Source organism: Haliotis rubra, unplaced genomic scaffold, assembly GCF_003918875.1.
Source record: "Haliotis rubra isolate DU_JTF1 unplaced genomic scaffold, ASM391887v1 Scf615, whole genome shotgun sequence".
NCBI lineage: Eukaryota > Metazoa > Mollusca > Gastropoda > Lepetellida > Haliotidae > Haliotis > Haliotis rubra.
This window is the reverse complement of record NW_025767319.1, coordinates 64,437-208,615: the sequence shown is the minus strand read 5'-3', so window position 1 is coordinate 208,615 and position 144,179 is coordinate 64,437. Positions and strand designations below refer to the sequence as shown.

The window sequence follows — 144,179 nt, the reverse complement described above, 5'->3', positions numbered from 1 at the left end:
GGTGTCTCTCCAAGCTGAAGCCCCTTGTTTTTCTGTGGTGATATAGTGCAGCTGGTTAGGCAAGAGGTTAAAGTGGTGTCTCTCCAAGCTGAAGCCCCTTGTTTTTCTGTGGTGATACAGGGCAGCTGGTTAGGCAAGAGGTTAAAGTGGTGTCTCTCCAAGCTGATGCCCCTTGTTTTTCTGTGGTGATATAGTGCAGCTGGTTAGGCAAGAGGTTAAAGTGGTGTCTCTCCAAGCTGAAGCCCCTTGTTTTCTGTGGTGATATAGTGCAGCTGGTTAGGCAAGAGGTTAAAGTGGTGTCTCTCAAGCTGAAGCCCCTTGTTTTTCTGTGGTGATACAGGGCAGCTGGTTAGGCAAGAGGTGAAAGTGGTGTCTCTCAAGCTGAAGCCCCTTGTTTTCTGTGGTGATACAGGGCAGCTGGTTAGGCAAGAGGTTAAAGTGGTGTCTCTCCAAGCTGAAGCCCCTTGTTTTTCTGTGGTGATATAGTGCAGCTGGTTAGGCAAGAGGTTAAAGTGGTGTCTCTCAAGCTGAAGCCCCTTGTGTTTTCTGTGGTGATACAGGGCAGCTGGTTAGGCAAGAGGTTAAAGTGGTGTCTCTCCAAGCTGAAGCCCCTTGTTTTTCTGTGGTGATATAGTGCAGCTGGTTAGGCAAGAGGTGAAAGTGGTGTCTCTCCAAGCTGAAGCCCCTTGTTTTCTGTCTGTGGTGATATAGTGCAGCTGGTTAGGCAAGAGGTTAAAGTGGTGTCTCTCTCCAAGCTGAAGCCCTTTGTTTTCTGTGGTGATATAGTGCAGCTGGTTAGGCAAGAGGTTAAAGTGGTGTCTCTCAAGCTGAAGCCCCTTGTTTTTCTGTGGTGATACAGGGCAGCTGGTTAGGCAAGAGGTTAAAGTGGTGTCTCTCAAAGCTGAAGCCCCTTGTTTTTCTGTGGTGATATAGTGGCAGCTGGTTAGGCAAGAGGTTAAAGTGGTGTCTCTCTCAAGCTGAAGCCCCTTGTTTTTCTGTGGTGATACAGGGCAGCTGGTTAGGCAAGAGGTTAAAGTGGTGTCTCTCTCAAGCTGATGCCCCTTGTGTTTCTGTGGTGATATAGTGCAGCTGGTTAGGCAAGAGGTTAAAGTGGTGTCTCTCAAGCTGAAGCCCCTTGTTTTTCTGTGGTGATACAGGGCAGCTGGTTAGGCAAGAGGTTAAAGTGGTGTCTCTCAAGCTGAAGCCCCTTGTTTTCTGTGGTGATATAGTGCAGCTGGTTAGGCAAGAGGTTAAAGTGGTGTCTCTCAAGCTGAAGCCCCTTGTTTTTCTGTGGTGATATAGTGCAGCTGGTTAGGCAAGAGGTTAAAGTGGTGTCTCTCAAGCTGAAGCCCCTTGTTTTCAGTGGTGATACAGGGCAGCTGGTTAGGCAAGAGGTTAAAGTGGTGTCTCTCTCAAGCTGAAGCCCCTTGTTTTTCTGTGGTGATACAGGGCAGCTGGTTAGGCAAGAGGTTAAAGTGGTGTCTCTCCAAGCTGAAGCCCCTTGTTTTTCTGTGGTGATATAGTGCAGCTGGTTAGGCAAGAGGTTAAAGTGGTGTCTCTCAAGCTGAAGCCCCTTGTTTTCTGTGGTGATACAGGGCAGCTTGGTTAGGCAAGAGGTTAAAGTGGTGTCTCTCAAGCTGAAGCCCCTTGTTTTCTGTGGTGATATAGTGCAGCTGGTTAGGCAAGAGGTTAAAGTGGTGTCTCTCTAGCTGAAGCCCCTTGTGTTTCAGTGGTGATACAGGGCAGTTGGTTAGGCAAGAGGTGAAAGTGGTGTCTCTCAAGCTGAAGCCCCTTGTTTTTCTGTGGTGATATAGTGCAGCTGGTTAGGCAAGAGGTTAAAGTGGTGTCTCTCAAGCTGAAGCCCCTTGTTTTTCTGTGGTGATATAGTGCAGCTGGTTAGGCAAGAGGTTAAAGTGGTGTCTCTCCAAGCTGAAGCCCCTTGTTTTTCTGTGGTGATATAGTGCAGCTGGTTAGGCAAGAGGTTAAAGTGGTGTCTCTCCAAGCTGAAGCCCCTTGTTTTTCTGTGGTGATACAGGGCAGCTGGTTAGGCAAGAGGTTAAAGTGGTGTCTCTCAAGCTGAAGCCCCTTGTTTTTCTGTGGTGATACAGGGCAGCTTGGTTAGGCAAGAGGTTAAAGTGGTGTCTCTCAAGCTGAAGCCCCTTGTTTTCTGTGGTGATATAGTGCAGCTGGTTAGGCAAGAGGTTAAAGTGGTGTCTCTCCAAGCTGAAGCCCCTTGTTTTTCTGTGGTGATACAGGGCAGCTGGTTAGGCAAGAGGTTAAAGTGGTGTCTCTCCAAGCTGAAGCCCCTTGTTTTTCTGTGGTGATATAGGGCAGCTGGTTAGGCAAGAGGTTAAAGTAGTGTCTCTCTAAGCTGAAGCCCCTTGTTTTTCTGTGGTGATATAGTGCAGCTGGTTAGGCAAGAGGTTAAAGTGGTGTCTCTCCAAGCTGAAGCCCCTTGTTTTTCTGTGGTGATATAGTGCAGCTGGTTAGGCAAGAGGTTAAAGTGGTGTCTCTCCAAGCTGAAGCCCCTTGTTTTTCTGTGGTGATACAGGGCAGCTGGTTAGGCAAGAGGTGAAAGTGGTGTCTCTCCAAGCTGAAGCCCCTTGTTTTTCTGTGGTGATATAGTGCAGCTGGTTAGGCAAGAGGTTAAAGTGGTGTCTCTCCAAGCTGAAGCCCCTTGTTTTTCTGTGGTGATACAGGGCAGCTGGTTAGGCAAGAGGTTAAAGTGGTGTCTCTCTAAGCTGAAGCCCCTTGTTTTTCAGTGGTGATATAGTGCAGCTGGTTAGGCAAGAGGTTAAAGTGGTGTCTCTCCAAGCTGAAGCCCCTTGTTTTTCTGTGGTGATACAGGGCAGCTGGTTAGGCAAGAGGTTAAAGTGGTGTCTCTCCAAGCTGAAGCCCCTTGTTTTTGTGTGGTGATATAGTGCAGCTGGTTAGGCAAGAGGTTAAAGTGGTGTCTCTCCAAGCTGAAGCCCCTTGTTTTTCTGTGGTGATATAGTGCAGCTGGTTAGGCAAGAGGTTAAAGTGGTGTCTCTCCAAGCTGAAGCCCCTTGTTTATCAGTGGTGATACAGGGCAGCTGGTTAGGCAAGAGGTTAAAGTGGTGTCTCTCCAAGCTGAAGCCCCTTGTTTTTCTGTGGTGATACAGGGCAGTTGGTTAGGCAAGAGGTTAAAGTGGTGTCTCTCCAAGCTGAAGCCCCTTGTTTTTCTGTTGTGATATAGTGCAGCTGGTTAGGCAAGAGGTTAAAGTGGTGTCTCTCAAGCTGAAGCCCTTGTTTTCTGTGGTGATACAGGGCAGTTGGTTAGGCAAGAGGTTAAAGTGGTGTCTCTCCAAGCTGAAGCCCCTTGTTTTTCTGTGGTGATATAGTGCAGCTGGTTAGGCAAGAGGTTAAAGTGGTGTCTCTCCAAGCTGAAGCCCCTTGTGTTTCAGTGGTGACACAGGGCAGTTGGTTAGGCAAGAGGTTAAAGTAGTGTCTCTCCAAGCTGAAGCCCCTTGTTTTTCTGTGGTGATATAGTGCAGCTGGTTAGGCAAGAGGTTAAAGTGGTGTCTCTCTAAGCTGAAGCCCCTTGTTTTTCTGTGGTGATACAGGGCAGCTGGTTAGGCAAGAGGTGAAAGTAGTGTCTCTCTCAAGCTGAAGCCCCTTGTTTTTCTGTGGTGATATAGTGCAGCTGGTTAGGCAAGAGGTTAAAGTGGTGTCTCTCCAAGCTGAAGCCCCTTGTTTTTCTGTGGTGATATAGTGCAGCTGGTTAGGCAAGAGGTTAAAGTGGTGTCTCTCCAAGCTGAAGCCCCTTGTTTTTCTGTGGTGATACAGGGCAGCTGGTTAGGCAAGAGGTTAAAGTGGTGTCTCTCCAAGCTGAAGCCCCTTGTTTTTCTGTGGTGATATAGTGCAGCTGGTTAGGCAAGAGGTGAAAGTGGTGTCTCTCCAAGCTGAAGCCCCTTGTTTTCTGTGGTGATACAGGGCAGCTGGTTAGGCAAGAGGTTAAAGTGGTGTCTCTCCAAGCTGAAGCCCCTTGTTTTTCAGTGGTGATACAGGGCAGTTGGTTAGGCAAGAGGTTAAAGTGGTGTCTCTCAAGCTGAAGCCCCTTGTTTTCTGTGGTGATATAGTGCAGCTGGTTAGGCAAGAGGTTAAAGTGGTGTCTCTCCAAGCTGAAGCCCCTTGTTTTTCTGTGGTGATATAGTGCAGCTGGTTAGGCAAGAGGTTAAAGTGGTGTCTCTCCAAGCTGAAGCCCCTTGTTTTCTGTGGTGATACAGGGCAGCTGGTTAGGCAAGAGGTTAAAGTGGTGTCTCTCCAAAGCTGAAGCCCCTTGTTTTTCTGTGGTGATATAGGGCAGCTGGTTAGGCAAGAGGTTAAAGTGGTGTGTCTCTCAAGCTGAAGCCCCTTGTTTTCTGTGGTGATATAGTGCAGCTGGTTAGGCAAGAGGTGAAAGTGGTGTCTCTCAAGCTGAAGCCCCTTGTTTTCTGTGGTGATACAGGGCAGCTGGTTAGGCAAGAGGTTAAAGTGGTGTCTCTCCAAGCTGAAGCCCCTTGTTTTTCTGTGGTGATATAGTGCAGCTGGTTAGGCAAGAGGTTAAAGTGGTGTCTCTCTAAGCTGAAGCCCATTGTGTTTCAGTGGTGATACAGGGCAGCTGGTTAGGCAAGAGGTTAAAGTGGTGTCTCTCCAAGCTGAAGCCCCTTGTTTTTCTGTGGTGATATAGTGCAGCTGGTTAGGCAAGAGGTTAAAGTGGTGTCTCTCTAAGCTGAAGCCCCTTGTTTTTCTGTGGTGATACAGGGCAGCTGGTTAGGCAAGAGGTGAAAGTAGTGTCTCTCCAAGCTGATGCCCCTTGTCTGTGGTGATATAGTGCAGCTGCTGAAGAGGTTAAAGTGGTGTCTCCCTGAAGCCCCTTTTTTTCTGTGGTGATATAGTGCAGCTGGTTAGGCAAGAGGTTAAAGTGGTGTCTCTCCAAGCTGAAGCCCCTTGTTTTTCTGTGGTGATACAGGGCAGCTGGTTAGGCAAGAGGTTAAAGTGGTGTCTCTCCAAGCTGAAGCCCCTTGTTTTCTGTGGTGATACAGGGCAGCTGGTTAGGCAAGAGGTTAAAGTGGTGTCTCTCCAAGCTGAAGCCCCTTGTTTTTCTGTGGTGATATAGTGCAGCTGGTTAGGCAAGAGGTTAAAGTGGTGTCTCTCCAAGCTGAAGCCCCTTGTTTTTCTGTGGTGATACAGGGCAGCTGGTTAGGCAAGAGGTGAAAGTGGTGTCTCTCCAAGCTGAAGCCCCTTGTTTTTCTGTGGTGATATAGTGCAGCTGGTTAGGCAAGAGGTTAAAGTGGTGTCTCTCCAAGCTGAAGCCCCTTGTTTTTCTGTGGTGATACAGGGCAGCTGGTTAGGCAAGAGGTTAAAGTGGTGTCTCTCTCTAAGCTGAAGCCCCTTGTGTTTCTGTGGTGATATAGTGCAGCTGGTTAGGCAAGAGGTTAAAGTGGTGTCTCTCAAGCTGAAGCCCCTTGTTTTTCTGTGGTGATACAGGGCAGCTGGTTAGGCAAGAGGTTAAAGTGGTGTCTCTCTCAAGCTGAAGCCCCTTGTTTTTCTGTGGTGATATAGTGCAGCTGGTTAGGCAAGAGGTTAAAGTGGTGTCTCTCAAGCTGAAGCCCCTTGTTTTTTTTCTGTGGTGATATAGTGCAGCTGGTTAGGCAAGAGGTTAAAGTGGTGTCTCTCAAGCTGAAGCCCCTTGTTTTCTCTGTGGTGATACAGGGCAGCTGGTTAGGCAAGAGGTGAAAGTGGTGTCTCTCTAAGCTGAAGCCCCTTGTTTTTCTGTGGTGATACAGGGCAGCTGGTTAGGCAAGAGGTTAAAGTGGTGTCTCTCCAAGCTGAAGCCCCTTGTTTTTCTGTGGTGATATAGTGCAGCTGGTTAGGCAAGAGGTTAAAGTGGTGTCTCTCCAAGCTGAAGCCCCTTGTTTTTCTGTGGTGATACAGGGCAGCTGGTTAGGCAGGCAAGAGGTTAAAGTGTGTGTCTCTCAAGCTGAAGCCCCTTGTTTTTCTGTGGTGATACAGGGCAGCTTGGTTAGGCAAAGAGGTGAAAGTGGTGTCTCTCAAGCTGATGCCCCTTGTTTTCTGTGGTGATACAGGGCAGCTGGTTAGGCAAGAGGTTAAAGTGGTGTCTCTCAAGCTGAAGCCCCTTGTTTTTCTGTGGTGATATAGTGCAGCTGGTTAGGCAAGAGGTTAAAGTGGTGTCTCTCTCAAGCTGAAGCCCCTTGTTTTTCTGTGGTGATACAGGGCAGCTGGTTAGGCAAGAGGTTAAAGTAGTGTCTCTCAAGCTGAAGCCCCTTGTTTTCTGTGGTGATATAGTGCAGCTGGTTAGGCAAGAGGTGAAAGTGGTGTCTCTCCAAGCTGAAGCCCCTTGTTTTTCTGTGGTGATACAGGGCAGCTGGTTAGGCAAGAGGTTAAAGTGGTGTCTCTCCAAGCTGAAGCCCCTTGTGTTTCTGTGGTGATACAGGGCAGCTGGTTAGGCAAGAGGTGAAAGTGGTGTCTCTCCAAGCTGATGCCCCTTGTTTTTCTGTGGTGATATAGTGCAGCTGGTTAGGCAAGAGGTTAAAGTGGTGTCTCTCCAAGCTGAAGCCCCTTGTTTTCTGTGGTGATATAGTGCAGCTGGTTAGGCAAGAGGTTAAAGTGGTGTCTCTCCAAGCTGAAGCCCCTTGTTTTTGTGTGGTGATACAGGGCAGCTGGTTAGGCAAGAGGTTAAAGTGGTGTCTCTCCAAGCTGAAGCCCCTTGTTTTTCTGTGGTGATACAGGGCAGCTGGTTAGGCAAGAGGTTAAAGTGGTGTCTCTCCAAGCTGAAGCCCCTTGTTTTTCTGTTGTGATATAGTGCAGCTGGTTAGGCAAGAGGTGAAAGTGGTGTCTCTCCAAGCTGATGTCCCTTGTTTTCTGTGGTGATACAGGGCAGTTGGTTAGGCAAGAGGTTAAAGTGGTGTCTCTCCAAGCTGAAGCCCCTTGTTTTTCTGTGGTGATATAGTGCAGCTGGTTAGGCAAGAGGTTAAAGTGGTGTCTCTCTAAGCTGAAGCCCCTTGTGTTTCAGTGGTGACACAGGGGCAGTTGGTTAGACAAGAGGTGAAAGTAGTGTCTCTGCAAGCTGATGCCCCTTGTTTTTCTGTGGTGATATAGTGCAGCTGGTTAGGCAAGAGGTTAAAGTGGTGTCTCTCCAAGCTGAAGCCCCTTGTTTTTCTGTGGTGATACAGGGCAGTTGGTTAGGCAAGAGGTGAAAGTAGTGTCTCTCTAAGCTGATGCCCCTTGTTTTTCTGTGGTGATATAGTGCAGCTGGTTAGGCAAGAGGTTAAAGTGGTGTCTCTCCAAGCTGAAGCCCCTTGTTTTTCTGTGGTGATATAGTGCAGCTGGTTAGGCAAGAGGTTAAAGTGGTGTCTCTCCAAGCTGAAGCCCCTTGTGTTTCAGTGGTGATACAGGGCAGCTGGTTAGGCAAGAGGTTAAAGTGGTGTCTCTCCAAGCTGAAGCCCCTTGTTTTTCTGTTGTGATATAGTGCAGCTGGTTAGGCAAGAGGTTAAAGTGGTGTCTCTCCAAGCTGAAGCCCCTTGTTTTTCTGTGGTGATACAGGGCAGCTGGTTAGGCAAGAGGTTAAAGTGGTGTCTCTCCAAGCTGAAGCCCCTTGTGTTTCAGTGGTGACACAGGGCAGTTGGTTAGGCAAGAGGTTAAAGTGGTGTCTCTCTAAGCTGATGCCCCTTGTTTTTCTGTGGTGATATAGTGCAGCTGGTTAGGCAAGAGGTTAAAGTGGTGTCTCTCCAAGCTGAAGCCCCTTGTTTTTCTGTGGTGATATAGTGCAGCTGGTTAGGCAAGAGGTTAAAGTGGTGTCTCTCCAAGCTGAAGCCCCTTGTTTTTGTGTTTTGATACAGGGCAGTTGGTTAGGCAAGAGGTGAAAGTAGTGTCTCCCGAAGCTGATGCCCCTTGTTTCTCTGTGGTGATAAAGGGCAGCTGGTTAGGCAAGAGGTTAAAGTGGTGTCTCTCTAAGCTGAAGCCCCTTGTTTTCTGTGGTGATAAAGGGCAGCTGGTTAGGCAAGAGGTTAAAATGGTGTCTCCCCAAGCTGAAGCCCCTTGTTTTTCTGTGGTGATATAGTGCAGCTGGTTAGGCAAGAGGTTAAGGTGGTGTCTCTCTAAGCTGATGCCCCTTGTTTTTCTGTGGTGATATAGTACAGCTGGTTAGGCAAGAGGTGAAAGAGGTGTCTCTCCAAGCTGAAGCCCCTTGTTTGACTGTGGTGATATAGTGCAGCTGGTTAGGCAAGAGGTTAAAGTGGTGTCTCTCCAAGCTGAAGCCCCTTGTGTTTCAGTGGTGATACAGGGCAGCTGGTTAGGCAAGAGGTTAAAGTGGTGTCTCTCTAAGCTGAAGCCCATTGTGTTTCTGTGGTGATACAGTGCAGCTGGTTAGGCAAGAGGTTAAAGTGGTGTCTCTCTAAGCTGATGCCCCTTGTTTTGCTATGGTGATATAGTGCAGTTGGTTAGGCAAGAGGTTAAAGTGGTGTCTCTCCAAGCTGAAGCCCCTTGTTTTTCTGTGGTGATACAGGGCAGCTGGTTAGGCAAGAGGTGAAAGTAGTGTCTCTCTAAGCTGATGCCCCTTGTGTTTCAGTTGTGATACAGGGCAGTTGGTTAGGCAAGATGTGAAAGTAGTGTCTCTCTAAGCTGATGCCCATTGTGTTTCTGTGGTGATATAGGGCAGTTGATTAGGCAAGAGGTTAAAGTGGTGTCTCTCTAAGCTGAAGACCATTGTGTTTCAGTGGTAATACAGGGCAGTTGGTTAGGCAACGGTTGAAAGTTTTGCCTCTTCATGCTTAAGAACGAGTTTTAATTTCCCTGAATGGGTAGTGTGAAGCTGGAATAATGCTGACTCTTGTGTGAAAAGCAAAATCTCTTAAGCAGACCACGAATTTCATACAATATTCGATCCAGTGATCTGCCTTGAATCCAATAGTTGCATAGATGATTATAACTGGTAAGCTTAGACACCCACAATGAATAAAATGTATCCAAATTTCAAAGCCACAGTATTCAAACTATTCCAAATGGTGCCAGATCTACATAACTTAATCCCACAGTCTCACCAACTTGACAGCCTTCACAGTGACTTTGTTTTGAGGTCACTCCAAATTCATATCTAACAGGATACACACCACATTCTATTTATCTTAAATGATCTGAAAACGTCCCATTTGAAATCTGGACGTAAGATAAATAGAATGTGGTGTATGGTGAGGTGTCTGAACTCAGAGTGCTTTCCAATTCTTTCAGAAATATACAAACGGAAAAAAGTAACTGCATAACTTAAATTTCATAAAATAAAAGGTATAAAAATACCCTATGATGTCACGTGGCACATGGACTTTGTGTACAATGAACTCATGTTTTACTCATGCTTTTTGACCCCTGAAGTTTACACACCTGATATTGAAAATTGAAGAACGGATGATTATTTCTTTAGCCTCTGAATGTTGTGGAAAACACGTTAATTTCAGCCTAACTGAGAGTACGTCATGCCACGTCTTACAGAAAAATCAGCTGGTATGCTGGAGATAGGAATGGCCCCAAATGAAGTGGCCAGACATTTTGGTGGCCATCGAAACACGATCTCATCTCTATGGAGACATTTTCAACACAATGGGATCACGAGAGATTTGCCTCGGACTGGCCGTCCACGCATAATGTCAGCAAGACAACCACATGTGGGTGAGCCATCAATGGAATCTATTCCAGATTGCCAGTTTGACTGCTCAGACCATTCCTGGCTTTCGTCCAATCAGTTCCAAGACAGTACAGAACCGACTGAGGGAGCAAAACACCCGGGCCCGACGGCCGCAATACGTCCAATTTTGCGAAATTTATGTCGGTCCTGAGGTCACTGGCTAGTATAAAATCGTCAGGACCACAAAATGATATGTTTGCAGAGGTCCTGGTGGTCAGTGAATTTTGTATTGATAGATAGTAAATCTCTGAATGTTAGTTTCGACCAGTGAAGTACAGACAGGACCCCTTATTATTGCCCACTCACTCGTTCTGTGGTCTAATGGGGAATTTGGAAAAGTTTCTTTCCCTGCAACGTCACCGACAGGCAAATCTTGCCTGGTGGAGGCAGCATCTATGGTACAGGAGATTGGACTGGTGTTTTGTTCACTGACTAGTCGAGATTTCATCTGGACTGCTCATATGGTTGGGCAATGTTGTCCAGACGCCGAGGCGAATGGTATGTTGACGCGTGCCTTGTTTAACGTCGACAGTTTGGTGGCGAAGCGTTATGGTATTGGGAGGCATCACATCTCCAGACCTGTCCCCGATCGAGCACACTTGGGATGAAATGGAGCAACATTTACGCCAAGGCCAGAATCAGCCATTGACGTCAGCTTAGTTGGGACAAGCGTTCGTTGAGACATTAAACAACATTTCCCAAGCTTTTTTCAATTGCTTAGTGTCGTCTATGCGCCGTCATTGTCAAGCCTGCATCAACGCCAATAGTGGACACACACAGTACTGAATTTGTGAATTGACTTTTGACACCACCTCTCTTCAAGGGCGTGTCACGATGCCTTGTGTCAAGTCATACAGATTTCGATATTATCCTGTCAACCGTTAAACAGTGATTCAGGAAAACACCACAAATCATGTTATTATCTTTTTGAATTAAAAATGTCATTACATCAAATAATGCACAGTTACCTTATTCCAGTAGTATACAATAGCAATACAACCAATAGTTAACACTGAGTGTCATTACAGATTTGATGACTGTATGATTACAATGGCAGTAGCAATATAATCGCAATGAAGTCCGCGATAATAACAAGAGCTTTCTGCTCAGTAGAGGGGAGGGTTACCATCCCGGACCTCCTCAGCACAGATCCCTAAAACCTCTTACTCATCATCTCTACACAGATGACACCGAACTCCTTGCCAAAGGAGATGCCAATCTGAAAGAACAGGTTTTCCTTGTCGAGTCCTTTTCTAACGATATTGGCATGTTATTTGGACTCGACAAATGTAATACTCTTCATTTGAAACGTGGCAAGATAATTAATGATGGATCGGGGGCAATTATTGAGTATCTTGTGGAAGATCAGACCTACACCTATCTTGGAATGCGAGTTGTTCGAGACAAGCTCCAGAATGCCCAGATTCAAGACAAACATCGGGCTGAGTACAAATCTCGCTTAAAGAAAATCTGGAGCTCAGAGCTAAATGCTCGAAACAAGGTCAAAGCTACCAATACGTTTGCTGTGCCAGTCCTTTCCTATTCCTTTGGAGTAGTTGATTGGACTCAACAAGACATCCAGAGTCTTGACCGCCTGACCAGAAGGATCATGTCCGATAACAGAGCTCACCACCCTCGTTCCTCTCTTAATCGTATATGTATGCCAATCAATTCTGGAGGTCGAGGTTTGATTAATGTGGAGGCTCTTCATGACAGAATTTTATTGTGTACTTATTGTGATGCACGCCAAGACTCATGACAAAAGCAAGGAATTCCACAGCTATTTTAAGCGTGCCAAGGTTGTTGGACAGAATCTGAAATTTGAGGTTGATTTTGTTGATGGCAATGTACTGCTGGACGGTACAGCGATGAGAGTAAACTAGGTGAAGTCTTTCACCAAGTCTGCCCAGAGTTGGTCATTTGTCGAGAAGCTTTTGAGAAACCATTGCATCGTGTGTACATGCAGTGTGTGGAAGAGAAAAGCAATCCAACCGACTCCTTCGCCTGGAAGAAATCGGCTGGTCTTAAATGTGAAACTGAGGGTTTTCGTTTTGCTGCTCAGGACCAGTCACTTCCCACTCGTAATCGCCTAAATGTGATTCCTAAAGAAAATATTAATATGAAATGACTTTGCAATGAATTCACAGAGACTGCCCAACACCTTGTTAGTGGATGCCCTTCTTTGGCACAAACAGCATATCTTAAACGACATGATGGCATGGCTCGTTGCTTTTACTACCGTCTTCGCCATGCCTTTAGCTTTGACTCTGAGGTCTATCCATGGTACGACCCTGAACATGTCCAGGGCGTCATTGAAAATGCTGCTTTCAATCTTCTGTGGAATAGGCCCATATACAGCCTCAGAAGAATTGCTGCCAACAAACCTGATCTTGTCCTTTTTGATAAAGTAAAGGAATTTATTTATATCATTGAATTTTCTGTCCCTTTTGACAGCAACGTGATTGGCAGGATTCAGGAAAAGCATTCTAAATATGCAGACCTTGCCTTTGAAATGTCTCGCTTGCATCCCAAGTACACTGTCGTCAGGCTCCCCGTTGTTCTCGGTGCCCTTGGTTTGGTACCTCCTGATCTCTTGGCGTAGATCAGGAGAGTGCCTGGGTTCCCCACCGGAGCACAGCCCTTCTGACACTCTGGGTAATGCAGAAGGCAGCAGTGTTGGGGAGCATTCATATTCTCCGGAAGGTTCTTGGTGGGTTCGACTAGGTGGTGTTTCCTGGGAGAGGTCCTATTCGCTGTCTCGGCTGCATGTAGAGGGGGCAAGGGCCCTGAGCTGATGATGACCCTTACCAGCCTGACTGTGCCAGGATCACCCGAACCCTCTCTGTTGCATACTATCTTTAATCTGTAAAACATAATAATCATCTTCAAATAATAAGGTTCACCTTACAGTAGTAGTGGTCAAGCTTAATAAAAGGTCAAGGCTGGATAGCCAAGGTGGAAATATTAATCTTCCCACAACATCTGACCATAATGTAATGTAAGATGGGGGAAAGATCATGCGCTTACCCACATATGTATTTTAAACACTTTCTTAATTATTTAGAACATTCAAGACTACATTTGACTCCAAAAGAATCAAACCGCCTCCTTGGTGTAGTATTTAGAGCGGAAGGTCGCAGGTTCGATCCCCGACCGCGCCATACCAAAAGACGTTAAAATATGACACTTGTTGTTCCCTGCCTGGCCATCGGCATTAATGGGTAAAACAAGGACTGGTTGGCTCGGAGTCCGCATAATGTGTCTGAGTGGGGTATTCGTGCTTAACTGCGGCGTGGTATCTCAGTGAGCTAGCACTATAAAACCAGCTTAAGTCTGGGCTAGTACAAGCAGCCACGCATACACATACACACGCATGCACGACGTCATATGAGCGAAATATTCTTAAGTATAAGCGTTAACTCTGTTCAAAGACAGACATCTTCTGAACGCAATCTTATGAATGCACCACCATTTCTCTTTATCAACACCCCTCAAAACGACACATGGGATGCACGTGCACCGCGCAGTAACCCCATACACGTGCATGGGGTGTCGTTCTTAGTTTTGACGGTTTTCAAGAAGGTCGATAAATCACTGTTGACCATTAATTTTGACAATCATCTTGCATCACACAGCTGTTTCTGTCTGATGTTTTTTGTGTTTTTATTGAAAATGAAAATCGTAGGCTACACATGCAAATTTCACGTCATACACCAATCATCTTTGAGGAGCGATTACTGTACAAACAACTGTGGTCATAAGGAAGTGCAAGTGATGATGCTCTCTCAAAACATTCATTATTATCATATCAACATTGATTGACTCCGATATATGTCCCAATGGTTTTCAATCGTAAATTATAAATGAAGATCCCCTACTTTTTTTAAAGAGTATATTATCAGTTGAGAATTTTCGAAATTACAACTGCATCCAGAGAATCATTCATGTGGTTTTACGATGTTAATGAGATGGACAAAGGAGACGTCTCCTGCACTTGAGTTACTTTTCCCAATTAAGTTCCATATCAACCATAATTGTGGACACGAGGGCAAACAATGTTTTCTTTGTAAATGTGATAAATCATCATTACGTCATTCTTCATTGATCAGTACCCAATACCTGCTGGTTGCTTGGTAACGGGTATCAAAAAGCTCACACAGCCTATTGAAAACCTGTCACACTTATGAAAGCGATAAATTTCAAGATATGAATAGCCTTGTATTAGGAAATGTCTCGGAGAATGGCATTGGGAGTACGACACCAGCTTGTTAATCGTGTAAGTCTCGTCGGATCAGTCCGGACCTTGGCGATTTGAATATGCACGCCGCTCTACAGATAATGGCGACAGGGGTTCGTTGCTGGCATTTGGCAAATTCGACAGCAATACGCGAGATTGTTTACCTGTTTCCCCCAGTTTCCTAATACCAGCACGTGCAGCAAAGGTCTGCTTTCTTATCAGTAAATTGTTTAGGCGAAGTGGTGAACGCTGACGAAATTGGAAGGGGCCACATCAGTACTACTAAAATAATCTACATATCCTGCACAACTTGACTCCATGTTTGTTTCTGGCTCAGATGTTGATCAGCGTGTGTTCATGGCCGCAGATTCCGCCCAACTGACCTATTTGAAAAGGATATATGTAAGGCCATTAAGGTTATACATTTGTTTAGGCGCGCATTTCAAGAAACTCTTTGTATAATTCAGGAAGGATAATATTATGATAAGTTACGCAAGAACAGGACCACTGGGCTACAACACAAGATGATGGAAGAACAGGTGATGATGTTGTATATATATGACAAGGTTCCAATGACAGATACGGATACGATGAAGAGACACATCTCGTACTATAGTCTGTCAACAATATTAATGTCCATCATGGTGTATGCACTTATAGTCTGTCAACCTAACTTTTGGGACTGCATTTTTTGCTAATATCTTTTAACATGACTTAACAGGAACCTATTTCTAATGTCACGGTGATCGCCTATTAAAAAAGTTACCTATATAACTATCATTATTTTTTCGTCATTGTTTTGATCAACTCATTCCGGTCGTGGGTTCAATTGATGTAATGTCTGACAGGTGATGTAAGCATATGCTTCACGTGCATGACCTCGGGTCAGATTTACTCTTGTGTCACCATGTGTACATCACAATCACTGACCCAGGACAGACACGTGAACTATGTTGTCCCACGACGCAAAGACCACGAGTGAAAGTGTTTATGAGCTTTTCGGGAAGGAAGCTGAAAGGGGTGTTCCCTTGTTATCAACAAAACAATTTACAAACAGAACGTTGAAGGCCTTGAACTTATCACATATCCTGTAACATAGTACAGGGTTATCTCCCTTGAGAGTTCATCAATGGATCCAAAGAACCTGGGATCCGTCTTAAAACACATAATTTCAAATGTGTTGGATGATTTTAATTTCAGAGTGGTGAGAGATGTAATAAGACGATTCCATCAGAGAAATGAACATGTGTCTTCACGTAAACTTAAGAAGATTCTTCAGGACGAACATGATATCTCCCTCTCTAGATACACAATATGTTAACTATTAGTGAAGTTTGGGTTCAGATACAAGCCTTTATCCAGTACAAAATTGTCACTTTGTGGCAGATCTGGCCGTGTACAAATGAGATCAAACTATTGACGTGCAACTGCAAAACAACGAGCAAAGTTATATACCTCGGTGAAACGCGGATTAATGCTATTCACACCACCATACCAGTGGCAGCTCTCTGACTTTGAAGGGAAGCAAGGAAGCAAGGACAAATCCGTGAAATATTGTAAAGTAGTCAAGTGACTACTCTTCCAGTGTATATTGCGATCTGCGCTACAGCTCATTTCGTCTTTACCTGAGAATGTTATCTGAAATGATATAGACGTCGGTGGTACTAAATATAATTCTGTATTTCACCAGTGATTTCATTAAGAAATCGATCGGGTGTCCTCAGTGTTTATGAGAAGCGTTAGTGATAAATTACGTTTGTTAGACATGCACATTTTTCTATCGTGGACGTATTGGGATCTTTATGGAATGTTTACCATCTCGTAGATCAAAGACAACACTGGGGCCCTGCTTAGGTGCCGCGTTATCATTAACGAGAAAGTACAGATTGTCATTACCTAAGCTGACCCTCAATAACTGAAAACAAATGCCAAATAACAAAACAAAACTAAAACGCCCACACACAAAACCTCAACTCCCACCCACACACCCTCCTCAAATAAACACAAGCAAATATACACACAACCCAAAAGGTACAAACAAAAAACAAACATTGGTTTTAAAAATAGCATTTTTCATGATTTCTTTTTGGGGATACTGTCACCCAATTCTGAAAGAAATTTGTTTTAGATATCTTTATTCTTAACTAAAGGCACTATCTCTGATGTTAGCAACTGTCTTGATGAAATCTGCTTACCTCACTCCCAAGGCTCTAGTTGGAATACCCACATGGGTGCATGTTTGGGACGAGGGGTATTCTCGCACACTTTTGAGAAAGAGGGGGTGCAGACTTCATTTTCACGAGAGTTTCTATGGTCATTTAATAAACTTTCAGGACAAAAAAAAGGGAGGGGGGGGGGGGCGCACCCCTGCAACCCCCTCAGGATTCCTCTGGATGCTCAAAGCGGATAACCCATGCTGCCTCTGAGGCCATAGGAGGTCAACAGACGGCTTCATTTGCCTAAGGTGAGACCACATGTATCACATATGCTTCGTTGTGTGCCAGGACTAAAGTGAAAGAAACTCTCAGGAGTGGAGCTGACAAACACGGTCACCCATCCAAGGACTCTCTAAGCCCAACGTTGCTTAACTTCAACTGATTTGTGATCTTGGCTCATCATATTAGGGCGACGGGGTAGTCTTGCTCGTCCCGCCCAAGGCTCTAGTTGGAATAGTGCTGGGTGAGAAGCTTATCTCTGTGTCGTTACAATCTTTGAAGAATGTTGCTGAAAGCAGCGCAAACTCTAACTTACTCGATCCAAACTCGACTGTAGTGCCACTGCTTACTGAAGGGTTTATCTGATCTCCTCTCCATCACGTTCTCAGTGGCCAGAGTTCCATCCCATATCCATGCCAGGATCCGGTGGCCGTAGTTCGAATCGTCGTGATCATGACCTTCGTCCTGTTAATATCCCAAGCTGACACGAACATTCATTCTCCACTAACAGACGCCAATACCATACGTTTTGTCGCTCTATGATTTCACTATTAAAATAGCCATACAAAGCACCAGTAACAGTGTGAGATCTATCTTTAGATAGAAAAACAATTGTGGCAATGTTTCCACAATTTTGTAAATTACAGTTGTCTAAAGTAGGCCAAATGTAACAAATCTTACTGTCGCCAGAGCACCTTTTGGTAGATATGTCCTGTTTAACATCGCATCTGTAATCAGAATGAGCCAGTGTATCGTCTTATATGTTGCCGACAAGCTCTGTGTAAAATATAAAAGCCTAAAATATGTTTTTCTTCCGAAGCATTTCTAGCAATGACAGCAAACGATGCTGTCGCCACACAGGTGCACAGATACGTTTCTACAACTACAAACACTGTGTGTTAAGGTGTAACTGACTGTTGTTAATGGAAACTATTTTTCAAAGACGCTGAAGGCCTGCAGAGTAGCAGAGCATTGCATTTTGCTTTACCCATGATGTGTAAAAATACATTTTTATTGTTATCAGTTGGATTATGACAGGTACGCAAGATTTTGAAAAGATTCGTTACCAGGGAACCTAGAATTAATCGAAACGTTCATACAGCCTCAAAAATGTTGATTACAGTTTATACCTGTCTAAAATGAACCCAGAAACGATTTTGCCAAACAAATACGTCACCAACAGATACGCTACTATTTATCTATTTGCACTTTTGGTGTGAGTTCTGTGATTTTACACATTACCAGCTAACAAAGTACACTGGAAGAAGATGTTTAAACGTTATCAAGACATTTGTTGGGGGACTCTGATGAAAATAGGTAAGTAACAACATATGATGGTCATCACAGTTCATTTCTGGCTTACTGGGTGCTCTTTGACTTGTAGGTTAGCATGGATGATTATAAAATAAATAGAAATGATAAAAGTATGTTTTCTGATAATTCTGTCGGTAACGTATCTGATTTTCAAAGTGACGTATCTGTTTATTAAGGTCACGTATCTGAATCACGTTTCTCTGTGCAATAATATAAAAAGAGAATGGTATATGCTTGATGGATTGAACATACAAGCAAGTTTAAAGCAACATCCAATTTATTTACCAATGTTTATGTATTCCTTGCTCAGCTTTGCGGTGGTTTTACAAAACATATTATTTCTAATGGTAACGCACAAAACCGAAATGAGGTTTTCATGACTGGGGCTTTGGTGAAAGAAGAATCTGTAAATGAGAATCTTCCAGCTCCTTGGACATCACAGGACTTCACTGCTTTCGACGCTCACAGTTCTTCAAACCCACGACAGGTACCAGATGTAGAGTCTTTCATTGCTGCTGTGATGGTGACCTGTGGAACATGTACGCTGGACACGTTCTGGAAGTGGATGAAGTGGATGGAGAAGCGTTTGATTCCTTCATTGTCAGTCCACCAACGAAAGGTCAGAATCATTTCAAATTGCCCGATGAACCTGAAGGGTTTTCGTTTTCTGTTTAGTGGAACCCAATCCAGTTGGTCGGTCCAGAAGGTCCTACAGGTATCCAGTGAGGATAGCATGAAAGTTCTGTTTAGTGGAACCCAATCCAGTTGGTCGGTCCAGAAGGTCCTACAAGTATCCAGTGAGGATAGCATGAAAGTTCTGTTTAGTGAAACCCAATCCAGTTGGTCGGTCCAGAAGATCCTACAGGTATCCAGTGAGGATAGCATGAAAGTTCTGTTTAGTGGAACCCAATCCAGTTGGTCGGTCCAGAAGGTCCTACAGGTATCCAGTGAGGATAGCATGAAAGTTCTGTTTAGTGGAACCCAATCCAGTTGGTCGGTCCAGAAGGTCCTACAAGTATCCAGTGAGGATAGCATGAAAGTTCTGTTTAGTGGAACCCAATCCAGTTGGTCGGTCCAGAAGGTCCTACGGGTTATCCAGTGAGGATAGCATGAAAGTTCTGTTTAGTGGAACCCAATCCAGTTGGTCGGTCCAGAAGGTCCTACAGGTATCCAGTGAGGATAGCATGAAAGTTCTGTTTAGTGGAACCCAATCCAGTTGGTCGGTCCAGAAGGTCCTACAAGTATCCAGTGAGGATAGCATGAAAGTTCTGTTTAGTGGAACCCAATCCAGTTGGTCGGTCCAGAAGGTCCTACGGGTTATCCAGTGAGGATAGCATGAAAGTTCTGTTTAGTGGAACCCAATCCAGTTGGTCGGTCCAGAAGATCCTACAGGTATCCAGTGAGGATAGCATGAAAGTTCTGTTTAGTGGAACCCAATCCAGTTGGTCGGTCCAGAAGGTCCTACAGGTATCCAGTGAGGATAGCATGAAAGTTCTGTTTAGTGGAACCCAATCCAGTTGGTCGGTCCAGAAGGTCCTACGGGTTATCCAGTGAGGATAGCATGAAAGTTCTGTTTAGTGGAACCCAATCCAGTTGGTCGGTCCAGAAGGTCCTACAGGTATCCAGTGAGGATAGCATGAAAGTTCTGTTTAGTGGAACCCAATCCAGTTGGTCGGTCCAGAAGGTCCTACGGGTTATCCAGTGAGGATAGCATGAAAGTTCTGTTTAGTGGAACCCAATCCAGTTGGTCGGTCCAGAAGGTCCTACAGGTATCCAGTGAGGATAGCATGAAAGTTCTGTTTAGTGGAACCCAATCCAGTTGGTCGGTCCAGAAGGTCCTACGGGTTATCCAGTGAGGATAGCATGAAAGTTCTGTTTAGTGGAACCCAATCCAGTTGGTCGGTCCAGAAGGTCCTACAGGTATCCAGTGAGGATAGCATGAAAGTTCTGTTTAGTGGAACCCAATCCAGTTGGTCGGTCCAAAAGTCCTACAGGTATCCAGTGAGGATAGCATGAAAGTTCAGGATACCTTTGCCAAGTACTTTTCAGGTTCAAAGTAACAACCATGAAGCTTGACCGGTTGTTTTATGGTGAGTCTGAAGTCACATTATTAAGTCTAAACTTGTTAACTTGCTCCCTGCAGCTGTTATATACTGAGTCAAAAAAGAAACTTCACAAAATGTAATTTGAAAAATAATGAATAATTTTTCTCTGATGATACATATATGTATCCGAAATGGGATCCCTATCTTTCGACTCTAGAAAAACGTTAGCAAAACCCACTCAAACCCATCCATTCCTCGTGCAAATGACGTTAGTGCCAAATCAGGTTTTGCACGTGCAGTCGATCACGTGATCTTCGCATCGAAGTTTTCTTCATATGCACGCGTTTGCATTGATCTCAAGAATTGAAAAAACACTTTTAAACCACAGTTCTAACGGTACTTGAAATGCCACGATTGTCAAATGTGCAACGTGAACGTGCCGTTGGCATGTTGCAAGCGGGAAGATCAGTTATTGACGTCGCAAGAGCAATGGGATGCAGCCGTCGCATTGTGTATGACTTGCGAGGTCGTCTACAACAAACTGGCACCACTTCTGATCTCCCAAGGTCGGGTCGTCCACGTGTGACGTCACGAGCAGAAGACCGTCAAATCGTCCTACGTCACCTACGTGACAGATTTCTGCCGGCTATACGAAACAGGGCTGAGATGTTTAGAGGTCGACTGTCCTCACATACCATTCGAAATCGGTTGCGGGTTGCCAATCTCCATTCTCGACGTCCATATCGTGGGCCAATATTGACGCCGTTTCATCAACGTCAACGTCTGCTGTGGGCCCAACGTCACCTCCGATGGACCCAGAGAGACTGGAATCGAGTCGTCTTTAGCGATGAATCCAGGTTTACCCTCAGATTCGCGGACGGCAGGCATAGAGTCTGGAGACGACGTCGTGAACGGTAGGCCCAATGTTGTGTACAGGAAGTCGACAGATTCGGGGGCGGAAGTTGCATGGTGTGGGGTGCTTTCTGTGGGAACAACCGTTCCCGACTTCTGGTCATCCGTGGAAACCTGCTGCTTACCGCGACCAGGTGCTCACCCCTGAACTCGTTCCTTTCATGGCGGCTCATGGCCCAGGTCTACAGTTCCAGCATGATAATGCTCGGCCGCATACCGCGATGTTGACACGAAATTTCCTTCAAAACGCTGGAATCAACGTCATGGGCTGGCCATCGAGGTCCCCTGACCTTAACCCAATAGAGCACGTTTGGGATGCACTTGGGAGAAGGCTTCGTGGTCTTAGGAACCAACCTCACAATTTGCAGGAACTTGGCGCTGCCTTGCAAGAGCAATGGCGCAGAATCCCCAACCACTTGTTCACAAGCATCAGGCAGCCGATGAGGAGACGGTGTTTGGCAGTGGTGAATGCGTGGGGCGGCCATACACGATATTGAACTGAGAAATTTCGCATTTTTATTCTTGTGACTTGACATTCTGTATACCCATGTTTTGGAACGGCGGTGTAGCCTAATGGAACTTATTATCGCACTGTCAGTGTATCGAGTACATCATACAGATCTCAGCAATGAAATAATAACAATTTAACCATCTTATCATCTCTTGTTCTTTTATAGTGCCCTGAAGACAGAATGTGAAGTTTCTTTTTTGACTCAGTATAGTTTGTCGTGGCTTATGATACACCGGAACTACAAGCTGGACTGTTTTCGGAACAGATACATTACTGCACATTTGTCCTAGGCGAAATGAAACACGCAATACTTTGTTTGTAAATGAACAATATTAGTTGTTCAGTTTCTTGACAACAACATTTAGTATTCCAGTGGTTGATTTGCTAGCAAGGAACCAAACTAGTAACACATACGTCACAATGGAAGCTGATTTTTTCAGCGTAAAAAAATATCCTTGATTTAATTAATTAACATTGACTGTTATGTTAAGTGAGAACATTTCTTGTCACATCGTGGAAACTGTTTGTTTTCTTCAAGATATAGACTGTTATTATCTTGCTTTGAAAATGTGACAGATACGTTACTTTCTGCAACTCTATCAAGAAACAAAATTCTTGCGTCACTGGCAACATATTTTTGAAATTGTGCCTTATAAAGTTTGAGAATATATAAAACAGCATTCGATTAACAAATGGCATGTGTACCCTTATCACTTAAAAACTAGTTCATATGCATTTGGATGACAAAGTATTTTGTGGAATATCAGGAAATAAGAAAATAGAATATTTTGTGACACTAACTGTAAAAAACATTCAATTAATTCCCGTTTCTTGTTCTGAGTATGTTGATACTCAACCGAGGCATTCTAGAGGCAACGTGTGTCACGTGACAACATCGTTGGCCTGTTTTTCAGTGTCTGTGTCAAGATATCTGGGACTGCTGGAGGAAAGCCATTTAAACATCGTATCTAGGCACTATCCAACGATAATCTTAGACAAAGTATGAAAGGACAAAAATAAAGCTCATATTTGAAAGTTAACAAAAGTGGATTGGCGCCAGTTAGTGGAGAATGAATGTAAAAGCTATGTAAAGCTAAAACTCACTCACTCACTCAGTGATATTCTCGATACACGACCACATATTATACTGAAATACAATGGCTTGAAATAAAAAGTATATTCAATTTCAAATTTCAGAGGCGAACACCTTGCACACTTGAAAATTAGTCACACATGCAACGTTTTGGTTCACAGCATAACCGCGTTCAGACTGGACATGGTCAGCCGGGTCCACCTGGTATCATCACGTCTCCATCCATATCACTGTTACCGCTACTTTACCCTCCACAGCCTGTGGAATCTGTTTCGGTTTATGCTCGGTATCCTCTGGTTTTGACTTTTATCGTTTGGACCGAGCATGCCGTTGTAAGTGTTTTGTTTGTTTGTTTGTTTGTTTGTTGTTTAACGCCACACTCAGCTATATTCCAGCTATATGGCGGTGATCTGTTAATAATCGAGTCCGGACCAGAGAATCCAGTGATCAAGCATCGATCTACACAATTGGGATACAATGACAGTGTCAACCATGTCAGCGAGCCTGACCACCCGATCCCGTTCGTCGACTTTACGACAAGCATGGGTTGCTGAAGACCGATTCTAACCCGGATCTTCTCGGGTCTACAAATAGTCATATATTAGCTATACTACACACACATGACACATTACTAATGGTGGCTTTCATAGATGGAAATGCTGCCACAGCAACTGATCTAATCAGTGGCCGCCGTGTGTAGATAGCTCCACCTGAACCGTGCCTCACATAAAGAGCCGGTGTCACAGTGGAGAGTTTGACCGGTACCGAGCTGCCTTGTCCAGCAAGGGTTTCAAAGAGAGCGCCGCGACCCCAGATATAGCTCCACACCTGGCATGGTGGTTCAGTGTGTTGTTCATACCCACCGTTACGTATCAATAACTTATGTGTCGGGGGACAAATAGTCCACGTCTCTTTATGAGTTACAAGCCTGATAACGGTGATGGAATTCTAATGGCAGGTGAACTGTGATAACAAAGTAGAACGGCAGGGACACACGTGACCTTGTGGTCATATATTGGAGGTTGCTTCTGGTGATGACAGCTACTTGGGATCAGAACGGTGTGGAAGACGCGGTAGCCCTCGTCGGGTCGGGATGACCACTGTACCGGCTCAACGCTGTACACCGCCTCAAGTAAGTACGCCATGGGTTTAACAAGGTTTTGTTTTGAAAGCATAAGTGTTTGAGTTAAATATTGTACCACCGAGTGGTATTACATAGGTATTAAATACTGTACTATAACCGTGGGACCGTGACGTGACGCCATTAATTAGATGCAGCCCGTGGAAAGGCATTGTGTTCATGTGCACAGTGAAATCATGAGACTACGAATATGTTCATGTACACAGTGAAATCATGAGACTACGAATATGTTCATGGTCACAGTGAAACCATATTCCGAAAAACTTGTTGTGCACATGAAATCATGTGATTCCGAAAGTGTTCATGTACACAGTGGAACAATGTAATTACGAATGTGTTCGTGTAAAAAGTGAAATTATGTAATTACGAAAGTGTTCTGTACACAGTAAAATCATGTAATTACGAAAGTGTTCTGTACACAGTAAAATCATGTAATTACGAAAATGTTCTGTACACAGTAAAATCATGTAATTACGATAATCTTGTTCCCAGTGAAACTGCCCAGATCAACGGAAGGTGATTGAGCGTTAATGTACTTGAGACTGGTATCCGGACTTAATAATAAGAAAATCGAAAATTCTCTGGGGGCATTTTAAACAAATTATAAATCAGAGAAAAGATACTAGATGTGGCTCATCTGGACAGTACTTTCAGGCTTCCGTTTGTAAAGAAAACAAGGGAAACTACAGCTTAACGTTTTGTCGTCTTTTGTATCAACATGGGGACCGAATCTTCAGTTTTCTTGCAAACATTTCTGACTGAGGTTTCCAAGTAACAATTATTGATTTGACAATGAAATGATAAATAAAATGACTTGAACTATGAATGATTCTTCATAGGAAATAACAAACACACGCTGTTGAATATGTTTTGACAGGCGTCCTTATACATTAACTGTTTGATTTTTCACAGGTTACAACATTACACCCGAGCAAATGAGAATCATCCTTGAGAAGCAAAATACTTTTAACAGAGTCAGTTGAACTGTTGTATTTTTTCGCTTTTAATGACCACTTTATCTACACTCACGTGCAAAAGAAACGTCCCCAAGTATTTTTCAACTACCAAGCAACACAAGCATAAACACGAATAGATATGAACGTTTAATATGCACAACGAAGGTGTATGTAAAGCATGTCTGACATAAAGAAAGAGAACGTGGAAAACCTAACAGTGGTACAGGGAATGTTGTCACATGGGGTCGATTGTCCAGTATTCGAGCGCAAGCCAAAACAACAAATCACAAAACAGAGGTTGAAATGGGAAGGCAGGTCGTCAATACCGCGCATGTCCACCCCTTACATCGGTGCACGCTAGAAAACGTCTTCTGGCCGAGTGTTTAAGTCTCCTGATCACATGTTTGGGGATCCGGCGCAATTCTGTCTGTAATGCCTGAGCCAGTGCTTTTCTCGTCAATGGAGGATGTAGAAGCTGTAGAATCCGACGTCCAAGATGGCCCCACAAGTGCTCTGTCGGAGACATGTCAGGGGATCATCGTGGCCAAGGCTGCACGGCCACGTTGTTGACGTTGAGAAAGGCCGTTGTGACAAAAGCGGCGTGAGGTGTTCTATTGTCTTGTTGAAACAAGGTTGCTGGATATTGCTGGAGGAAAGGCAGCATATTGGGCCGCAGAACTTCATCCATATACCGACGGGCTGTCAGGCTGCCATTGATGATAACAAGGTCGGTCTTGGTGCTCCCTCTACCATATGGTTCCGTTTCCTGAACGCAATAACGTCCCGTCCGTTCCCCACGCCGGTGGTAGAAACGTCTTCGGTCGTCAGTTTTGTTCAAATGGAACTAACTCTCGACGCTGAAAAGGACCCGTTGCTGGTTCCGTTGCTGCCACTGACGAACATTCCTGGCCAAAACCAATTTTCGACGTCGATATTCCGGCGGTAACGTCATGCCCCTCAACGGTCTGTAGGCTCCGATTTCCATGTTGACGTTGTCGTCTGGACACTGTCCACCTGCTGACGCGATGACCAAGGCTAAGCACTGATGATGACGTCACGGCGAGGAATCTGTTGCTTAAATGAAGCGTCCGTATATAACGGTCCTCTTGTGGGGTAGTGACTTCCGGTCGACCGCTCCTCGGCCTGTCTGCTGTCCGGCCAGTTTGTCTGTAACGTGTGACATGTTCTGCTGGTTCAGATGATTGTGATTGCAAAGAACAGTTTCCAACGTGTTTTATAACCAATCTCCATACGGGTGATTTCCTGCACGTGCAGGGAATTTCACTGAATAAAGTCATTTTTCCCGCTTCTGGCATGCAACACGTGCATTTCCTTGGAGTGTCATACATTTGTGTGTTTGGGCAATGTGTTCCGAACTGTTTTTCATATTTTTTTTCCAGCAAATATAATATAATTTAAATTTTGGGGACGTTTCTTTTGCACGTGAGTGTACATGTTTAACACAAGAACACTGACAACTAACTAACCTTCCGTTTCATAACTTCTACATTAACATAATCAGCAATGTGTCTGAATCTGTTTCAGCTGGACACATAGGATATAAACAGTCATGGGCTTTCCTCGACTTCTGTTGACGCTTTGTGTTCTGGTACGTATGGAGATAAACATGTTGCGATCATGCTAGGAATATCAGCTGTGAGCTCACAAACTGAAGTTATCTATCACTCTTTGATTGATAAGTATTAAAAGATCACCCAGCAGACTGAAATATCCTGATACACAATCTTAGATTACAGCTAGAGGTCCTCCATGTCATGAAGAGCGGACAGAGACATATACGACACTTACAAAACCCCGTGTTTGGGTGTATTGTAATGGAATCGTTGCTCATCATTAACAGGGAGCACAACACTTGCTACTGAAGATTGCAACAAATAAATACACTTATAAAACATGTTTTCACGCAAACTTGTCTTTGGCTCATTAAACAGTTGCACATGAGGTATTACCTTCCAAAGTGATGATCCTTAGGAAACGTTGAGTAGTATACACAATGTTCCCTTGTCACATTCAGGTCTTTACAGATACAGTAGGTTACAATAGTATACCCACACAGTACAGGCTAATGTCCGTGAAACTCTCCATTCCAAAATGTTTGCGGGGCCTCTGTCCTGCAATATTTTTATGGACCGGTGACAGTGGGCGAGCAAGTCTGACATAGAGTTACAGGGATATACCCGTACGTAAAACACATCCCTACTTTCACAAATTGGCACAACACTACCACGTCGAAAATAACTGAAAAATAAGACAGAAATATTTGTATTGTGTTTATTTATGTGTTGCACGTGGAAAACGTTCTGTTGTACGTGCACCAAGCTCGGCCGCATACTTACAATACATGGCTGTTTCCATGTAATTTCCTATGTTTCCTAAACTGGAACTATATCAGTTGTTTGTATGGTGTAAATACATGCTGATGTTGATTATGATACATTTAATCCCGAATATGGATGTTCATGACTTTAAACGTTATCTTATTGTTTTAAATATGAAAACATTCAATACACGATTCTATAAGCTTTCAAACATTATACAAATATTTGAAAATATTTACCTGCACACGTAGTGAAACATTTCATCCACCTGTCCTCTTTGCGAAGCATGTCATTTGCGTCATTTACGATTTCGTGAAATTCGTCATTTACCTCAATACTTCGTGAGCCATGTTGTGCATACATTGTATACATATTATATTATGTATGTTATATAATTGACAACGCCGCTTCAATTCCAGTTAGATTTAGACGGCCAGTATACAATGTCCAAGGTGCAGCGTGCTTCAGTCAGCCCCACCGTGTTCTGCAGAAACCGGGGCGGCCTCCAGCCCCTAGACGTGTACACAATATACTCTTGTGTAGAATGCTACTGGTACCTATTTTTGGAAGCTGGCAAACTGAACGTGTCATGTGGAGGCCTGTGTCTCAAGTCCTCCTCCAACTCAATCGTCCTGCCCCACCCAAACGACCACCACGCCATGGGCATAGTGTGTGCGACATTGTCGACGACTAACTGCACATGGTGGACTTCCTGCTGCAGTGACGCCACAGCGTGCTGCCAGCAGCAACAGACGCTCCGCCAGGTCCGAGATGACAGCTACTGTCCTATGACGTGGGACGGTTGGTCATGTGTTGCCGAGACACCTGCCGGACAAACAGCGGACATACAGTGTCCTAGCTTCATACCGTCGTCTGGACCCGAAGGTGAGCTGTGTGTGGCAGCACTGTGTAGCACTCTACTGTTCCACATACCCGATGAACTTCTGGAAAAGCGGAAGAACCTGGTTTGATTCCAAAAATAGGTCAAATGTGTGCAGCCCATTTCTGGTGTCCCCCGCCGTGAAATTGCTGGAATATTGCTAAAAGCGGCGTAAAACTAAACTGTCTCACTCCAGAAATGCATTCCATACGCTTGAACCCACTGAAGATGCTGAGTGGTTTTTGGACATGATGGTTACTGAGTGTCCATACCACAACTTCTGCTCAGCTCTGGTAGTTTGTTGTGTTCAGTGTATCGCTGCTTGGAACACTATGTCCGCTTGCTATAGTGGGGAACCCGATGTGATGCACGTGGGTTGACGATTACCATTTTGGTAAAACCCACAAACAATAAACTTTTGAGACATGAGCAGTGCAAATGTTTCAAAACCAGGTTTCCAGCATGACTTCCGGTCGCACATTTGCATTGGATTATAGGGACTGAGACGACCAATCATGTCGTGTTCTATAACCCAAGAAGACTTTCATGATAGTAATTAAAGCTTTTGAGCTGTGTACGGAGGGTTTATTTAAAACATATATCATCAGTACAGTATACATGCTGTTGCCGAAGGGTGAAATAAACTATTACAAGGCCGCATGTAATATAACCCATATGTGAAATTTGTTTAAAGCTCGAGCACACAGGAAGTGCACATCTAACGGCACCTGGTGGCGTAAACCAGCGAGCAACATGGAGTGGACAGACTACTCGTCCTGTATAGAGCTTGACCTTAAGGTGAGTGGAGGGACGTCTCCATCTGTCCTGTTTAGAGCTTGACCTCAAGGTGAGTATAGGGACGTCTCCATCTGTCCTGTTTAGAGCTTGACCTCAAGGTGAGTGGAGGGACGTCTCCATCTGTCCAGTATAGAGATTGACCTCAAGGTGAGTATAGGGACGTCTCCATCTGTCCTGTATAGAGCTTGGCCTCAGGGTGAGTATAGGGACGTCTCTATCTGTCCTGTATAGAGCTTGGCCTCAGGGTGAGTATAGGGACGTCTCCATCTGTCCAGTATAGAGATTGACCTCAAGGTGAGTATAGGGACGTATCCATCTGTCCAGTATAGAGATTGACCTCAAGGTGAGTATAGGGACGTCTCCATCTGTCCTGTATAGAGCTTGGCCTCAGGGTGAGTATAGGGACGTCTCCATCTGTCCAGTATAGAGCTTAACCTCAAGGTGAGTGAAGGGACGTCTCTATCTGTCCTGTATAGAGCTTGACCTCAGGGTGAGTGAAGGGACGTCTCCATCTGTCGTGTATAGAGCTTGACCTCAAGGCGAGTGCAGGGACGTCTCTATCTGTCCTGTATAGAGCTTGACCTCAAGGTGAGTGGAGGGACGTCTCCATCTGTCCTGTATAGAGCTTGACCTCAAGGTGAGTGAAGGGACGTCTCTATCTGTCCTGTATAGAGCTTGACCTCAGGGTGAGTGAAGGGACGTCTCCATCTGTCGTGTATAGAGCTTGACCTCAAGGCGAGTGCAGGGACGTCTCTATCTGTCCTGTATAGAGCTTGACCTCAAGGTGAGTGGAGGGACGTCTCCATCTGTCCTGTATAGAGCTTGACCTCAAGGTGAGTGAAGGGACGTCTCCATCTGTCCTGTATAGAGCTTGACCTTTAGGTGAGTGAAGGGACGTCTCGACCTGTGTAGAAATAGAACAGCAGTTGAGTGAAAAGACTACTCGTCCTGTCTGGAGCTCGACCTCAAGGTGAGTGGAAAGGCTTGTGGCGTGAACTTCATTGTCTGTGCATGCACTTGTTCCACTGGACATTCTGTTGCAGGGTGAGTCCGCCGCCCAGATCGTGGCCATCGTGTGTGACGCCCTCAGCATCCTGTTTCTGATTCCCGCTATCGCCATATTCGTGGGATTCAGGTGAGCAATCGCCATTTAACGGTATTCTTCCTGGATGAATGTAAGCTTGTTAACATTTGCATAACTCAGTATGATACTGAACACAAAGCACAAGGCATTGCTACGTATAAAATGTAACCCATACGCCCATAGATTTTGCATACGTAGGGAAGCTAGGTATTTTAGGTCAGATCTGGTCTGCTCATAATAACCATGCAATACACAAAATGCCGTGACATAATCGACTGTAGCTAATGGGCATGCTGTGCCTGGAACTGAAGGGCAGCAGACATCCATGGCAATACCCCACTACAAGTCAATACATCCATTGCAGACAGCTGCGCTGTCACCGCCACGTTAAGCTGCACACTAACTTGTGTGTGGCCCTACTGCTGACGTGCATCACGTCGATGGCGATGGAGAAGCTGGTGTTCTACGACAGCTTATTCACAGAACAGAACAACACGTTCCAGCAGACCCACCAGGTGAGTTGAAGAGCACGTCCAGCTCGCCCGATGTGGACGCTGAGCCATCAGGTGAGTTATAGTGTGAGTGGTAGTTAGCTGGGACCCGAACTCACACACGATTCCTACAGGCCTAAGGGAAACAACTCTGCATACCAAATTCCGTGGCTGTACATGGCTGACCTCCCAGACTTCTGCAGGTTCCTAACATACCAGTAAACACCATATCGATAGATCACTACATTGCCATGTGACATACACTCGCCTGTATACAACTGTATACACAAGCTGCATATGAATTGATGGACAGCGTTAGCTGTATCTATGTATGTCTGACAGTACTTTAAATGTATGTCTGACATTTCGGTGAATGTATGACAGTGTACTGCGTGTGTGACAGTTCGATGAATGTATGACAGTGTACTGCGTGGGTGACAGTTCGATGAATGTATGACAGTGTACTGCGTGTGTGACAGTTCGATGAATGTATGACAGTGTACTGCGTGTGTGACAGTTCGATGAATGTATGACAGTGTACTGCGTGTGTGACAGTTCGATGAATGTATGACAGTGTACTGCGTGTGTGACAGTTCGATGAATGTATGACAGTGTACTGCGTGTGTGACAGTTCGATGAATGTATGACAGTGTACTGCGTGTGTGACAGTTCGATGAATGTATGACAGTGTACTGCGTGACAGTTCGTGAATGTATGACAGGTACCGTGTGTGACAGGTGCGTGAATGTGACAGTTACTGCGATGAATGTTCGATGAATGTATGACAGTGTACTGCGTGTGTGACAGTTCGATGAATGTATGACAGTGTACTGCGTGTGTGACAGTTCGATGAATGTATGACAGTGTACTGCCTGGGTGACAGTTCGATGAATGTATGACAGTGTACTGCGTGTGTGACAGTTCGATGAATGTATGACAGTGTACTGCGTGTGTGACAGTTCGATGAATGTATGACAGTGTACTGCGTGTGTGACAGTTCGATGAATGTATGACAGTGTGACAGCGTGAATGTGACAGTTCGATGAATGTATGACAGTGTACTGCGTGTGTGACAGTTCGATGAATGTATGACAGTGTACTGCGTGTGTGACAGTTCGATGAATGTATGACAGTGTACTGCGTGTGTGACAGTTCGATGAATGTATGACAGTGTACTGCGTGTGTGACAGTTCAGTTCGATGAATGTATGACAGTGTACTGCGTGTGTGACAGTTCGATGAATGTATGACAGTGTACTGCGTGTGTGACAGTTCGATGAATGTATGACAGTGTACTGCGCGTGTGACAGTTCGATGAATGTATGACAGTGTACTGCGTGAATGTGACACAGTTCGATGAATGTATGACAGTGACAGTGTACCGTGTGTGACAGTTCGATGAATGTATGACAGTGTACTGCGTGTGACAGTTCGACAGTTGACAGTGATGAATGTATGACAGTGTGTACTGCGTGTGTGACAGTTCGATGAATGTGACAGTGTGACGTGTTCAGTTCGATGAATGTATGACAGTGTACTGCGTGTGTGACAGTTCGATGAATGTATGACAGTGTACAGTGTACTGCGATGAATGTGACAGTTCGATGAATGTATGACAGTGTACTGCGTGCGGGTGACAGTTCGATGAATGTATGACAGTGTACTGCGTGTGTGACAGTTCGATGAATGTATGACAGTGTACTGCGTGTGTGACAGTTCGATGAATGTATGACAGTGTACTGCGTGTGTGACAGTTCGATGAATGTATGACAGTGTACTGCGTGTGTGACAGTTCGATGAATGTATGACAGTGTACTGCGTGTGTGACAGTTCGATGAATGTATGACAGTGTACTGCGTGTGTGTCTGACAGTTCGATGAATGTATGACAGTGTACTGCGTGTGTGACAGTTCGATGAATGTATGACAGTGTACTGCGTGTGTGACAGTTCGATGAATGTATGACAGTGTACTGCGTGTGTGACAGTTCGATGAATGTATGACAGTGTACTGCGTGTGTGACAGTTCGATGAATGTATGACAGTGTACTGCGTGTGACAGTTTGATGAATGTATGACAGTGTACTGAGTGTGACAGTTTGATGAATGTATGACAGTGTACTGCGTGTGTGACAGTTCGATGAATGTATGACAGTGTACTGCGTGTGTGACAGTTCGATGAATGTATGACAGTGTACTGCGTGTGTGACAGTGACAGAATGTATGATGTATGTGTGACAGTTCGACTGCGTGTGCGTGACAGTTCGATGAATGTATGACAGTGTACTGCGTGTGTGACAGTTCGATGAATGTATGACAGTGTACTGCGTGTGTGACAGTTCGATGAATGTATGACAGTGTACTGCGTGTGTGACAGTTCGATGAATGTATGACAGTGTACTGCGTGTGTGACAGTTCGATGAATGTATGACAGTGTACTGCGTGTGTGACAGTTCGATGAATGTATGACAGTGTACTGCGTGTGTGACAGTTCGATGAATGTATGACAGTGTACTGCGTGTGTGACAGTTCGATGAATGTATGACAGTGTACTGCGTGTGTGACAGTTCGATGAATGTATGACAGTGTACTGCGTGTGTGACAGTTCGATGAATGTATGACAGTGTACTGCGTGTGTGACAGTTCGATGAATGTATGACAGTGTACTGCGTGTGTGACAGTTCGACTGTGTGACAGACAGTTCGATGACAGTTCGATGAATGTATGACAGTGTACTGCGTGTGTGACAGTTCGATGAATGTATGACAGTGTACTGCGTGATGACAGTGTGACAGTTCGATGAATGTATGACAGTGTACTGCGTGTGTGACAGTTCGATGAATGTATGACAGTGTACTGCGTGTGTGACAGTTCGATGAATGTATGACAGTGTACTGCGTGTGTGACAGTTCGATGAATGTATGACAGTGTACTGCGTGTGTGACAGTTCGATGAATGTATGACAGTGTACTGCGTGGGTGACAGTTCGATGAATGTATGACAGTGTACTGCGTGTGTGACAGTTCGATGAATGTACAGTTCGATGAATGTATGACAGTGTACTGCGTGTGTGACAGTTCGATGAATGTATGACAGTGTACAGTTTCGATGAATGTATGACAGTGTACTGCGTGGGTGACTTTTCGGTGGATGTATGACAGTGTTCAACGTGTGTGTCTGACAGTTCGGTGGATGTATGACAGTGTACAACGTGTGTCTGACATTTCGGTGGATGTATGACAGTGTACAACGTGTGTGTCTGACAGTTCCGGAAATGTATGGTGTCCTATGTTTAACAGTATCCTGTAATTCTAGGTCAGCTGCCGGGTCCTGAACGTCCTTGACCTCCTGTTCCACATGTTCCCCGTGTTTTGGATGCTGTGTGAAAGCTTCTATCTCACATGGCTCATGATTCGGTCGTTCCAGCAACTTACATCCATCATCGGGTTCTATACAGTTGGCTGGGGTATATATTACTGTAAACAACAAATCGACCTGCATATATGTGTTGTTTGTGTGTTGTTTACCGTCGCACTCAGCAATATTCCAGCTATATGGTGGCGGTCAGTAAATAATCGAGCCTGGACAAGACAATCAAGTGATCAACAGCATGAGCATTGATCTATACAGTTGGGATACAATGACGTGTCAACCAAGTCAGCGAGCCTGACACCCGATCCCGTTAGTCGCCTCTCACCACAAGCCTTGGGTGCTGAAGATAAATTCTAACCCGGGTTATCACGGGTTGACTACCTGTAAGAATTGATTAAGAGCAAGGAATACAGTTTGAATGGATGCCCAAAGCTCACTTTATGTAACGTATTAAATACATAGCCCATACACGGTCTATAATGTTCAACAAAGCACGTTTGTCAAAACAACAACTGATAATTGAATGTTCCAGTAGTTATGACAGTCTGCAGTAAAACACGGCTGTATTTTGCAGGGTTGCCAATACTGATCATCATAATCTACGTCATCTTGAAAACACAGATTGAAGCGGACAGGTAAGGTGACATCAGTAGCCTACAGTCCCCAAGGACGCACGGAATGACACTCTAGAATATAGCAACGGCAGGACACACTCTGGGGAGGACTGCATGACGCATTTATAATTCTATGTTCACACTGTCCTGCGATTCTTTACGAGCGCCACGATTGGCCATTCGTAACTGATCCTGGAACTTTCAGCTTTGGATACGAGGTGACGCGAGTCGATACGTCCTGATACGATTTGATGCGATATTGTCACGATTGGTCAATTTAAGGTGAAACGATCTGTCACGATCTGGTCTCCCGTTCAGATACGATCACATACGTTCTGATAGGATTGTCCCGATCGAGTCTATACTTACAATCAGACCTTTCAATGGAAAGACAAGTATCGGAGATCTGCAAGTCCTGTTATCATCATATCCGGACCATCGGAAAAATACGCCATCTACTGACTGAATGTTCTACAGCTGCCCTTGTTCGTTCCCTCAATCTTTCCAGAATAGACTATTGTAATAGCTTGCTTTTAAACATCCCACAAGAGCTCTTAAACCGTCTGCAACTCATACAAAATATTGCTGCACGTATTGTGAGCAAAGCACCAAAATTCTCAAGCATGACCACAATTCTAAAACAGTTACACTGGTTGCCCATAAGAGCTGGAGTGAACTTTTAAGGTTTAATCCTTGTCTACCAGTGCATACTAGGCACTGCTCCGGCCTATCTCAAAGATTTGTTCAAACCAAACCTTTCATGCAGACAGCTTCGCCCCAGGGACAAAAGCTTATTTCACATTCAAAAATGGAAGTTGAAATCCTTTCATGGTTTTCGCTCATTTCAAGTGGCGGCCGCGATGAACTGGAATGAGTTACCAGCTCACCTTAGAACAAGCCCACCAGTCACAGGTTTTTTCACAAAGGGTCAGGGGAGCTGCAGTCAGGCACTTCTGGGTGCGACCATTTCTCACAGAGGAGAGGAGACACAGTTTGGTCAGTTATCCAGCCTCCTAGAGACCTATTTGAGGCTCGAGGATCCAGTAGCATGCTAAAACTACACAAGGTTAACACCACAGCTCTTCGATGAAGTCTTGCGGAGGGTGGCCCCAGCAATCGATAAGGAAGTCACCAGTTTCAGGCAATTCCTCTCACCTGGACTGAAACTGGCTGTGACACTGAGGCACCTTGCCACTGGAGACTATCGGTCCTTTGCGTATGCCTACAGGTGTGGAGTATCCACTATCTCGGAGATGGTTCCAGAAGTGTGCCAGGCAATTGTGCAAGCATATAAAGATGAGGTGTTTAGCCTACCTGTGACCCCTGAAACCCGGGCAGAGATGGAATATCCCCCACGCAATTGGGACTCTGGATGGCAAACATATTACTACCAAGAGGCCACCCCAAACTAGCTGCCTGTAGTTCAATTACAAGGGCTTCTTTTCGATTCCACTCCTAGCTCTGGTGGATGCAGATAACAAAATTGTGTGGATCGAGCTTGGTGGAAAAGGACACATGTCAGACTCGCAGCTGTTCTGGAAGAGGAAGACCTAGGACTATACCGCATCTTGCCCTCTGACTGCAACCCTGGATGACCACCAAGCCATGCCCTTCTTCATCCTGATGGATGGCTCCTTCGTACTCTACCTCATGAAGCCATACACCAGAAGAAGGATGTCAAGAAGGAGACGAGTTTCGACTACAGGCTCTCAAGGGGAGGAGAGTAGTGGAAAATGGCTTTGGTATCCCGGCCAATAGATTCTGGTGTCTCCTCAGCACTCAAGGGCAGAAGCCCAACTCGCATTTACTCGTATCTGCTCGTGAGTCATTCCTGTCAGGTCGTGAGCAATGGGACCCGACAGAGCATCAAAGATCGTGGGAGGTCGCAACACATATCAACAGAGCGACACATATCAATCCTCGATTGATTCCGATCACCACGATTTGGAAGCACGATTAGATGCGATATGCTGCGCTTTGTTACGATGCCATACGAGCTGATGCAATGATCACGATTGACAATTAATCGTGTTGATCGTAGAAAAGAATTGAACAGTCCAACATTTTTCTATGATCAACACGACTGCCACGACTGACCTTCAAGATCTGATGGGATCACTGCGATTAGTCCACGATTAAGACCACGATTTCAGTCGTGGCGCGAATCGTGATAGTATGAACATAGCATTAGCAGTGTAGGACATACAGTATTGCATTACACACTGCATCATGCAATGTATGTATCCTGCAATGTCTATGTGAAAAACTGTAAGGCAGATCACACACAGACCACATTGTAGTGGACTAGACACATTGTATCACACACTGCATGACGTGTTATAGGACACACTACGATACATAGATGAATGAGTGAGTATGGTTTTACGCCGCTTCTAGCAATATTTCAGCAATATCGCGGCGGGGGACACCAGAAATAGCCTTCACACACACACACACGCACGCACGCACTGACGCACACTCACACACACACAAAACACCACCACCGAGAGAAGATACAATGAACACAACAAGTATCGTGTGTATGGCCTGGTTGTATTGTCTGTACTAAAGCCCGTGCTTCCTACATTTTCTGCCTAGTGTTGTCTATTGGCAGGTACATACAAATGTATTACGTTTTCTTCTAAATTATGTTTATGGCGAGGTCCCCTGTTTTAGGTGAGGTCTTGTGTTTCAGTCCCTGTTGGCTCACCAGCTCTCATGGCCTGGACTGGGTGATCTACGGACCATCGTTAGTGTGTATCGCTGTAAGTTTGGTGTGACACAAACCGCACTGTTCACGCATTCACGTCAATTGTTAAATGGTAATGAGACGCTGTGTTCAACCAGTGCTGAGTAAAACCGTGTGGTTGAATATGGTCTTTTCATATCGTTGTTCCATGTTATGGAATCCTAGAAGGGACGTAATCACCTTCATAAAGAAATAATGACACTATTAACCAAAGCACGACGACGCCACATTTTACTAAAGGTTACAGGTGCGGTAGCATGACATTTTCAGGATCTATGCAATAAATGTTGCAACGTTGCATTGTTGTCCCATGTAAACTTTGTATGAAAATCGATAAAATGTGAGACAATGCGAAATATTTTTCTAACTTGAATGATTCCAATACTAAAGTATCAGTATGCGTTGCTTTTCCCAAATCTTTCTTTAGAAGTACTTTATATCTCTTTAAAATCGGGCACAAAACCGGTGCTCGTGGGTTTCACAAAGATGGCAACCGTCGGAGGCCCTCATCCTCCCGTGTTATCTGGGACACTCACTCACCCACCCCATTTACTGTCGGTGTCATATCCAGGAGCCAGTGTATTTTGACAACAGAAACAAACTCTTTGTATTTCTACTTGATTTATTTCCGGTCAACAAGAATTGTAATAGTAAGTGAGAGGGAAGTTTCACCCAATGCTCTTACGCGGCGCCAAATACCAAGCCATGTGCCTGCCATACCAATAGTGAGTTTCACAAAGGCGGCGAGACCTGTATCACTTGTGTAAGATACCTTGCTTTAAGTGTTTACATGGAGAATTCTGAATAAAAATTTCTTATTCACAGTTGTCAAATATCTTCTTTCAGATCAATCTGGTGTTATTTCTTATCATCCTTAAAACCCTATTCACTCTTCGACGTCATCCGAGAGAACCAAGCAACTTCAGGTAAACCTGTGAAAAATGACACGCCTATTGTAGACAGGAAAACCCTTCACCTGTGTTGAATGATGAACAATATATCTGATAGAGGCAGGTAAACCCCTTCACCTGTGTTGAATGATGAACAATATGTCTGACAGAGGCAGGTAAACCCCTTCACCTGTGTTGAATGATGAACAATATGTCTGACAGAGGCAGGTAAACCCCTTCACCTGTGTTGAATGATGAACAATATGTCTGACAGAGGCAGGTAAACCCCTCCACCTGTGTTGAATGATGAACAATATGTCTGACAGAGGCAGGTAAACCCCTCCACCTGTGTTGAATGATGAACAATATGTCTGACAGAGGCAGGTAAACCCCTTCCCCTGTGTTGAATGATGAACAATATGTCTGATAGAGGCAGGTAAACCCCTTCCCCTGTGTTGAATGATGAACAATATGTCTGATAGAGGCAGGTAAACCCCTTCCCCTGTGTTGAATGATAAACAATATGTCTGATAGAGGCAGGTAAACCCCTTCACCTGTGTTGAATGATGAACAATGTCAGATAGAGGCAGGTAAACCCCTTCACCTGTGTTGAATGATGAACAATGTGTCAGATAGAGGCAGGTAAACCCCTTCACCTGTGTTAAATGATGAACAATATATCTGATAGAGGCAGGTAAACCCTTTACCTGTGTTGAATGATGAACAATGTCTGATAGAGGCAGATTAACCCTTCACCTGTGTTAAATGATGAAAAATATATCTAATAGAGACAGGTAAACCTTTTACCTGTGTTGTATGATGAACAATGTCTGATAGAGGCAGGTAAACCCTTCACCTCTGTTAAATGATGAACAATGTCTGATAGAGGCAGATTAACCCCTTCACCTGTGTTAAATGATGAACAATATATCTGATAGAGGCAGGTAAACATTTTACCTGTGTTTAATGATGAACAATGTCTGATAGAGGCAGATTAACCCTTCACCTGTGTTAAATGATGAACAATATGTCTGATAGAGGCAGGTAAACCCTTCACCTGTGTTAAATGATGAAAAATATATCTAATAGAGACAGGTAAACCTTTTACCTGTGTTGTATGATGAACAATGTCTGATAGAGGCAGGTAAACCCTTCACCTCTGTTAAATGATGAACAATGTCTGATAGAGGCAGATTAACCCCTTCACCTGTGTTAAATGATGAACAATATATCTGATAGAGGCAGGTAAACCTTTTACCTGTGTTGTATGATGAACAATGTCTGATAGAGGCAGGTAAACCCCTTCACCTGTGTTGAATGATGAACAATATGTCTGATAGAGGCAGGTAAACCCCTTCACCTGTGTTATATGATGAACATGTGTCTGATAGAGGCAGGTAAACCCCTTCACCTGTGTTGAATGATGAACAATATGCCTGATAGAGGCAGGTGAACTCCTTCACCTGTGTTGAATGATGAACAATATATCTGATAGAGGCAGGTTAACCTTTTACCTGTGTTATATGATGAACAATATGTCTGATAGAGGCAGGTAAACCCCTTCAACTGTGTTGAATGATGAACAATATATCTGATAGAGGCAGCTAAACCCCTTCACCTGTGTTGTATGATGAACAATGTCAGATAGAGGCAGGTAAACCCCTTCACCTGTGTTAAATGATGAACAATATGTCTGATAGAGGCAGGTAAACCCCTTCACCTGTGTTAAATGATGAACAATATGTCTGATAGAGGCAGGTAAACCCCTTCACCTGTGTTAAATGATGAACAATATGTCTGATAGAGGCAGGTAAACCCCTTTACCTGTGTTGAATGATGAACAATGTCTGATAGAGGCAGATTAACCCTTCACCTGTGTTAAATGATGAAAAATATATCTAATAGAGACAGGTAAACCTTTTACCTGTGTTGTATGATGAACAATGTCTGATAGAGGCAGGTAAACCCTTCACCTCTGTTAAATGATGAACAATGTCTGATAGAGGCAGATTAACCCCTTCACCTGTGTTAAATGATGAACAATATATCTGATAGAGGCAGGTAAACCTTTTACCTGTGTTGTATGATGAACAATGTCTGGTAGAGGCAGGTAAACCCCTTCACCTGTGTTGAATGATGAACAATATGTCTGATAGAGGCAGGTAAACCCCTTCACCTGTGTTATATGATGAACATGTGTCTGATAGAGGCAGGTAAACCCCTTCACCTGTGTTGAATGATGAACAATATGCCTGATAGAGGCAGGTGAACTCCTTCACCTGTGTTGAATGATGAACAATATATCTGATAGAGGCAGGTTAACCTTTTACCTGTGTTGTATGATGAACAATATGTCTGATAGAGGCAGGTAAACCCCTTCAACTGTGTTGAATGATGAACAATATATCTGATAGAGGCAGCTAAACCCCTTCACCTGTGTTGTATGATGAACAATGTCAGATAGAGGCAGGTAAACCCTTCACCTGTGTTAAATGATGAACAATATGTCTGATAGAGGCAGGTAAACCCCTTCACCTGTGTTAAATGATGAACAATATGTCTGATAGAGGCAGGTAAACCCCTTCACCTGTGTTAAATGATGAACAATATGTCTGATAGAGGCAGGTAAACCCCTTCACCTGTGTTATATGATGAACAATATGTCTGATAGAGGCAGGTAAACCCCTTCACCTGTGTTAAATGATGAACAATATGTCTGATAGAGGCAGGTAAACCCTTCACCTGTGTTGAATGATGAACAATATGTCTGATAGAGGCAGGTAAACCCCTTCACCTGTGTTAAATGATGAACAATATGTCTGATAGAGGCAGGTAAACCCCTTCACCTGTGTTGAATGATGAACAATATGTCTGATAGAGGCAGATAAACCCCTTCAACTGTGTTGAATAATGAACAATATGTCTGATAGAGGCAGGTAAACCCTTCACCTCTGTTAAATGATGAACAATATATCTGATAGAGGCAGGTAAACCTTTTACCTGTGTTGTATGATGAACAATGTCTGATAGAGGCAGATAAACCCCTTCACCTGTGTTAAATGATGAACAATGTATCTGATAGAGGCAGGTAAACCCCTTCACCTGTGTTGTATGATGAACACTGTGTGATAGAGGCAGGTAAACCCCTTCACCTGTGTTGAATGATGAACACTGTGTGATAGAGGCAGGTAAACCCCTTCACCTGTGTTGAATGATGAACAATATGCCTGATAGAGGCAGGTGAACTCCTTCACCTGTGTTGAATGATGAACAATATATCTGATAGAGGCAGGTAAACCCCTTCACCTGTGTTAAATGATGAACAATATGTCTGATAGAGGCAGGTAAACCCCTTCACCTGTGTTGAATGATGAAGAATATGTCTGATAGAGGCAGGTAAACCCCTTCACCTGTGTTAAATGATGAACAATATGTCTGATAGAGGCAGGTAAACCCCTTCACCTGTGTTGAATGATGAACAATATGTCTGATAGAGGCAGGTAAACCCCTTCACCTGTGTTATATGATGAACAATATGTCTGATAGAGGCAGGTAAACCCCTTCACCTGTGTTAAATGATGAACAATATGTCTGATAGAGGCAGGTAAACCCCTTCACCTGTGTTATATGATGAACAATATGTCTGATAGAGGCAGGTAAACCCCTTCACCTGTGTTGAATGATGAACAATATGTCTGATAGAGGCAGGTAAACCCCTTCACCTGTGTTATATGATGAACAATATGTCTGATAGAGGCAGGTAAACCCCTTCACCTGTGTTAAATGATGAACAATATGTCTGATAGAGGCAGGTAAACATTTTACCTGTGTTGTATGATGAACAATATGTCTGATAGAGGCAGATAAACCCCTTCACCTGTGTTGAATGATGAACAATGTGTCAGATAGAGGCAGGTAAACCTTTTACCTGTGTTGTATGATGAACAATGTCTGATAGAGGCAGGTAAACCCCTTCACCTGTGTTGAATGATGAACAATATGTCTGATAGAGGCAGGTAAACCCCTTCACCTGTGTTGAATGATGAACAATATGTCTGATAGAGGCAGGTAAACCCCTTCACCTGTGTTGAATGATGAACAATATGTGTGATAGAGGCAGATAAACCCCTTCACCTGTGTTGAATGATGAACAATGTGTCAGATAGAGGCAGGTAAACCTTTTACCTGTGTTGTATGATGAAGAATGTCTGATAGAGGCAGGTAAACCCCTTCACCTGTGTTGAATGATGAACAATATGTCTGATAGAGGCAGGTAAACCCTTCACCTGTGTTAAATGATGAACAATATATCTGATAGAGGCAGGTAAACCTTTTACCTGTGTTAAATGATGAACAATATGTCTGATAGAGGCAGCTAGACCCCTTCACCTGTGTTAAGATTATACATCTATATACCACTATCTGCTTGAAAGCCGTTTTTTCCCTGTTCCCCGACCAGTGAATCTAATAAGCTAAGCTACCAAGGGGCGCTGGGAAGCTTTTTACACCTCCGTGAGTGGTGTATGTTCAGTGAGTGAGTGAGTTTAGTTTTACGCCGCACTCAGCAATATTCCAGCTATACTGCGGCGGTCTGTAAATAATCGAGTCTGGACCAGACAATCCAGTGATCAACAGCATGAGCATCGATTGGGAACCGATGACATGTGTCAACCAAGTCAGCGAGCCTGACCACCCGATCCCGTTAGTCGCCTCTTACGACAAGCATGGGTTACTGATGATCAATACTCTAACCAGACCTTCACGGGTGGTGTATGTTCAGAGACCTGTATATGTTACAGTGAATATGTAAAACCAGGGATTATGTATATTATGTAATTTTCAGTCATTGTGTATAATGTCTGATTCTCTCAGTGATTATACATAATCACTGAAAAATAGACTAGGATTTTAGACATATTCCCTGAAAACACTTCTTGTGTAGTTTGAAGTATATTTCTTCCAAATGGGTCGGAGTCAGTTTCAGTTAGTATCTAGCCGAGATCAAATTTCAATTAAGCTTGGAGGATATCTGTTTGCTTCGTTTGTAATTCTGGTAACTCTATTAAAAAATACTTCTTACTGATTATGAGAGAATTTGACATTGACTTATTTGAAGGCAGCAATGCATCAATAGCTAGCTGAGACCAAAGGGTCAATTAAGCAAGGAGGAATTCGGTTTGTTTGTCATTGTCTTGTCAAAATAAAAACTGAATTGATGTTCTCCAAACATGTCTATCATACATTTCTTATATGCATCAAACAGGTATAAATTTCATTATGTTGAATAAAGATACCATTGTAGCAAAGAAACGTCTCTACCTTGGTTAATTCGAAAGTCTATTTCCACATCTTTTCGGAAGAAATATACTTCAAGCTACACAAGAAGTGTTTTCAGGGAATATGTCTAAAGTTCTAGTCTATATTTCATTGATGTCCAAGATATTTTTTATGGATTAAACTTCTTTTTAATTTAAATTAAAAAGAAGTTTAATCCATAAAAAATTAAAAAGAATTTTAATCCATAAAAAATATCTTGGACATCAATGTACAACTTCTAAATGCCACTGAAAGACATTATATTTCATTGATTATGTAAAGTCCCTGAAGATTTCAGTGATTATGTATAATCACCGAGTGAATCACCCTTTATACATAATCACTGAAAATGTCAGGGATTATACATGTATAATCCCTGGTTTTACATATTCACTGTAACATATACATTGAGAGTGGTGAATAAAAAAATGTGTAGGCCACTGTTCGTGGTGTATATTGTACAGTGTGTATGCATTGTAGTCCGACATGGGCTGTGGTGTATATCTACTAGTTACTGTGTACACTAGGCTTTTAGTGTACATGGAAGAACGATCATGTAAAGTGTGTGGATTACTAATATATTGAAGACTGACAGTTTGGTTTTACGTCGCTTTTAGCAATATTCCAGCAACATCACGGCGGTGGACACCAGAAATGGGCTTCACACATTGTACCCATGTGTGGATTCGAACCTTGGTCTTCGGCGTGACGAGCCAACGCATTAACCACTAGGCTACCCCACCGCCCCGTATGATTATATTGCAGAACGATCATGTACAGTGTGTGGATTATATTGCAGAACGATCATGTACAGTGTGTGGATTGTATTGCAGAACGATCATGTACAGTGTGTGGATTATATTGCAGAACGATCATGTACAGTGTTGGTTATATTGAAGAACACCAGCGTGCTAGTGTACAGTGTGCGTGTAGTATATACGGAAGAGCATGTGTGCGTATTTGTTTGTTCTGAGGAGGGTCCACCACGTGGTGTAATGTGTTTCCAGAAAGGCTTTGAAGGCGACTGTCATCCTCATCCCGTTATTTGGCCTGCAACAGTTCTGCATCATCTACAGCCCTGCCGACAGTGCACCGGGCTTCATCGTCTATAACATGGCACGTGCAATTATCATCCATTCTCAAGTGAGTGAACGGTGTTGGTGCAGTGCACTGAATATGCAGGAAATGAGAGATTAGTTCCTAATGATAGGGCAGTTGGTGTGCAGGGATTGTGACAACAGAAAAAAACATATTCATGGAGGGAAAATATACATTTAAAGATGGACGTGAAAACATGTAAAACATGCTTTTTATTTCGAGGTTTAACTGGGACAAATATTGCATGTGAACTGCGTGATAAATATCCGGTGAAATCTGTAAGGTACTATGAGACAGGGTTGATGTTTTCATGATTTCCTGTATAATACATTTACTACTTTCATTGTAGGTTAGTTGTACGTAATGGAAAGCCTCTTAAAACACGTTCTGCTGGACCTCAAATGACCAGCCGCCTTGACAATGGCGTGAAGTAATTAGCATCAACTCGAACATACCAAAGGCTCGGCTAACATTTATTCTCCTTGTTTTTAGGGCTTGTTGGTGGCTCTCATATTCTGTTTCCTCAACACTGAGGTAAGGCAATGGGTTCAGTAAAACTGCTTGACTATAAAACGTTTTTATAAGAACCTTAGAATACTGCTTTCTCAGTCAGGTGAACGTCATGATGTGCTGTGTCCACCAGGTTCATGGTCAAGTCGGCGGGGCCTGGAAGCGGTGGCATAAGCAGTCCCGGAAAAACTCACACAGGAACACGGTCACCCTAACGTCAGCTTCCTTGTCGTCACAAAGAACATCGCTTCCAGAACTGGAGGGTTTGGCGGTTGTCATGAAGAACCAGAACGGTCAGGTGAAGAACAATGCTTTGACGTCAGATTCGACGGTGTCTGGCCAGGCTTCAACACAATCAGCTCACGTCTAAGTTCAGGACGCGAGCTAGTGCAATGTGTTATGCTACATGCAGTGAAGGCAGTTCCATCTGTGTTCCTGCTGACAATGTTGCTGTACTGATCTGTGTGTGACTCGACTGAAGGTGGTGTTGGGAAAGTTCATACATTCCAGGGAACAATCACTTTGTCCTGATACTGAATGCAACTATGCTTTGTTATCTGCAAATATGAAGTACCCGTGTCATGCATGAATACATAGTTGATCTAATACAGCTGTTTCAAAAGTGATTACTGTTGGCATTTTTCCTCAACAGTTGCTGCATATTTGTGTCATCCTTTCATCTAGACATTAGTAGAGATAGAAGCATAGACCATCTTACGTGGAAGTGGAAGTGGAAGTGGAAGTGTATTTGCTTTTGAAATTGAACATGTGTATACTGTGTTTGCTATCCTTTACTCCTATTCAACAAATGGGATACATTCAGTTCCCGTCAAATATATGTTACGTCAATAGGAGGAATTATCATGTTCAACCTTCTTCCACATGCTTGTTATGAGCTGACCAACGGTTGCAGACTGTATCCTGGCTTGCTGGACTGGTGAATTAAACCTCATTCACTCATTAGATACAAAATTTATCTAAAAATCCTTTAAACATAAACATTAAGAAATATGGCTTTCCACCCCTGAATGGCATTTTGATCTTGACCATTAGTATTGTTGGAAACACGTTCAGAAAGTTTGAGTTCCATGAAAGGACAAATTGGTTGCAGAAAATGATGCCCTGCACAAACCTTCAAAGGCCTTGTGGAGGAACAGGCAGCCAACGGCAAATGCATCTTCTCCTCCAATCTATAATGAACTGATGAACTGTGGAGGCAATAGGCAATGCATCTTCTCCTCCAGGCTATAACGAACTGATGAACTGTGGAAGCAATATGCATCCGAACAGCTTCTCCTCCAGGCTATAATGAACTGTGGAAGCAATATGCATCCAAACAGCTTCTCCCCCAGGCCATAACGAACTGATGAACTGTGGAGGCAATATGCATCCGAACAGCTTCTCCTCCAGGCTATAATGAACTGTGGAAGCAATATGCATCCGAACAGCTTCTCCCCAGGCTATAACAACTGATGAACTGTGGAAGCAATATGCATCCGAACAGCTTCTCCTCCAGGCTATAATGAACTGTGGAAGCAATATGCATCCGAACAGCTTCTCCCCAGGCTATAACGAACTGATGAACTGTGGAAGCAATATGCATCCGAACAGCTTCTCCTCCAGGCTATAATGAACTGTGGAAGCAATATGCATCCAAACAGCTTCTCCCCAGGCCATAACGAACTGATGAACTGTGGAGGCAATATGCATCCGAACAGCTTCTCCTCCAGGCTATAATGAACTGTGGAAGCAATATGCATCCGAACAGCTTCTCCCCAGGCTATAACGAACTGATGAACTGTGGAAGCAATATGCATCCGAACAGCTTCTCCTCTAGGCTATAATGAACTGATGAACTGTGGAAGCAATATGCATCCGAACAGCTTCTCCTCAAGGCTATAATGAACTGATGAACTGTGGAGGCAATATGCATCCGAACAGGTTCTCCTCAAGGCTATAATGAACTGATGAACTGTGGAAGCAATATGCATCCGAACAGCTTCTCCTCTATGCTATAATGAACTGATGAACTGTGGAAGCAATATGCATCCGAACAGCTTCTCCTCAAGGCTATAATGAACTGATGAACTGTGGAGGCAATATGCATCCGAACAGGTTCTCCTCAAGGCTATAATGAACTGATGAACTGTGGAGGCAATATGCATCCGAACAGCTTCTCCTCCAGGCTATAATGAACTGATGAACTGTGGAGGCTGGCAGCTGATTGATGCTACACTAGTAGATAAGTAACCATCTATCAAAGGCGAGGAAGTTAACTGACCATGAAAGTCCAGTTTCACCATATCTCAAATAGGCTGGTTCTCAAATTATGCATCGTTCAATCAAAATCACATAATGACATCTAGTTCGTAAACTGCTGAGCCTATTTCGGTTGATTGCAAGATGTAATGCACATTTGAGTTGTTTTCCCAAATCCTTTGATGTCATTAATCAAGGTGCTCAAATGATTTGATGCACTTTGCATGGTAATACCTGTTTTAAACTGACAGCCAAAATAAACTTTAAGACTATTTTAAATCAATCCAGCTTAAAAACCACAAAAGATAGATGCATGAAATAAAATGTACTGAAAAGATCTTAATGAAATCAGTATTTATAATGACAACTAGTACTGGAATGACAGGGGGGAATGAAAAACAAGCTTTCAACACAACATGGACAATGGGTCGTACTCATATCTAAAATCACTCACGCTCAATGACAGGTAACACTAATGCTTCAATATACACAAAAATCTCCTGCACACAGAAAATGTCAGTCATCTGATGATACGACGAGAGATACCTCGCCTTCTTCTTGGAGAGCCTGGACCAATGACATCTCACAGGTGTTCTATGGGTGACATGTTTTGGATGTGAGCAAGCCATGGCAGCACATAAACTTTGTTGGCTGCAAGGAAGTTCTGTATACAGACTGTATTGGGTCTGGAGTTGTCATGCTGGTAAATGACGCCGTGTCTAAGCTGTATACAGAAATGGTGGGACAATTGGACGAAGAATATCAGAAGAAGAAGAAGATCCCTTAATGATCACCAGAGGTAGTCTACCAGCCCATAAATTCCTCCCCTTGCCCACTTTAGCAGAAAACATGTCGTATTCATTTAAGTGTGAACGGGCAAACCTGACTTTCATCGGTGAAGATGGCAATCTGCCAGACACATCGCAGCCACCTGTCCTCTGTAATGTCTGTAAGGCCGAATTTCTTGAGCCCTGAGTAGCCTGGCTACTCTCATTTGTCTCTGATAACGTCATAAAGTCAGGAATAGGTTCTGGACATACAAAGTACACAATTACTGGTCTTCATTGGAACTAGTTACCCCCAACCAAGAGTTGTATCAAATTGGTGATGGGTGAAGTGACTAAACGACCAAGCAATTGATCAAATAATTTTTGCATTAACAATATTTTTCACAAGGTTGGTTTTATCAGTTACACCTGATATTCTCTCTCCCCTGCTTGAGAGATGGTCACATAAGGGCAAGATGTGTTTGGTGTTTAGAACGCCAACGCTGGGATTATCGATGTTGGAAGAATGTAAAGTTCTCTGATGAGTCCAGATTCGTGTTAGACTTCGTTGATAGACGTAAAAGGGTTTGGCGTAGACACAACGTACGTTTCCATGATGTCAACGTCATTAGGTATGATCATTTTGGAGGGGGGTCTGTAATGGTGTGGGGTGCCATCGCTGTGGCTGGAAGAACGAACTTACATGTTGCTGGACGTGTCACAGGTCAGTACTACCGGGACAACATCCTGGCAGCCCACGTTGTGCCATTTCCTCAAAGCCCTGGCCACCGTTTCATCTTCCAAGATGACAACGTCAGATGTCACAGGGCTAGGATTGTCACTGAAAACCTCCAACAGCAGAATATCACCAGATTACCATGGCCAACCTTAAGTCCAGACCTTTCGTCCATCAAGCATGTCTGGGACATCCTTGGACAGCGCTTATGGTGACATCAATAACATCCCACTACTCTCCAAGACCTTGCTGCTGCATTGCAAGAAGAGTGGAATAATCTCAATCAAAATGACTTGTGACGCATCATAAAGAGTATGCCACGTCGGATCCATGCCTGTTTGACCCACAGAGGGGGATTTACCCAGTATTGACTTGGTTATTGCCGTATGGTAAATTTGCAGATTGACCCTTGGTGTAGTTTGACCCATACCACAGAGTGTCCTTGTTTCTTTGGCATTATCAAATGTATGGAATACAATTGCATATGGTCCCTTAACAGTTCTTCTTTATTTGTTCCGTTCTCATATTCACACGTAACCTCTCATCAGCCATCAAAGTCCGATATCCCCTACTCTTTTTTGATAGTATATTACATTATGGTTTCATGTCTAGTTTCTGCAGTCCAAACAGGTTTTTTTTTACTTTTTCACATTTTCAATGAATAAGTGCCAATGATCTGTTTCACTTTTGACACTGATGTGCTTGGATGATGTGTTATATTTTTTCTATTTTATTTTTATGTGGTCAAGTTTCTTTTGACATCAGTTCTTTACAATATAGATCTTGATTATCAATGGATCATCATGACTGGGTGCCACCATCTTCTTTGAAGCAAAAGCGAGCAATATGACTAAATTCCTGTCCAGTTCAGCAAGATGAAAAGTGGACTTTCAAAGACAGTTATCTCCCTTGCCTTGCTAAGATAATCAGTCACAGGAAAACTTGTCTTTGTCAAATAATTCATATTTTGTGCCAGAAACAACAGAAGGTCACTTCAGGACATAAACAACACATGCTTTATTCATTACATATCACTCATTCTAACAAGATCCCCTTATACTGCAATTATAATCTGAATCAACAGCACACACAATTATCTCATTTCAAGACTCATTTCCCTGAAACAAAACCTGAAATACCAGATAGATATTTAGATATTTATGTAACCATGACAAGTGTGTGCCACGTCCCAGGCTGTAGGTGTTCTCTGTGAGAGCATGTATCTTACATCAAGTACATCAAGTGACCTCAAGTGTACGCTGACATCATATCACAAGGGTCTCTTGGTCACTCAGTTCATTTACGTGTAAGACACCAAGGTTCTTTAATAATATGTAAATATATATGATCTGACTACATACATACCACAACCTTCCAGTCACTGTCAGTTATGTTTTACAACTTAACATTTTCAATCACCAATATCTTTGACATAACCACCACACCACAGTCATTGAAGGAAAATTCAAACACATCTGCCCAATAGCCATAGCTCCAGAACATGAGTAACTTACGTCTTGTTAACTCGATATGAACTACACTTGTATCATTTTTCAATATCACGAAATCAGTTACAGACACATGCATGCTATACTTTTCCTAATGCAGTGAATACACAGAGTAACCATGACAACTCAAGAAATCCTGTCCTACTTGGTGGCCTGGATGTGTGGGAGCTTGTGTGTGCCATCACAGAAAGGTTTATTGTTGGTCTGTTTACAGTTACATAGCCAGTACTCCTTTGTCTCCTCCACACTAAACCGAACTGGACCCCATTTGGGCATGTTCTTAGTTTCTGATGTCCCCCATAGTGTCTTGTGGGTACCATCACACAGCGGCTGTAACAGAACATGACACCGTAACACAAATAGGCTGTAACAGAAGCACAGAACCACAACACACAGGGCGATAACAGTTCATAACACAGAGGCTATAACAGACAAAACACCACAACACACAGAGGCTATAACAGTTTTACAACACACAGAGGCTATAATAGACACAACACCACAACACACAGAGGCTATAACAGTTCACAACACACAGAGGCTATAATAGACACAACACCACAACACACAGAGGCTATAACAGTTCACAACACACAGAGGCTATAATAGACACAACACCACAACACACAGGGGCTATAACAGTTCACAACACACAGAGGCTATAACAGTTCACAACACACAGAGGCTATAACAGTTCACAACACACAGAGGCTATAATAGACACAACACCACAACACACAGAGGCTATAACAGTTCACAACACACAGAGGCTATAACAGTTCACAACACACAGAGGCTATAACAGACACAACACAGAGGCTATAACAGTTCACAACACACAGAGGCTATAACAGTTCACAACACACAGAGGCTATAACAGACACAACACAGGGCTATAACAGTTCACAACACACAGGCTACAACACACAGAGGGCTATAACAGACACAACACCACAACACACAGAGGCTATAACATTTCACAACACTACAACACACAGAGGCTATAACAGTTCACAACACACAGAGGCTATAACATTTCACAACACACAGAGGCTATAACAGACACAACACTACAACACAGAGGCCATAACAGTTCACAACACACAGAGGCTATAACAGACACAACACTACAACACACAGAGGCTATAACAGTTCACAACACACAGAGGCTATAACAGACACAACACTACAACACAGAGGCTATATCATTTCACAACACACAGAGGCTATAACAGACACAACACTACAACACACAGAGGCTATAACAGTTCACAACACACAGAGGCTATAACATTTCACAACACACAGAGGCTATAACATTTCACAACACACAGAGGCTATAACAGTTCACAACACACAGAGGCTATAACAGACACAACACCACAACACACAGAGGCTATAACAGTTCACAACACACAGAGGCTATAACATTTCACAACACAGAGGCAATAACACAACAGACACAACACTACAACACACAGAGGCTATAACAGACACAACACTCCAACACACAGAGGCTATAACAGTTCACAACATACAGAGGCAATAACACAACAGACACAACTCTACAACACACAAACAATATGATAACACAGAGGTTGGAACACAAACAATACGATAACACAGAGGTTGGAACACAAACAACACAATAACACAGAGGTTGGAACAGAAACAACACGATAACACAGAGGTTGGAACACAAACAACACGATAACACAGAGGTTGGAACACAAACAACACGATAACACAAGAGATTGGAACAGAAACAACACGATAACACAGAGATTGGAACAGAAACAACACGATAACAGAGGTTGGAATAGAAACAACACGATAACACAGAGATTGGAACAGAAACAACACGATAACACAGAGATTGGAACAGAAACAACACGATAACACAGAGGTTGGAACACAAACAACATGATAACACAGAGGTTGGAATAGAAACAACACGATAACACAGAGGTTGGAACAGAAACAGCACGATAACACAGAGATTGGAACAGAAACAACACGATAACAGAGGTTGGAACAGAAACAACACGATAACACAGAGATTGGAACAGAAACAACACGATAACACAGAGATTGGAACAGAAACAACACGATAACAGAGAGGTTGGAACAGAAACAACATGATAACACAGAAGTTGGAATAGAAACAACACGATAACACAGAGGTTGGAACAGAAACAAAACGATAACACAGAGGTTGGAACAGAAACAGCACGATAACACAGAGATTGGAACAGAAACAACACGAAAACAGAGAGGTTGGAACAGAAACAACACGATAACACAGAGATTGGAACAGAAACAACACGATAACACAGAGGTTGGAACACAAACAACACGATAACACAGAGGTTGGAACAGAAACAACACGATAACACAAGAGATTTGAACAGAAACAACATGATCACACAGAGATTGGAACAGAAACAACATGATAACACAGAGGTTGGACCAGAAACAACATGATAACAGAGAGGTTGGAACACACAGAGGCTATAACAGTTCACAACATACAGAGGCAATAACACAACAGACACAACTCTACAACACACAAACAATACGATAACACAGAGGTTGGAACACAAACAATACGATAACACAGAGGTTGGAACACAAACAACACAATAACACAGAGGTTGGAACAGAAACAACACGATAACACAGATGTTGGACCAGAAACAACATGATAACAGAGAGGTTTTAACAGAAATAACACAGTAACCGAGGGAAGGCAACAGAAACAATATTATAACACAAAATGTCACTTTGCATAAGGTGTAAACTCAGCATGCTCAATACTGCCTATATAGCAGTGACCTTCATGACAGCACGAACCCACAGTGAAACTTAGTTGAATATAGGATCCCTGCAACTTACTTGCTGTAAGAGGTGACTCAGTGGGTGGGTTTGGCAGGTTGGTCATTTGTATCGCATCAGATGATGCTCATAATATTAATCCCTGGATTGTCTGGTCAAGGGTTGATTATATCACCATCATATAGCTGGAATATTGCTGCGTGTGGTGTTGGACAAAGTTGACATGGAAAATCAATTCTGAATGATTCATTGTGTTCTTGATCTTGAATTGACATAACAAAACAAAACAACCAAGCTGACTTCACACATGAAGTGTCCAAAGAGAGAATGTTCCTTCGATCCTTCTATATCATCAGAGTGCTAGCTAAACTATATATAGCTGTACACTTACTTGTGTGTGACTATGCCCACAAGCACACCAAGCGTATTTCTTCCCAGCCTTCAGCTCTATACGAAATGGCTTCTTGTCATATATCTTTCCCTTTGGTTGGTCAGTCGAGAATTCATTTACAAATTTGGGCGTTTCTCTGTGCTGTCTGAACTTGTTTTTCTTCTTCTTTTTCAGTCACAAAGTCATCAACATTCAATGTCCGTGTTTGCTGAAACATTTAAAAATACATCTAAACATGACATTTTCAAAAGTTGCTTATATACAACCCACCCATAACTGTACAGTAGGTCACTGGTAATATGCTGACTCAGCATATACAGCTTGCAGATTGTCTACAGGCAACCTTTCCCTCATGTACAGACCTGGGCTTAGATTTTCGAAGCTCTCTTAGCACTAAGATAGTCATAAGTTAATGTTAATGTATGGCACTTACGACTATCTTAGCTCTAAGAGAGCTTCGAAAATCTAGGCCCTGTGCCCCATTCCTCAAAGCGATCGTAGCACTACGACAGCCGTAAGTCTATGTTAAAGTATGAGAGTTACGATCACCTTAGCGCTACGACAGTTTTGAGGAACGGGGCCCTGCCCAATGCCACAGTTTGGAGACAAACATACTTTATTTTCAATTTAGAGCTAGGTTACATGTAGATTTGATTGTGATAAAATGAAGTAAAAATGTTGTATTAAGCACAATTCAATGTACATGTCACCTATTTTTAGACTTAAATGCAGGGATAGGAATGGGTATGAGTTAAAAGAGGAACATGAGCTGGGGGTCTTGGGGGCTGCAGGTACCCATGCCCGATCCAATGACCCCAGCGCAATCAAATCTGCGGATCTGCAGAAAATTCTCATCCCTGTAAATGATGTATGTTCCTCTCCATTCTATCATGTCAGAACTGGAGTGAGTTTAGCAATATTAGACTATATGTTGGTGGTCTGTGAATAATCAAGTGTGGACCACACAATCCAGTGATCAACAGCATGAGCATTGATCTACATAATTGGGATATGATGACATGTGTCAACCAAGTCAGCGAGTCTGACCACCCGATCATGCTAGTCACCTCTTATGACAATCAAGGGTTACTGAAGATCAATTCTAACCCAGATCTTCACAGGTTGCCAAAACTAGAACTATCCTGTGATAGAAGAAAATCAACAACACATTTTAACACAACCTATGGCCATGATGAAGTGATGCAGGTGTGAATAATTGACTGAAAGTCAAATTATCAAAGACAAGCATTTTCTATCAAATACTGGGAATCAACTCTAATTTCAAAACACATAGCATATTGCTTATGGTAGAAGAGATTGAGAATAGCGTTACAACATCTTTTTTTTAACTACTATGCTGTCAGTATCTTGCAACTTTTTTCATAGTCAAATGGCACCGTTATTACATCAACGTAAGAAATTAAAGGATTTCTAAGAAGGTTCTGGGAGTACTGCATTTTACCTGGCACACTTTTTCTCATTAATGAGCGATGCAGGGGCCAGAACGCGCTTTGCAGGATTACTGACTTCATTAATTAGTGATGTAATTTAGTATAGCAGTGAGTCGCAAGTGCAAGAAATGAAAACAAACCACTGTGCAAGCGTCTCACTATGCCACGCCCTTCCCATTCCTTTTTCCGCCCAAAATCCATTCTTTCTGGGACTGTACTGATGAGTCCCAGATAGGGCGAAGTGTGTTTCAATTGGATAAAATTGTATGGCACTGCTTGAAGGTAAGGTGGTGAAAGGGAACCAAAGCCTAACTCTTAGCCTGAATGATCGGAAAGGGTACCAGACCCTAACCCTAAAACTTAACCCTAAGGATGTGAAAGGGTCGTTTGCCTCTAAAGAAGTGCCACTGGAGATCAGTGGAGCGTGAGGAAAGCAGTGATATGGGCAGGCATCGCTGGCTGGAGCTGCGCCTAGTAAACTGCATTCTAGCCAAGATTACAACTCACAGTCTATATTCACTGTTAATGGATGCTTAGGTATGTATGACATCCATTCACGATTCTTTGAAACAGTAACACATCATTATCCAGTTTTTAATATCACACTAGCACACACCTCTCAAAAGCATTTGGTGATTACATAAGATAATGAAGTAGATGAAGTGATACAGTGCTGAAATCTGCTTTTATAAGGGCTACTAATTCCTTTTGATGGCATTCCAAACACAAATAATGACACAGAAGTAAAACATTTTTAATTTGAACCTATTTCTGGCAGCAAGAATGACAGAACATTGACAAGGAGTTCACAGCAGTTCACAAGAAACAGTGACAATGATCCTGACAATATTTGTATTAGGTATAATACAAACTGGTACGCAAGTCATATGTAAGTTCATGTTTGATTGGAATTATGAATGTCATTTGTAGCCTTCTTAAAAATCTTTCAGGGAAATAATCCATGTTTATCTTTTTGCTATACAAAAACACACTAACCTATGGAAATATTGTTTTTAAAGATGAACATTTTCAATGTGGGTAAACATAGTGAAGTACTTTTTACATTTTACAAGTTAAAGAATATATTGTTAATCATCTATAATTGTTGTTTACAAATAGTATATTGTAAGCAGAAGCCTTGTGACGTCATTGCTTGTTTGTGACATGACGTCATCTGTTGACCAAATGCACCATGGTCCTTCTTGTGCCAGCACTTGATTAAACTCATTGTGTTTGACTCCATGCTCATGTCATCAATAGATAACTATAATCATGATAATTAAATGACAGTGAAGACACAACAAAATATTTGCATGTTAGACTAGATGGCGAGGGACGTTGCAATATTTTTCTGTAGTGATGGAGCATAGATTTGGCGTAGAAGGTTATATGAGTGTGCATGTTGCAGTAGAAAAGTTTGAAAGTTAGATCTAGATAAAATTTTCATAATGATATATAGAATAATATTTCAAGATATATTTTCTAAAAAGTGACATACCGGGCTAAGGAAAGAGTAGAGAGTAGTCTACCCTAACGCTAACAAACAACTTATGGCTCAACATAATGAAATCAACTCCGATACAAACATTGTGTGAACTGGGAGTACCCTAAGGATCGTAAAGGGTGCCTAACCCTAAACCCTAACCCTAAGGATCGTAAAGGAAGCAGCGAGGGCTGCGCCCGGTAAAGTGCATTCTAGCCCAATTACCGACAATACTCCGACAAACAAACGATTCTTTAGTAGTGAAGTGACTGGAGCACATCGGTTAATGTAGAGCGCCATGTTGTAGTGCTGCACTGAATAAGGGTGCTATATTAAAAATGTTTGTAAAACACCGAAGAATTACTACTTGTTGAATGCAGTTGCAATATTCCATAATCACATTAATAAAAATAAATAAAATCTGTTCTATCCGAACTTATTTATTGACTATACAAGCCTATCGAATTTGCTGAAACTCGTATCTTCGGTCCTATCCTTGTTGCTAACCGCTCATAGCAACGTTGTTCAATACTCGTAAAAACTCACAAGAGTGAGTGTCCATCGTTCATTTGTGCAAGGCGGAGTAAACAAGCAGAATGAGTCAACGACAAGTGTTACAAGGTATTGTATCTGGAATGATTTTCACCAAAGCACTCAGACGTTTTCATTTCATATAGTTCTAACCCTTCCGCGTAAGAACTGAATCGTGCAAATGCTTCTTCACTTCATTTTATGTAGCCTTATGATTACTTTTCCACTGAATTTGTTTACCCTATATTTCCCCACTTCACTAACCTGAACGCTACAACATGATCGTGAAGTATTAAGTAACCTAACTTGTTTAATAACTTGGTTGAATAACATTAACTAATAAATAAATTCCATAAAAATAACTCTTGGGACTTCAACTTCACTTCCAAGTTGGGCGATGGGGTAGTCTAGTGGTTAAAGCGTTGGCTCGTCACGCCGAAGGCCCGGGTTCGATTCCCCACATGGGCACAATGTGTTAAGCCCATTTCTGGTGTCCCCCGCCGTGACATTGCTGGAATATTGTTAAAAGTGGCGTAAAACTAAACTCAGTCAGTCAGTCACTTCCAAGTCCAGGACAAGTTTCTTGTATATTTAGGTTCCAGGTTATCAAACAACAGAGTATTTTGCACAGTGTTTTAGTCAGCACACTTTGTGCCTTGAGCCTTTGACAAGGAGACACCCTGGCCCTATAACTTTTCTGTGTCCCTTACACCAGTGTCTGAGTCAGAAATAAGCCAGGAGGTTTAATCATTCAGTAGTATCTTCAACGATCTTCATACAAATAGCAACTCAACTGAAGCAAGTGTTGACATGAGATCTCATTGTAAGCTGCATTAAGCCATATCTTGTGGTTACTTTTTCCTACTTTGCTCCCCATCAGCAGACTCAAGTAGTCTTATCTGACTCATTGAATTGTAGCAGTCTCCACTTGTTGTTAGCACCTTTCTTGTAACATTAAGTCCAGTAATCACAGGTAACATTGTCAACAATAACTAAAAAATCAACAAATTATGAAGCAAAGAGCCAAATGGCCAAGTTTGGTGTCATATGTCCGAAAAGGTTTTGGTACAGCCTACTGCAGACGTGTTAGCAACACATAGTTAAATACAAGCTTTTGTAACGTTTTCTGACTTATTTTGTTTTAGTGTTTGAACAGTACCAGAAGAGTCGGACACAGTTTGTTCAGACTGTTGCCGAGCTTGCCTCAAGGCCACAAAACATCGAGACACTCCAGAATGCAGGAGTCATGTCACTTCTCCGTCCTCTCCTTCTGGACATAGTGCCCACTATTCAGCAGACAGCTGCTCTAGCTCTGGGACGTCTGGCTAACTATAACGATGACCTGGCTGAAGCTGTAGTGAAGGGAGATATCTTGCCTCAACTTGTCTACTCGCTGGCTGAGCAAAATGTGAGGATGTCATTTCTATTGTTGTTCGCTGATAATCTGTCAGAATGTTTTGTTCATTCTTAGGAGAATGAATATAAACTCACTGGTGTTTATCAGTATGTAAGCATATGGGGAGGACAATATCTTCTACATCAGTATATACGTGTCACCAAAACAGAAATGATTTATCGGAGGATAATGTAATGTGAACTGTGTTGGATTTGCCATTCAAACATTTGTTTATTTTTCACTTGTATCTTGTAACTGTCCGTGTATTACGATGATTTTAACATTATTAATTTTCATCATTTCAGCGTTTCTACAAGAAGGCTGCAGCTTTTGTTCTTCGCGCTGTTGCCAAACACTCGCCTCAACTGGCCCAGTCTGTGGTAGACTGCGGAGCTCTTGATGCTCTGGTCATCTGTCTGGAGGAGTTTGACCCTGGCGTTAAGGAATCGGCAGCTTGGGCTCTTGGCTACATTGCCAGACACAATGCAGGTGAATGTTTGTATGAAAAATTGTGTGAATGATGAAATTTGTGTTTGTGGTGTTTTGACTGACATTCTTGCTGTGTTTTATGAACCCTGGCTTTTGTAGTGAAATGAGACCTTTAGTGTGCTGATAACAACTTGAGATACAAGTTTTGGTAACTTACACTCATATCATTGTGGGGGCGGTGGGGTAGCCTAGTGGTTAAAGCATTTGCTCGTTATGCCGAAGACCTGGGTTCGATTCCCCACATGGATACAATGTGTGAAGTTCATTTATGGTGTCCCCCGCTGTGATATTCCTGGAATATTGCTAAAAGCGGTGTAAAACTAAACTCACTCACTCATATCATTGTGACCTCATATGTAGTATCTGTTTTTCCTTGGTCTATTTTCTTGTTTATTTAATGTTTGTGTTTGAGAGGATGAATTTTAGGAAGTTTTCCTTCAAGCAAAAATTGTAACAGATAGATGTCATCTGTTTTTCATTGTAGAGCTCGCCCAGGCTGTTGTTGATGCTGGTGCAGTGCCACTGTTGGTGTTGTGCATCCAGGAACCAGAGCTGTCACTGAAGAGAATCGCTGCCTCTGCCCTCAGTGATATCTGCAAACACTCACCAGAACTGGCCCAGACCGTGGTTGATGCAGGTGCTATTGCTCATCTTGCACAGATGATCCTCAACCCTGATGCAAAACTCAAGGTAACAGCCATCTTGATGATCTCAGTGGTATTGATGCTGCTATTTATTATTTGTGTTTCATGCTATTTGTATCTATGTAGCAGGTATCCTGTGAGACTGATTTTAGTATTTGTGGACGCAGTTATATGTCTTCTCTTTGTACAGTGTTAACGTGCGCTTTTTTATTTCTTTCAGCGTCAAGTGTTTTCAGCACTGAGCCAGATTGCCAAACACTCTGTGGACCTGGCAGAGATGGTGGTAGAGGCTGAAATATTCCCAGCAGTCCTTACTTGTCTCAAAGACCAAGATGAATATGTTAAGAAGAATGTTGCTACACTCATCAGAGAGATCGCCAAACACACACCAGAGGTTAGTTTCATTTTGTGTGTAAATGGTTTCAGACAGTAGATGGTGACTTAAGGCTAATGAACACATATTATCTTTTGATGAATCTCTACTTCTTAGAAAAGACAACAATAAAGCACATATATTTGTGAATCTCACTGTATTGTTAACATACTGTCACAAAAGTAAAGTTGAATTGGTGGAAATGATACACAATCTTAAATTTTTAAATTACCTTACCTAATGGTAATGTGCATGCTATGAGGTAAGGTAAGTATTTAAATATCTAAAATATTTAGATTTTAATAATATTTAAAATGACAAATGTTGCAGTTGTCGCAGCTGATTGTCAATGCTGGAGGAGTGGCTGCTGTTGTAGACTATGTTGGGGAAGCCAAGGGCAATGTAAGACTGCCGGGAATCATGATGCTCGGCTATGTTGCAGCTCACTCAGAAAACCTGGCCATGGCAGTCATTGTATCAAAGGTACAGTTTGTTCTTTTACAGAAAGTAAAGACAGTTACAGGGTTTTTGCAGAAAGGGAATACAAAAGTTATCATTCAAACTGAAAGCGTTTGTCTTTCCTTGGTCATTTTAGAGGTCACAAGTGTCAAGCTTAGTCTGAGCGTTGTCTTGTGGAATCTTCAATCCTTTTATCTTTGTTCACCAAGGGAGTAGTACAGCTGGCCATCTCGCTGGCCGAGGAACCAGATGACCACATCCAGGCTGCAGGAGCGTGGGCACTTGGACAGATCGGACGACACACACCGGAACATGCTAAGGCTGTGGCTGTGGCTAATGTGCTGCCCAAACTGCTTCAGTGTTATCTCCGTGCTGATGCATCAGAAGACCTCCAGACAAAGGTAGAACTTGACGTCTCTATTCAAGTGTCTTTAAAGTTCGATAATCGAGTCCAGAAAATGTATATGTAGTCATTTAGAGGAGGAATATCAAGAAGTATGTTTTTGTCAAACACATGTGTATTGTATCATTCGCAATAGAATTGAAAAGGATGACTAATTCCTTTGAAGAAAAAAAGTTCATCATTAGATATAATTAACATTGCATGACATTGATATATTATGTGTTTATTCCATTTTCTGCACCTAGGTGTATATACTTATGACTTGCTTGATGTTTCCAGAGCAAGAAAGCATTGAAGAACATCTTACAGAAGTGTGTCCACCTGCCTGCCCTGGAACCTCTCCTCCATGATGCTCCTCCCAATATCCTCAAACATGTTGTTGGTCAGTTCAGCAAAGTCCTACCCCATGACTCTAAGGCTCGCAGATTGTTTGTCACTAGTGGTGGTTTGAAGAAGATCCAGGAAATCAAGACCGAACCTGGCTCAGCTCTAGCAGAATATGTCAACACAATCAACAATTGCTACCCAGAAGAAATTGTGAAGTGAGTACACATTGACACTTATACTTCTTGACCTTTGTGATGTGAATTACGAAGTCAGGAAAATATTAATGCTAAGCCTAAATAACACTGAAACCTTTGGGCTTGTTGGCTTTTAGGCACATATACCTTGCCGTATACTGCTATTGTAGCTACATTACAAGAATATGATGAACCATATCTCAGCAGCTTACAGGCAAATACCATTATGCTATGACACTGAATCTATGACGCAAAAACACTGTCTTCAGAAAATATATATTTCAACTTTTGTATTATATATTTATTTGTTTTATTTTCAGATACTACTCCCCTGGCTACTCTGATGCCCTCCTGGAGAGAGTGGATCAGTTTGCTCCCAAAGTGTAATAATACTTTCCTGACAACATAAAATGAGAATCTTACGGACACTTTTGTGCTGAACTCAAGTCATTTGGTATACATCTTCATGGATAACTTTCAAGTATAGTCTACAAGAAAAGTGAAAGCCATAAGATATTTTGAACTCTGATCAGTGCGTACAGTCACTGGGAGGAAGAGGGCCATTCCTGGACCACCAGCCCATCTCTTTCACTCTGTCTCACCTCTATAGGTGGATTATTATGGTAGAATTAATGGTGAAGTTTAAAGTTTTTGTACTGTTCTCTGTAATATCGATGCAGATATTTGCTTGTTTGTTATATATAAGCTTTAATAGTGGTTTGTATCTGTTAATATACGAGTAATTCTTCTTCAACTAAGCTTTCTACAACATGATTCAAAGTTCAAGTGTGATTTGTCCAGTTTGTTTTCATGGTATCATCCTAGATCTTTTGTGGTAATCACTGGGAAGCTGACAACAGTTGCTTGAAGGTTAAATGTTTGTGCTGTTATGGACAGTGTCAGTTATGTGAAGTATCACCACCTTTCACCATGTAAAGTCAGTATATGGCTTTGTACTGTGTGAAATATAGTATTTATTTCATCTGAATGTGTATTTGTTCTTGCTATAAAGGAGAATCCAGACTTTCAAATGTTTTATGCTCAAGAGAAAGTAAGGAACATGTGTGAAATTTACCAGGACAAGATAATTTTGTTATTAAATAATACTTAAGAAAGTGAGTTTGTTTTCCTATTTCATCTATTCCAAAGACAGTCTCTCATGAAGATATTGGGCGATTACACAAACCTATGGTTGATACATGACATAAGTGATCTCCCATGTCATCGGGAAACAGATACTCAGGCAAGTCACACAGCATGATTGTCTGATCCTAAAGGTTCTCCACAGGTTGGTGATCAGTTCTGCCTGGAAAAGGTTGGACAAAATTGTGCATTGTAAACATAGAGACTATTCTGTGGAGGGAAATGTATTGATGTCTTGTGAAGCCTGTTGATGTGTTAATGCTTGTGATGTTGAGTGGATGTGCTGTGATTGTGATGTTCAATGGTGTGAATGTTGAGTGGATGTGCTAGGGATGTTGAGTAGATGTGCAGTGAATGGGGCTGAGGTATAGTAGATGTGCTGTGATTGTGATGTAAATGGTGTGAATGTTGAGTGAATGTGCTGTGAATGTGGAGTGGGTGTGCTGTGATTGTGAGGTGAGGTGAGGTGAAATTGGGTTTAACGTCGTGCTTGAGAATATTTCGCTCATGTATGTGTATGTGCGGCTGCTTGTACTAGCCCAGACTGAAGCTGGTTTTATAGTGCTAGCCCACTGAGATACCATGCCGCAGTGAAGTGTGATTGTGATGTAAATGGTGTGAATGTTGAATGGATGTGCTGTGAATGTTGAGTGGGTGTGAAAATGAACACACCTTGAATAGATACAAGACTGCTGATGTCAGTGAGCTAAATGCCATCTTGAACAATAACACTGTATTAGAATTACAAACGTGTTTACACATTACAATTTCTTTTTTGAAAACCGAGATATAGTATTACTTTCTAATATTGCTTCTGACAGAATGGATTATTATGCACACACCGTCGCCTGCCAATGCCATCCTCAGTTTAAGTGTCTGTACCTATGGTAGGTGTCATACATCATTTTATGATCTGAAGCTGTAATACAGTGAATTAGAGTTGAGGGCTGATGCATAAAGGAATAGTCATGTATTCTCCCCTAAGTAGGACCTTTGTAAGCTTGTAAAATACGAAATACCACAAATATGAAAAAATGTAAGGTTTTATTTTTTTGCAGTTTAATTCTCTACACATTAAAGAATGAGAGGCTAAGAGCATATTTATATTTTAAACTCTGCATTTCTTGTTATAAACTTGTCATTTGTTAAATAGTCAAAATGGAATCTGTTCTCATGACAACAGAGGTCCATCTATATCATTCCTCAAATGCAATATTACAGTAGTGAACGGTATTTGATCACAACTGCCTGTTTCATTTGTGAAGTATGAGGTATGTCAGTATATATTTCTAATGAGACATTTATGTTCAAGATAGCATATCTGGTCTACTTGTTTTCAGTTGTCGAAAATGTCCCTCAGCATAGCCTTATTCAGGAATCAGTGTCACAGTTGAAATAGCATGGTGTGGGAGATACTACTTCGTGGACTTATGGTTAATTCGGTCAGGAAAACTTCCCCCTCTCTGAGAGCAGGGCAACTTTCAAACATTTATCAATCAGTGTCATTTGTCATTTAAAGTATATGGCATCATACCAACAGAACAGGACAATACTGATTGTGTTTTTGTCACCCTATGCAAGATAAATACCATTCACTAACACATATACCTGTGATTAACTATGATCCAAGTCTAGCAAGTGTATGTTACCTAAACCAAAGCACCCATGAAGATCTGGAACAGATCTTCAGCAACCCATGCATGTAAGAGGTGTCTAACGCATTGGGTGACCAGGCTCGCTGAATTGATGATGGATGTCATTCTATCCCAATTGCGAATCCAAATGTTGACACTAACTAGTTTTGATGGAAGAAAACAACCGTTTAAGGAAGTAAATACTATTAATACTGGCATTGATCTATGTTAAATTCTCTCATCACACCTGTTACCTTCTTCGCTGCAACAAGGCCTTGCTTTGTATCCACGGTCGCCTTTAGACCCACAAGCTGTCCTTTAACAACTGTTACCTGAGTGCTACACCATGAGCTGTTTACCTTCAGTTTGATGATGTGCTTGTATCAAATGGGTTTTAGTTGCAGATACTCTACTGATGAAGGGACTGACTTCATTGCATGAGGACAGATGTTGACATTCAGAAGGTATGCTGTGAACAGTCAGTTTTATGACATATTCCTTGCCTTGACTCACACTGTGTATAGACTGTATTTCACAGTTTACCTCCTTAAACATTTCAACCGCAACAAGCTCCTGTTTCCTATTGGCTCAGTTTGCAATCCTATCAAGTGATGAATTTGAAAAGGTTTCAATTCATTGTTATCCAATAAGTTCCTTCCAGGTATAGTGGAGAGAAGTAACCAAGCTATTGACAGTTTAGCTTGGTGAACACAGATATGGTCTGTTGCTCCAGTGGCTACCATTATTCAGGTGGGCAGCAACCCAGTAAAATTCGGGTTAGAACTGGTCCTCCTCAGACCATGCTTGTCGTAAGAGTGAGCGAGTGAGTTTAGTTTTACGCCACACTCAGCAATATTCCAACTATGTGGCGGTGGTCTGTAAATAATCGAGTCTGGACCAGACAATCCAGTGATCAACAGCATGAGCGTCGATCTGTGCTATTGGGAACCGATGACATGTGTCAACCAAGTCAGTGAGCCTGACCACCCGATCCCGATCCCTTTAGTCGCCTCTTACGACCAGCATGGGTTACTGTTAGTGCAGTGGTTCAAGGGCTCACCCATTTATGGTGTCCCCCTAATTGTTATTGCTTGATTATTGCTAGAACCAGTGTAAAGCAATATTAACCATATTTATATGGCAAGGGAAGAAAGCAAGTATCAGAGAGTGTATAACTGCACCACATTTGTGAAACAAACTGGCAAATCAAGAATCAGGATCAGTGTGACCATACTACCATACCCCCTTTCTACAGTGTCCAATCAGATGGTTCATGTCTTCACATACTGGACATAAGAAGCTTACTGACCAGGTGTATGCTTGTGGTCATTTCAGTGTATTACACAGTATCCATGCTGTGTTGTGCTTGTCAGATCGTACATAACCTGAGTTATACCACTAGGGTATGTTATGTCCATTGTTCTGGCAGGTTGATTTTCTGTGTATCAACCTGCTATCTGCACGTGCAGAAGTTGATATGTGGATAACAACCTCGGCGGTGCAGGAAACGCACGTGCAACAAGCAATGTACGAGTCCATTCGGCGCCCACGTGGTATAAGTAGGTTAGCATCCCCCCTCTGCGGGTGATATGGATTCAACGCTCTCGCCTGACGGCTCGAACGTTGAAATCCATATCACCCTTGAGGAGGGTGCTAACGTATACATATCACCTGTCCAACAAACCTATACAAAGATGCAACCCACACGTTTTCTCCATGCATTTTTTGAAGACCATAGACATACACTGCACATCACCATGACGACCCATGACCCGAGTCGAGTCGATATACCGTTAAACAAATTGTAATGAATGCTATTTAGAAAGTCGTTAAATGTACCATGTGTTATATTTGGGATTACATCAGAAGCCACAGTGTTTGAGTGGGGTAGGTCGCCGACTTAGTGTACTGGTGATTTGGCCCCACACTCTGAGAGTGCACGGTCGAATTCAGGATGGTATTTCCCCCCACCCCTTGAATTTGTACCCTACTGAGAAAGTTTAACGAATGCTATAAAATGACTCATATGTCATTGAATATACAGTTATTGGGGTGCTCGATATTTTGATAAGTTGGGGAGTCGGTCGATATGGAGCACAATGTGTGCATGCAGCACCTGTACAGGGGACAGACGGTACCTGTATACCAGTGGAGTACCTGTACAGGGGACAGACGGTACCTGTAAACCAGTGGAGCACCTGTACAGGGGACAGACGGTACCTGTAAACCAATGGAGTACCTGTACAGGGGACAGACGGTACCTGTAAACCAATGGAGTACCTGTACAGGGGACAGACGGTACCTGTAAACCAGTGGAGCACCTGTACAGGGGACAGACGGTACCTGTAAACCAATGGAGTACCTGTACAGGGGACAGACGGTACCTGTAAACCAGTGGAGCACCTGTACAGGGGACAGACGGTACCTGTAAACCAGTGGAGCACCTGTACAGGGGACAGACGGTACCTGTAAACCAATGGAGCACCTGTACAGGGGACAGACGGTACCTGTAAACCAATGCAGCACCTGTACAGGGGACAGACGGTACCTGTAAACCAGTGGAGCACCTGTACAGGGGACAGACGGTACCTGTAAACCAGTGGAGCACCTGTACAGGGGACAGACGGTACCTGTAAACCAGTGGAGCACCTGTACAGGGGACAGACGGTACCTGTAAACCAATGGACAGACGGTACCTGTAAACCAATGCACCCTGTACAGGGGACAGACGGTACCTGTATACCAGTGGAGCACCTGTACAGGGGACAGACGGTACCTGTAAACCAGTGGAGCACCTGTACAGGGGACAGACGGTACCTGTAAACCAATGGGGACAGACGGTACCTGTAAACCAATGGAGTACCTGTACAGGGGACAGACGGTACCTGTAAACCAATGGAGTACCTGTACAGGGGACAGACGGTACCTGTAAACCAATGGGGGACAGACGGTACCTGTAAACCAATGGAGTACCTGTACAGGGGACAGACGGTACCTGTAAACCAATGGAGTACCTGTACAGGGGACAGACGGTACCTGTAAACCAATGGAGTACCTGTACAGGGGACAGACGGTACCTGTATACCAATGGAGTACCTGTACAGGGGACAGACGGTACCTGTATACCAATGGAGTACCTGTACAGGGGACAGACGGTACCTGTATACCAATGGAGTACCTGTACAGGGGACAGACGGTACCTGTAAACCAATGGAGTGAGATAACAGTAGAACACACACGTGGTACACAGAATCCACTGATTGCAACTTCCCAGATTCACACCTTACATGTTAATGGTATTGGAACAGTCTGGCTGGGCTGACCATATTTGGGTGTTAAAGATCAAATCTACCCAGTGATGACTTCCGCCGTTTGCAGCAAGTCCATTGTGACTAGCGTTGTTTAGTCCAGTCAAGCGGCAGTGTTCCTTTATATCGATAACAACATCGATTGGTGTAACACATGGCGGCGGAAACTTGGGAATTGTAAGCGCTGTTGAAGCGGTGTCTATGACGTATGCCATGTAGGTAATTATTTCTGTGGAATAACATCATCTAGAACTGTCGTGCACACTGGTGAAGAGAAAGGTAGGTTCTGACTCAAACCTTGTCACATCGTAAAACACATCACACACCAAGCTAGGTCCCGTTTCACAAAAGATCGTAGCGCTACGACTGCCGTAAGTCTATGTTATACTATAAGAGTTACGAACACCTTAGCGCTATGACAACTTTGTTAAACGGGACCCAGGGGCTTTAATTACTTGCGACTTTCATAACTGCAGCAAGAATGACACATGTTGAACTCCGACCCTGCACAAAAGAAGGAGTCTGTTGGGGCAACAGCAGGGGGACACATATCCTACAGCCACTGGTTTGGACCATGTGTAGCCCTGGCTGGATCGAACTCTTCGTGACACACGTGGCGCAGGTCGGCCCGGAGACTGCTGGTTGTGTTGTATGTCTGTAGTTACACACTGGTGTGCACATCTCGACATATACTAGTAGGAGATGGACTTGTAGGACAGTATTGCCATGTGTGGTACCGTGGCGCATGCTGTTCAGTGTTAACACACACTTGAGATCGGAATTGACCGTCCTTATGTGAAACATGATTTTCCTGTTTCATGTGAAACATGTCTATCCTACGTATATCATATATGGCATACATCATATTGATATATTTATATATATTGTCTCCTTTCGGTAATAGGTTAACACAAATTGAATTCATTTGAAACATTTGAGTTATTTAATTACTTCTTTAGTTTCTTACTCTGATCGGACGAATTTTTTTTTTATAGTTTTGGTGTGTGGGGTGGTGGGGTGGTGTGGTGGTGGGTGGTGGGTGAGTTTTTTTTTTTCCACGTAAACCACGTGCTATCTTTAGGCCACGCCCCTTCAACACAATGCATAGCTCCCTGTGACCAGGACAGGATTCACCCGACGTTTCAGTAGAAAAGGCACGTGTGCTACATGTTGGAAAAGGGGGAAATATGAATTTGAAAGTGGATAATTATTTTCGCGACAGGGCTTTAAATTGGAAATGAGCGTCGTCACACAGTAAAGGTGTTGTGCCGGGTCTTTGTCGTGACAGGAACAGGTGGACCACCCCACCGGCCCCACGTCCCCGTCCCGTGAAATTATTTACTCCATCATATATACAAACTGTAATCAAAATGCACATGAAAATAGAATAACGTGTTTAACCGAACTACACATAGAATCTACTCACTTCCTTCCAAGATCTCCACAAACTATATATAAGCACTCAAACGTCCCAGTCATGGTAACTGGAAGAGCTTCACGACTGCACGAGTAAGTCATGCACAGTTCGACACGTGCTGCACAGTTATTTTTGTCGCCCAGGCCTTGCAAATCTGTGGAACCGGCCCAGAACAAGCGTGACGAACAGACCTAACTAAATAGGTCGTATGTACGTACAGTTTCAGTTTATTCAGTATTTTATCAGTATTTAAGTTACCTTGTCACATAAAAGTGTGTGTGATCAGGGGCGTAGGAACGGGGAGGGGGCTTAGCCCCACCCCCTTTCAAGACGATACCATATCTACCTTACCGTAATTACAATTTCATTTTGATTTTCAATATTTTTCATAAATTGTGTTCTGTCAGCAAAGATAATGTGTGTACCGGCATGGAGCGAGTCCACCGTTGAGAGAAGGTTTGCCGATTTGTATTTAGGGATCACCGATACTTTATCACCCTGATACCACGAGATGAATAGCTACATGGAATGTTGCCATTCTTTATTTCGAAACTAGAGTAATCCGTGATTATGCTATTTACTCTGGTATTCTCTAAATACTCTCACCCGTGAAGATCCGTGTTATAATTGATCTTCAGTAACCCATGCTTATCGTAAGAGGCGACTAACGGGAACGGGTGGTCAGGCTAGCTGACTTGGTTGACACATGTCATCGTATCCCAATTGCGTAGATTGATGTTCATGCTGTTGATCACTTGATTGTCTGGTCCAGACTCTATTTTTTACAGACCGCCGCCTAATAGCTGGAATATTGCCGAGTGCGGCGTAAAACTAAACTCACTCACTCACTCTAAATACTCTCTATTAGTTGATATCTATTGTGCTTCTTCCCAAGATGCATTGCCAAACATGCTTTATAACAGGAATCCAAAGTCTACTGAAACGGTCTGTATCAGTGTTTGAGATCATGATGAATGTGAAGCTTTCCCACGTGGATGCTTTTGCAGTTAATAGGCCGTTAACACATTTGTTTTAAACAGAGATTTTTAGTGTTATTTGAAACCCCTGATTTTGAAATCAGGTAATTACCAAATTTATGGTATATATTTGCTTAGAGAAGCATCAGAACTATTCGCGGCCTCAAAGCAATGGAATAAATGGATTTTGACTGAAGCTAGTCAGAATGAAGTATGCGTCACAATTCTCGGGTTACAGAAATTTTCCCCGATATCCTTTTCACCACAAACACTTGGATAGCTATATATGTTTTTAGTCTTCAGATGAAGCTTCAGACATTCCTGACAGTTCGCTATCACCAGGTGCGGTAACTTGCTAGCTGTTGACACTTGGATAGCTATATATGGTTTTTAGTCTTCAGATGAAGCTTCAGACATTCCTGACAGTTCGTTATCACCAGGTGCGGTAACTTGCTAGCTGTTGACACTTGGATAGCTATATATGTTTTTTAGTCTTCAGATGAAGCTTCAGACATTCCTGACAGTTCGTTATCACCAGGTGCGGTAACTTGCTAGCTGTGGACCATGAGGGAAGGGAGACAGGTACGGCCTACCAGGTGTTACTTTCGGTTCCTCTGCTTTGTGCTTGGGTTCTGGTTCCTGGTGTTTCTGCAGTATGTCATAGTGGACGAGTGGTACCCACACACAGGGACGGACAATCACAGACATTTCCGTGGCGCTGTCACGATGAATCCACACGGTCTGCCGTCTGACCGTCACGCAAGGCTGAAACATGGCCGTGACAATCATAGGTTGCATTGGAACAATGTCCATGTTGGTCATGTGCCAAAGGGAGGAAATTCGGACAGTGACCATCTTTTTAAAAGGTTTGGCAGGGAAGGTTTCCGTAATGACCACCTCCCAAAGGTGAACAAATCGGACAATGGCCGATATATAGATAAGTTTGTCGGAGAAGGTCTCCCCAAGGCAAACCGCGAAGTGAAGGTGCTCGAGAAAGATCGTAAGAGTGATGCTGTCAGAAATATTGTGGAGTATATCCAGAAAGAGATGGCAGCGCCAGATTCTCCTGACGGAGTCTCAAACAAAACGCTAGAACTGGTGCGAGAGGACGTCAAAGACAAGAGCAGGACGTTACGATCCCACACTGACTACAATGCACGGGAAGAAGCTGACGTCAGGAGGATATTGGATAAGATGGCACCGCGGGCTCACATGAAAGCCCCAGGTGAGTCTGTTCTTCTGTCTTTATTTAGAGTGTCTCACATGAAAGCCCCAGGTGAGTCTGTTCTTCTGTCTTTATTTAGAGTGTCTCACATGAAAGCCCCAGGCGAGACTGTTCTTCTGTTTTTGTTCCAGTCAAAGGATCTTTCAGAGTGTACTATATATACTGGACAAAATAAGTTAAGGATATTGGTATATTTATGATTGATATTTTATCAGTGTGTCAATGAATAAATAGATCATTACTCATAATTTTAAAATTTACATATATCCCTAACTATTTTTGTTCAGTATATTTTGTTGTGCATCGCATAAATTGAGTGTTTAGTTACTACGTTGTTTGGAAGATCATAACCAACTGTAATGCGCGAAGTGTAATGCCTGATCTGTTGAAGATGAATTTCATTTCTTTCTGTTATGTCCTTATCATAAGACATGTAGAGAACTGTTTGTACACCGTATCATAAATATCCATCCCATGATTTGTCTCATTAATGTCAATAACATATTCTGTTCATATGAAGAAGATATCATTGTTCCTCAAAAGAAATGTTTTATGTTAAGTGGTCTTGCATTGTATATCATTGTATCCTGCACACTGTATGATGATTGTCACTCGTCACTTGTCACTTAAAGTGTTCTGTGAAAAGCAAAGTGCCTGTTAGAGTACTATAATGGTGAAATAGTAACTTAATCGTCAACACAGAGTTGTAATGTAATTGGTATTATGTATTGTATTGTATAGGAGAGTTTGGCAAGGCGGTGCAAGTCGACATGGCGAGTCTGTCAAAAGAGGAGAAATTCAAAATGGAGTTGGGGTTTAACAGAACCGGCTTCAACTTGTACGTCAGCGATCTCATCTCCCTCCGTCGGCGCGTTCCAGACATGAGGTCGGCAGGGTGAGTGCTGGTATAAGGAGGGTCCCAGACATAAGATCGGCAGTCTGAGTGCTGATATAAGGAGGGTCCCAGACATGAGATCGGCAGGTTGAGTGCTGATATAAGGAAAGTGCCAGACATGAGATCGGCAGGGTGAGTGCTGATATAAGGCGGTTCCCAGACATGAGATCGGCAGGGTGAGTGCTGATATAAGGAAAGTGCCAGACATGAGATCGGCAGGGTGAGTGCTGATATAAGGAGGGTCCCAGACATGAGATCGGCAGGGTGAGTGCTGATATAAGGAGGGTCCCAGACATGAGATCGGCAGGATCGGCAGGGAGTGCTGATATAAGGAGAGTGCCAGACATGAGATCGGCAGGGTGAGTGCTGATATAAGGAGGTCCCAGACATGAGATCGGCAGGGTGAGTGCTGATATAAGGAGGGTCCCAGACATGAGATCGGCAGGGTGAGTGCTGATATAAGGAGGGTCCCAGACATGAGATCGGCAGGGTGAGTGCTGATATAAGGAGGGTCCCAGACATGAGATCGGCAGGGTGAGTGCTGATATAAGGAGGGTCCCAGACATGAGAACGGCAGGGTGAGTGCTGATATAAGGAGGGTCCCAGACATGAGATCGGCAGGGTGAGTGCTGATATAAGGAGGGTCCCAGACATGAGATCGGCAGGGTGAGTGCTGATATAAGGAGGGTCCCAGACATGAGATCGGCAGGGTGACATATAAGGAGAGACATGAGATCGGCAGGTCCCAGACATGAGATCGGGGGTGAGTGCTGATATAAGGAGGGTCCCAGACATGAGAACGGCAGGGTGAGTGCTGATATAAGAGGGTGCTGAGTGCTGATATATGAGAACAGGTTGGTGCTGATATAAGGAGGGTCTGATATGAGAACGGCAGAGGCAGGGTGAGGAGTGCTGATATAAGGACCCAGACAGATGAGATCGGCAGGTGAGTGCTGAGTAAGGAGGATGGTCCCAGACATGAGTGCTGATATGAGAGGGTCCCAGACATGAGATCGGCAGGGTGAGTGCTGATATAAGGAGGGTCCCAGACATGAGATCGGCAGGCAGGGTGAGTGCTGATATAAGGAGGGTCCCAGACATGAGATCCGGCAGGGGTGAGTGCTGATATAAGGAGGGTCCCAGACATGAGATCGGGTGAGAGGCTGATATAAGGAGGGTCAGGGTGAGTGCTGATATAAGGAGCTGATATAAGGAGGGTCCCAGACATGAGGTGATCTGATATAAGGAGGTCCCAGGAGATCAGGAGTGAGTGCTGATATAAGGAGGGTCCCAGACATGAGAAGGGTGAGTGCTGATATAGTGCGGCAGGGTGAGTGCTGATATAAGGAGGGTCCCAGACATGAGATCGGCAGGGTGAGTGCTGATATAAGGAGGAGTCCCAGACATGAGATCGGCAGGGTGAGTGCTGATATAAGGAGGGTCCCAGACAGACATGAGATCGGCAGGGTGAGTGCTGATATATAAGGAGGGTCCCAGACATGAGAACGGCAGGGTGAGTGCTGATATAAGGAGAGTCCCAGACATGAGATCGGCAGGGTGAGTGCTGATATAAGGAGGGTCCCAGACATGAGAGACATCGGCAGGGTGAGTGCTGATATAAGGAGGGTCCCAGACATGAGAACGGCAGGGCAGACATGAGATCGGCAGAGTGCTGATATAAGGAGACATGAGAACGTCCCAGACATGAGATCAGCAGGGTGAGTGCTGATATAAGGAGGGTCCCAGACATGAGATCGGCAGGGTGAGTGCTGATATAAGGAGGGTCCCAGACATGAGATCGGCAGGGTGAGTGCTGATATAAGGAGGGTCCCAGACATGAGATCGGCAGGGGGAGTGCTGATAGTGCTGATATAAGGAGGGTCCCAGACATGAGAGATGCGGCAGGGTGAGTGCTGATATAAGGAGGGTCCCAGACATGAGATCGGCAGGGTGAGTGCTGATATAAGGAGGGTCCCAGACATGAGATCGGCAGGGTGAGTGCTGATATAAGGAGGGTCCCAGACATGAGAACGGCAGGGTGAGTGCTGATATAAGGAGTTCTGAGTCCCAGAGGAGTCCCAGACATGAGATCGGCAGGGTGAGTGCTGATATAAGGAGGGTCCCAGACATGAGATCCAGAGTGCTGATGAGGAGTGCATGAGATCCCAAGACATGAGAGATCAGCAGGGTGAGTGCTGATATAAGGAGGGTCCCAGACATGAGATCGGCAGGGTGAGTGCTGATATAAGGAGGGTCCCAGACATGAGAGATCGGCAGGTGAGTGCTGATATAAGGAGGGTCCCAGACATGAGATCGGCAGGGTGAGTGCTGATATAAGGAGGGTCCCAGACATGAGATCGGCAGGGTGAGTGCTGATATAAGGAGGGTCCCAGACATGAGATCGGCAGGGTGAGTGCTGATATAAGGAGGGTCCCAGACATGAGATCGGCAGGGTGAGTGCTGATATAAGGAGGGTCCCAGACATGAGATCGGCAGGGTGAGTGCTGATATAAGGAGGGTCCCAGACATGAGATCGGCAGGGTGAGTGCTGATATAAGGAGGGTCCCAGACATGAGAAGGGGAGGTGAGTGGATATAAGGAGGGTCCCAGAGATCATATAAGGAGGGTCCCAGACATGAGATCGGCAGGGTGAGTGCTGATATAAGGAGATCGGCAGGTGCCAGACATGAGAGATCGGCAGGGTGAGTGCTGATATAAGGACATGAGAACGGCAGGGTGAGTGCTGATATAAGGATCAGCAGGGGGTGATATTGATGATATAAGGAGGGTCCCAGACATGAGATCGGCAGGGTGAGTGCTGATATAAGGAGGGTCCCAGACATGAGAACGGCAGGGTGAGTGCTGATATAAGGATATAAGGATGGTCCCAGACATCCCAGACATGAGATCGGCAGGGTGAGTGCTGATATAAGGAGGGTCCCAGACATGAGATCGGCAGGGTGAGTGCTGATATAAGGAGGGTCCCAGACATGAGAACGGCAGGGTGAGTGCTGATATAAGGAGGGTCCCAGACATGAGAACGGCAGGGTGAGTGCTGATATAAGGAGGGTCCCAGACATGAGAGGCAGGGAACAGAGTGCTGATATAAGGAGTGTCCAGACATGAGATGAGAGTGCTGATATTAAGGAGGGTGAGTGCATGAGATCGGCAGGTTGAGGAGGAGGGTCCCAGACATGAGATCGCTGCTGATATAAGGAGGGTCCCAGGAGATCCAGGGAGTGACATGAGATCCAGACATGAGATCAGCAGGGTGAGTGATAAGGAGGGTCCCAGACATGAGAACGGCAGGGTGCTGATATAAGGAGGGTCCCAGACATGAGAACGGAGGGTGAGTGCTGATATAAGGAAGACATGAGATCGGCAGGGTGAGTGCTGATATAAGGAGGGTCCCAGACATGAGATCGGCAGGGTGAGTGCTGATATAAAAGTCCCAGACTGATATAAGGAGGGTCCCAGACATGAGATCGGCAGGGTGAGTGCTGATATAAGGAGGGTCCCAGACATGAGAACGGCAGGGTGAGTGCTGATATAAGGAGAGTCCCAGACATGAGATCATGCAGGGTGAGTGCTGATATAAGGAGGGTCCCAGACATGAGATCGGCAGGGTGAGTGCTGATATAAGGAGGGTCCCAGACATGAGAACGGCAGGGTGAGTGCTGATATAAGGAGGAGTCCCAGACATGGGAGATCGGGAGGGTCCCAGACATGAGATCAGGGTGAGTGCTGATATAAGGAGGGTCCCAGACATGAGATCGGCAGGGTGAGTGCTGATATAAGGAGGGTCCCAGACATGAGAACATCGGCAGGGTGAGGGTGAGTGCTGATATAAGGAGGGTCCCAGACATGAGATCGGCAGGGTGAGTGCTGATATAAGGAGTGCTGATATATAGGAGGGTCCCAGACATGAGATCGGCAGGGTGAGTGCTGATATAAGGAGGGTCCCAGACATGAGATCAGCAGGGTGAGTGCTGATATAAGGAGGGTCCCAGACATGAGTGCTGATATAAGGAGGAGTCCCAGACATGAGAGTGCGGCAGGGTGAGTGCTGATATAAGGAGGGTCCCAGACATAAGAGACATGAGAACGGCAGGGTGAGTGCTGAGGAGGGTCCCAGACATGAGAACGGCAGGGTAGAGAGTGCTGATATAAGGAGGGTCCCAGACATGAGATCGGCAGGGTGAGTGCTGATATAAGGAGGGTCCCAGACATGAGATCGGCAGGATGAGTGCTGATATAAGGAGGGTCCCAGACATGAGAACGGCAGAGATACGGCAGGGTGAGTGCTGATATAAGGAGGGTCCCAGACATGAGAACGGCAGGGTGAGTGCTGATATAAGGAGGTCCCAGACATGAGATCGGCAGGGTGAGTGCTGGATATGATATAAGGAGGGTCCCAGACATGAGATCGGCAGGGTGAGTGCTGATATAAGGAGGGTCCCAGACATGAGAGATCGGCAGGGTGAGTGCTGATATAAGGAGGGTCCCAGACATGAGCTGATATAAAGGAGGGTCCCAGACAGGGCAGGGTGAGTGCTGATATAAGGATGGTCCCAGACATGAGATCAGAGTTGAGTGCTGATATAAGGGAGGGTCCCAGAGGTGAGTGCTGATATAAGGAGAGTGCCAGACATGAGATCGGCAGGGTGAGTGATATAAGGCGGGTCCCAGCATGATACAGGGTGAGTGCTGATAGGAGGGTCCCAGACATGAGATCGTCAGGGTGAGTGCTGATATAAGGATGGTCCCAGAGATGAGATCGGCAGGTTGAGAGCTGATATAAGAGGGTCCCATGAGAATGAGGTGAGTGCATATATCAGGAGAGTGGACATGAGATCGGCAGGGTGAGTGCTGATATAAGGAGGGTCCCAGACATAAGATCGGCAGGGTGAGTGCTGATATAAGGAGGGTCCCAGACATGAGAACGGCAGGGTGAGTGCTGATATAAGGAGAGTGCCAGACATGAGATCGGCAGGGTGAGTGCTGATATAAGGAAGGTCCCAGACATGAGAACGGCAGGGTGAGTGCTGATATAAGGAGGGTCCCAGACATGAGAACGGCAGGGTGAGTGCTGGTATAAGGAGGGTCCCTGTTATCTCTGATTGTTAAAGATAAAGTGATGAATTATGAGTGTAAGATATCATAGTAATAGAATTATACTTTATATTATCAGCGATTTATATCCAATGTCTTCCCCCCCTAGGTGCCGGGGGATGGTGTACCCAGACGACCTGCCTGCCACCAGCATTATCATCTGTTTCCACAACGAGGCTTGGTCCACTCTTATCAGGACAGTGTTCAGCGTCCTCGACAACACACCACAACATCTCCTACACGAAGTCATCCTCGTAGACGATGCCTCTGACGAACGTGAGATCTTCATTTATGCGCATACTTCACGAAAACCATTTGTCAACCATGACAATTTTCAGCATCTTTTCACTAAGTTGCGAGGACGCTGTTCCCGACAGGACATGGAGCTCACTTAGAACATCCCTGCCCTGTTTAATACATTCCCGTTTTACCAGTGACGATCCGGGATTGAATTGGTCTTTAGCAATATATGCTAGTCGAAAGTGGAGACGAACGGGATGATGTGGCCAGGCTTGCTGACTTGGTTGACACATGACATCGTGTACCAATTGTGTAGATCGATGCTCATGCTCGATTATTTACACACCCCAGCCATATACATGTAGTTGGAATATTGCTGAGTGCGACGTTAAACATAAAACAACCAACCAACATGTCTTGTTTTAACTGAATCTGTTTCCTCGACCTTTGTGTTGAAATAACATCCAGTTTGTTTTCCTCCCCAGCGTCACTGGGTACCTCTCTGGAGGAGTACCTCCGCCCACTGCCCAAGGTGAAGCTGGTGAGGGCTTCCTCCAGAGTAGGCTTGATAGGAGCCCGACTACTGGGCGTGGCCACAGCTACTGCCGACGTCCTCACCTTCCTTGACTCTCACGTGGAGTGTATGAAAGGTAAGGACATGTAGAGTTTAGGTCCGGTTGGGATGAATTTAGGGCGTAAGAAAGGCATGGCTATATAGAAAGTGTAGGTAGGGTTTAGTTACATGAAGGAAGACATAGGACTTTTTGAATTTCCTCACCTTCTGTTGGCAAGTGTGTTTCTTTTTGGCAGAAACCTGTAGGTATACTTTAGCACCCTCCTCAAGGGTGACATGGATTTCATTGAATCCATATCACCCGCAGAGGAGGGGTGCTAACCTACTTATACCACGAGGGCGCCGCATGGACTCGTACATTGCTTGTTGCTCGTGCGTTTCCTGCACCGACCAGGTCGTTATCCACATATCAACCTCTGCACGTGCAGACAGAAGGTTGATACACAGAAAATCAACCTGCCGGAACACTGGACATAACACACCCTAGTGGTATAATTCTTCTTATGACCGCCTTCTCCAAATGGCTGAAACTTATGTAGTTCTTCTTATGACCGCTTTCTCCAAATGGCTGAAACTTATGTAGTTCTTCTTATGACCACCTTCACCAAATAGCTGAAACTTATGTAGTTCTTCTTATGACCGCCTTCTTCAAATAGCTGAAACTTATGTAGTTCTTCATATGACAGCCTTCTCCAAATCGCAGAAACTTATGTAGTTCTTCTTATGACCGCCTTCTCCAAATGGCAGAAACTTATGCAGTTCTTCTTATGACCGCTTTCTTCAAATGGCAGAAACTTATTTAGTTCTTCTTATGACCGCCTTCTTCAAATGGCAGAAACTTATGTAGTTCTTATGTAGTTCTTCTTAAGACTGCCTTCTTCAAATGGCAGAAACGTATGTAGTTCTTTTTATGACCGCCTTCTTCAAATGGCAGAAACTTATGTAGTTCTTCTTATGACCGCCTTCTTCAAATGGCAGAAACTTATGTAGTTCTTCTTATGACCGCCTTCTTCAAATGGCAGAAACTTATGTAGTTCTTTTTATGACCCCCTTCTCCAAATGCCAGAAACTTATGTAGTTCTTCTTATGACCGCCTTCTTCAAATGGCTGAAACTTATGTAGTTCTTCTTATGACCGCCTTCTTCAAATAGCTGAAACTTATGTAGTTCTTCATATGACCGCCTTCTCCAAATGGCAGAAACTTATGTAGTTCCTTTTATGACCGTCTTCTCCAAATGGCTGAAACTTAAGTAGTTCTTCTTATGACCGCCTTCTCCAAATGGCAGAAACTTATGTAGTTCTTCTGATGACCGCCTTCTCCAAATGGCAGAAACTTATGTAGTTCTCCTTATGACTGCCTTCTTCAAATGGCAGAAAATTATGTAGTTCTTTTTATGACCGCCTTCTTCAAATGGCAGAAACTTATGTAGTTCTTCTTATGACCGCCTTCTTCAAATGGCTGAAACTTATGTAGTTCTTTTTATCACCGCCTTCTCCAAATGCCAGAAACTTATTTAGTTCTTCTTATGACCGCCTTCTTCAAATGGCTGAAACTTATGTAGTTCTTCTTATGACCACCTTCTCCAAATGGCAGAAACTTATGTAGTTCTTTTTATGACCGCCTTTCCAAATGGCTGAAGCTTATGTAGTTCTTCTTATGACCACCTTCTCCAAATGGCTGAAACTTATGTAGTTCTTTTTATGACCGCCTTCGTCAAATGGCTGAAACTTATGTAGTTCTTTTTATGACCCCCTTCTCCAAATGGCAGAAACTTATTTAGTTCTTCTTATGACCGCCTTCTTCAAATGGCAGAAACTTATGTAGTTCTTCTTATGACCGCCTTCTCCAAATGGCAGAAACTTATGTACTTCTTCTTATGACCGCCTTCTCCAAATGGCAGAAACTTATTTAGTTCTTCTTATGACCGCCTTCTCCAAATGGCAGAAACTTAATAGTTCTTTTTATCACCGCCTTCTCCAAATGGCAGAAACTTATGTAGTTCTTCTTATGACCGCCTTCTTCAAATGGCAGAAACTTATGTAGTTCTTTTTATGACCGCCTTCTCCAAATGGCAGAAACTTACGTAGTTCTTCTTATGACCGCCTTCTTCAAATGGCAGAAACTTATGTAGTTCTTCTTATGACTGCCTTCTTCAAATGGCAGAAACGTATGTAGTTCTTTTTATGACCGCCTTCTTCAAATGGCAGAAACTTATGTTGTTCTTCTTATGACCGCCTTCTTCGAATGGCTGAAACTTATGTAGTTCTTTTTATCACCGCCTTCTCCAAATGGCAGAAACTTATTTAGTTCTTCTTATGACCGCCTTCTTCAAATGGCTGAAACTTATGTAGTTCTTCTTATGACCACCTTCTCCAAATGGCAGAAACTTATGTAGTTCTTTTTATGACCGCCTTCTCCAAATGGCTGAAACTTATGTAGTTCTTCTTATGACCACCTTCTCCAAATGGCTGAAACTTATGTAGTTCTTTTTATGACCGCCTTCGTCAAATGGCAGAAACTTATGTAGTTCTTCTTATGACCGCCTTCTTCAAATGGCAGAAACTTATGTAGTTCTTTTTATGACCCCCTTCTCCAAATGGCAGAAACTTATCTAGTTCTTCTTATGACCGCCTTCTTCAAATGGCTGAAACTTATGTAGTTCTTCTTATGACCGCCTTCTTCAAATAGCTGAAACTTATATAGTTCTTCATATGACCGCCTTCTCCAAATGGCTGAAACTTATTTAGTTCTTCTTATGACCGCCTTCTTCAAATGGCAGAAACTTACGTAGTTCTTCTTATGACCGCCTTCTTCAAATGGCAGAAACTTATGTAGTTCTTCTTATGACCGCCTTCTCCAAATGGCAGAAACTTATGTACTTCTTCTTATGACCGCCTTCTCCAAATGGCAGAAACTTATTTAGTTCTTTTTATGACCGCCTTCTCCAAATGGCTGAAACTTAAGTAGTTCTTCTTATGACCGCCTTCTCCAAATGGCAGAAACTTATGTAGTTCTTCTGATGACCGCCTTCTCCAAATGGCAGAAACTTATGTAGTTCTCCTTATGACTGCCTTCTTCAAATGGCAGAAAATTATGTAGTTCTTTTTATGACCGCCTTCTTCAAATGGCAGAAACTTATGTAGTTCTTCTTATGACCGCCTTCTTCAAATGGCTGAAACTTATGTAGTTCTTTTTATCACCGCCTTCTCCAAATGCCAGAAACCTATGTAGTTCTTTTTATGACCGCCTTCTTCAAATGGCAGAAACTTATGTTGTTCTTCTTATGACCGCCTTCTTCGAATGGCTGAAACGTATGTAGTTCTTTTTATCACCGCCTTCTCCAAATGGCAGAAACTTATTTAGTTCTTCTTATGACCGCCTTCTTCAAATGGCTGAAACTTATGTAGTTCTTCTTATGACCACCTTCTCCAAATGGCAGAAACTTATGTAGTTCTTTTTATGACCGCCTTCTCCAAATGGCTGAAACTTATGTAGTTCTTCTTATGACCGCCTTCTCCAAATGGCTGAAACTTATGTAGTTCTTTTTATGACCGCCTTCGTCAAATGGCAGAAACTTATGTAGTTCTTCTTATGACTGCCTTCTTAAAATGGCAGAAACTTATGTAGTTCTTTTATGACCCCTTCTCCAAATGGCAGAAACTTATGTAGTTCTTCTTATGACCGCCTTCTTCAAATGGCTGAAACTTATGTAGTTCTTCTTATGACCGCCTTCTTCAAATAGTTGAAACTTATATAGTTCTTCATATGACCGCCTTCTCCAAATGGCAGAAACTTATGTAGTTCTTTTTATGACCGCCTTCCTCAAATGGCAGAAACTTATGTAGTTCTTCTTATGACCGCCTTCTTCAAATGGCAGAAACTTATGTAGTTCTTTTTATGACCGCCTTCTCCAAATGGCAGAAACTTATTTAGTTCTTCTTATGACTGCCTTCTTCAAATGTCAGAAACTTATGTAGTTCTTCTTATGACCGCCTTCTCCAAATGGCAGAAACTTATGTAGTTCTTCTTATGACCGCCTTCTTCAAATGGCAGAAACTTATTTAGTTCTTCTTATGACCGCCTTCCCCAAATGGCAGAAACTTAATAGTTCTTTTGATCACCGCCTTCTCCAAATGGCAGAAACTTATGTAGTTCTTCTTATGACCGCCTTCTTCAAATGGCAGAAACTTATGTAGTTCTTTTTTTGACTGCCTTCTCCAAATGGCAGAAACTTACGTATTTCTTCTTATGACCGCCTTCTTCAAATGGCAGAAACTTATGTAGTTCTTTTTATGATCCCCTTCTCCAAATGGCAGAACTTTATGTAGTTCTTCTTATGACCGCCTTCACCAAATGGCAGAAACTTATGTAGTTCTTCTTATGACCGCCTTCACCAAATGGCAGAAACTTATGTAGTTCTTCTTATGACCGCCTTCTCCAAATGGCAAAAACTTATGTAGTTCTTCTTATGACCGCCTTCTCCAAATGGCAGAAACTTATGTAGTTCTTCTTGTGACCGCCTTCTTCAAATGGCAGAAACTTATGTAGTTCTTCTTATGACCGCTTTCTCCAAATGGCAGAAACTTATGTAGTTCTTGTTATGACCACCTTCTCCAAATGGCAGAAACTTATTTAGTTCTTCTTATGACCGCCTTCTCCGAATGGCAGAAACTTATGTAGTTCTCCTTATGACCGCCTTCTCCAAATGGCAGAAACTTATGCAGTTCTTCTTATGACCGCCTTCTCCAAATGGCTGAAACTTATGTAGTTCTTCTTATGACTGCCTTCTTCAAATGGCAGAAATTTATGTAGTTCTTCTTATGACCGCTTTCTCCAAATGGCAGAAACTTATGTAGTTCTTCTTATGACCGCTTTCTCCAAATGGCAGAAACTTATGTAGTTCTTTTTATGACCGCCTTCTCCAAATGGCAGAAACTTATGTAGTTCTTCTTATGACCGCCTTCTCCAAATGGCTGAAACTTATGTAGTTCTTCTTATGACCGCCTTCTCCAAATGGCTGAAACTTATGTAGTTCTTTTGATGACCGCCTTCTCCAAATGGCAGAAACTTATGTAGTTCTTCTTATGACCGCCTTCTCCAAATGGCAGAAACTTATGTAGTTCTTCTTATGACCGCCTTCTCCAAATGGCAGAAACTTATGTAGTTCTTCTTATGACCCCCTTCTCCAAATGGCTGAAACTTATGTAGTTCTTCTTATGACCGCCTTCACCAAATGGCAGAAACTTATGTAGTTCTTCTTATGACCGCCTTCTCCAAATGGCAGAAACTTATGTAGTTCTTCTTATGACCGCCTTCTCCAAATGGCAGAAACTTATGTAGTTCTTCTTATGACCGCCTTCTCCAAATGGCAGAAACTCAGTTGTTCTTCTTATGACCGCCTTCTCCAAATGGCTGAAACTTATGTAGTTCTTCTGATGACCGCCTTCTTCAAATGGCAGAAACTTATGTGGTTCTTCTTATGACCGCCTTCCTCAAATGGCAGAAACTTATGTAGTTCTTCTTATGACCGCCTTCTTCAAAAGGCAGAACCTTATGTAGTTCTTCTTATGACCACCTTCTCCAAATGGCAGAAACTTATGTAGTTCTTCATATGACCGCCTTCTCCGAATGGCAGAAACTTATGTAGTTCTCCTTATGACCGCCTTCACCAAATGGCAGAAACTTATGTAGTTCTTCTTATGACCGCCTTCACCAAATGGCAGAAACTTATGTAGTTCTTCTTATGACCGCCTTCTCCAAATGGCAGAAACTTATGTAGTTCTTCTTATGACCGCCTCCTCCAAATGGCAGAAACTCAGTAGTTCTTCTTATGACCGCCTTCTCCAAGTGGCTGAAACTTATGTAGTTCTTCTTGTGACCGCCTTCTTCAAATGGCAGAAACTTATGTAGTTCTTCTTATGACCGCCTTCTCCAAATGGCAGAAACTTATGTAGTTCTTGTTATGACCACCTTCTCCAAATGGCAGAAACTTATGTAGTTCTTCATATGACCGCCTTCTCCGAATGGCAGAAACTTATGTAGTTCTCCTTATGACCGCCTTCTCCAAATGGCAGAAACTTATGCAGTTCTTCTTATGACCGCCTTCTCCAAATGGCTGAAACTTATGTAGTTCTTCTTATGACTGCCTTCTTCAAATGGCAGAAACTTATGTAGTTCTTCTTATGACCGACTTCTTCAAAAGGCAGAAACTTATGTAGTTCTTCTTATGACCGCTTTCTCCAAATGGCAGAAACTTATGTAGTTCTTTTTATGACCGCCTTCTCCAAATGGCAGAAACTTATGTAGTTCTTCTTATGACCGCCTTCTCCTAATGGCTGAAACTTATGTAGTTCTTCTTATGACCGCCTTCTCCAAATGGCTGAAACTTATGTAGTTCTTCTTATGACCGCCTTCTCCAAATGGCTGAAACTTATGTAGTTCTTCTTGTGACCGCCTTCTGCAAATGGCAGAAACTTATGTAGTTCTTCTTATGACCGCCTTCTCCAAATGGCAGAAACTTATGTAGTTCTTTTGATGACCGCCTTCTCCAAATGGCAGAAACTTATGTAGTTCTTCTTATGACCGCCTTCTCCAAATGGCTGAAACTTATGTAGTTCTTCTTATGACCGCCTTCTTCAAAAGGCAGAACCTTATGTAATTCTTCTTATGACCGCTTTCTCCAAATGGCAGAAACTTATGTAGTTCTTTTTATGACCGCCTTCACCAAATGGCAGAAACTTATTTAGTTCTTCTTATGATCGCCTTCACCAAATGGCAGAAACTTATGTAGTTCTTCTTATGACCGCCTTCTCCAAATGGCAGAAACTTATGTTGTTCTTCTTATGACCGCCTTCTCCAAATGGCAGAAACTTATGTAGTTCTTCTTATGACCGCCTTCTCCAAATGGCAGAAACTCAGTAGTTCTTCTTATGACCGCCTTCTCCAAATGGCTGAAACTTATGTAGTTCTTCTTATGACCGCCTTCTTCAAATGGCAGAAACTTATGTAGTTCTTCTTATGACCGCCTTCCTCAAATGGCAGAAACTTATGTAGTTCTTCTTATGACCGCCTTCTTCAAAAGGCAGAACCTTATGTAGTTCTTCTTATGACCACCTGCTCCAAATGGCAGAAACTTATGTAGTTCTTCATATGACCGCCTTCTCCGAATGGCAGAAACTTATGTAGTTCTCCTTATGACCGCCTTCACCAAATGGCAGAAACTTATGTAGTTCTTCTTATGACCGCCTTCACCAAATGGCAGAAACTTATGTAGTTCTTCTTATGACCGCCTTCTCCAAATGGCAGAAACTTATGTAGTTCTTCTTATGACCGCCTTCTCCAAATGGCAGAAACTTAGTAGTTCTTCTTATGACCGCCTTCTCCAAATGGCTGAAACTTATGTAGTTCTTCTTGTGACCGCCTTCTTCAAATGGCAGAAACTTATGTAGTTCTTCTTATGACCGCCTTCTCCAAATGGCAGAAACTTATGTAGTTCTTGTTATGACCACCTTCTCCAAATGGCAGAAACTTATGTAGTTCTTCATATGACCGCCTTCTCCCAATGGCAGAAACTTATGTAGTTCTCCTTATGACCGCCTTCTCCAAATGGCAGAAACTTATGCAGTTCTTCTTATGACCGCCTTCTCCAAATGGCTGAAACTTATGTAGTTCTTCTTATGACTGCCTTCTTCAAATGGCAGAAACTTATGTAGTTCTTCTTATGACCGCTTTCTCCAAATGGCAGAAACTTATGTAGTTCTTCTTATGACAGCTTTCTCCAAATGGCTGAAACTTATGTAGTTCTTTTTATGACCGCCTTCTCCAAATTGCAGAAACTTATGTAGTTCTTCTTATGACCGCCTTCTCCAAATGGCTGAAACTTATGTAGTTCTTCTTATGACCGCCTTCTCCAAATGGCTGAAACTTATGTAGTTCTTCTGATGACCGCCTTCTTCAAATCACAGAAACTTATGTAGTTCTTCTTATGACCGCCTTCTCCAAATGGCAGAAACTTATGTAGTTCTTCTGATGACCGCCTTCTCGAAATGGTAGAAACTTATGTAGTTCTTCTTATGACCGCCTTCTCCAAATGGCTGAAACTTATGTAGTTCTTCTTATGACTGCCTTCTTCAAATGGCAGAAACTTATGTAGTTCTTCTTATGACCGCCTTCTTCAAAACTCAGAACCTTATGTAGTTCTTCTTATGACCGCTTTCTCCAAATGGCAGAAACTTATGTAGTTCTTTTTATGACCACCTTCACCAAATGGCAGAAACTTATGTAGTTCTTCTTATGACCGCCTTCACCAAATGGCAGAAACTTATGTAGTTCTTCTTATGACCGCCTTCTCCAAATGGCAGAAACTTATGTAGTTCTTCTTATGACCGCCTTCTCCAAATGGCAGAAACTTATGTAGTTCTTCTTATGACCGCCTTCTCCAAATGGCAGAAACTCAGTAGTTCTTCTTATGACCGCCTTCTCCAAATGGCTGAAACTTATGTAGTTCTTCTTATGGCCACCTTCTTCAAATGGCAGAAACTTATGTAGTTCTTCTTAAGACCGCCTTCTCCAAATGGCAGAAACTTATGTAGTTCTTCTTATGACCGCCTTCTCCAAATGGCAGAAACTTATGTAGTTCTCCTTATGACCGCCTTCTCCAAATGGTAGAAACTTATGTAGTTCTTTTGATGACCACCTTCTCCAAATGGCTGAAACTTATGTAGTTCTTCTTATGACCGCCTTCTCCAAATGGCAGAAACTTATGTAGTTCTTCTTATGACCGCCTTCTCCAAATGGCTGAAACTTATGTAGTTCTTCTTATGACCGCCTTCTCCAAATGGCAGAAACTTATGTAGTTCTTCTATGACCGCCTTCTCCAAATGGCTGAAACTTATGTAGTTCTTCTTATGACCGCCTTCTCCAAATGGCAGAAACTTATGTAGTTCTTCTTATGACCGCCTTCTCCAAATGTCAGAAACTTATGTAGTTCTTCTTATGACCGCCTTCTCCAAATGGCAGAAACCTATGTAGTTCTTCTTATGACCGCCTTCTCCAAATGGCTGAAACTTATGTAGTTCTTCTTATGACCACCTTCTCCAAATGGCAGAAACTTATGTAGTTCTTCTTATGACCGCCTTCTCCAAATGGCAGAAACTTATGTAGTTCTTCTTATGACCGCCTTCTCCAAATGGCAGAAACTCAGTAGTTCTTCTTATGACCGCCTTCTCCAAATGGCTGAAACTTATGTAGTTCTTCTTATGGCCACCTTCTTCAAATGGCAGAAACTTATGTAGTTCTTCTTAAGACCGCCTTCTCCAAATGGCAGAAACTTATGTAGTTCTTCTTATGACCGCCTTCTCCAAATGGCAGAAACTTATGTAGTTCTCCTTATGACCGCCTTCTCCAAATGGTAGAAACTTATGTAGTTCTTTTGATGACCACCTTCTCCAAATGGCTGAAACTTATGTAGTTCTTCTTATGACCGCCTTCTCCAAATGGCAGAAACTTATGTAGTTCTTCTTATGAACCTTCTTCAAATGGCAGAAACTTATGTAGTTCTTCTTATGACCACCTTCTCCAAATGGCTGAAACTTATGTAGTTCTTCTTATGACCGCCTTCTCCAAATGGCAGAAACTTATGTAGTTCTTCTTATGACCGCCTTCTCCAAATGGCTGAAACTTATGTAGTTCTTCTTATGACCGCCTTCTCCAAATGGCAGAAACTTATGTAGTTCTTCTTATGACCGCCTTCTCCAAATGTCAGAAACTTATGTAGTTCTTCTTATGACCGCCTTCTCCAAATGGCAGAAACCTATGTAGTTCTTCTTATGACCGCCTTCTCCAAATGGCTGAAACTTATGTAGTTCTTCTTATGACCACCTTCTCCAAATGGCAGAAACTTATGTAGTTCTTCTTATGACCGCCTTCTCCAAATGGCAGAAACTTATGTAGTTCTTCTTATGACCGCCTTCTCCAAATGTCAGAAACTTATGTAGTTCTTCTTATGACCGCCTTCTCCAAATGGCAGAAACTTATGTAGTTCTTCTTATGACCGCCTTCTCCAAATGGCTGAAACTTATGTAGTTCTTCTTATGACTGCCTTCTTCAAATGGCAGAAACTTATGTAGTTCTTCTTATGACCGCCTTCTTGAAAAGGCAGAACCTTATGTAGTTTTCTTATGACCGCTTTCTCCAAATGGCAGAAACTTATGTAGTTCTTTTTATGACCGCCTTCTCCAAATGGCTGAAACTTATGTAGTTCTTCTTATGACCGCCTTCACCAAATGGCAGAAACTTATGTAGTTCTTCTTATGACCGCCTTCTCCAAATGGCAGAAACTTATGTAGTTCTTCTTATGACCGCCTTCTCCAAATGGCAGAAACTTATGTAGTTCTTCTTATGACCGCCTTCTCCAAATGGCAGAAACTCAGTAGTTCTTCTTATGACCGCCTTCTCCAAATGGCTGAAACTTATGTAGTTCTTCTTATGACCACCTTCTTCAAATGGCAGAAACTTATGTAGTTCTTCTTAAGACCGCCTTCTCCAAATGGCAGAAACTTATGTAGTTCTTCTTATGACCGCCTTCTCCAAATGGCAGAAACTTATGTAGTTCTCCTTATGACCGCCTTCTCCAAATGGTAGAAACTTATGTAGTTCTTTTGATGACCACCTTCTCCAAATGGCTGAAACTTATGTAGTTCTTCTTATGACCGCCTTCTCCAAATGGCAGAAACTTATGTAGTTCTTCTTATGACCGCCTTCTCCAAATGGCTGAAACTTATGTAGTTCTTCTTATGACCGCCTTCTCCAAATGGCAGAAACTTATGTAGTTCTTCTTATGACCGCCTTCTCCAAATGGCTGAAACTTATGTAGTTCTTCTTATGACCGCCTTCTCCAAATGGCAGAAACTTATGTAGTTCTTCTTATGACCGCCTTCTCCAAATGTCAGAAACTTATGTAGTTCTTCTTATGACCGCCTTCTCCAAATGGCAGAAACTTATGTAGTTCTTCTTATGACCGCCTTCTCCAAATGGCTGAAACTTATGTAGTTCTTCTTATGACTGCCTTCTTCAAATGGCAGAAACTTATGTAGTTCTTCTTATGACCGCCTTCTTGAAAAGGCAGAACCTTATGTAGTTCTTCTTATGACCGCTTTCTCCAAATGGCAGAAACTTATGTAGTTCTTTTTATGACCGCCTTCACCAAATGGCAGAAACTTATGTAGTTCTTCTTATGACCGCCTTCACCAAATGGCAGAAACTTATGTAGTTCTTCTTATGACCGCCTTCTCCAAATGGCAGAAACTTATGTAGTTCTTCTTATGACCGCCTTCTCCAAATGGCAGAAACTTATGTAGTTCTTCTTATGACCGCCTTCTCCAAATGGCAGAAACTCAGTAGTTCTTCTTATGACCGCCTTCTCCAAATGGCTGAAACTTATGTAGTTCTTCTTATGACCGCCTTCTCCAAATGGCAGAAACTTATGTAGTTCTTCTTAAGACCGCCTTCTCCAAATGGCAGAAACTTATGTAGTTCTTCTTATGACCGCCTTCTCCAAATGGCAGAAACTTATGTAGTTCTCCTTATGACCGCCTTCTCCAAATGGTAGAAACTTATGTAGTTCTTTTGATGACCACCTTCTCCAAATTGCTGAAACTTATGTGGTTCTTCTTATGACCGCCTTCTCCAAATGGCAGAAACTTATGTAGTTCATGACCGCCTTCTCCAAATGGCTTATGTAGTTCTTCTTATGACCGCCTTCTCCAAATGGCTGAAACTTATGTAGTTCTTCTTATGACCGCCTTCTCCAAATGGCAGAAACTTATGTAGTTCTTCTTATGACCGCCTTCTCCAAATGGCAGAAATGGCTTCTTATGAAACTTATGTAGTTCTTCTTATGACCGCCTTCTCCAAATGGCAGAAACTTATGTAGTTCTTCTTATGACCGCCTTCTCCAAATGGCAGAAACTTATGTAGTTCTTCTTATGACCGCCTTCTCCAAATGGCTTATGTAGTGAAACTTTCTCCATGTAGTTCTTCTTCTTATGACCGCCTTCTCCAAATGGCAGAAACTTATGTAGTTCTTCTTATGACCGCCTTCTCCAAAATGGCAGAAACTTATGTAGTTCTTCTTATGACCGCCTTCTCAAATGGCAGAAACTTATGTAGTTCTTCTTATGACTTATGACCGCCTTCTCCAAATGGCAGAAACTTATGTAGTTCTTCTTATGACCGCCTTCTCCAAATGGCAGAAACTTATGTAGTTCTTCTTATGACCGCCTTCTCCAAATGGCAGAAACTTATGTAGTTCTTCTTATGACCGCCTTCTCCAAATGGCAGAAACTTATGTAGTTCTTCTTCTTAAATGGCAGAAACGCTTCTTATGACCGCCTTCTCCAAATGGCAGAAACTTATGTAGTTCTTCTTATGACCGCCTTCTCCAAATGGCAGAAACTTATGTAGTTCTTCTTATGACCGCCTTCTCCAAATGGCAGAAACTTATGTAGTTCTTCTTATGACCGCCTTCTCCAAATGGCAGAAACTTATGTAGTTCTTCTTATGACCGCCTTCTTCTCCAAATGGCAGAAACTTATGTAGTTCTTCTTATGACCGCCTTCTCCAAATGGCTGAAACTTATGTAGTTCTTCTTATGACTGCCTTCTTCAAATGGCAGAAACTTATGTAGTTCTTCTTATGACCGCCTTCTTGAAAAGGCAGAACCTTATGTAGTTCTTCTTATGACCGCTTTCTCCAAATGGCAGAAACTTATGTAGTTCTTTTTATGACCGCCTTCACCAAATGGCAGAAACTTATGTAGTTCTTCTTATGACCGCCTTCACCAAATGGCAGAAACTTATGTAGTTCTTCTTATGACCGCCTTCTCCAAATGGCAGAAACTTATGTAGTTCTTCTTATGACCGCCTTCTCCAAATGGCAGAAACTTATGTAGTTCTTCTTATGACCGCCTTCTCCAAATGGCAGAAACTCAGTAGTTCTTCTTATGACCGCCTTCTCCAAATGGCTGAAACTTATGTAGTTCTTCTTATGACCACCTTCTTCAAATGGCAGAAACTTATGTAGTTCTTCTTAAGACCGCCTTCTCCAAATGGCAGAAACTTATGTAGTTCTTCTTATGACCGCCTTCTCCAAATGGCAGAAACTTATGTAGTTCTCCTTATGACCGCCTTCTCCAAATGGTAGAAACTTATGTAGTTCTTTTGATGACCACCTTCTCCAAATGGCTGAAACTTATGTAGTTCTTCTTATGACCGCCTTCTCCAAATGGCAGAAACTTATGTAGTTCTTCTTATGACCGCCTTCTCCAAATGGCTGAAACTTATGTAGTTCTTCTTATGACCGCCTTCTCCAAATGGCAGAAACTTATGTAGTTCTTCTTATGACCGCCTTCTCCAAATGGCTGAAACTTATGTAGTTCTTCTTATGACCGCCTTCTCCAAATGGCAGAAACTTATGTAGTTCTTCTTATGACCGCCTTCTCCAAATGGCAGAAACTTATGTAGTTCTTCTTATGACCGCCTTCTCCAAATGGCAGAAACTTATGTAGTTCTTCTTATGACCGCCTTCTCCAAATGGCTGAAACTTATGTAGTTCTTCTTATGACCGCCTTCTCCAAATGGCAGAAACTTATGTAGTTCTTCTTATGACCGCCTTCTCCAAATGGCAGAAACTTATGTAGTTCTTCTTATGACCGCCTTCTCCAAATGGCAGAAACTTATGTAGTTCTTCTTATGACCGCCTTCTCCAAATGGCAGAAACTTATGTAGTTCTTCTTATGACCGCCTTCTCCAAATGGCTGAAACTTATGTAGTTCTTCTTATGACCGCCTTCTTCAAATGGCAGAAACTTATGTAGTTCTTCTTATGACCGCCTTCTTGAAAATGGCAGAACCTTATGTAGTTCTTCTTATGACCGCTTTCTCCAAATGGCAGAAACTTATGTAGTTCTTATGACCTTATGACCGCCTTCACCAAATGGCAGAAACTTATGTAGTTCTTCTTATGACCGCCTTCACCAAATGGCAGAAACTTATGTAGTTCTTCTTATGACCGCCTTCTCCAAATGGCAGAAACTTATGTAGTTCTTCTTATGACCGCCTTCTCCAAATGGCAGAAACTTATGTAGTTCTTCTTATGACCGCCTTCTCCAAATGGCAGAAACTTAGTAGTTCTTCTTATGACCGCCTTCTCCAAATGGCTGAAACTTATGTAGTTCTTCTTATGACCGCCTTCTCCAAATGGCAGGAACTTATGTAGTTCTTCTTATGACCGCCTTCTCCAAATGGCAGAAACTTATGTAGTTCTTCTTATGACCGCCTTCTCCAAATGGCAGAAACTTATGTAGTTCTTCTTATGACCGCCTTCTCCAAATGGCAGAAACTTATGTAGTTCTTCTTATGACCACCTTCTCCAAATGGCTGAAACTTATGTAGTTCTTCTTATGACCGCCTTCTCCAAATGGCAGAAACTTATGTAGTTCTTCTTATGTAGTTCTTCTTATGACCGCCTTCTCCAAATGGCAGAAACTTATGTAGTTCTTCTTATGACCGCCTTCTCCAAATGGCTTCTTCTTAAACTTATGTAGTTCTTCTTATGACCGCCTTCTCCAAATGGCTGAAACTTATGTAGTTCTTCTTATGACTGCCTTCTTCAAATGGCAGAAACTTATGTAGTTCTTCTTATGACCGCCTTCTTGAAAAGGCAGAACCTTATGTAGTTCTTCTTATGACCGCTTTCTCCAAATGGCAGAAACTTATGTAGTTCTTTTTATGACCGCCTTCACCAAATGGCAGAAACTTATGTAGTTCTTCTTATGACCGCCTTCACCAAATGGCAGAAACTTATGTAGTTCTTCTTATGACCGCCTTCTCCAAATGGCAGAAACTTATGTAGTTCTTCTTATGACCGCCTTCTCCAAATGGCAGAAACTTATGTAGTTCTTCTTATGACCGCCTTCTCCAAATGGCAGAAACTCAGTAGTTCTTCTTATGACCGCCTTCTCCAAATGGCTGAAACTTATGTAGTTCTTCTTATGACCGCCTTCTTCAAATGGCAGGAACTTATGTAGTTCTTCTTATGACTGCCTTCTCCAAATGGCAGAAACTTATGTAGTTCTTCTTATGACCGCCTTCTCCAAATTGCAGAAACTTATGTAGTTCTCCTTATGACCGCCTTCTCCAAATGGCAGAAACTTATGTAGTTCTTTTTATGACCACCTTCTCCAAATGGCTGAAACTTATGTAGTTCTTCTTATGACCGCCTTCTCCAAATGGCAGAAACTTATGTAGTTCTTTTGATGACCACCTTCTCCAAATGGCTGAAACTTATGTAGTTCTTCTTGTGACCGCCTTCTCCAAATGGCTGAAACTTATGTAGTTCTTCTTATGACCGCCTTCTCCAAATGGCAGAAACTTATGTAGTTCTCCTTATGACCGCCTTCTCCAAATAGCAGAAACTTATGTAGTTCTTCTTATGACCGCCTTCTCCAAATGGCAGAAACTTATGTAGTTCTTCTTATGACCGCCTTCTCCAAATGGCTGAAACTTATGTAGTTCTTCTTTTGACCGCTTTCTCCAAATGGCCGAAACTTATGTAGTTCTTCTTATGACCGCCTTCTCCAAATGGCAGAAACTTATGTAGTTCTTCTTATGACCGCCTTCTCCAAATGGCAGAAACTTATGTAGTTCTTCTTATGACCGCCTTCTCCAAATGGCAGAAACTTATGTAGTTCTTCTTATGACCGCCTTCTCCAAATGGCAGAAACTTATGTAGTTCTTTTTATGACCGCCTTCTTCAAATCACAGAAACTTATGTAGTTCTTTTTATGACCGCCTTCTTCAAATGGCAGAAACTAGATGTTGTATTGACCAACACGTTACTGTTGTAGGCTGGCTGCAGCCAATGCTGCATCGCATTACGGAAGAGGAATTCACTGTTACCTACCCCGTCATCAACGGCATCGACAGCAAGGACTTCAACATCTACCAAGTAGAAGTGTACTACCACGGCCTGTTCAACTGGGTGGACCTGACGTACTTCCCCAGCCAGCTCACATTAAGTATGATGAGGAAGCGGAAGTCGATAACAGAGCCGATCATGTAGGTACAGCGGACTGGAGGATGCTCCATTGTGGGATGTTTTGTAGTTATGGTGGGACGCACCCACTTAAAATGATGGTCAACATTCTTTCTTTTTATTCTTCTTAAACAGCTTCCTCATTCTGTCCATCTGTTTTTGAATCTATTTCTTCTTGTCCGTTGTTCTAACGGTCCGCCACAGTTGACGTCAATATTGCTGTGATGATGTAAGTGGTACCTGTACGATCCTACAACACGGTACAAGCTCAGCCTGTATCTGTATCTCACTGCAACGGTGAAAGGGCAATATTCCACCACTTGATGACTGCGTTTGATCCAGTCAATCCTTTGATTAACGCGGTACATGGGACAGGTTGACAAACAAAAAAAGCCAGCGTTTACTCAATGTGATTCAGCCGTACGACAATAGTAACTCTCTTACATATCCACAGTAATCCTAAGAAAAAGGTGAGAGAGTGAGTGAGTTTAGGTTTACGCCGCTTTAGCAATGTTCCAGCGATATCACATCGGGTAGTCCAAAATGCATTTCACACATTGGGGGCGGTGGGGTAGCCTAGTGGTTAAAGCGTTGGCTCGTCACGCCGACGACCCGGGTTCGAATCTCCACATGGGTACAATATGTGAAGCCCATCTCTGGTGATCCCCGCCGTGATATTGCTGGAATATTGCTAAAGCCGCGTAAAACCGTACTCACTCACTCACTCATGTCACACATTGTACCCATGTGGGGAATCGAACCCGGGTCTTCGGCGTGACGAGCGGACGCTTCAACCACTAGGCTACCCCACCCCACCCCAGAGAAAAAAAGATTTCTATTAGGTAGAAATCTCGAGTTGACACCAATTATCTTCACACAATGCATATTTTACCAGTATGGTCCGACTAGATGTTTCTTGTCTGATAAGCAGCAGACTACCTGTATGTTACGTCTGTCCCCGCAGGTCTCCCACAATGCCTGGCGGTATATTCACCATCAGCAGACGATACTTCGATCTTCTCGGCGGCTACGACCCTGGTCTCAAAGTATGGGGCGGTGAGAACATGGAACTATCTTTCAAGGTATGTACAGTGTAGTCTAGTAAATAGTTATCATGGTCGTAGACCGACTGTAAACAGCCTGACGTGGCATGACTCTCTGTTGCAGACATGGATGTGTAACGGAACAGTGGAGCTGCTCCCTTGCTCACACATAGCCCACGTCTTCCGGACCACAAATCCCAACCTGGGGAAAGATGCCTATAAGACCATATTGAACAACGCTATGAGAGTGGCGTTCGTGTGGATGGATGAGTATAAATACCTGTTCTTCAACAACATTGTCAAAAACCACATTACGGTGAGTAGGAGGTGGATGAGGTGAAATTGGGTTTTACGTCGTGCTGGAGAATATTTCGCTCATATGAAGACTTGCATGCGTGTGTATGTGTATGTGCGGCTGCTTGTACTAGCCCAGACTTAAGCTGGTATTATAGTGCTAGCCCACTGAGATACCATGCCGCAGTGAAGCATGAATACCCCAATCAGACACATTATACTGACTCCGAGCCGACCAGTCCTTGTTGTACCCATTAATGCCGAGCGCCAGGCAGGGACCAACAAGTACCGTATCTTAACGTCTTTTGGTATGGCGCGGTCGGGGATCAAACCCGCGACCTTCCGCTCTCCGGGCGGACGCTCTAACCACTACACCACGCTGAGTAGGATGATGAACGTGATGTTCTAGTGATATAAATTCCTGTACACATATCGTTGCTCCAGCCTGATACTGATATCAACTGACGTTCATCAAGAAATATCTTACTTGTGCACGGGTTATGTACTGCAGGATATTTTAAGCAATGGTGTCACATTGGAAATCGTGTCAAATTTATGTAACTAGTATAGGAGTAAGATTCGTGGAGGGTTGGTACAGTAATATATGACCAGATAGAGTTGTCTTCTTAAAGGTTTAATGTTTATGTTATGTTTAACGCCTCACATATGTAAATAATCGAGTTTGGACCAGACAATCCTGTGATTCACATCATGAGTAACGATCCACCTAATTTGGATACATGCGTCAGCAAAGAAAGTAAACGTGACTTCCGGATCCGGTTTGTCTTGCTACAAGCAAGGGTTACTGGAGACAGTTTGATGACATTGTACCAGTGGCCACACGGCGTCTGTGTAGGTGTAGCGCCTTTGTAGCTTCTATACTGTAACATACAGCCGTAACTTCTCCTGGAAACTCCCCGAGGTGTATGATGTGAAAATACATTTTTCATTCAAGCTTATTGTCCCTAAATAAACTACACCTTACCCCACCATGCAATGTAACTTTGTATAAATGCTCTACACCTTCTTCCGAGGTCTATATTCCATTACAATACCATGGTGAGTTACAGGATCCATTGTCCAAGTGAATATTTTTCACTCTTTTTCGGGTGTTTTTCTCGTATTAGTTTCAAATCATTTAAATATATTTTACTCACAGCCTGAGTTCGGGGACGTTTCTGGACGGGTAGCACTTCGGAAGAGGTTGCAGTGTAAATCCTTCCATTGGTATATGAAGGAAGTGGCCACCGATCTGTATGCACCTGTCTCGGCAGTCGCAATCAGCAAGGTGACGTATAGTAGGATCTCTCCTCTACAAACTGGTCAACACACTGGTCAACACACTGGTCAACACACTGGTCAATATAATTGCACTTGACAACTGGCACTTTCAAATAACAACGGACACCCTTCACTTGCCAGCTGACGCGTTTAACTTATAATAACTGACATACTTCATATAACAACTGACACTATACAAGTAACAACTGCCAATTCCACAGTTTCTCCCCGGGTCCTCTGAACTGCTCGTGGGAATTGATGCCAAACTTACTTTCTACACAAGGCCAATCCCTCACATAACGAGTTCAAACGTTTTTACGGGTTACGTAATGTGACATTGAACTGGCCATACACCAAGAACCATTGTCAATGTAATGACCTCCCGGAAGCACAGATTGACTTCAGGAACTGGAACAAGGATGACATTCATTGTCATGTTCCTTGATTTAAATTTTGATTATTGGTAACATCTTGCTTATAACATATCGTCAGTGTGATGAATGATTCAGATATCGTTGCAGATAGTGAACGTGAAGTTCAGCGACTACTGCCTGGCTCACTCTATCTACTACCCCAAGGTGTGGTGCGGGCCCTGCGACAAATACATCCAGCAGCAGGTCAGTCACAAACACAGCAACTGCTCACCTATCTAACTCACAACGTTTTCGCAACGTTGTGGGAAGGTTGTATATTAGTAATCATGACACAACGTTGTTAGTATTACGTCATTTTATAACGTTATTTCACAACGTTAGTGAGTGAGTGAGTGAGTGAGTGAGTTTAGTTTTATGCCGCACTCAGCAATATTCCAGCTATATGGCGGCGGTCTGTAAATAATCGAGTCTGGACCAGACAATCCAGTGATCAACAGCATGAGCATCGATTTGCGCAATTGGGAACCGATGACATGTGTCAACCAAGTCAGCGAGCCTGACCTTCCGATCCCGTTAGTCGCCTCTTACGACAAGTATAGTCGCCTTTCGCTGAAGACCTATTCTACCACGGATCTTCACGGGTCACCAACACATTAGAACACAAAGCACACAACGTTACAGCAACGTTACATAATATATACGTTGTCAAAACGTTCTGTATCGACTATTACACAATAACGATAGAGTTCTCTGTAAAACGTTTCACTAAGATTCTGTCTTCACTATTCAGCTACAGCTTCAGAAAACACCACCAAAACTACATGCACATTGATGAATAAACATGAATTTCTGCTTTGTTTCCTATGTACTGTTAACTACTGGGAAATCTGTTCAACTATTAATGTTAAGGAGAACGTTAAGAAATCGTAAAACAGAACGTTAAGACATCGTAAAACAGAACGTTAAGACAACGTAAAACAGAACGTTAAGACAACGTAAAACAGAACGTTAAGACAACGTAAAACAGAACGTTAAGACAACGTAAAATACGTTAGCATCAAATAACTTTAGCATTGTGACGACGTAAAACTGTCCCGGAATTCTGAATTCAAAGATTGCACCTTTATCATTGTATCAAAGTATCATTGTTTAAACTCACTGCTGTAATGCTTGTCTTTCAGATTGTTTGGTATTTAGAGAACGGTCAGCTGTTGGCTGGCGTTCTGTGGCGGGAGAAGCCGTGGATGTGCCTCGCGGTCAACTCATCTCAACTGGTTATGTCAGAAAGGTGCGACGCCATCAAACCACGCGGGCAGTGGACCTACACACACGTGCGTACTCAGATGTCCAGTTCGTTTTTGTCTCCTCGTTATCCCAACAAACTTAAATTTAGTCGTCCACTGCATTATGTTTGAAAGCGTGCCCTGGTTTACCAGTTAGGATCGAGTATTCAGCCTGCACATTGTATCAGATATTAACTGTTTATTCTCTATACTTAGGACACCACAGGCCAACACTAGGTATAGTGCCAAGTATTTAGAGATGATGTATAAACAAAGCCAAATCATATTCCCCTATACAAACTAAACTTTTGAGTAAAATCACATATCCCATCCTTCACTGTATGATAATGGGACGTGGATAAATCGTATGTAAGTACTTTCGAAAATGATTCAATATTAGTACATTAAAAATGTATGTATGTATGTATGTATGTATGTATTTAATGTATGTATGTATATGTATATGTATGTGTATGTCTGTATGTATATATGTATGTATGTATGTATGTATATGTATATGTGTGTGTGTGTGTGTGTGTGTGTGTGTGTGTGTGTGTGTGTGTGTGTGTGTGTGTGTGTGTGTGTATGTATGTATTTATTTAATAGTGTTTTCAAATATATTGTTTTCGCACGTAATGTTCTTATCAATAATATGGATCATTAAAAGTGTTAATCACTTTTTCTGGTATTAGAAATCTGGAAACTGACACATTCACCCCCCAACTTGTATTAACGGCAGGGTTGACTGAAGGGCTCATGTGATAAAAACGTGTCGGGTAAGGGTAGAATAAGAGTAGTGTGTCAAATACATAGACTTATCATATGGAACCATGTGTGTATCCCGGGCTGGTTAAAGCGTTTTGGGGGATATCTGTCTCTTCAAACACAGAAGTCCATCAGTGGGTCCACAACACTTTATTCGGCAGCTAAGTATGTAATTACAGTGAAGCCTCGTTAATCCGGACGGTTGCGTTTCTCAGCAAATTCGTCCGGATTGCGAATAGTCCGGACTACTGAATCAAGACCCAAGTTCAAGCAAGAGTTGCTTCCCTTACTATTACAAAAACGAAACGAATCTGGATAAAACAAATAAGCATTTAATGTAAAGCTTATAAAACAATGAATAGCAAGCACACAATAATCTATAGTCATAGCAAAAAGTCTTTCATTGTTGTTTGTGTTCGTACATGATAGTGATAGTGCAGCAACGGCCAGGCAGCATCACAGAGGCGATCGTCAGCCCACCTGCCTAGCCGCTGTCCGAGGGTCAAGTCCCGTTACATTAAGAATTCATTGTCTCTATACTACTGACTGTCAGGTTGCCCTGTATCGTATTACGATACATGTATGGTCAACCTGCAGTGTCCAGCACCTCATCCACAATGTTACACTTCCGTGGCCAACCGGCCATACTCTAAGGTTCATTAGGGTTAATTACAGCAGGCAGCTGATCTGTACATGGCTGTGCTGATGGTCATGATAATAAGCTGCTGATATTTCATGTATATTGTCAACACTGTGATTTCGATTTAGATAACACAACTTTAACTTAACTCAGAGAATATACAAACATGTCTATATTTCCCGATAAAACCCATACCCCGTCAAAGTGCCTACGACATGTGCCTACGACATGTGCCTTAACATTCTGTAACGGAAATAGTTGAAGATAAAGGTCATTTATATCATTTAACATGTCCATGTGAACGATATATGTTGCGATTCCAAACAATGTTATGAAGATACCGTTTCACTCGTCGACCAGTTCCTCCTTGCCAGGACTGTAAAAACATCAAATTGCACCAGGGTCTGATGTACTTATATACCCAGCCAAATTTGGTTATCGGATAAATGAAACTGTTCTGCTGTATCAGCATGAGTGACTCTTCATTCTGTGAAGTAATTTGTCTCCCCTTTGTGGGGAAATACTAGTATGCCTGAAAACGCCTTATATGTCATAACGCTGAGATCTGAGTTTATTTGTATCTCTATCAAGATGCGCACATATTAGTGAAACCTCTCTGTTTCAGTGGGTCATCATTGATAAAGTCACATTTCCGTCTGTGATAATTAAGAATCATTTTTGAAAACAACACTGTTGATTTCATCTTACGACATGATTGATACATATTGAAAAACATTACCTTCAATATATAAAGTAAGATTTCTACAACTGTATAAGTTTATGTGAAATAAGCCACCACATTGTCGTCGACTGCAGGTCCGTCCCCGTCCTTGCCTTAACGTGTCTAACAGATCTCCCATGATGAGTTCATCATTCATGAATGTGAAACCTAATGTGAACGTGATCTTATTGCAGGAAAATACATTAATGAACACTTTACACAAGAAGTGTATAGAGCTGATCCCTGGCCAGGCCCTGGTTCTGAGCCAGTGTACCGGAGTCCCGACCCAGAAGTGGCAGATCCAGCAACCCTCATACAATCTCACTCCACACCCCAAAGCGCCTTAGGCTCTCACAGCCTGTTACAGCCTGTTACAGCCAATGGCTAAAATCATACATCATGAAAAATGTTAATCTGTCGCTAAATTTACCTTTACTGAATTACAGAATATCAGAGCATTTTACGAACCGATATGACATTCGCTTTCTTTGAAACCTAAGAATTAATTCCCAACCCCAAACCCACATGTTCGGATGTTCAAGTCAACTGACAGACGGACTGAAGTATTTATTGTTGTCAGTTGTCTAATATGTAACCCAGTGAATGTTTAACACTCTATATAACTGCAGCATCTATAGAACGGTGTCATCTACATAAACGCTAGCTGAACATGATGGCGACGGTGTGGGTGTTTCCAGACGGAGTGATCCTTCTTATCTGAAGAAGGGCCATACAATGAACTAGGGTTTCATATTGGCTGTTTGTTAAGTGATACTGATATATTTGCACACTAGAGTTAGTATGAACCACACAAGTTCACTGGATCGTGTGTATTGTGAAAATGTTGCCGTTGTTTTTGAATGTCTTGTTGTGTAGTGTAGTATTACTTAGTAAAATTAAGAATAAAAATGTTTTAATACAGAAACATGTTCAAACTGTCTGTGTTGTTAAATGAAAGACACAAGAATCTTCCACACGACCATCTTGTACAACTGACGGTTGTGTGACGTCCACGGGAGACATGGAGGCACAGACATATCAGTCATGCCTCAGCCAGCAATTTCTTCAGCGATTCCTTGGCACAGTTTCTAGTCATCTGATCGTATTTTGGTATAAAACGTGAATTTACTGTGGTGGTATTCATAACTCTGAGGAGTGATAAACTGAAAAAATGTCATGAAAATTCCTAAGATGATCAAAATAAGATGACACTAATGAATAGTTCCTAAACGCATCCCAGTAAATCAAGTAAATCCATACGCATCCCAGTAAATCAAGTAAATCCATACGCATCCCAGTGAATTAAGTAAATCCTAAACGCATCCCAGTAAATCAAGTAAATCTATACGCATCCCAGTAAATCAAGTAAATCCATACGCATATCCAGTACTTAAATTAAGTAAATCCAGATCAACGGGTCTTGTTACAAGGACAGAGCCACAAATCAAAATGTCCAAAACCATATAATGTGTTTGTTACTACGCTTCCAATTAATTCATCACACATTCAAAAATGACATAGCGGGCCAAAGAATATACTCAATTATAAAATCGTGCAAATGTAAAATATAATCGACATCAGTAAATCTTAACCAAGTTCAAGTAAAATAAAAAGATCGAGCACAGTTTCCAGAAGTTTGCTGTTGTGAATTGGGATGGTAATGTTGCCGTGGGATGAGGGGACATGGTGAAAGTGACGGACAATGAAAAAAAAAAGAAAAGGAACGTAAAGGAGATTTTTTGATGGTAGATTTTATGCATTATATTAATAAGCAAAATATCATAATATTCGAATTATGAAACAATCGAATGTCAAGGTGAAGGTCATCTATTTTCAATATCTTGTATGGCCCCCATAAGAGTCCTCCACTGCCTTGCATCGTCGTCTCATGGTAGTAATCAGATTATGAATTGTGTCCAGAGGAATGTTCACCACTCTTCCTGCAGTGCTTCGGGCGTGGGGTAGCCTGGTGGTAAAGCGTTCGCTCGTCACGCCGAAGGCCCGGGTTCGATTCCCTACATGGGTAAAATGTGTGAAACCCATTTCTGGTGTCCCCCGCCGTAATATTGCTGGAATATTGCTAAAAGCGGCGTAAAACCGTACTCGCTCACTCACTCCTGCAGTGCTTGTGCCAACTGTTGGATGTTCTGTGGTTGTTGCTGACTTGATCACAGATCGGGTTTAGATCTGGAGACTTTGAGTTCCATGGCGACTGTAATTGGATGTTGTGGTTCCTCAAAAGGCCCGTTGCCAGGTCGGACGTTGTCGTGTTGAAAAATGTAAAACTGACTTTTGCATAATGCGAAGGAATTTCATCTGTGTAACGCTGTGCCGTCGCAGCCGACTGTGCTGATATATCAGAATGACACCTCTAACTAATCGTCTCGGACAAATGCCTTCGCAATCCAGGTATTGCTGTAGCTGAACACTTGGCTGTGGCGAGTAACGCCAGTTATGTACCCATATGAACTTGCCTAGTCTGCCTCACAGTCCCTGAACCACATTATTTTCCCTAATGCCAAGCCCTCTCTGCAGTGCTAAAGCCTAAAATAAAGCAAGTCTAGATTTCCTCTGAATTTTCAATTTAAATGGGCTTGTTTGTTACTATCAATATTATATATATTCAGAGACTAAGCATTAGTCTAGAACCTGTCCTGCAGTTGTTGCACGTGGTCGACCGCATCATTCCACGTCATGCGTTGACCCAGGCGTCTGATAGTCTTGTAACGTTGCATGGCGATACTTGACAATTCAATATTGTACGTTCATCTGTCCCCGCTCTTTTGGGCGTATTTTATTCTACCGGCACAAATAACGCTTCTGTTTTTTTGCATAGTATACATAACTTATAATCCATTATTATATTAAAGAGTCTAATTCTGATTTTGCACAAAAAGCCGTGAGCACACAAAGATGATCGTGTGTATACCTTCTTGTAAACAGTCAGTGCACTAAGTTCCACACCGTGAATGAAGCTTCTGATCTTTCTGAGCTTTCGCTCGTTACATACCAAACCATTCACACGTTTCATAAATATGGTATTGCACTGGACATCATTTAGTATTCTCTATATAACCACAAACCGGCAAAGAAACGTCTCATAAACCATGAACACATTTAATCACAGTATGAACCGTCATACTACTGATACCACTGTTAGCACATGCTGTGATGTTACCGCTCACTGAATACGTTAAAGTGAACACTTACGCCTCGGAATATGTCCTGGCACCAACCAAATAAACATTTGTAACTCAACAAACCACGGCCATAAGCTGCCTACAATCAACGTCAGCATGTAAACAGGTACACTGTGGAAAGCCATGGCGTTGATGGTGTTGTGCACGTTTACAGCAAAGTACACATGGGAGAAAAACCTGATCTCTCTTGTTAAAATAATACCTGACCTCATTTGTAGGAATAAAATCTGATCTCATCACGGGGAAGTATAAAATTCAGGCGTCAAACGGAGGAAGTTTATTATCCCACTAAAGTCACGTTTTCTTCGCTACCTGGAGATGTAGTCGAGGATTACGAGATTACGTCCATGTCAGCACGGTGTACTGACCAGCTGTTTCCGTGTTTTCTGAAACACAGAGTTAGTCAAGTTTATTAGGACGGTTGTGTATGTTCAGGTGGATATGTAAGCGGCATGGGCACTGCAAAGATACGCATACTGTGGATTATATGAAAGGTAGGGGTATATAGTAGAGCGTATGAAAGGTGAGTGAGTGAGTGAGTTTAGTTTTACGCCGCACTCTGCAATATTCCAGCTATATGGCGGCGGTCTGTAAATAATCGAGTCTGGACCAGACAATCCAGTGATCAACAGCATGAGCATCGATCTGCGCAATTGGGAACCGATGACATGTGTCAACCAAGTCAGCGAAACTGACCACCCGATCCCGTTAGTTGCCTCTTAAGACAAGATAGTCGCCTTTTTATGGCAAGCACATGGGTTGCTGAAGACCTATTCTACCCCGGATCTTCACGGGTCCGTATGAAAGGTAAGGATATCTGGTCGAGTGTATAAAAGTTAGGACATGCAGTAGAGAATATAAAAGTAGGGACATGCAGTAGAGTGTATGAAATGTAGGGACATGTAGTAGGGTGTATGAAAGGTAGGGACATGTAGTAGAGAGTTGTATGAAAGGTAGGGACATGAAGTAGGGTGTATGAAAGGTAGGGACATGTAATAGAGAGTATGAAAGGTAGGGACGTGTAATAGAGAATATGAAAGGTAGGGACGTGTAATAGAGAGTATGAAAGGAAGGGACGTGTAATAGAGAGTATGAAAGGTAGGGACGTGTAATAGAGAGTATGAAAGGTAGGGACGTGTAATAGAGAGTATGAAAGGTAGGGACGTGTAATAGAGAGTATGAAAGGAAGGGACGTGTAATAGAGAGTATGAAAGGTAGGGACGTGTAATAGAGAGTATGAAAGGTAGGGACGTGTAATAGAGAGTATGACAGGAAGGGACGTGTAATAGAGAGTATGACAGGAAGGGACGTGTAATAGAGAGTATGACAGGAAGGGACGTGTAATAGAGAGTATGACAGGAAGGGACGTGTAATAGAGAGTATGACAGGAAGGGGCGTGAAATAGAGAGTATGACAGGAAGGGACGTGTAATAGAGTATGACAGGAAGGGACGTGTAATAGAGAGTATGACAGGAAGGGACGTGTAATAGAGAGTATGACAGGAAGGGACGTGAAATAGAGAGTATGACAGGAAGGGACGTGTAATAGAGAGTATGACAGGAAGGGACGTGTAATAGAGAGTATGACAGGAAGGGACGTGTAATAGAGAGTATGACAGGAAGGGACGTGTAATAGAGAGTATGACAGGAAGGGACGTGTAATAGAGAGTATGACAGGAAGGGACGTGTAATAGAGAGTATGAAAGGTAGGGACGTGTAATAGAGAGTATGACAGGAAGTGACGTGTAATAGAGAGTATGAAAGATAGGGACGTGTAGTGGAGAGTATGACAGGAAGGGACGTGTAATAGAGAGTATGACAGGAAGGGACGTGTAATAGAGAGTATGAAAGGTAGGGACGTGTAATAGAGAGTATGAAAGGTAGGGACGTGTAATAGAGAGTATGAAAGGTAGGGACGTGTAATAGAGAGTATGACAGGAAGGGACGTGTAATAGAGAGTATGACAGGAAGGGACGTGTAATAGAGAGTATGACAGGAAGGGACGTGTAATAGAGAGTATGACAGGAAGGGACGTGTAATAGAGAGTATGAAAGGTAGGGACGTGTAATAGAGAGTATGAAAGGTAGGGACGTGTAATAGAGAGTATGAAAGGTAGGGACGTGTAATAGAGAGTATGACAGGAAGGGACGTTTAATAGAGAGTATGAAAGGTAGGGACGTGTAATAGAGAGTATGAAAGGTAGGGACGTGTAAAAGAGAGTATGACAGGAACGGTCATGTAGTTGAATGTATGAAAGGTGAATTCGCGTTGGCAGATCGAGAAAAGAATGAGTCTCAACAATCCCCAGAAAGGTGACAGCAAGCGATCTGTCTTGATGGAAGGGAATCTATTACAATCACGACGTTATAACGTTTAAGGCACAGGGGTTCGAATCACTGTTTGGACAATAATTTTTAAAAATAAAAATCTAGATTTTTGCAACCCGTATATTGTTTTTATATGTTATGAGTAACTGATCTTTCCAATCTTTTTAGAACATTTTCCCGCTACACTCATTACATGTGTTTTATGTTAACAATATACGGTTGCAAAAATCTAGCTTTTTATTTTTTAAAATTATTGTCCAAACAGTGATTCGAACCCCTGTAGTTTAAGGGATCGGGAGATAATTGCGTGGAGTGCTGTACAAATTGTAATGCCGCGATTGGTGACTATGCATAACTGTGTAGGTGCAGCGTATAAGGCGCAAACCAACACTTTACTCGAATATAGTAGGTATTTTCATGTTACCACAGTGACTGTACAGAAACAAACCTGTAGCAATACCTGTTGACCTGTGACTATACCAGCCGACGTACATCTCCTCACCGCCAACAAGATGACCCGGATGTGCACCTTCTACTTCAAGGTGTTGTACTGTATGTCCGCTCTGAGCTTCCTTGTATTGATACAAGTTGTCATAGTCAGTGAACATTATCCAAATACTGAATTCTACAACCATGTACAATACACTGCATCAGATACCCCATTTCGGGCCATATCGGCAAAACTGAGTAACATTGAAGCGGCAGAAGAAGCAGTTGTAAAGGACAAGCTGGACGGGTTGGAGCCACTACGACCGACTGACGCCCCCGGTAAGACTATGTCAGTGACAAAGGGCCAGAATTTCAGATCAAAACGTTATTTGAATTTAATATTTTGAAATATTTGATACGTTGAATTGATAATAAATGTTCTAGGCGCTCCAGGTTGAGGTACGGGTGATAGAAATGCCTAATCAATTAGAGTGAGTGAGTTTAGATTTACGCCGCACTCAGCAATATTCCAACTACATGGCGGCGGTCTGTAAATAATCGAGTCTGGACCAGACAATCCAGTGTTCAACAGCATGAGCATCAATCTGTGCAATTGGGAACCGATGGCATGTGTCAACCAAGTCAGCGAGCCTGACCACCCGATCCCGTAAGTCGCCTTTTACGACAAGCATGGGTTGCTGAAGTTCAATTCTAACCCGGACTTTCACGGGTCCAATCAATTAGAGCGAAAACAATTGTGGAGTTCAACTTTGTACATTTGCCTTCAGGAGAACTTGGTAGAGCGGTAGCCATCAACTCTGACGCGCTCAGTGATGGACAAAGGGCCATGATGGCGGAAGGATATGAGAAGCATGGTTTCAATGAATACGTCAGCGATATGATCTCCCTCCGGCGTCGAACACCGGACTTCCGGCCGAGCATGTACGTGGTCGCCCCTGGGTGATAGGAGCCCAATATACGGGACCGGTCACATGGGGTGGTGGATGGGTGTGAGGTTGTTAAGACTGTATCCTAGTTTGCTTGAGACAAGTGACAAGAGACAATATCAAGTTACAAGCTTGTTGTTTGTGCCTATTTTGTGTTACATGTTTCATCTCCTCCTCCCTGTAATGAATAACCACGTTGTTAGGAGGGAACAGGTGCGATCATGTACTTTGAAGCAGCTGTGCGACCCTTTGTAAAAATAAGTTGTGTCCCTGGCGGTATCCTGGTCACTTTAGTCGCCTAAGGCCCAGATATACAATGTTCAGAGTTGTCTTCCAGGGTCGTGCTAAGAACCGCCTCTAAAAGTCTCCTGATTCAGTCTAAGTAAACTCAGGCTCAGTATTTTTCGTTACACTGCTATACTGTATAGCAGTGTAACGAATAATACTGAGCCTAAGTTTACTTAGACTGTCTCCTGATTATATAATATTTGTTCAACGCCATATGATTTACACCAAAGTGATACCAGCACCCGATGGGTCTCACATTCATTGATAAGTCGACAACCCCTATTTGTATTCCTACTGAAGAAGGACTCACGTGTGATGATATTACTGCAACAGCTGCTCCCCCCTAGGTGCCGGGGGATGGTGTACCCAGACGACCTGCCTGCCACCAGCATCATCATCTGTTTCCACAACGAGGCTTGGTCCACTCTCATCAGGACGGTGTTCAGCGTCCTCGACAACACACCACAACATCTCCTGCACGAAGTCATCCTAGTGGACGACGCCTCTGATGAACGTGAGCTGTTGCCCATACAATGACTCCAGTCACAGATGTTTGTTTGTCAGTGGTTAACACAGTCAGCAATATTCCAGGTATTAGACGGCCTGGAAAGAGTCGAGTCTGGACCAGACAGTGTGTGACACTGTGAGCAACGACCACCCTCGTCTGGATGCTATGGACCAGTGAAGGTCCGGGTTAGAACCCATCCTTGTCGTAAGAGGCGACTAATGGGATCGGGTGGTCAGGCTCGCTGACTTGGTTGACACATGTCATCGGTTCCCAATTGCACAGATCGATGCTCATGCTGTTGATCACTGGATTGTCTGGTCCACACTCGATTATTTACAGACCGCCGCCATATAGCTGGAATATTGCTGAGTGCGGCGTAAAACAAAACTCACTCACTCACTCTGGGTACGGTGATACGCTGTCAACACATGACCAGTCGTCCAGTTACTCGGTTCTAACTACTAGCATAGGTTACACAGGACCTATTCTGACATTAAGCATAACTGATTCCAATAATTACGGATGTATTCATTGTGCTTCAAGTGTCATCAAATATAAATTATGTCTCTTCCTATATGATTATGGATGGAATGGAAGGGAAGGCTAGTATGATGAATCGCCCTCTTTTCTTCGCCCCAGCGTCACTTGGAACCTCGCTGGCGGAATACCTCCGCCCACTGCCCAAGGTGAAGCTAGTGAGGGCTTCCTCCAGAGTGGGCTTGATAGGAGCCCGACTACTGGGCGTGGCCACAGCTACTGCCCCCGTCCTCACCTTCCTCGACTCGCACGTGGAGTGTATGAAAGGTAAGGAAGGACATGTGGCGGTGTGCATGGGAGGTAAGGACATGTTGTAGAGAGTATGAAAGATATAGACGTGTAGTAGAGAGTATGAAAGGTAGGGGCGTGTAGTGGAGAGCATGAAAGGTAGGGACGTGTAATAGAGAGTATGAAAGGTAGGGACGTGTAGTGGAGAGTATGAAAGGTAGGGACGTGTAGTGGAGAGTATGAAAGGTAGGGACGTGTAATAGAGAGTATGAAAGATAGGGACGTACGTGTAGTGGAGAGTATGAAAGGTGGGGACATGTAGTAGAGAGTATGAAAGGTAGGGACATGTAGTAGAGAGTGTGAAAGGTAGGGACGTGTAGTGGAGAGTATGAAAGGTAGGGACATGTAGTAGAGAGTATGAAAGGTAGGGACATGTAGTAGAGAGTTGTATGAAAGGTAGGGACATGTAGTGGAGAGTATGAAAGGTAAGGACGTGTAGTAGAGAGTATGAAAGGTAGGGACGTGTAGTGGAGAGTATGAAAGGTAGGGACGTGTAGTGGAGAGTATGAAAGGTAGGGACGTGTAGTGGAGAGTATGAAAGGTAGGGACGTGTAGTGGAGAGTATGAAAGGTAGGGACGTGTAGTGGAGAGTATGAAAGGTAGGGACGTGTAGTGGTGAGTTAGGGCATGTAGTAGAATGTGTAATTGTTAAGGACATGCACTACAGTATGTGACATGTGGAGCTTATGACAGGTGGGTACAGGTAATAGGGTTGAGACATGTAGTACAGTATATGAAAGATATCTACGTGCTGCGTTTTGTATGGAAGGCATTGACGTGTAATGGAGCAGGCGAAAGTTACGGATATCCCGGGAGATATAGAACTTTCTATAACGTTACCTGAAAAAAATCACTTCAATTACATTATAAATGTAAACCTTTTATGACGATAACGTAAAGACATTGTAATCTTTACGACGATAATGTAAAGACATGGTAATCTTTATGACGATAACGTAAAGACATGGTAAACTTTATGACGATAACGTAAAGACATGATAATCTTTATGACGATAACGTAAAGACATGGTAATCTTTATGACGATAACGTAAAGACATGGTAATCTTTATGACGATAACGTAAAGACATGGTAAACTTTATGACGATAACGTAAAGACATGATAATCTTTATGACGATAACGTAAAGACATGGTAAACTTTATGACGATAACGTAAAGACATGATAATCTTTATGACGATAACGTAAAGACATGGTAATCTTTATGACGATAACGTAAAGACATGGTAATCTTTATGACGATAACGTAAAACATGGTAATCTTTATGACGATAACGTAAAGACATGGTAATCTTTATGACGATAACGTAAAGACATGGTAAATTTTGTGACGATAACGTAAAAACATGGTAATCTTTATGACGATAATGTAAAGACATGGTAAACTTTATGACGATAACGTAAAGACATGGTAATCTTTATGCAGTGAAACAATGTAATAAGGCGGGGCATTGTAAACCTTGGCACTCATTCTTTGACCAATACAATCATTTTGGCAGTCATATATCTTGTCTCATTTTTGCTGTTTGATGAAAGGTGACTACAGCGTCGATTTGACAATTGCTGTTTTTGTGATCAGAGTGGCTGCAACCAATGTTGAGTCGTGTTCGGGCCAACGACCACCACGTCACATACCCAATTGTCCACATCATCAACTACATGGACTTCAGCATCAAGGAGGTAAAAATTGGAACCAGAGGTTTGTTTCACTGGATGGATCTGAGTTACTTCCCTTACAGAGCGCCTGATCACGTCCTGAACAGCAGACGAAGTGCAGCGGACCCCATCAGGTAGGCACAACATACGGATAAAGTACGTACTACAGTTAACCCCATGAGGTATACACAACACACATAGTGGACGTACTACAGTTAACCCCATGAGGTATATACAACACACATTGTGGACGTACTACAGTTAACCCCATGAGGTACATACAACACACATAGTGAACGTACTACAGTTAACCCCATGAGGTATATACAACACACATAGAGGAGGTACTACAGTTAACCCCATGAGGTATACACAACACACATTGTGGACGTACTACAGATAAACCCATGAGGTATACACAACACACATTGTGGACGTTCTTCAGTTAACCACATGAGGTATATACAACACACATTGTGGACGTACTACAGTTAACCCCGTGAGGTATATACAACACACATTGTGGACGTACTACAGTTAACCTTATGAGGTACATACAACACTAATTGCGGACGTACTTCAGTTAACCCCATGAGGTATGTACAACAAACATTGTGAACGTTCTTCAGTTAACACCATGAGGTATATACAACACACATTGTGGACGTACTTCAGTTAACCCCATGAGGTATATACAACACACATAGAGGAGGTACTATAGTTAACCCCATGAGGTATATACAACACACATTGTGGACGTACTACAGTTAACCTCATGAGGTATATACAACACAGACAGTGGACGTACCACAGTTAACCTCATGAGGTATGTACAACATAGACAGAGGACGTACTACAGTTAACCTCATGAGGTATATACAACACAGACAGAGGACGTACCACAGTAAACCTCATGAGGTATGTACAACATAGACAGTGGACGTACTACAGTTAACCTGATGAGGTATATACAACACAGACAGTGGACGTACCACAGTAAACCTCATGAGGTATATACAACACAGACAGTGGACGTACTACAGTTAACACCATGAGGTATATACAACACAGATAGTGGACGTACCACAGTTAACCTCATGAGGTATGTACAACATAGACAGAGGACGTACTACAGTTAACCTCATGAGGTATATACAACAAAGATAGTGGACGTACCACAGTTAACTTCATGAGGTATATACAACATAGACAGTGGACGTACTACAGTTAACCTCATGAGGTATGTACAACATAGACAGTGGACGTACTACAGTTAACCTCATGAGGTATATACAACACAGATAGTGGACGTACCACAGTTAACCTCATGAGGTATGTACAACATAGACAGAGGACGTACTACAGTTAACCTCATGAGGTATATACAACACAGACAGTGGACGTACCACAGTAAACCTCATGAGGTATGTACAACATAGACAGTGGACGTACTACAGTTAACCTCATGAGGTATAAACAACATAGTCAGTGGACGTACTACACTTAACCTCATGAGGTATATACAACACAGACAGTGGACGTACTACAGTTAACCTCATGAGGTATATACAACGCAGACAGTGGGCGTACCACAGTTAACCTGATGAGGTATGTACAACATAGACAGAGGACGTACTACAGTTAACCTCATGAGGTATATACAACACATTGTGGACGTACCACAGTAAACCTCATGAGGTATGTACAACATAGACAGTGGACGTACTACAGTTAACCTCATGAGGTATACACAACATAGACAGTGGACGCACTACAGTTAAGCTCATGAGGTATGTACAACATAGACAGTGGACGTACTACAGTTAAGTTCATGAGTATGTACAACATAGACAGTTGACGTACTACAGTTAATTAAATGAGGTATGTACAACACAGACAGTAGACGTACTATAGTTAACCTCATGAGGTATGTACAACAAAGACAGTGGACGTACTACGGTTAACCTCATGAGGTATGTACAACACAGGCAGTGGACGTACTACAGTTAACTTCATGAGGTATATAAAACACAGACAGTGGACGTACTACAGTTAACCTCATGAGGTATGTACAACACAGACAGTGGACGTACTACAGTTAACCTCATGAGGTATGTACAACAGAGACAGTGGACGTACTACAGTTAACTTCATGAGGTATGTACAACACAGACAGTGGACGTACTATAGCTAACTTCATGAGGTATGTACAACACAGACAGTGGACGTACTACAGTTAACCTCATGAGGTACGTACAACATAGACAGTGGACGTACTATAGTTAACTTGATGAGGTATGTACAACACACATAGTGGACGTACTACAGTTAACTTCATGAGGTATGTACAACACACATAGTGGACGTACCACAGTTAACTTCATGAGGTTTGTACAACACAGACAGTGGACGTACTATAGTTAACTTCATGAGGTATGTACAACACAGACAGTGGACGTACTACAGTTAACTTCATGAGGTATGTACAACATAGACAGTGGACGTACTATAGTTAACTTCATGAGGTATGTACAAAACAGACAGTGGACGTACTACAGTTAACCTCATGAGGTATGTACAACACAGACAGTTGACGTACTACAGTTAACCTCATGAGGTATGTACAACACAGACAGTGGACGTACTACAGTTAACTTCATGAGGTATATACAACACAGACAGTGGACGTACTATAGTTAACCTGATGAGGTATATACAACACAGACAGTGGACGTACTACAGTTAACCTCATGAGGTATGTACAACATAGACAGTGGACGTACTACAGTTAACCTCATGAGGTATGTACAACACAGACAGTGGACGTACTATAGTTAACCTCATGAGGTATGTACAACAGAGACAGTGGACGTACTACAGTTAACTTCATGAGGTATGTACAACACAGACAGTGGACGTACTATAGTTAAGTTCATGAGGTATGTACAACACAGACAGTGGATGTACTACAGTTAACCTCATGAGGTATGTACAACATAGACAGTGGACGTACTACAGTTAACCTCATGAGGTATATACAACACACATAGTGGACGTACTATAGTTAACCTCATGAGGTATGTACAACACACATAGTGGACGTACTATAGTTAACCTCATGAGGTATGTACAACACAGACAGTGGACGTACTACAGTTAACCTCATGAGGTATATACAACACAGACAGTGGACGTACTACAGTTAACCTCATGAGGTATGTACAGCATAGACAGTGGACGTACTACAGTTAACCTCATGAGGTATGTACAACACAGACAGTTGACGTACTACAGTTAACCTCATGAGGTATGTACAACACACATAGTGGACGTACTATAGTTAACCTCATGAGGTATGTACAACACAGACAGTGGACGTACTACAGTTAACCTCATGAGGTATATACAACACAGACAGTGGACGTACTACAGTTAACCTCATGAGGTATGTACAGCATTGACAGTGGACGTACTACAGTTAACCTCATGAGGTATGTACAACACAGACAGTGGACGTACTACAGTTAACCTCATGAGGTATGTACAACACAGACAGTGGACGTACTATAGTTAACTTCATGAGGGTATATGTACAACACAGACAGTGGACGTACTACAGTTAACCTCATGAGGTATGTACAACACAGACAGTGGACGTACTACAGTTAACCTCATGAGGTATGTACAACACAGACAGTGGACGTACTATAGTTAACTTCATGAGGTATGTACAACACAGACAGTTGACGTACTATAGTTAACTTCATGAGGTATGTACAACACAGACAGTGGACGCACTATAGTTAACTTCATGAGGTATACACAACACAGACAGTGGACTTACTATAGTTAACTTCATGAGGTTAACTCCATGAGGCATGTACAACACAGACAGTGGACGTACTATAGTTAACTTCATGAGGTATGTACAACACAGACAGTGGACGTACTATAGTTAACTTCATGAGGTATGTACAACACACACAGTGGACGTACTACAGTTAACTTCATGAGGTATGTACAACACACATAGTGGACGTACTATAGTTAACTTCATGAGGTATGTACAACACACATAGTGGACGTACTACAGTTAACTTCATGAGGTATGTACAACACACATAGTGGACGTACTATAGCTAACTTCATGAGGTATGTACAACACACATAGTGGACGTACTACAGTTAACCCCATGAGGTATATACAACACAGACAGTGGACGTACTACAGCTAACTTCATGAGGTATGTACAACACAGACAGTGGACGTACTACAGTTAACCTCATGAGGTATATACAACACAGACAGTGGACGTACTATAGTTAACTTTATGAGGTATGTACAACACAGACAGTGGACGTACTATAGTTAACTTCATGAGGTATGTACAACACACACAGGTGGACGTACTACAGTTAACTTCATGAGGTATGTACAACACACACAGTGGACGTACTACAGTTAACTTCATGAGGTATGTACAACACACACAGAGTGGACGTACTACAGTTAACCTCATGAGGTATGTACAACACACACAGTGGACGTACTATAGTTAACTTCATGAGGTATGTACAACACACACAGTGGACGTACTACAGTTAACTTCATGAGGTATGTACAACACAGACAGTGGACGTACTACAGTTAACTTCATGAGGTATGTACAACACAGACAGTGGACGTACTACAGTTAACCCATGAGGTATGTACAACACAGACAGTGGACGTACTACAGTTAACCTCATGAGGTATGTACAACACAGACAGTGGACGTACTACAGTTAACCTCATGAGGTATGTACAACACAGACAGTGGACGTACTACAGTTAACCTCATGAGGTATGTACAACACAGACAGTGGACGTACTACAGTTAACTTCATGAGGTATGTACAACACAGACAGTGGACGTACTACAGTTAACCTCATGAGGTATGTACAACACAGACAGTGGACGTACTACAGTTAACCTCATGAGGTATGTACAACACAGACAGTGGACGTACTACAGTTAACCTCATGAGGTATGTACAACACAGACAGTGGACGTACTATAGTTAACTTCATGAGGTATGTACAACACAGACAGTGGACGTACTACAGTTAACTTCATGAGGTATGTACAACACAGACAGTGGACGTACTATAGTTAACTTCATGAGGTATGTACAACACAGACAGTGGACGTACTATAGTTAACTTCATGAGGTATGTACAACACACAGACAGTGGACGTACTATAGTTAACTTCATGAGGTATGTACAACACAGACAGTGGACGTACTACAGTTAACTTCATGAGGTATGTACAACACAGACAGTGGACGTACTACAGTTAACTTCATGAGGTATGTACAACACAGACAGTGGACGTACTACAGTTAACTTCATGAGGTATGTACAACACAGACAGTGGACGTACTACAGTTAACTTCATGAGGTATGTACAACACAGACAGTGGACGTACTATAGTTAACTTCATGAGGTATGTACAACACAGACAGTGGACGTACTACAGTTAACTTCATGAGGTATGTACAACATAGACAGTGGACGTACTATAGTTAACCTCATGAGGTATGTACAACACAGACAGTGGACGTACTACAGTTAACCTCATGAGGTATGTACAACACAGACAGTGGACGTACTACAGTTAACCTCATGAGGTATGTACAACACAGACAGTGGACGTACTACAGTTAACTTCATGAGGTATATACAACACAGACAGTGGACGTACTACAGTTAACCTCATGAGGTATATACAACACAGACAGTGGACGTACTACAGTTAACCTCATGAGGTATGTACAACATAGACAGTGGACGTACTACAGTTAACCTCATGAGGTATGTACAACACAGACAGTGGACGTACTATAGTTAACCTCATGAGGTATGTACAACAGAGACAGTGGACGTACTACAGTTAACTTCATGAGGTATGTACAACACAGACAGTGGACGTACTATAGTTAACTTCATGAGGTATGTACAACACAGACAGTGGATGTACTACAGTTAACCTCATGAGGTATGTACAACATAGACAGTGGACGTACTATAGTTAACTTCATGAGGTATATACAACACAGACAGTGGACGTACTACAGTTAACCTCATGAGGTATATACAACACACATAGTGGACGTACTATAGTTAACCTCATGAGGTATGTACAACACACATAGTGGACGTACTATAGTTAACCTCATGAGGTATGTACAACAGAGACAGTGGACGTACTACAGTTAACCTCATGAGGTATATACAACACAGACAGTGGACGTACTACAGTTAACCTCATGAGGTATGTACAGCATAGACAGTGGACGTACTACAGTTAACCTCATGAGGTATGTACAACACAGACAGTGGACGTACTACAGTTAACCTCATGAGGTATGTACAACACACATAGTGGACGTACTATAGTTAACCTCATGAGGTATGTACAACACAGACAGTGGACGTACTACAGTTAACCTCATGAGGTATATACAACACAGACAGTGGACGTACTACAGTTAACCTCATGAGGTATGTACAGCATTGACAGTGGACGTACTACAGTTAACCTCATGAGGTATGTACAACACAGACAGTGGACGTACTACAGTTAACCTCATGAGGTATGTACAACACAGACAGTGGACGTACTATAGTTAACTTCATGAGGTATGTACAACACAGACAGTGGACGTACTACAGTTAACCTCATGAGGTATGTACAACACAGACAGTGGACGTACTACAGTTAACCTCATGAGGTATGTACAACACAGACAGTGGACGTACTATAGTTAACTTCATGAGGTATGTACAACACAGACAGTTGACGTACTATAGTTAACTTCATGAGGTATGTACAACACAGACAGTGGACGCACTATAGTTAACTTCATGAGGTATATACAACACAGACAGTGGACTTACTATAGTTAACTTCATGAGGTATGTACAACACAGACAGTGGACGTACTATAGTTAACTTCATGAGGTATGTACAACACAGACAGTGGACGTACTATAGTTAACTTCATGAGGTATGTACAACACACATAGTGGACGTACTACAGTTAACTTCATGAGGTATGTACAACACACATAGTGGACGTACTATAGTTAACTTCATGACGTATGTACAACACACATAGTGGACGTACTACAGTTAACTTCATGAGGTATGTACAACACACATAGTGGACGTACTATAGCTAACTTCATGAGGTATGTACAACACACATAGTGGACGTAGTACAGTTAACCCCATGAGGTATATAGAACACAGACAGTGGACGTACTATAGCTAACTTCATGAGGTATGTACAACACAGACAGTGGACGTACTATAGTTAACCTCATGAGGTATATACAACACAGACAGTGGACGTACTATAGTTAACTTTATGAGGTATGTACAACACAGACAGTGGACGTACTATAGTTAACTTCATGAGGTATGTACAACACACATAGTGGACGTACTACAGTTAACTTCATGAGGTATGTACAACACACATAGTGGACGTACTACAGTTAACTTCATGAGGTATGTACAACACACATAGTGGACGTACTACAGTTAACCTCATGAGGTATGTACAACACACATAGTGGACGTACTATAGTTAACTTCATGAGGTATGTACAACACACATAGTGGACGTACTACAGTTAACTTCATGAGGTATGTACAACACAGATAGTGGACGTACTACAGTTAACTTCATGAGGTATGTACAACACAGACAGTGGACGTACTACAGTTAACCTCATGAGGTATGTACAACACAGACAGTGGACGTACTACAGTTAACCTCATGAGGTATGTACAACACAGACAGTGGACGTACTACAGTTAACTTCATGAGGTATATACAACACAGACAGTGGACGTACTATAGTTAACCTCATGAGGTATGTACAACATAGACAGTGGACGTACTACAGTTAACCTCATGAGGTATGTACAACACAGACAGTGGACGTACTATAGTTAACCTCATGAGGTATGTACAACACAGACAGTGGACGTACTACAGTTAACTTCATGAGGTATGTACAACACAGACAGTGGACGTACTATAGTTAAGTTCATGAGGTATGTACAACACAGACAGTGGACGTACTACAGTTAACCTCATGAGGTATGTACAACATAGACAGTGGACGTACTATAGTTAACTTCATGAGGTATATACAACACAGACAGTGGACGTACTACAGTTAACCTCATGAGGTATATACAACACAGACAGTGGACGTACTACAGTTAACCTCATGAGGTATGTACAACACACATAGTGGACGTACTATAGTTAACCTCATGAGGTATGTACAACACAGACAGTGGACGTACTACAGTTAACCTCATGAGGTATATACAACACAGACAGTGGACGTACTACAGTTAACCTCATGAGGTATGTACAGCATAGACAGTGGACGTACTACAGTTAACTTCATGAGGTATGTACAACACAGACAGTGGACGTACTACAGTTAACCTCATGAGGTATGTACAACACAGACAGTGGACGTACTATAGTTAACCCCATGAGGTATGTACAACACAGACAGTGGACGTACTACAGTTAACCTCATGAGGTATGTACAACACAGACAGTGGACGTACTACAGTTAACTTCATGAGGTATGTACAACACAGACAGTTGACGTACTATAGTTAACTTCATGAGGTATGTACAACACAGACAGTGGACGTACTATAGTTAACTTCATGAGGTATATACAACACAGACAGTGGACTTACTATAGTTAACTTGATGAGGTATGTACAACACAGACAGTGGACGTACTATAGTTAACTTCATGAGGTATGTACAACACAGACAGTGGACGTACTATAGTTAACTTCATGAGGTATGTACAACACACATAGTGGACGTACTACAGTTAACTTCATGAGGTATGTACAACACACATAGTGGACGTACTACAGTTAACTTCATGAGGTATGTACAACACACACTGTGGACGTACTACAGATAACCTCATGAGGTATGTACAACACACATAGTGGACTTACTATAGTTAACTTCATGAGGTATGTACAACACACATAGTGGACGTACTACAGTTAACTTCATGAGGTATGTACAACACACATAGTGGACGTACTACAGTTAACTTCATGAGGTATGTACAACACACATGGTGGACGTACTACAGTTAACCTCATGAGGTATGTACAACACACATAGTGGACGTACTATAGTTAACTTCATGAGGTATGTACAACACACATGGTGGACGTACTTCAATTAACTTCATGAGGTATGTACAACACACATAGTGGACGTACTATAGTTAACTTCATGAGGTATGTACAACACACATAGTGGACGTACTACAGTTAACTTCATGAGGTATGTACAACACACATGGTGGACGTACTATAGTTAACTTCATGAGGTATGTACAACACACATAGTGGACGTACTATAGTTAACTTCATGAGGTATGTACAACACACATAGTGGACGTACTATAGTTAACTTCATGAGGTATGTACAACACAGACAGTGGACGTACTATAGTTAACTTCATGAGGTATATACAACACAGACAGTGGACTTACTATAGTTAACTTCATGAGGTATGTACAACACAGACAGTGGACGTACTATAGTTAACTTCATGAGGTATGTACAACACAGACAGTGGACGTACTAAAGTTAGCTTCATGAGGTATGTACAACACACATAGTGGACGTACTACAGTTAACTTCATGAGGTATGTACAACACACATAGTGGACGTACTATAGTTAACTTCATGAGGTATGTACAACACACATAGTGGACGTACTACAGTTAACTTCATGAGGTATGTACAACACAGACAGTGGACGTACTACAGTTAACTTCATGAGGTATGTACAACACACATAGTGGACGTACTATAGTTAACTTCATGAGGTATGTACAACACACATAGTGGACGTACTACAGTTAACTTCATGAGGTATGTACAACACACATAGTGGACGTACCACAGTTATCTTCATGAGGTATGTACAACACAGACAGTGGACGTACTATAGTTAACTTCATGAGGTATGTACAACACAGACAGTGGACGTACTACAGTTAACTTCATGAGGTATGTACAACATAGACAGTGGACGTACTATAGTTAACTTCATGAGGTATGTACAACACAGACAGTGGACGTACTACAGTTAACCTCATGAGGTATGTACAACACAGACAGTTGACGTACTACAGTTAACCTCATGAGGTATGTACAACACAGACAGTGGACGTACTATAGTTAACCTCATGAGGTATGTACAACACAGACAGTGGACGTACTACAGTTAACCTCATAAGGTATGTACAACACAGACAGTGGACGTACTACAGTTAACCTCATTAGGTATGTACAACACAGACAGTGGACGTACTATAGTTAACCTCATGAGGTATGTACAACACAGACAGTGGACGTACTTTAGTTAACTTCATGAGGTATGTACAACACAGACAGTGGACGTACTACAGTTAACTTCATGAGGTATGTACAACATAGACAGTGGACGTACTATAGTTAACTTCATGAGGTATGTACAACACAGACAGTGGACGTACTACAGTTAACCTCATGAGGTATGTACAACACAGACAGTGGACGTACTACAGTTAACTTCATGAGGTATGTACAACACAGACAGTGGACGTACTACAGTTAACCTCATGAGGTATGTACAATATAGACAGTGGACGTACTATAGTTAACTTCATGAGGTATGTACAACACAGACAGTGGACGTACTACAGTTAACCTCATGAGGTATGTACAACACAGACAGTGGACGTACTACAGTTAACCTCATGAGGTATGTACAACACAGACAGTGGACGTACTACAGTTAACCTCATGAGGTATGTACAACACACATAGTGGACGTACTATAGTTAACCTCATGAGGTATGTACAACACAGACAGTGGACGTACTACAGTTAACGTCATGAGGTATGTACAACACAGACAGTGGACGTACTACAGTTAACCTCATGAGGTATGTACAATATAGACAGTGGACGTACTATAGTTAACTTCATGAGGTATGTACAACACAGACAGTGGACGTACTACAGTTAACCTCATGAGGTATGTACAACACAGACAGTGGACGTACTACAATTAACCTCATGACGTATGTATAACACAGACAGTGGACGTACTACAGTTAACCTCATGAGGTATATACAACACACATAGTGGACGTACTATAGTTAACCTCATGAGGTATGTACAACACAGACAGTGGACGTACTACAGTTAACTTCATGAGGTATATACAACACAGACAGTGGACGTACTATAGTTAACTTGATGAGGTATATACAACACAGACAGTGGACGTACTACAGTTAACCTCATGAGGTATGTACAACACAGACAGTGGACGTACTATAGTTAACTTCATGAGGTATTTACAACACAGACAGTGGACGTACTGCAGTTAACCTCATGAGGTATGTACAACACAGACAGTGGACGTACTACAGTTAACCTCATGAGGTATGTACAACACAGACAGTGGACGTACTATAGTTAACTTCATGAGGTATGTACAACACAGACAGTTGACGTACTATAGTTAACTTCATGAGGTATGTACAACACAGACAGTGGACGTACTATAGTTAACTTTATGAGGTATGTACAACACACATAGTGGACGTACTACAGTTAACCTCATGAGGTATGTACAACACACATAGTGGACGTACTATAGTTAACTTCATGAGGTATGTACAACACACCTAGTGGACGTACTACAGTTAACTTCATGAGGTATGAACAACACACATAGTGGACGTACTACAGTTAACTTCATGAGGTATGTACAACACACATGGTGGACGTACTACACTTAACCTCATGAGGTATGTACAACACACATAGTGGACGTACTATAGTTAACGTCATGAGGTATGTACAACACACGTAGTGGACGTACTACAGTTAACTTCATGAGGTATATACAACACACATAGTGGACGTACTATAGTTAACTTCATGAGGTATGTACAACACACATAGTGGACGTACTACAGTTAACTTCATGAGGTATGTACAACACACATAGTGGACGTACCACAGTTAACGTCATGAGGTATGTACAACACAGACAGTGGACGTACTATAGTTAACTTCATGAGGTATGTACAACACAGACAGTGGACGTACTACAGTTAACTTCATGAGGTATGTACAACATAGACAGTGGACGTACTATAGTTAACCTCATGAGGTATGTACAACACAGACAGTGGACGTACTACAGTTAACCTCATGAGGTATGTACAACACAGACAGTTGACGTACTACAGTTAACCTCATGAGGTATGTACAACACAGACAGTGGACGTACTACAGTTAACTTCATGAGGTATATACAACACAGACAGTGGACGTACTATAGTTAACCTCATGAGGTATGTACAACACAGACAGTGGACGTACTATAGTTAACCTGATGAGGTATGTACAACATAGACAGTGGACGTACTATAGTTAACTTCATGAGGTATATACAACACAGACAGTGGACGTACTATAGTTAACCTCATGAGGTATGTACAACACAGACAGTGGACGTACTTCAGTTAACCTCATGAGGTATGTACAACACAGACAGTGGACGTACTATAGTTAACCTCATTAGGTATGTACAACACAGACAGTGGACGTACTATAGTTAACCTCATGAGGTATGTACAACACAGACAGTGGACGTACTACAGTTAACCTCATAAGGTATGTACAACACAGACAGTGGACGTACTACAGTTAACCTCATTAGGTATGTACAACACAGACAGTGGACGTACTATAGTTAACCTCATGAGGTATGTACAACACAGACAGTGGACGTACTATAGTTACCTTCATGAGGTATGTACAACACAGACAGTGGACGTACTTCAGTTAACTTCATGAGGTATGTACAACATAGACAGTGGACGTACTATAGTTAACTTCATGAGGTATGTACAACACAGACAGTGGACGTACTACAGTTAACCTCATGAGGTATGTACAATATAGACAGTGGACGTACTATAGTTAACTTCATGAGGTATGTACAACACAGACAGTGGACGTACTACAGTTAACCTCATGAGGTATGTACAACACAGACAGTGGACGTACTATAGTTAACCTCATGAGGTATGTACAACACAGACAGTGGACGTACTACAGTTAACCTCATGAGGTATGTACAACACACATAGTGGGCGTACTATAGTTAACCTCATGAGGTATGTACAACACAGACAGTGGACGTACTACAGTTAACTTCAGGAGGTATATACAACACAGACAGTGGACGTACTATAGTTAACTTGATGAGGTATATACAACACAGACAGTGGACGTACTACAGTTAACCTCATGAGGTATGTACAACACAGACAGTGGACGTACTACAGTTAACTTCATGAGGTATATACAACACAGACAGTGGACGTACTATAGTTAACCTGATGAGGTATGTACAACATAGACAGTCGACGTACTACAGTTAACCTCATGAGGTATGTACAACACAGACAGTGGACGTACTATAGTTAACCTGATGAGGTATATACAACACAGACAGTGGACGTACTACAGTTAACCTCATGAGGTATGTACAACATAGACAGTGGACGTACTACAGTTAACCTCATGAGGTATGTACAACACAGACAGTGGACGTACTATAGTTAACCTGATGAGGTATGTACAACATAGACAGTGGACGTACTACAGTTAACTTCATGAGGTATATACAACTCAGACAGTGGACGTACTACAGTTAACTTCATGAGGTATATACAACACAGACAGTGGACTTACTATAGTTAACTTCATGAGGTATGTACAACACACATAGTGGACGTACTATAGTTAACTTCATGAGGTATGTACAACACAGACAGTGGACGTACTACAGTTAACCTCATGAGGTATGTACAACACAGACAGCTGACGTACTATAGTTAACTTCATGAGGGATATACAACACAGACAGTGGACGTACTACAGTTAACTTCATGAGGTATGTACAACATTGACAGTGGACGTACTAAAGTTAACCTGATGAGGTATATACAACACAGACAGTGGACGTACTTCGGAAAGTCTACGATCACCCCGGATATCACAAGCTGCCTGTGAGGCGTTAGAATGTTTTATAGTCACATGACTTTCTGCTGGGTGAACAGAGGCAATTGTGATCAAACTCACTTGCCTAAGGTGAGACCATATGTATAACATGTGCTTCGTTGTGGGGCAGGACTGAAGTCCTAGAAACTCTCGGGAGTCGAGCTACCAAACACGGTCACTCATCCAAAGACTCACCGCGCCCAACGTTGCTCAACTTAGACTGATTTGTGACCTGAGCTCTAAGCACAAGACAACACAGCAGCACATGATACACAGCTGAATACTTGCATCCCGTGTCAGTAATCCTCATAATATGAATACAGTTAGGAAGCAAAAGCATAACTTTTAATGGATATTGTTGGTAAAATACTTACATCGACTTTCAGACAGATTAATAAAGAGGTAGTGTGTTGCCAGATCCGCCACAATGCCCGGTGGAATATTCAGCATAAGCAGACGATACTTCCACCATTTGGGAGGGTATGACCCGGGACTCAAGACATGGGGAAGCGAAAACACAGAACTGTCGTTTAAGGTACATTTATGTTTCATATAAACCATATGATTCTAAAAGCATGGATGAATGATATGTTTTGTTGGACGTCCTATTAGGAGGGATCTATTCGCCATGTCTGAGTTTGAAAGCACACAGTATTTAGGCGTCTGAGAGGTATACTACTCGGACACAGGAAGGTATATTTGACTGGGCCTCAACTGAAACAAACAAGAAGCTATTCGGTCATGTGACTGCGATGTATTTGAAGTAAATAGCTTTGTTTTGTCAGCTTTATGTTTCACATCAAGGTCATAACGAGGGGCATACCTGTGAAATCATTAAATGTGTTCTATGCAGGTATGGAAGTGTAACTACTACTGATTATGTGATTGTACTGCTGATTGTGTTTGTTGCAGGTGTGGATGTGTAACTACTACTGATTATGTTATTGTACTGCTGATTGTGTTTGTTGCAGGTGTGGATGTGTAACTACTACTGATTATGTGATTGTACTGCTGATTGTGTTTGTTGCAGGTGTGGATGTGTAACTACTACTGATTATGTGTGTATACTACTGTACTGCTGATTGTGTTTGTTGCAGGTGTGGATGTGTAACTACTACTGATTATGTGATTGTACTGCTGATTGTGTTTGTTGCAGGGTGTGGATGTGTAACTACTACTGATTATGTGATTGTACTGCTGATTGTTCTGCTGATTGTGTTTGTTGCAGGTGTGGATGTGTAACTACTACTGATTATGATTATGCTGATTGTGTTTGTTGCAGGTGTGGATGTGTAACTACTACTGATTATGTGATTACTGCTGATTGTGTTTGTTGCAGGTGTGGATGTGTAACTACTACTGATTATGTGGATGTACTGCTGATTGTGTTTGTTGCAGGTGTGGATGTGTAACTACTACTGATTATGTGATTGTACTGCTGATTGTGTTTGTTGCAGGTGTGGATGTGTAACTACTACTGATTATGTGATTGTACTGCTGATTGTGTTTGTTGCAGGTGTGGATGTGTAACTACTACTGATTATGTGATTGTTCTGCTGATTGTGTTTGTTGCAGGTGTGGATGTGTAACTACTACTGATTATGTGATTGTGTTTGGCATTGTATTGATTGTGATTGTGTTTGTTGCAGGTGTGGATGTGTGTAACTACTACTGATTATGTTATTGTTCTGCTGATTGTGTTTGTTGCAGGTGTGGATGTGTAACTACTACTGATTATGTGATTGTTCTGCTGATTGTGTTTGTTGCAGGTGTGGAAGTGTAACTACTACTGATTATGTGATTGTACTGCTGATTGTGTTTGTTGCATGTGTGGATGTGTAACTACTACTGATTATGTGGATGTACTGCTGATTGTGTTTGTTGCAGGTATGGATGTGTTTGTTGCAACTACTACTGATTATGTGATTGTTCTGCTGATTGTGTTTGTTGCAGGTGTGGAAGTGTAACTACTACTGATTATGTGATTGTACTGCTGATTGTGTTTGGTGCATGTGTGGATGTGTAACTACTACTGATTATGTGGATGTACTGCTGATTATGTTTGTTGCAGGTATGGATGTGTAACTACTACTGATTATGTGATTGTACTGCTGATTGTGTTTGGTGTATGTGTGGATGTGTAACTACTACTGATTATGTGATTGTACTGCTGATTATGTTTGTTGCAGGTATGGATGTGTAACTACTACTGATTATGTGATTGTACTGCTGATTGTGTTTGGTGCATGTGTGGATGTGTAACTACTACTGATTATGTAGATGTACTGCTGATTATGTTTGTTGCAGGTATGGATGTGTAACTACTACTGATTATGTGATTGTACTGCTGATTGTGTTTGTTGCATGTGTGGATGTGTAACTACTACTGATTATGTGGATGTACTGCTGATTATGTTTGTTGCAGGTGTGGATGTGCAACGGTACAATCGAGGTTTTGCCATGCTCAGGCATTGCGCATGTGTTCAGACACATCAACCCTAATTTGGGCAACAACTTCTACGACACCGTTACGACGAACGCCATGAGGGTAGCCCACGTGTGGATGGACCAGTATAAATACTTCTTTTTCAACAATTTCATCGAAGATAATCAAATGGTGAATGCGTCAGGAAGTTAGCCCTGTCTCCGTTATTAGTACTGATGTTTGTCTTGAGAACAGTTCTGGGTTGCATCCCTTTACCATCCATTGGTCGTGAGTACCAAGATGCCCCACCAGTTATCAGCCCAGATTATTCCATTCATAGTTAGTTATGCGGAGTTTGGTAATGCGTATATACAGAATCAGTGTTCATTAGTAATTAGAATTACATTATTTTTGTAATCACCAGCGCGAAGGAAGAAGGTGGTGCAAGCAGCGTAGAAATTCCCGGTCAAATAAATGAAGAGTCGTAAAATATTTGAAACCCTCCAACCTTTAAATGTAAGTTTGACGCTTCCCCTTGTCGAGTAACAATAAGAACTTCTCAACGCATTTGCCCTGTATTATCATGTATCGTAGTTAGTAATTAAATAATGTTAACACTGGCGTTGTTTCCGATGATATCTTTTCTTTGTGCCCACAGCTCAACTTTGGAAATGTTTCTGACAGAGTATCGCTACGACAGAGGTTGAAGTGTTACGACTTTGACTGGTACATGCGCAACGTGGCCACCGATCTGTACGCTCCGACTGATGCCCTCCAATTGCAGGAGGTAATGTATACCATACACGTACACCGCTACATTTCCACAATACAACATGGGCTTGGTGGTCTAGATGAACTCGAGTGGTGGCGTAAGCTAGTGGTTACATCTCGAGGTCCAGGTTCGAATCCCCTCATGGGGACAATGGGTACAGCCCATTTCCGATGTCAGGCCTCACTCTAAAGGTACTCAGACATTAAGACATTACTATTTGCCACGCCAGACCCTGGTTATAGCATGGTGTTAGCGCATGAAACAGTGGTTCACTTTGTGGATGTCAGCTGTGAGATGTGTTATACATGTTCACATAACCCATTTCTCTTTCAGATACGCCATAAACATACCAGTACTGTTTGCCTTGCACACTCCTTCTCCAAACCGGAAGTCCTGGTTGGGGCCTGCGATGGGTTCATGAGGCACCAGGTAATATTAGAAACTTTGCATGCTTTGTACATTTGATTTGTTAACTTTAATTGGTTTCGTCAAAGTAAAAGGAAGTCCACAAATTTGACATGTTGGATAATTATGAATTTTTGTGAGGAAACGAGCAAGATCACTGTCAAAGCTCTCAATATTATGTAAACAAGACTATTCTGCCAGATATACTTGTATATCAAAGTTGTTATATCAGGGGTAGATCTTTATACCTTCATACTATACCTTCAAAATCATGGAACAGAGTTTACAGATCGAGGATCAGAATTAAGAAGAATTTTCCAGGTTCGAACACCACTTTGCAGGGCAAACATTTCATGTCACCGACAACTTGGTTTTTCGTCCACACCGTGTAGCACCCTCAGGTGATCGTGTTTGGTTAACCCGAGTCATGCCTGGCAATGGCAATTTCAAGGTCAAGGTCACAACAGATCGTTCTGAGTGAGTGTGTGAGTTTAGTTTTACGCCGCTTTTAGCAATATTCCAGCAATATCACGGCGGGGGACACCAGAAATTGGCTTCTCACATTGTACCCATGTGGGGAATCGAACCCGGGTCTTCGGCGTGGCGAGCCAACGCTTTAACCACTAGGCTACCCTACCGCCCCAGGTCGTTCTGAAGGTGTCTTTAACTCGAGGCTGTTTTGACGTATATTGCGTCATTCCACAGCCCCCTTGGGGAGGGAATCTTTCAACATTGATTTATGTGTGTGGTCGCGTTAAAGAAGCTTCTATAGATGGTGATGAATGAAGTAAGTACAAGCATGTTACATGCCATTCAGGTGTGGTACACGGTATGCTACAGAAGGTATGATATATAACGTACCTATGTAGTCCCATTGAAGGTGTGGTACATAACGTACCTATGTTGTCCGAATGAAGGTGTGGTACATGACGTACTTGTGTTGTGGTATTGAAGGTGTGGTACATGACGTACCTGTGTTGTTCTTTTGAAGGTGTGGTATATGACGTACCTGTGTTGTGGTATTGAAGGTGTGATAAATGACGTACCTGTGTTGTCATATTGAATGTGTAGTATATGACGTACCTGTGTTGTCCTGTTGAGGGCGTGGTATACGACATACCTGTGTTGTCCTGTCAAAGGTGTGGTACATGACATATTGGCAATGACGTATTTCAACTGCAAGATGACATACGCTCGTTGTCCTTCAGAAGGTGTGGTACAAAGAGGCTGCAGGTCGGCTGCTTGGAGAGGTTTTGAACGGTAATCAGACGTGGTCCTGTCTGACATTGAAAGACGGCGTGGTGACATCAGAGGCGTGTTTGAAAGGACAGAAGCGACAACAGTGGCAATACACCCCGGTATGTGCAAGAACTACAACTACATCACAATAATAAAGCTGAACTAAGACGAATTTCCCCATCGGTGGATGATTGTAGATTAACGCCGCCCTGAGCAATATTGCAGACACATCTAGACAGGAGACGACATTACACTCCTTCAGTCAGTGTCACCATCATTACACGTGAACATACTGAGAGTGCAGTCATCAAATTTGTGGTATGAGGCTTATATAGCAGTATGCTTTACCTCCGTAGCTTGCTGTATGTGTTGTTTTCCGATAGTGACTCCAGGAATAACACGTTGTCTGTTTGTTTTGTGCAGGCGATGACGATACGACAGGTTGCAGTGGACAAGTGTATCAGTTTGGAGGACGGGAATAGACTCTCCTTACATACATGCACACAAGGAACGTCTCAAATCTGGGAAATGAAGACGTTTCTACACTAAGCATTTGGAAAGTAACGTTGTAGACAAAGTGTAATCCTAAACATAACATATGTTATATCTTTAGACCCTCAACAAGACAATCGAATATCGAACATGTAAACTATTGAAGCCTATGAAAAGAATTACATCCACCCGACAAATCTACGCTTGGAGTATTGGTGCATGGTCTAAAACATATTCATACACGCTCGCATATTCCAAGAAGTTTATGTGCAAATAGTCACAAGGTATTGTCCATCAATTACGTAGTTCAGAAAGTACACCAGGTGTGATAGGTGAGTTAAGCCATGGGAGAGTTACGTCATCTACTTTGACACATGGACATAGGTGTTCCTGCTTCCAGTGAATAAGTTACTGAGCTGAGACTACACCAATGATAAAAGTGACTATTACTGCAAGTTCGTGTACACTGAAAGCGGAATATAGGTGGGGTGTAAAACAATATTCACACGCACTGAATGACGATTAGGTCCATCTCCATCTACACTTGTTCACACATACTCATCATCAAACGTTATTTCCAACTACACTTGTTCACACATACTCAACATCAAACGTTATCTCCAACTACACTTTTCAAACATACTCAACATCAAACGTTATTTCCATCTACACTTGTTCACATATACTCAACATCAAACGTTATCTCCAACTACACTTGTTCACACATACTCAACATCAAACGTTATCTCCAACTACACTTGTTCAAACATACTCAACATCAAACGTTATCTCCAACTACACTTGTTCACACATACTCAACATCAAACGTTATCTCCAACTACACTTGTTCACATATACTCAACATCAAACGTTATCTCCAACTACACTTGTTCACATATACTCAACATCAACGTTACACTTGTTCATATACTCAACATCAACGTTATCTCCACTTGTTATCTCCAACTACACTTGTTCACACATACTCAACATCAAACGTTATCTCCAACTACACTTGTTCACATATACTCAACATCAAACGTTATCTCCAACTACACTTGTTTACACATACTCAACATCAAACGTTATATCCAACTACACTTGTTCACACATACTCAACATCAAACGTTATCTCCAACTACACTTGTTCACATATACTCAACATCAAACGTTATCTCCAACTACACTTGTTTACACATACTCAACATCAAACGTTATCTCCAACTACACTTGTTCACATATACTCAACATCAAACGTTATCTCCAACTACACTTGTTCACATATACTCAACATCAAACGTTATCTCCAACTACACTTGTTCACATATACTCAACATCAAACGTTATCTCCAACTACACTTGTTCACATATACTCAACATCAAACGTTATCTCCAACTACACTTGTTCAAACATACTCAACATCAAACGTTATCTCCAACTACACTTGTTCACACACACTCAACATCAAACGTTATTTCCAACTACACTTGTTCACATATACTCAACATCAAACGTTATTTCCAACTACACTTGTTCACATATACTCAACATCAAACGTTATCTCCAACTACACTTGTTTACACATACTCAACATCAAACGCTACTCTGATGATATCATTTCCAGGGGCGGATACAGCTTTTTGAGGTGTGGTGGTGGTAGTTGGGGGTGTGGTGTTGTTGGTGGTGGTGGGTTTACACAGTTCAGAAAGGGGGGCGGGGGGTGGTGCACAGTTCATTTTCACCCGCTTTCACGAGAGCTTCAATGGGTGCGCACCCCTGCACCCCCCTCTGGATCCGCCTATGCTGTCAATGACAATAGAGTATGTATTGTAGCTATGACGATATGGGTTATATTGCTTTACCAACTGTTCAGCATTCTAACTGTAAATACAACAAACTATGCATCATACAGTCTAACCTGAGATATAGGTGACCTTCAAACTGCTAATTGGATCAAACAAACAGATGTATCACAACAACTGGCAGAAGGGACACACTGTGTTCTGGGCTGCATTTGATTGTGAATATTTGGAATTTCTAAATAATATATACAAATCTTTCGAAAGCACATTGAATTTATCTTCATCCCATCTAGGCACCGCGCCACTTAAAATATTAAAAATGCCCAAACAGAATAGTTGTGCCACAATATACTTTTAACAGCATCCCACTATTATGAGACCATGGTCACAGTGACTACTGTACCGATTTTGTTATTTGTTTCAGGCGATTTTTGGTCGACGTCTGAATCTCAGGACAAACCTCTTTCACAGGAGTGATAATGGGCACACCTGAAGTGGAAATATGCCATGTTAAAGTTTCAGAAAACTTCAATGTATTGACATGAAAGTCTGACAATTAGCCAGCTATCTATCTTATACTTAATAAAATTGGTCTTATGATTAAGTACGGAAGTATAACTGAAATAGGAGAAGAGCTTCCTACATGAATCTGCCCATGAGCTTATCTATGACCCAAGGTGAATAATTCGAGCTTGCTGGGTCAAAGACTTTCTCACGTTCAAACATTTATAAAGGCTTCGTAAAAACGTCTAAAACAAGACCTTTGCACACTTACATCACAGACGAATAATCTAGTGTTGTTATAACTCCAAAACATACGAGTTTTGAAATGAGTTAACAATCTGATATCTTCAAGTGAACATTTGAGATTGAAAAAAACCGGACCCTTTTCATACCCCCCCCCCTTAGGAAGCGACCGCGAATCATTGTTGATGAGGCACAAGGATACATTAAAAAAAACACCTTTTCATGAACCAGTGCTGCCGTCCTAGGTTTGCGAGTACTGGATTGTGATGTCTGAAGGCGAGCCAGCTGAAGTTCGTCTAAACACACAGTGCTGCAAGCGAGACATCTACACGGGGAAGGCAAGGGGTCTACAAACATTCTTGACAAAAAATGATACTTTTGATGTTAACAGATTATCATTACGTAAATCTCATCCCAACTTTGCCTCAAGATATGGCACATTGCGGTGCACTCTTCGCGGGATCGTACTTTCTTGAATTCTATGTCTAGTGGCTACGTGCGTAATCATGCACTTGACGTTCACCAGGAACACGTTAGTTCTGAACAATGATTGCTCCTTATGGAAACAGTATATCCGTTATGTATGGGGCACAAGTCCTCATACAAGACTACCATGTTCTTAAACAACACTCACTGGAATAACTCGGTGAGCTTACTGCTAACCCGCTCAAGAATATCTTGGTTTTGATGAATATGCTTCATCCTGAAGATCAAACCGAGAGTGTCAACACGGAAACTAAGAACTCGATCAGGTCCAAGGCCAAACACTTAATGAACGTTCATACAGTTTGATCTTTACTCTATGAAAGTTCATATTCTAGTTTTAATTGCATTTTGATAGATGTTTTCAATACCACCTCTATCTTCTGAAAACATGTCAGTGAAGGCCATCTCTAGTACTGTGTGAGTACAATGGCCATATCCAGTACTGTGTGAGTACAATGGTCATCTCCAGTTACTGCCTGTGTACAATGACAATCTCCAATACTGTGTGAGTACAATGACCATCTCCAGTACTGTGTGAGTACAATGGCCATTTCCAGTACTGTGTGAGTACAATGGCCATCTCCAGTACTTGTCAGTACAATGACCATCTCCAGTACTGTGTGAGTACAATGACCATCTCCAATACTGTGTGAGTACAATTGCCATCTCCAGTACTGTGTGAGTACAATGACCATCTCCAGTACTTGTGAGTACAATGGCCATCTCCGGTACTTTGTGAGTACAATGACCATCTCCAGTACTGTGTGAATACAATGACCACCTCCAGTACTTGTCAGTACAATGGTCATCTCCAGTACTGTGTGAGTACAATGGCTATCTCCAGTACTGTGTGAGTACAATGGCCATCTCCAGTACTGTGTGAGTACAATGACCATCTCCAGTACTGTGTGAGTACAATGGCCATCTCCAGTACTTGTCAGTACAATGACCATCTCCAGTATGGCCATAACGTTCGAGGTTATATACAGATACCGTAGATAGAGCGTACGTCCGAGGTTATATACAGATACCGTAGATAGAGTGTACGTCCGAGGTTATATACAGATACCGTAGATAGAGCGTACGTCCGAGGTTATATACAGATACCGTAGATAGAGTGTACGTCCGAGGTTATATACAGGATACAGTAGATAGAGCGTACGTCTCAGGTTACATACAGGATACAGTAGATAAAGTGTACGTCGGAGGTTATATACAGGATACAGTAAATAGAGTGTACGTCCGAGGTTATATCCGGGATACAGTAGATAGAGTGTACGTCGGAGGTTATATACAGATACAGTAGATAGTGTACGTCCCAGGTTATATACATGATACAGTAGATAGAGCGTACGTCCGAGGTTATATACGGGATACAGTAGATAGAGTGTACGTCCGAGGTTATATACAGGATACAGTAGATAGAGCGTACGTCCGAGGTTATATACAGGATACAGTAGATAGAGTGTACGTCCGAGGTTATATACAGGATACAGTAGATAGAGTGTACGTCCGAGGTTATATACAGGATACAGTAGATAGAGTGTACGTCCGAGGTTATATACAGGATACAGTAGATAGAGTGTACGTCCGAGGTTATATACAGGATACAGTAGATAGAGTGTACGTCCGAGGTTATATACAGGATACAGTAGATAGAGTGTACGTCCGAGGTTATATACAGGATACAGTAGATAGAGTGTACGTCCGAGGTTATATACAGGATACAGTAGGTTATATACATACAGGAGTGTACGTCCGAGGTTATATACAGGATACAGTAGATAGAGTGTACGTCCGAGGTTATATACAGGATACAGTAGATAGAGTGAGCGTACGTCCGAGGTAGATTATATACAGAGATAGATAGAGTGTACGTCCGAGGTTATATACAGGATACAGCAGAGGTTATATACAGGATACAGTACGTCCGAGGTTATATACAGGATACAGTAGATAGAGTGTACGTCCGAGGTTATATACAGGATACAGTAGATAGAGTGTACGTCCGAGGTTATATACAGGATACAGTATAGATAGAGGTATGTCCGAGGTTATATACAGGATACAGTAGATAGAGTGTACGTCCGAGGTTATATACGAGATACAGTAGATAGAGTGTACGTCCGAGGTTATATACAGGATACAGTAGATAGAGTGTACGTCCGAGGTTATATACAGGATACAGTAGATAGAGTGTACGTCCCAGGTTATATACAGGATACAGTAGATAGAGTGTACGTCCGAGGTTATATACAGGATACAGTAGATAGAGTGTACGTCCGAGGTTATATACAGGATACAGTAGATAGAGTGTACGTCCGAGGTTATATACAGGATACAGTAGATAGAGTGTACGTCCGAGGTTATATACAGGATACAGTAGATAGAGTGTACGTCCGAGGTTATATACAGGATACAGTAGATAGAGTGTACGTCCGAGGTTATATACAGGATACAGTAGATAGAGTGTACGTCCGAGGTTATATACAGGATACAGTAGATAGAGTGTACGTCCGAGGTTATATACAGGATACAGTAGATAGAGTGTACGTCCGATATATACAGGATACAGTAGATACGTCCGAGGTTATATACAGGATACAGTAGATAGAGTGTACGTCCGAGGTTATATACAGGATACAGTAGATAGAGTGTACGTCCGAGGTTATATACAGAGATACAGTAGTAGAGAGTGTACGTCCGAGGTCATATACAGGATACAGTAGATAGAGTGTACGTCCGAGGTTATATACAGGATACAGTAGATAGAGTGTACGTCCGAGGTTATATACAGGATACAGTAGATAGAGTGTACGTCGGAGGTTATATACAGGATACAGTAGATAGAGGGTATGTCCGAGGTTATATACAGGATACAGTAGATAGAGTGTACGTCCGAGGTTTTATACAGGATACAGTAGATAGAGTGTACGTCCGAGGTTATATACGAGATACAGTACATAGAGTGTACGTCCGAGGTTATTTACAGGATACAGTACATAGAGGGTACGTCCGAGGTTATATACGAGATTCAGTAGATAGAGTGTACGTCCGAGGTTATATACAGGATACAGTAGATAGAGTGTACGTCCGAGGTTATATACAGGATACAGTAGATAGAGTATACGTCCGAGGTTATATACAGGATACAGTAGATAGAGTGTACGTCGGAGGTTATATACAGGATACAGTAGATAGAGTGTACCTCCGAGGTTATATACAGGATACAGTAGATAGAGTGTACGTCCGAGGTTATATACAGGATACAGTAGATAGAGTGTACGTCCAAGGTTATATACAGGGTACAGTAGATAGAGAACGCGTACGTCCGAGGTTATATACAGGATACAGTAGATAGAGTGTACGTCCGAGGTTATATACAGGATACAGTAGATAGAGTGTACGTCCGAGGTTATATACAGGGTACAGTAGATAGAGTGTACGTCCGAGGTTATATACAGGATACAGTAGATAGAGTGTACGTCCGAGGTTATATACAGGATACAGTAGATAGAGTGTACGTCACGAGGTTATATACAGGGTACAGTAGATAGAGTGTACGTCCGAGGTTATATACAGGATACAGTAGATAGAGTGTGCGTCCGAGGTTATATACAGATACAGTAGATAGTGTACGTCCGAGGTTATATACAGGATACAGTACATAGAGGGTACGTCCCAGGTTATATACAGGATACAGTAGATAGAGTGTACGTCGGAGGTTATATACGAGATTCAGTAGATAGAGCGTACGTCCGAGGGTATATACAGGATACAGTAGATAGAGTGTACGTCCGAGGTTATATACAGGATACAGTAGATAGAGTGTACGTCCCAGGTTATATACAGGATATAGTAGATAGAGTGTACGTCCCAGGTTATATACAGGATACAGTTGAAAGAGTGTACGTCCGAGGTTTTATACAGGATACAGTAGATAGAGTGTACGTCCGAGGTTATATACAGGATACAGTAGATAGAGTGTACGTCCAAGGTTATATACAGGGTACAGTAGATAGAGCGTACGTCCGAGGTTATATACAGGATACAGTAGATAGAGTGTACGTCCGAGGTTATATACAGGATACAGTAGATAGAGTGTACGTCCGAGGTTATATACAGGGTACAGTAGATAGAGTGTACGTCCGAGGTTATATACAGGATACAGTAGATAGAGTGTACGTCCGAGGTTATATACAGGATACAGTAGATAGAGTGTACGTCACGAGGTTATATACAGGATACAGTACATAGAGTGTACGTCCGAGGTTATATACAGGATACAGTAGATAGAGTGTGCGTCCGAGGTTATATACAGATACAGTAGATAGTGTACGTCCGAGGTTATATACAGGATACAGTACATAGAGGGTACGTCCCAGGTTATATACAGGATACAGTAGATAGAGTGTACGTCGGAGGTTATATACGAGATACAGTAGATAGAGCGTACGTCCGAGGGTATATACAGGATACAGTAGATAGAGTGTACGTCCGAGGTTATATACAGGATACAGTAGATAGAGTGTACGTCTCAGGTTATATACAGGATATAGTAGATAGAGTGTACGTCCCAGGTTATATACAGGATACAGTAGAAAGAGTGTACGTCCGAGGTTTTATACAGGATACAGTAGATAGAGTGTACGTCCGAGGTTATATACAGGATACAGTAGATAGAGTGTACGTCCGAGGTTATATACAGGATACAGTAGATAGAGTGTACGTCCGAGGTTATATACAGGATACAGTAGATAGAGTGTACGTCCGAGCTTATATACAGGATACAGTAGATAGAGTGTACGTCCGAGGTTATATACAGGATACAGTAGATAGAGTGTACGTCCGAGGTTATATACAGGATACAGTACATGGAGTGTACGTCCGAGGTTATATACAGGATACAGTACATGGAGTGTACGTCCGAGGTTATATACAGGATACAGTAGATAGAGTGTACGTCCGAGGTTATATACGAGATACAGTAGATAGAGTGTACGTCCGAGGTTATATACAGGATACAGTAGATAGTGTGTACGTCGGAGGTTATATACAGGATACAGTAGATAGAGCGTACGTCGGAGGTTATATACAGGATACAGTAGATAGAGGGTATGTCCGAGGTTATATACAGGATACAGTAGATAGAGTGTACGTCGGAGGTTATATACGAGATACAGTACATAGAGTGTACGTCCGAGGTTATTTACAGGATACAGTACATAGAGGGTACGTCCGAGGTTATATACGAGATACAGTAGATAGAGTGTACGTCCCAGGTTATATACAGGATACAGTAGAAAGAGTGTACGTCGGAGGTTTTATACAGGATACAGTAGATAGAGTGTACGTCCGAGGTTATATACAGGATACAGTAGATAGAGTGTACGTCCGAGGTTATATACAGGATACAGTAGATAGAGTGTACGTCCGAGGTTATATACAGGATACAGTAGATAGAGTGTACGTCCGAGGTTATATACAGGATACAGTAGATAGAGCGTACGTCCGAGGTTATATACAGGATACAGTAGATAGAGTGTACGTCCGAGGTTATATACAGGATACAGTACATGGAGTGTACGTCCGAGGTTATATACAGGATACAGTACATGGAGTGTACGTCCGAGGTTATATACAGGATACAGTAGATAGAGTGTACGTCCGAGGTTATATACAGGATACAGTAGATAGAGTGTACGTCCGAGGTTATATACGAGATACAGTAGATAGAGTGTACGTCCGAGGTCATATACAGGATACAGTAGATAGAGTGTACGTCCGAGGTTATATACAGGATACAGTAGATAGTGTGTACGTCGGAGGTTATATACAGGATACAGTAGATAGAGCGTACGTCGGAGGTTATATACAGGATACAGTAGATAGAGGGTATGTCCGAGGTTATATACAGGATACAGTAGATAGAGTGTACGTCCGAGGTTATATACGAGATACAGTACATAGAGTGTACGTCCGAGGTTATTTACAGGATACAGTACATAGAGGGTACGTCCGAGGTTATATACGAGATACAGTAGATAGAGTGTACGTCCGAGGTTATATACAGGATACAGTAGATAGAGTGTACGTCCGAGGTTATATACAGGATACAGTAGATAGAGTGTACGTCCAAGGTTATATACAGGGTACAGTAGATAGAGCGTACGTCCGAGGTTATATACAGGATACAGTAGATAGAGTGTACGTCCGAGGTTATATACAGGATACAGTAGATAGAGTGTACGTCCGAGGTTATATACAGGGTACAGTAGATAGAGTGTACGTCCGAGGTTATATACAGGATACAGTAGATAGAGTGTACGTCCGAGGTTTTATACAGGATACAGTAGATAGAGTGTACGTCCGAGGTTATATACAGGGTACAGTAGATAGAGTGTACGTCCGAGGTTATATACAGGATACAGTAGATAGAGCGTACGTCCGAGGTTATATACAGGGTACAGTAGATAGAGTGTACGTCCGAGGTTATATACAGGATACAGTAGATAGAGTCGGTCGGAACATTGTGCTGACGCATGTGCTGTTCAACGCTCTGCATTCGTCGTAGAGTAACGCTTAGTCTCTGAATATATATAATTTTGATAGAAACATAGGATTCCTTTTAAGATACAAAGAAGCCCGTTCCTTCTGACCCATTGACGTAACTTTACATCAGGCCAGTACACACTCTCACGGTGTAGGTGAAGTGACTGGCTGCATCAGAATAACTCCATACTTGCTGCTGTTTTAATTGTAATGAAACGTCAGTTAAGCCGACCAACCATGCCTCGGTCCAATGACGTCAGAAACCTCAGCCATCCTGTGTCGTCAGTGAGGCGCTGTTGTAGAGCTCGTGCCATGACTCATAGTCGTCATACCGGATACTGACGCCACTTTCAGTTTCAGACAATGTAAACTTTCATTATTGTAATGTTCCTTTCAAAAACCACTCTTTGTTGCGTATATTATTGCTTTCCATGATATTCAGTGTTGCAAAGAAACTTTCTACCACTGGCATCTTTTGTTCGAGTACCCTGGAATATCAAAGCCTTCAGAACATTTTAAAACTCACTTTCATAATGTATGGCACTTGATTGGTTTATTTTCTGTTTTTAAGCTGTGCTCAATGCACTTTCGGAGCTATTATCGAACGACAAAACCATTACTTCAGCATTACTTTAAATTAACTGACATTAATACGTTTTACAAGACACTTGGTAAACATGAAACAACATATGATTCTTTATTGGTTCCGATACTAAACCATAAGATATATTCCACAGCTGTCAGGTATCGATTATTCTCGCATCTCTTCTCTTAGATATAATACACATTTTTACCTGAACTCGCTCTCGTGTTGTACTCCTGGATAGATTAAACAAAAACATTTATGTAACATTAAATTCATCACAAACTTCAGGATACAAAATATGCAAGAAACATTTTGTATGTTTGAGATAGGTAGAAGTCTGCTAGACTCAAGCTTAGATAAAGTGCATAAAAAAGCAATTTGTTTACTGTGAGCTTGTTTCGGAGACACTACCCACCCCCTTTCAGATAACGTAATCACAAGGACAGAACTTATTGTAATGTTTTCATTTATTCATACATGATGCCAAGGGTTCAAGCTAAATACTGAATGGTCACACAAGTGTCAGCTCTCAATATATTGTAAACAAGGCCAGCTTGAATATCTAGACACAATGTTTTTGAAAGACTAAAATGGGAGTGTCCTTAAAAAGACATATATGATATTATCTGAGGGCATACCATTATCCAAGAGGTACCAAATGACAGATCGTTTTTCATTTTCTGCAATTGTTTTTAGAAAACCCCAATGTGTTGTGATGACTAATATCTCGTAACCACATTACCAACATACGTGAAGTTTTAGATATGGCTTTGGTAATGGTTCCTTCCTAATAAATGGAAGCTTTTCAAACATTGGACATCGAAAATATAGTTAGGCTGACTACTTTTGACCGACCCTCGTATAAGGTCACAATACATGTAAACAGCACGTATATCAAAAGTAACTATGATCAAATGAATTAGTTGACAACCGAACAGACATTCTATTGATATGGGCTCTGTAACGTTCCAGCTCCGCTCTCGAACACACAACACATCTCAACACAGAACAATAGATAGCGTCGGATGCTTGGTGACTTCTCAAACTCCAGCCTATCTCTACTGAACTTAACTCTATTTTTATTTTGAAAGATTTGCAAGGTGGAATTCGAGTTTATAGTCTTTATTTTTCGGAAGTAACGACTTGATGAATATAGGTTTGTCAGTCAAAAGTCCTACCCCATCCCCGCACACAGCGATTTTATCGGTGACAGTCATCCCCCCCACACAGCGATATTATCAGCTACAGTCATCCCCCGCACACAGCGATATTATCAGTGACAGTCATCCCCGCACACAACAATATTATCGGTTACAGTCATCCCCCGCACACAGCAATATTATCGGTTACAGTCATCCCCCCACAGCGATATTATCGGTTACAGTCACCCCCGCACAAAGCAATATTATCGGTTACAGTCACCCCGCACAAAGCAATATTATCGGTTACAGTCACCCCCACACGATATTATCGGTTACGGTTATCCCCCCCACAGCGATATTATTGGTTACAGTCATCCCCCACACAACGATATTATCGGTTACGGTCATCCCCTGCACACAGCGATACTATAGGTTACAGTCATCCCCAGATAACAATATCATCGGTTACAGTCATCCCCCGCACACATCAATATTATCGGTTACAGTCATCCCCCACACAACAATATAATTGGTTACAGTCATCCCCACACAGCGATATTATCGGTTACAGTCACCCAAGGCACAGCGATATTATCGGTTTTCATCCCCCCACACAACGATATTATCCGTTACAGTCACCCCGCACACAGCGATATTATCAGCTACAGTCATCCCCCTCACACAACGATATTATTGGTTACAGGCATCCCCCCCATACAATGATATTATCGGTTACAGTCATCCCCGCACACAACGATATTATCGGTTACAGTCATCCCCCGCACAGCGATATTATCGGTTACAGTCATCCCCTGACAGAACGATATTATCGGTTACAGTCATCCACTATACAAAGATATTATCGGTGACAGTCACCCCTACACAGCGATAGTATCGGTTCCAGGCATCCCCCCACACAACAATATTATCCGTGACAGTCATCCCCAGACAGCGATATTATTAGTTACAGTCATCACCCCACACAGCGATATTATCCGTTACAGTCACCCCCAACACAATGATATTATTGGTTACAGTCATCCCCCCCCACACAACGATATTATCGGTTACAGTCATCCCTACGCTCAGCAATATTATCGGTTACAGTCATCCCCCACACAACGATATTATCGGTTACCGTCAGCCCCGCACACAACGATATTATCGCTTACAATCATCCCCCCCACACAACGATGTTATCGGTTACAGTCATCCCCGCACACAACGATATTATCGGTTAGTCATCCCCCGCACACAACGATATTGTCGTTACAGTCATCCCCCTCACACAACGATATTAGTGGTTACAGTCATCCCCCGCACACAGCGATATTATCGGTTACAGTAATCCCCCGACACAACGATATTATCGGTTACAGTCATCCCCCGACACAACGATATTATCGGTTACAGTCATCCCCCACTCAGCGATATTATCGGTTACAGTCACCCCCCACACAGCGATAGTATCGGTTACAGTCATCCAACACACACAGCGATATTATCGGTTACAGTTATCCCCCACACAGCGACATTATCGGTTACAGTCATCCCCCACACAGCGATATTATCGGTTACGTTATTATTTCCCCACCCCCCCCCCAACACACAGCGATATTATCGGTTACAGTCATTTCTCCCCAACCCCCACCAACACAGCGATATTATACAGTCGTTCTACAGTCAAGCTTGCTGACCACGCAACACTTGCTATCACGTGATCACCAAGAGGCTTACTTATAATCTCTCACAGATCCCAGAGCATATATTTATTTCACAGTCACACCTATTCAACTGTCATCCCCTTCTTGGCTGCAGTCACATATACTCATCTGGGAGACTTGAGGGTTTCTTCAGGAATGTGCACTACAAATTATTTAACTTTTGTTCACGGTCCATATGTTAACTGCCACACATCACTTGGCGTACTTTAGCCTCCATATACAGAGTGCATCTGCACTCTTTATGCTTCACCATGTATACTCTACTTGTTGGAAATATATTTGTCTGGGTGGGATTTCATCAGCTCTACTAAGTCTAAAATATTTACAAGTTCATGTTTTTGGTTTTTTTTATTTAATAAACTGAAATGTGTTGCACATCAGCTGAAAGTTTTACCTGCATATTACTTCCTTTACTGTAGACAAATAGGTGTTTTGTTAGAGAGTGTTCGTCAATTGAACAGCACGCACGAATGCAACAACAACCAAGGCACACACCTTTTTTGAACATAGTATGTGGAATACCCGTGGATATTTTAAAGCAAATGGACAACGTCCCCCCAGCACTGACGGTAGACACTGGTGCTTGAAGCGGAGACTAACAACAGGCTAAGGAGATATGCAGGCCCTGCCGCCATGCACATTCCAGACACCGAGTTCACAGAGCGCCTCGCGGTCTTCGTGTGCTTTCTTCAGATCTCTACAGCACGCGTTGCAAGAGTAAATGTTTCAAATGGCATTTGTATTTCAGCGCTACATCCTGGATAGCTACAAGTGCCAGGATTCATTACCTGTTGCATGGAGGAAGTCCCCTCCTAATCACCATCCGAAAGTTGCATGGCGAAGTAGCTGTTTAAGCTAGTCAACTCTCGTTTTTTTTTATAAATCTAAAACTAGAAGTTACAAAACATCTCAAGTAAGAAGATGTTGCTAGTATACTCTCGGTTATTCCTACAAATAGGAAATTAAGAAAGCTGCACGTTCCACGGAGATGTGAAATGATTCCAAATCCAAAATCAAATAAGCTCGAAGTCGAACGGCGCAGAGGGGGGTATTTACAATTGTCTTTCTTTACCTCTTTATGGAATTTTGGATTCAGATAATACAAGAACAGTAATAAGCTAAAAGGCGGCATATATATTGAGATTTCTGACAATTGGACTGACGATATTTGTAGTTATTTTAGGTGTTAGAAACTTGAAGTTCATTTGATAGTGTCATCTTCCAATTGCTGACTGTTGACGTTGAAGAAGACAACCCTATTGTTCAGTAAGAACTGTGAGAAGACGCCAAGTCGTGCCTGCCGAGGCACTGGGAATATCGGCTGTACCAGCTGGAAGTTCCAATGTTACAAAAACATATACGACAAGTTTCACCATGCATTACAATGGTCACACCAAGGATGTCGTGGACCCATATTGGCGCGCAACGGTAACAGGTCCGCCTCAGCGTCATACACAACGTGTTGACTGACAGGTGGAGTTGCTTCATCGTCTTTGCCTCAGGGCTCTACTACAAACGCCAAGTGGTTTTGTTGGGACTCTGTAAACAGAAGAAGCATTCTCCCGGTGGAATAACGTCATTGGAGGCTACCAAAACACCCCTCTGTGTTCCATTGATAACTACAAGGGTTATATCATTCTAGGATAATCGTTCCCCCACTGA

At 42.5% G+C, this 144,179-nt stretch overlaps 4 protein-coding genes and 1 long non-coding RNA gene across 7 annotated transcripts; 4 read left to right on the top strand and 1 right to left on the bottom strand.

The window, feature by feature from the left end:
* Window positions 1-49,237: 49,237 nt before the first annotated feature.
* Window positions 49,238-53,149, bottom strand: LOC124256024 (CDGSH iron-sulfur domain-containing protein 3, mitochondrial-like; the record flags this gene model as incomplete). The annotated part of the gene is made up of 2 exons (XM_046689937.1): window positions 49,238-50,082; window positions 52,979-53,149. Coding segments are annotated over 2 exons (360 nt in total), but the record flags the coding sequence as incomplete, so codon positions are not given.
* A 3,263-nt stretch (window positions 53,150-56,412) lies between these two features.
* On the top strand, window positions 56,413-61,847 carry LOC124256028 (sperm-associated antigen 6). Its single transcript, XM_046689942.1, has 9 exons — window positions 56,413-56,533; window positions 57,589-57,851; window positions 58,145-58,328; window positions 58,813-59,018; window positions 59,193-59,366; window positions 59,676-59,828; window positions 60,014-60,205; window positions 60,487-60,749; window positions 61,049-61,847. The coding sequence occupies exons 1-9, from the start codon at window positions 56,509-56,511 to the stop codon at window positions 61,113-61,115; spliced, it is 1,527 nt and encodes a 508-aa protein (XP_046545898.1). The 5' UTR covers window positions 56,413-56,508; the 3' UTR covers window positions 61,116-61,847.
* A 4,939-nt stretch (window positions 61,848-66,786) lies between these two features.
* Window positions 66,787-100,675, top strand: LOC124256029 (polypeptide N-acetylgalactosaminyltransferase 13-like). 3 transcript variants are annotated; one of them, XM_046689944.1, is made up of 12 exons: window positions 66,787-67,092; window positions 69,746-70,432; window positions 71,174-71,327; window positions 76,549-76,715; window positions 77,165-77,329; window positions 93,158-93,368; window positions 94,310-94,427; window positions 94,513-94,704; window positions 95,842-95,970; window positions 96,485-96,580; window positions 97,519-97,668; window positions 99,941-100,675. In XM_046689944.1, the coding sequence occupies exons 2-12, from the start codon at window positions 69,772-69,774 to the stop codon at window positions 100,091-100,093; spliced, it is 2,196 nt and encodes a 731-aa protein (XP_046545900.1). In that variant the 5' UTR covers window positions 66,787-67,092; window positions 69,746-69,771; the 3' UTR covers window positions 100,094-100,675. The 3 variants fall into 3 exon arrangements, with proteins under 3 accessions (XP_046545900.1, XP_046545899.1, XP_046545901.1); XM_046689943.1 differs by having other exon boundaries at window positions 66,788-67,092; window positions 69,602-70,432; XM_046689945.1 differs by lacking the exon at window positions 66,787-67,092 and adding an exon at window positions 67,790-68,440.
* Window positions 100,676-105,784: 5,109 nt separating this feature from the next.
* LOC124256023 (putative polypeptide N-acetylgalactosaminyltransferase 9) lies at window positions 105,785-127,634 on the top strand. The gene is made up of 9 exons (XM_046689936.1): window positions 105,785-106,040; window positions 106,490-106,643; window positions 107,284-107,450; window positions 108,084-108,281; window positions 109,869-110,079; window positions 124,562-124,679; window positions 126,570-126,692; window positions 127,228-127,356; window positions 127,629-127,634. The coding sequence occupies exons 1-9, from the start codon at window positions 105,785-105,787 to the stop codon at window positions 127,632-127,634; spliced, it is 1,362 nt and encodes a 453-aa protein (XP_046545892.1).
* A 46-nt stretch (window positions 127,635-127,680) lies between these two features.
* Window positions 127,681-132,547, top strand: LOC124256037. Its single transcript, XR_006892807.1, has 4 exons — window positions 127,681-127,770; window positions 128,955-129,104; window positions 129,409-129,553; window positions 131,705-132,547. It is a non-coding gene; the product is annotated as an uncharacterized LOC124256037 (long non-coding RNA).
* Window positions 132,548-144,179: the final 11,632 nt, after the last annotated feature.

Coding starts and splice junctions, on each gene's coding strand:
- LOC124256028 (XM_046689942.1), top strand. CDS start 56,509: ATGAGTCAACGACAAGTGTTACAAG. Junction 58,329..58,812: donor CATTGCCAGACACAATGCAG/GTGAATGTTTGT, acceptor TTTTCATTGTAG/AGCTCGCCCAGGCTGTTGTT. Junction 59,367..59,675: donor TCGCCAAACACACACCAGAG/GTTAGTTTCATT, acceptor CAAATGTTGCAG/TTGTCGCAGCTGATTGTCAA.
- LOC124256029 (XM_046689944.1), top strand. CDS start 69,772: ATGAGGGAAGGGAGACAGGTACGGCCTACCAGGTGTTACTTTCGGTTC. Junction 93,369..94,309: donor TCGATAACAGAGCCGATCAT/GTAGGTACAGCG, acceptor CTGTCCCCGCAG/GTCTCCCACAATGCCTGGCG. Junction 95,971..96,484: donor CGGCAGTCGCAATCAGCAAG/GTGACGTATAGT, acceptor ATATCGTTGCAG/ATAGTGAACGTGAAGTTCAG.
- LOC124256023 (XM_046689936.1), top strand. CDS start 105,785: ATGACCCGGATGTGCACCTTCTACTTCAAGGTGTTGTACTGTATGTCC. Junction 107,451..108,083: donor GGACGACGCCTCTGATGAAC/GTGAGCTGTTGC, acceptor TCTTCGCCCCAG/CGTCACTTGGAACCTCGCTG. Junction 124,680..126,569: donor ACACAGAACTGTCGTTTAAG/GTACATTTATGT, acceptor TGTTTGTTGCAG/GTGTGGATGTGCAACGGTAC.